The sequence below is a fragment of the Plecotus auritus genome (assembly GCF_963455305.1).
Source record: "Plecotus auritus genome assembly, chromosome: 11".
Lineage (NCBI taxonomy): Eukaryota > Metazoa > Chordata > Mammalia > Chiroptera > Vespertilionidae > Plecotus > Plecotus auritus.
The window spans coordinates 3,353,745-3,497,293 of record NC_137777.1 but is presented as its reverse complement, the minus strand read 5'-3'; positions in this window follow the sequence as shown (position 1 = coordinate 3,497,293).

Below are 143,549 nucleotides of genomic sequence, written 5' to 3'. Positions count from 1 at the left end.
AGTTTTGTACCTCAACTCCTCTCACAGTGCCCTGGCAGAGTAAGATACTCAGTTTTATGTTAGTAAGGTGTTCATTTAGTGTTCATTAATACATGTTGGGTAAGTTGGGTTATGAGTGCTTCTTCGCCACTGTTTTCATGTTGTAAGGTGGGGGTACTTTGTCTTAACTGCGCATTGGAATCTTCCAGAGGTTTTTTCAAAGTATCGGTGCTGGACTTCTCACCCCTAGTCATGCCAACTGATGTGGTCCAGGGGAGAGCCTGCACCTGGTGATGTTAGCAGCCATCTGGCAATGCTGAGTGGCCAGAGGAGGGTTCTTGGTGACGATGGAGACACAGGGTCTGGAATACTCAGCAGAACTGGGTCTGTCACCAACTATTGGCATGCAACATGGCTCCAAACACAGAGCATAGGAGAGACCGTAGAGAGTCAGGCCACTCCACCAGGCCAGCATGGCTCAATGGTTGAGTGTCGACCTATGAACCAGGAGGTCACGGTTCGATTCCCAGTCAGGTCACATGTCCGGGTTGCATGCTACATCCCCATTAGGGGGCGTGCAGGAGGCCCCTGATCAATGATTTTCTCTCATCATTGATGTTTCTATCTCTGTCTCCCTGTCCCTTCCTCTCTGAAACCAATAAAAACTTATTTATAAGAAAAGGAAAAAAAAAAAAAGAAAGAAAGCCAGGCCACTCCAGATTGGTGGGTGGCAGGTTGGAGAAGCGAGGGAACTCACAAGGCCTGTCTTGGGCCCTAAGGTGAGGAGATCTCTGCACCCGCCCAGCAGGATGCTAAAAGCTATGTAGACCTTTAATGGGTTGCGTCACATATACCATCCAGATGGTCTCAGCAGCACCTCGCTGTCTCAGGATGGTCCTTGGGTGGCTTCAGTGCGAGGAAGGCAGTGGGTGCACATTCCAAGGACGAGGGAGGGAGGAGAAGCCTCCGATCGCCCAGGTCCTTCTCGTGGGTCAACCAGCCTCCCGTCCTCTTCATCTCCTCCTCCAACACCAACTTGCTGTGTGACCTGAGGCCAGTTACTCTCTTGACCTGGGTCTTGGTTTTCTCATCTGTGCAATGTGGGCACTGGATTAGAATGGTCAGGCTTAATCATTTTAGTTCAGGAGCCCAGTAAGAGAGCTGATCCTCTCTGGGGGAAAAATACCTGTGCATATTTACCCCAAATTCTCATACTATCTCAAGGAATTCATGAAGTCGCTTGTACTGGCCAGGATTCTTTTGTGGTCACACGCGATAGGGCCTCAGCTCAAATGGGCATACACCAAAGGCAGGGCCACGGTGCACGGTCCTCAGCAGGTTTGAAGAAGCTGTAGCGTTGGGCATGGCTGGATGCAGGAGCCCGAGGGGCCCCGTCAGGAGCTGTCTCTTTCTAACCTTGGCAATGCTGTCTGAGTTGTTGGCTTTCCCAGGAAGGGTCTCCCCATGTGACTGCAACCATGTCCGTCAGCCATGTGGGCTGGCATCCTACCAGCTCAACCCGACAGAAAGAGCACAGCTCTCGCCTGGTTCTGTTGAAAGACCAGCCAGGCCTGCCACCATCCCTGTGGGTGGGGGATGCATGCGGGATCGGCACGTGCCTGTCATTGTAATGGGGCTAGTTGGCCCTACCTGAACCATGTGGAGAGTGAAATACAGGTGGTTCCCCAAAAGAAAATTAGGGTATTGTTACCATGGGCAGGGGGTAGTGGGTCCTGGGAAGGCAGAGACTACAGACATCCATCTCACGTTTGACGGCTGTGTGTCTGTGGACCCCCGGAGGTGCACGGCTCCAGGTGGACAGCTAGACTCGCAAACTCTGAGAGCCCTCCCAGCACTAGCAGTCCACAGTGATAGACCACATGGTATTCTTTTTTATTTTTAATTTTAAAAAATATATATATTTTATTGATTTTTTACAGAGAGGAAGGGAGAGGGATAGAGAGTTAGAAACATCGATGAGAGAGAAACATCGATCAGCTGGCTCCTGCACACCCCCTACTGGGGATGTGCCTGCAACCAAGGTACATGCCCTTGACCAGAATCGAACCTGGGACCCTGCAGTCCACTGGCCGATGCTCTATCCACTGAGCCAAACCAGTCAGGGCCACACGGTATTCTTATGAGTCCTGTTTTTGAAAGATCTGTCTATCTATGAAGGGCATTAATTTTTCCCCTTCTGTGTTTAATTTTATATTATTTAAAAAATATGTATTTATTGTTTTCAGAGAGAGGAAGGGAGAAGGAGAGAGATGGAAACATCGATGAAAGAGAAACATCTATCAGCTGCCTCCTGCACGCCCTCTACTGGGGATTGAGCCTGCAACCTGGGTATGTGCCCTGACCTGGAATCGAACCGGCAACCTCCAGGTGCCTGGGATGATGCCCAACCAACTGAGCCACACCAACTGGGCTAATTTAACATTCTACTCCGATTTTCTGAAGTGTCAGTTATCTCTGAGCATTTTTTTGGATGGCAATAGTTAAGGTGGCTTGGGAGCCCAGGAAGGAGATGTAATAGCCTGGGATTTGAACCCTGGCCTCCACTTCCAAGCACAATGTTGTTTCCATGAAAATACTGCCAGATGTCTCGTCTTCCATAGTTTTTCTGTTTTGAGAGATTTGCCCCAGAAGTACCAGTTCACGCGAATGAACAGTTCCTCTCCATCATTTAGGTGGAATTGTTTTCCCACGTCAAGGCCTTGAGCCTCGCCATCTCATGAAACAGAGGGGTTTTTATTTATAGCTGACCCTTTTATTTAAGAAAATGGTACATCCAGTGATTTTTACCCACTTCTTCAGTCTGTACTTACCCAGCTCACATGACCTCCTGGCATCTGGGCACGAGCCTCAGCCCAGCCTGGGACTGTGTCTGCCGTCAGTGGGTGTTGTCCGGAGAACCCTGGGTGACTAGCGGGAGGGGGCGTTGTTGGGTTCCGTGCACTGGAGCATCTCAGGACTCCTGAGATGCCATGCCCAGAATAAATGACCCGTCTTTTATAAGAGAGTGTAATTTCAAAGGCAGTGGTCCAGCCCAGAACAGGACACGATTTTTGTCCGAACTACCAAGTAATTTAGATGTTTAGTAATCTAGGATCCCAAATGGTGATCTAATGGACAAATATAAAGATTTACTGCTTAAGGGGCCAAAGATTTATTGCTTAGTTTCCACAGGTATTTGGAGGAGGGGTCTGAAGGATGGACAAACATGTCTTCTTTTTTTTAAACTTTTCCAAAAGTGAAAATTTTTTTCACTTTTAAAGATATTTTTTATTGTTGATAGTATTACAGATATACAGATATCTCCCATTCCCCCCTTTCCCTTCCTCCTCTTCACCCCCCTCCCCCGCTGGTCTTCACTATAGTATTGCCTGTGTCCATGGGCTATGAAACATAACTTCTTACTGTGTACAGAAATTTTGCTGAAGGAAAGAAATAAAATGAATGATCTGGGGAAAATGAATCAACAACTGACTTTATTCTATTATAATCCATAGAGAAGTACATGGCAGATAAGTGATTGCTTCTCTAAATAGGTTCCTGCGGCCCACGACACACTTCCAATTCTCTTTCGTCTTTGAACTCGGCATCTATTGTTGCCTGCTCTTTCGCTGACATCTCGCCCCCAGTCCCTCCGCCCAGGACCTGGGTTGGGTCCCGGCTCTGGCACTTAGGAGGCTGAGTCAGTCAACCTCTGCGAACATCTTGTGACACTTCCTTCTAGTCTTCATTAATGTTTTAAATCATTGGTATATTATTACATAATTTTTGCTCCCCCATGTTACTGAAGCGCCTCTTGGTACATCATGTTAAATGAGGGCTTATTATCTCTCTGCACAGACACACCTCGATTCTCATGCCCGTCCCACTGCTGTCAGAGGAGTCTCACTGACTTGATCCGGTTTATGCCTGTGGCTGTCTGGAGGGTGGCTGGGGGGAGCTGGGGAAGGGTGGGAGGGGCCAGGTGACAGAACTATTTTTACTTAGTGATCATCACAGCGGAGTCAGCCAGCATCGCTGAAGAGGACGCTGAAGGTCTTTTAGTTCAACGTCCTCATTTTACGTGTGAAGAATCAGAGACGCAGACATGAGAATCAAGGTGTGTCCGTGCAAAGAGATAATATGCCATCGTTTAAATATATGCAGACAGGTGACATGACCTCCCCAGGTCGCCCAGCCTCACCTGGGACCCGAACTCTCAGCCCAGTGCCCTTTCTATTCCAGTCCAACCTCTAACCAGAGTCACGTGGTGCCAGAACCTCGTCTGAATCCCACTTCCGCGGGAACAGCGTTTCCTTAGGAAACAGAGCTCTACTCTGGAAATACGTTTGGCAGTTCATTTGTTACAAATTGTCAGCATGATTAGTGGTCCCTAGCTGCAGGCTGGAAACAATTTCCTGCCCACCCAAACAAAGCGAAGTAAGGGAACATGTGATGTAACCCTGTTTAAAAAAAAAGCCATTGAAATGTTTCCCAAGGAGAGGAAGCTATTATTATCCCAGACTTAGAAATGGGCAGATGAGAATACAGAGACTGGGCAACTGGTCCAAAGTAATCAGCCCAGATTAGAAGTCAGAATTCCTGATGACCACCCAGGGCAAGAACTCTGCCGGCAGCTGGCCTTCCGCCTGCAGGGCCATGGGCAGGGCCAAGTTAAACAGGACATGGCTGGAAATGCAATTCCCATGCTTTCTCCTGCTCTGTGACCCCTGACCGGGAAGCTCTTGCCAAGAAGCTGTTGGCTGCTGCATCACACGTCTGACCCTCACCAACCAGTAAGATGACGCAAACCCACGCGAGTGGCCAACTTCCTGGCCGCGCCCCGCTGGGCAGGTGGCTTCCTGTGCCCCACCTCGGAGGTCCCTTTGGAACGGGGAAGGAGAGCTAGCTGCCTGCCCAGCTCAGTGACCAAGCGGTAAAGTGAGAAGGACTCTCCCCAAAGGTACTTAACCTGCAGAGCTCTTTGGGCGGCGGGTGACGGAGAGCCGGTGCAGGAGAGGTTAGGCAGAGGGGACAGGTACGGCGGGCTCCCGGGGCCGCCGCTCCCCGGGAAAGGGGGCCATAAAAATACTACTGCGATACATGCTTGTTTGTGGTCCCTACCGGACCGGGAGCCCCAGCCTTGTAGGACATGTCTCATGAAATCCTTGCAGACCGTGAGGTGGGGTCCAGGTGTAGCAGCCTCATTGGAGACTGGGCACAGCAGAGCCCCAGGCCGAGGCTGCCGTCAGGCAGGGCTGGAGGCTGTCTGCTTCTGGAGCTGTGAAGGGAGAGGCCTGAGCGTTTCCCAAAACACTTGCATCCCATCCCGGCATTGGAGCCGTTCTCTGAGCCACGCATAACTATCCCCAGTTGGCAGCTGAGGAAAGCGAGGCTGCCTCTACCGGGGAAAGTATGTGTCCCAGCCAGCCCAGGACCTGAATTTGCCGGAGCGAGGCTGTTACGTTTCTTTTCTTGTGGTTTGGTGCCAACGCATTGAGCAGGTGAGTGGTCCAGGGCTGAAAGGAAAGCAGCTGGACGTCGATTGGCTTGGGCTGAAGTCTGCGGCCGAGGATCTGAGTGCATCTGATGGTTAAATAGTAAACGGATGTGTCGGGAGCACCCGCTGTGGGCTAGGCCCTGTGCCGATCGCTCACAATTCTCTCTGGGGTGGTATCTTTCCACGTTACAGCTGAGGAAGTCGAAGCTCAGAGAGGTTAAGTCGTTGAGCTGGGAAATGGCAGAGGCAGAGTTTGAACCCCTAAGTGTCAGGTTCTGGATTTTGGACACTTTCTGTTGTTCCTGTCACCTGGGCTTCGGACCGATTGTCCATAGACTGGAGGTTCCAACGACCCCCTCCCTGGACGTCAGAGGCCAATCGCAAGCCCAGGTTATTGGCTGTACTTCTGACCATCTGGCTATAAACTAGAGGTTCCCGTGGCCCCCTCCTCGGGTTTGATCAATGTGCTAGAGCTGCTCACAGAACTCAGGAAGAAAGATTTTACTTACTGGATCAGAGTTTATTATAAAAGGATGGAGCTCCGGAACAGCAGGTGGAGGAGATGCGCAGGGCGAGGCGTGGGCGGGCACGGAGCTCCCAGGTCCTCTCCAGGTGTGCACTCTCCCCACCAGAAGGTCTCCAAATTCTATGCTCTTGGGTTCTTATGGAGACTTTCTTTCATAGTCACGATGGATTAAATCATTGGCTGTGATGATTGATTCCGTCTCTAGCCTTCTCTTTTTCCTGGAGGTTGGAAGGGTGAAGTGGGGGTGGGGTGGGAGTTGGGGGTACAGAGAGTTCCAACCCTCTCGTCACATGGTTGGCCCTCCTGGCAACCAGCCCCATCCTGAGGTGCCTTCCAAAAGTCATCTCATCCATTAACAAAAGGCCTTTATCCTCTCTCACTTAGGAAATGCCAAGGGTTTTAGGAGCTGTGTGCCAGAAGCAGATGGAGATCAAATCTATATTTCTTTCTTTTAAAAAAAATGTTTGTATTGATTTTTTTAGGGATAGGAAGGGAGAGAGGGAGAGAGATAGAAACACTGATGGGAGAGAAACATTGATCGGCTGCCTCCTGCACACCTCCCCCCACACACACCTGCCATCGAGCCCGCCACCCAGGCATGTGCCCTGACTGGGAATCGAACCTGTGACCTTTTGGTTCATGGGTTGACCTTCAACCACCGAGCCACACTGGCTGGGCCAAACCTATATTTCTTATTATAAATCCCAATATCATACCAGGCAACGATTGGGCAGATGGGGCCACGATTGGCTCCTGAGTTGGACAGAGCTCTTGGCTCTCCACCCTTTGGGACCCCATTCTCTCCCTGGTCTCCCCAACTCAGAAGCTGGGGTCGGCCACCAGCCAGCATGGAGCTTGCAAGGCTGCATTCAGGCTCCTGGACGCCCCCAGAGCTCTGCAGGCCCTGCAGCCTGGGGTCTTTGCTCTGGACACCCCAAGGTCTTTTTGCATGGCGCCTGCAGGTCCTCTGACTGGTCCCGCTGTGTGTCAGGCACAGAGCTGAGCAGCTTATGTGCATCTCAGAGGCAAGTTGCTCAGCTAACGTGCTAAACAACAGGGTGGGGCTGGCGCTGGGAAGGGATGGGGGGAGCGAACGCAGGGCCAACCTCTTCCTGCTAATTGGACAACTCGCTGTTGGAACAGCACTGAAATAATTTTCTGTCATTGTCCGGCTGCCTGGAGAGTTCTTACGTAATATGCTTTGTAAATATTCATCTAGACACCTTATCTAGAAGAGTTTGGGAAATTTCATTGATTTTCCCAAATCATTCAAATGCCTGGGGTGGAAGTTTACAGACCACAATCACAGCCAGTCCCTGTATGGGTGTCCTTATTTCCTGCTGCAGCCGACCTCTGAGGCCACCCTCACTCTAACACCTATGATTGTTCAGTGAGAGTAAAGTCCTACACTATTTTCTAGGGCTCTCTTCGCAGCAAATGCCAGAAACCCCATTTGATATAGATCAGGCACCAGTGGAAAATTATTGGAAGGAGTTTTGCTCATATCTTATCCTATCTAATAAAAGAGTAATATGCAAATTAACCATCACTCCGCTACACCCACAAGCCATGTCCACAATCCAATCAGGAGCGAGTATGCAAATTAACCCCAAGATGGCTGCGGCCACGGAGAGAGCAGGAGGGAGGCTTGGGTTTTCCCGGCGATGGAGGAAGCCAAGCTTTCCGCATACCCTGGCCGGCCCAGGCCTACACTCAAGGCTACAAAGTTTCAATTATAGAAGATAAATAAATCCCAACAAAAATGGCTATGGCCACAGAGTGAGCAGGAGGCTTGGTTCCACTCAAGGTTATAAAGTTTCAATTATAGAAGATAAATAAACCCCAGATACCAGGGCCTCCGCTTGGGTTGCCGGGGGGCGTGGCCGGCTTGCAAACCACCACAGGCCCCTCGCCCAGGCTGCCCCATGCCCCAAGGGAACCCCCACCCTGATCCGGGATACCCTTCAGGGCAAACCAGCTGGCCCCCACCTGTGCACCAGGCCTCTATCCCAGTGGTCGGCAAACTGCGGCTCACGAGCCACATGTGGCTCACGAGCCACGGTTTGCCGCTCTGTTGACTAATGAGTTTGCTGACCCTGCTCTATCCTAATAAAAGAGTAATATGCAAATTGACCATCACTCCAACACACAAGATGGCTGCCCCCATGTGGTCAAAGATGGCTGCCCCCATGTGGACACAAGATGGCTGCAACAAGATGGCTAGCAGGGAAGGGCATTTGGGAGGGACCAGGTCTGCAAGGGAGGGCAGTTGTGGGTGATCAGGCCAGCAGGGGAGGGCAGTTGGGAGGGACCAGGCCTGCAAGGGAGGGCAGTTGGGGGCGATCAAGCCTGCAGGGGAGGGCAGTTAGGTGTGACCAGGCTGGCAGAGGAGGGAAGTTGGGGGCAACCAGGCCTGCAGGGAGAGCAGTTGGGGGGGACCAGGCCTGCAGGGGAGGGCAGTTAGGGGTGACCAGGCCTTCAGGGGAGGGCAGTTAGGGGCAATCAGGCTGGCAGGGGAGCAGTTAGGCATCAGTCAGGCTGTCAGGGGAGTGGTTAGGGGGTGATCAGGCTGGCAGGCAGAAGTGGTTAGGGGTAATCAGGAAGGCAAGCAGGCAAGCAGTTGGGAGCCAGCAGTCCTGGATTGTGAGAGGGATGTTCGACTGCCCGTTTAGGCTCGATCCTACCTGGATCAGGCCTAAACAGGCAGTCGGACATCCCTTGAGGGGTCCCAGATTGGAGAGGGTGCAGGCTGGGCTGAGGGACACACACCCCCGTGCATGAATTTCATGCACCGGGCCTCTAGTGGTAAATACTTTGGAGGACACAGGAGTGTAGGATATAATCCATGATTTCAAGGACACAGTCTGTTTCCCAAGGTCAAAGGGAACCCGTAAGAAAAACTTACATTGGATTTCTTTTTTAAAATTTATATGGTTGAGATTATTACAGACTAGAGGTCCAGTGCATGAATTCATGCACCAGTGGGGTTCCTCGGCCTGGCCTGTGGGATCGGGCCGAAACTGGCTCTCCAACATCCCCTGAGGGGCCCTGGATTGCCAGAGGGCACAGGCCAGGCCGAGGGACCCCACTGATGCACGATTGGGGCCGGGGAGGGATGCAGGAGGTTGGCCAGCTGGGGAGGGACCATGGGAGGGCTCCAAGGTGTATCAGGCCCGTCTTGCTCGACCAGACCCCAGCAGCAAGCTAATCTACTGGTCGACTCTTTGTCCCCTGGTGATCAGTGCATGTCATAGAGAGTGGTTGAGCGGTTTAGCATATCATTAGCATATTACACTTTGATTGGTTGAACAGATGACTGGACACTTAGCATATTACGCTTTTATTATATAATATCTCTATTTTTTCCCTCTGTTGCCCCCCTTCATCCAGTTCCCACTCCATCCCAGGCTGTCACCACCCTATTGTCTGTGTCCATAGGTAATGCATATATGCATATGAAATCTTTATTTAATCTCTTCCCACCCTCTCAATCCCCTTCCCACTGAGAATCATCAGTCTGTTCGATTTCTGTGCCTCTGATTCTATTTTATTCACCAGTTTATTCTGTTCATCAGAATTTTTTTTCTGTTTATTTTGATTTTTAGATTCAATTGTTGATAGTATGTATTTGTTGCCATTTTATTGTTCATATTTTTGATTTTTTTCTTCTTCTTCCTCTTCTTAAAGAATACCCTTCAACATTTCATATAATACTGGTTTGGTGGTGATGAACTCCTTTAGCTTTTTCTTGTCTGTAAAGCTCTTTGACCTTCAATTCTAAATGATAGCTTTGCTGAATAGAGTAATCTTGGTTGTAGGTCCTTGCTATTCATTACTTTGAATATTTCTTGCCACTCCCGTCTGGCCTGCATAGTTTCTGTTGAGAAATCAGCTGACAGTCATATGGGCATTCCCTTGTAAGTAACTGCTTTTCTCTTGCTGCTTTTAAGATTCTCTCTTTATCTTTAGCCCTTGGCATTTTAATTATGATGTGTCATGGTGTGGTCCTCTTTGGGTTCCTCTTGTTTGGGACTCTGTGCTTCCTGGACTTGTAAGTCTAGTTCTTTTACCAGGAAGGGGAAGTTTTCTGTCATTATTTCTTCAAATAGGTTTTCAATATCTTGCCCTCTCTCTTCTTCTGGCACCCCCATAATGCGAATGTTGGTATGCTTGATGTTGTCCCAGAGTCTCCTTACACTATCTTCATATTTTTGGATTCTTTTTTTTCTTTTTGCTCTTTTGGTTGGGTGTTTTTTGCATCCTCATATTTCAAATTGTTGATTTCTCAGAATCCTCTATTTTACTGTTGAATCTCTGTATATTATTCTTTATTTAAGTCAGCGTATGCTTAATTTCTGACTGGTCTTTTTCCATTTTTTAGGAAGTTTCTAGAAGATTCTTGAATAACCTTATAACCATGGTTTTGAACTCCATATCCAGTAGTTTGCTTTCTTTCATTTCTCTCATTTGTGACATATTTCTTTGTCTCTGCATTTTGGCTGCTTCCCTGTGTTTGTTTCTATGTATTGGGTAGAGCTGCTATGTCTCCTTGAGTTGATAGAGTGGCCTTGTGTAGTAGGTGTTCTGTAGGGCCCAATGGCTCAGCCTCCCCATTCACCTGAGCTGGGCACTCTAGGTGTACCCCTTTGTGAGCTGTGAGCACAGTCTTGTTGTAGTTGAAACTTTATTGCAATTGGCTGTGAGGACCAACTGTGGCTACAGTGGGAAAGCTTCTGTGCAGGAGACACCCCTATGGAGCAGGACTTGCTTCAGTGGGGCTTTGGTGCTCACTGAGTCTGCCCCTTGAGTGTGTTGCTTATGGATGTGTAGAGTTTTAATCTGGTATGGTCTGACACTGACCACTGGGTACACTGGTTCTTGGGTCTCCAGGGAGGTGCAAAGTCAGTCATTGCCTGGGGTCACCCAGCAGGAGCTATAGAGAGATCTGTAAATTCCTGCTCTTTGTGTCAGGTTTGGAAGTGCCCAGATGAGGCCCAGCTATGACGTAAGGCAGGCTGATGCTGGTGCTGCGTCTTGGGCCTTTTATTGATAGGTTTGGGGCTACCTGACCCAGCTGCAGCTTGTTTGAGAGATTTTAGCCTGAGCAAGGACAGGCCATTCATATGCGAAAGCTGCTGCACACAGCTTGGGTGGGGTTGTAAATTGGATGAGATGGGGTCTTAGGGAATCACCAGGGTGGAGTAAACAGAAATGACTGCCAATCAGCCCTGCGACCACGGAGGTCCCAGCATAGGAACAATGATCCCTGCGAGCACCTCTGTCTGGGAGAAAGCCACCCCCAAGTTCCTGCCCTGATGCCAAACATTCCAGTTCCTCCTTATATGTGTCAGTGTCCCCCAGAGCCTCACCCTGGTGCTGGAGCTCAGAAGAAGCGGGACCTTGTAAGTTCAGTTCGTGGTGCCAGCCTTTTAAGAGGAACAGCTATGTCTCCAGCAGCCTCTGTGTCACTGAGTCCAAATCCGCACTGGTTTTTACAGCCAGTAGTTCTTACTGCCCATAGGGACTTCCTTTCCCAGCCCTGGGATGCTGGGCTGGGGGTCTGGCGTGGGGCTGGGACCCCTTGCTCCTCACGGGTGGCCTCCACAGAGACAACCTCCCTCCTGATTAAAAAAAATGGCACATGTGGGTGCCAGACCAACCCGTTCCACGCCTCCCCACCTCGTACCAGCCTCAGTGTGCTTTCTTCTTTACATCTCTCATTGTAGGACCGCCATTCAGCCAGATTTCCAGTGGTTCTGGATGATGGTTGTTCTGTATTTTAGTTGTAATTTTGATGTAGTTGTGGGAGGTGGCAAGTACAGGCGTTTACCTATGCCACCATCTTCCTTTTCAATCCTTATTACATTGGATTTCTGCGTGGAAAGCACCTGGGAGTTGGAGGCAGGAAGTCCTGGCGTGGTCACGTACCAGCTTCACAAACAGTGTCCAGCCTCCATTTCCTTGTCTTTAGAGTGAGGACGCCTTCCTCTCTTGCAGGCTTGTTTTGAGCATCAACTCATTGTATATAAAGTGCCGGCCACGGTCCTGGCTCACAGGAAGAGTGTAGTAAATGGCAGTTGTGGCCATGGATCTAATAGACAGTGGGTGGTCCTGGAGTTGCTGAGCTCCCATGGTCGGGGGTCTGGGGAGGTTTCAGAAAGGAGATGGGCTTTGGCTGAGCCCTGGAGGGTGGGGCTGGGCTGTCAGCGGGTGGCGTGCACCTGGGGTGGATGCAGAAGTCAGCACAGCACGGTCAGGGGACAGGGCAGACTGGCCTGGCTGGAGAGGAGGGTTCACCCAGGGGCAACTGGTTAGAACAACACTGGGCCCTCGTGACAGCTGGTTAGAGTTGCCCTGTAATCCTCTCTCAAGTGCCTGCCACCCTGCCAAGTGGAAATTGGCATGCTTTGCTCTGGCCAAGGCTTCTCCCTGGCCTGCCTACATGTACGCTCGGGCAGTGGGGCCAATGAATCGTCCTCATTGTCTGCCAAGTGTCCAATGAGGAGATCGCATACCTGGCATTTCTGTGCAGCCAGCCTCAGGAAGGCGTCCTGGAAGTGGGTCAGCCAGGCTCCGGCGGGGCGTGTCCCGTGACCGTGGAGCCCCACGGCTGGGGACCCTGCGACTCCCGATGGCTGTTGCCCTGGCTGTTGTCCCTCTTTCTGTGCAGAATAAGGGACTGGAATGCCAAAGAAGAATGCCTTCCCCTGGTGCCCAGCATCTTTTTGCTTTGAGGAGCCCAGAACAGCCCTCAGTGCCCACCAAGTTCAGGGCTGTGCCTTCCCAGCAGGTGGTCCCAGCTCCCTCTGCAAACCCCCAGTGCAGGGGGGGCCCCCTTTCTGCTTTTGAAAGCCTTAGCAATCGGCAAGCTTGTTTTGCACGGAATTCTGTACCAGCGCTTCTTGTTCTCTGTACTCATTTCTGTTTCGTTTTTATTTGTGGCACAGTTACAGGGATGGAGGAACAAGATTGCAATAGCTCTTCATAGGGTCCAAACTCTCAGAGGGGAGATGTGAGGGAACAATATGATTAAATGGAGGGGCCTGGGAGGAAAGGGCGTGGGGGTCTGGCTGGGAACAGAACCGAACCCCACTGAAGGTTCCAAACTGGACACTTGTCTCTAGGGGTCCCTGTGAGGCAGGGCCAGGAGGGAAAAGACACTCAGGCGAGGCCAGGAGCGCAGGCTGGCTGAAGGTGGCTTGTCTTAGGGTTTCCCCATAACGACCACTCTTGATTTTTACTCTCTGGAGCTAGAAAGCACGATTCCCCTTCCCCTCGCCCAGGACAGCTCTTCCCTCTGTGTGGCGAAGACAGCGTCCTGTCCACCGGGAGATCACAGTCCTGCGGGAGGAAGACCTGGGGACAGCGAGCTGAGAGAGCCACACCCGGGGTGGGTGCACGCAGGGTGCGGAGAGAGGGAAGACAAGGGCCCGATCCATGCCGAGGGCCTGCCTTCCCACCCGGGCCTCCGGTTGCCTCCTGCTCCGTGCAGACAGGGTCGGAGACCGTGATTATCTTTCCCATTTCCAGCTACTGTGTTGGCAGCACGCCCCACGCTGGGTTCCGCGCCACGCGCTTTTCGTAGATGATTTCGGCTTGCAGCCCATGGAGGAGAGGACGGCCTGGATTCGCCCCTCGTGACTGAGGCCTGGAGGGCGGAGCTGGGAAATAGCTGCCCGGGGGCGGGGCTAGCACGTGGCATTGGCAGAGCCAGGACTGGAATCCCTGCCTCTGATCACGCAGCCTCCCCCTCCAGTCCCTCCCCCCCCCCGCCCGCCCCCCAATGCCAGGTGACCTCTGCAGTCAAAGTACCACCAGGTCTCTTCCAACCAACTAGGACTGGATGGGGGAGGGGTTATTCCGAAGGAGATGGGACAGAGATTGGAGTCCTGGGCGAAGAGCCTTCTATTCCACCATGGGGTTGTGCCAGGGAAGCGCTGCCGAGTTTGGAAGAGAGCGGCGAGATGGGATTTGTGCTGAAGGGCTGTGTTTCCAGAGGTGGTGTGTGGGAATCGATTGCGGGGAGGAGAGAGGAGGCAGAGGGGCCACGGCGAGGCTGTTGGGGTTTTTCAGCGAGAGACAGGTGCCGGGAAAGGCAGGGACACTGGTGAACCCTGACCGTGTCCCGGGCGTGGCACTAAGCATCCTCCCCATAGTTGCACTGCGTCTGGACATCCCTAGTGGGCGGGGAGCACAGCGGTGCTTCTGTGGGGCTGTCGGCAAAGCTCGCCCACAGTGGTCCCCACAGCCTGGGCCCCACCCGCAGCCTCAGCCTCAGCCTTGCTGTGACTTGTTCGGAAGTGCAGATTCTCGAGCCCCACCCCACACCTGCTGAGTCAGAAACTCTGGGTGTGGGCCTCAGTCATTTCTGTTTGAGCAAACCCTGCAGGCGACTGATCTGAGCTCCCTTGGGAGGACCACTGGGTTAGCAGTGGGGTGTCTTCTCCGAAGGGGACATTCGGTCACGTGGCTCCACCTCCACCCACCATATACATGGTCACATACAGTTTAAAAAGCCCCTCCCTTTCCACCCCTTTCCTCCTCTGGCCCTCATTCCCACCCGTAAGCAGGGCTAGCTGATGCTGTCAGGGAAACCCAGGCCCCGGCAGTTCAGGCCACGCCTCCAAGGCCCCTCAAGTCATGGAGCCAGAATGGGATGCCAGGCCCCCTGCCACCAAGGGCACTGCTCGTCCTCCAAGTTCAGGATCGCCACCTGGACTTGCAAAGTCAAGGTTGTCGTGCACTCTCCTACAAGCATCGTAAAACCCCTGGAAATAAAAAGGCAAGGACTCGAATTTGTTAGTAAGTCCCCATGATAAGTTCCAAAGGAAGAAGAAATCTCAATAAAATAGGATTATTACGTGAGGCTTATGGGGCCGAAGGGAATTTACCGCGAACATGATGTTGTTTCTTGTTTATTTCTTGGTTTTCTCTATCCGACATTTTCCTGGTTGTATGTTTTACAGCAAGTACTTGAGTCCTGCGTTTTTCTGTATGTCTCGTATTAATAAGCGTTTCGAAGCGCGTAAAGAAAATGTGTGTTTATCCATAGTGTCAGGGAATAGCGTTTCTCCTTACTTGCGTATTCTGTTGGAATGACTATAATTTTTACATCGGTTAACCATTTGAAGACAGAACAATGTGGCAAACACCTATGCAGTATTTACAAGGTCCCGGTGCTTTACGTTATGTACATTAACTTATATAATTGCCACTACCACCCTAGGATAGTAGTGGTATCTCTTTTCATTAATGTCTTTAAGGCACAGGGAGGTTAAGGAACTTGCCCGGCGTCACACAGCTGATAAGTGGGACAGCTAGGACTTGAGGCAGTACACTGACCCGTTTCTAAGTTCTCTCCTGGTTTGGATCCGCAGGTGTAGAGCATGCAGTCATGGTGGTGCCAGGATACTTTGACAAAGTGCTGCCAGCGTTGGCCAACCCTCCCAGGTGCTCAGAAAGCGTGAAAGGTTAAATGTATTAATGGCACCGACTTGTTGTTGTTGTTGTTAGTTCTCACCTGAGGATATATTTTTTCCCCCACTGACTTTAAAAAAAAAGTGATTCCATATTTTAATTGATTTCAGAGAGAGGAAGGGAGAGGGAGAGAGAGATAGAAACATCATGATGAGAAAGAGTCATTGATTGGCTGCCTCCTGTATGCCCCACACTGGGGATTGAGCCTGCAAGCTTGACCCGGAATCGAACCATGACCTCCTGCTTCATAGGTCTATGCCAGGGGTGGGCAAACTTTTTGACTCGAGGGCCACAATGGGTTCTTAAACTGGACCGGAGGGCCGGAACAAAAGCATGGATGGAGTGTTTGTGTGAACTAATATAAATTCAAAGTAAAGGAGCGGAGGGGAGACCAAGAGAACCGGATAGAACAGCTGGATCTGGCCCACGGGCCGTAGTTTGCCCACGCTGGTCTATGCTCAACCACTGAGCAACACCGGCCAGGTTCCATTGATTTTTAGAGAGAGTGGAAGGGACGGAGGGCAGGGGAGAGAAACATTGATGTGAGAGAGACACATGGATTGCCTCCCACACGTGGCTGGGAATCGAACCTGCAACTCAGGTATGTGCCCTTGACTAGGAATCGAGCCTGTGATCCTTAGGTAGGTGGGCTGATGCTCTAACCACTGAGCAACACCATCCAGGGCTTTACCTTAATTTTTATTTTTTTTTAAATAATTTTTTAAAAATATATTTTATTGATTTTTTACAGAGAGGAAGGAAGAGGGACAGAGAGTTAGAAACATCGATGAGAGAAACATCGATCAGCTGCCTCTTGCACACCTCCTACTGGGGATGTGCCCGCAACCAAGTTACGTGCCCCCGACCGGAATCGAACCTGGGACCCTCCAGTCCGCAGGCTGATGCTCTATCCACTGAGCCAAACCGGTTTTGGCTTACCTTAATTTTTAAAAGAGATTATGAGTACTGTCTCATCAGCTTGCAGTGTGTTTCCTCCTGTCAAGGGTAAATGCCGTGAGGAAGCTGCAAAGTCCCAAGGACACAGGCTCTGACGGTAGACCAGCTGGGTTCAAGCCTGGGCTCCACCCGCTGAGGGCACCTCGGTGTGATCTTGGCGATGTTACCCTCCCTGAGCTGCAGTTGCCTCATTTGCAAAATCAAGATAAATGGTACGTACCTGCTAGTGAGGACCGAGTGATGGGACGCACATAAAGAGCTGGGCGCCCCAAGAAACCAGAAACACCAGTCAGAAAGGATATATGCACCCCTATGTTCATAGCAGCACAATTCACCATAGCTAAGATTTGGAAACAACCTAAGTGCCCATCAGCAGATGAGTGGATTAAAAACTGTGGTACATCTACACCATGGAATACTACGCCGCTATGATAAAGAAGGAACTTACCATTTGCAACAGCATGGATGGAACTGGAGAGCATTATGCTAAGTGAAATAAGCCAGTCGGAGAAAGAAATATCACATGATCTCACTCATATGTGGGATATAATGATCAACATAATTTGATGAACAAAAATAGATCCAGAGACAAATGGCAGGGTGGGGGGGAGGGTTAGAGAGCAACTAAAGGACTTGTATGCATGCATATGAGCATAACCAATGGACACAGACACTGGGGCGGTGGGGGCTTGCCCCGGGTGGGAATGGCTGGGGGCGGAGGGGTCACTTGGGAAAAAAGGAGACACATGTAAAACTTTAGACAATTAAAAAAAAAAAAAAAAAAAGAGCTGGGTGCAGTCCTGGAAGAAGGCAGCACCAGTAAATGTGAGCCGCTGTTGGTACCTGATAGAAGGTAACACCCACCTAGTGGTTCTAAAAAAGACACAATAGACACTCATCGCGCAGAACATGAAGAATGTAATTAAGAGTCTTGGCAACTGAGAAACAAAGCATATGGCTTCATACCTGCTTTATGATCATAAGAACAAATGACTTGATCTTTTCCTTTGGGTTCATATTCAAAATCAAGGGAAAATGGCCCACAATCAAGTCTGGTTCTGATAAAAACAGGTCACAGGACAAAGCCATCCATAGTCAAACGATTCAAATAGTGTTAAATAGCGGTATCCCAGCACCTGGTCCTCCTCCCTGCCCCCACCCCCACCTCCCAGCTCCACCCGTCCGAAGGCCTGGTCCCCTCAGGAAGGTGTTGGTATGCGATGTCTCATATCATCCAGGTGGCACAGGCCTTATCTAGCTCAAAACAGGGTGAGCCCTCTTGGGGGGCTGGAGCTGCGTCTGATTACCACTCTGGTATATCACTGTGCTGGATCCCAAAAAAGCTCTCAGGAGTACCCACACGATTGAATCCCTGTGCTTCAGGGACATATTTATTTATTTATTTATTTATTTATTTATTTATTTATAAATATATTTTATTGATTTTTTTACAGAGAGGAAGGGAGAGGGATAGAGAGTTAGAAACATCGATGAGAGAGAAACATCGATCAGCTGCCTCCTGCACACCCCCTACTGGGGATGTGCCCACAACCAAGGTACATGCCCTTGACCGGAATCGAACCCGGGACCCTTCAGTCCGCAGGCCGACGCTCTATCCACTGAGCCAAACCGGTTTCGGCAGGGACATAGTTAGATGTTCCCCAAGTACTTGGAAATAAGTTGACACGTTGAGATTTCAACTTCAAGTCCCACACATAATGGGTTGCAAAAAAGAAGATGCTAAGTGTAGCCATTTAAGCATGAAGACACCCAGGCCACCTAATACCTTAGTGTCACCCCCTAAAGATGACCTGTCAGAAGGTGGCCTGGGCTGGTGGCGTCAGCTAAAAGCGTTATCTTCTGGCCCCCAAACCCTGTGAGGTAGATATGATGACCACTGTCTTCGTTTTGCAGATGAGGAAGCTGAGGCCTGGGGCGGTGAAGTACCTCTCCCAAGGTCATCCAGTCAGTGGAGGAGCTGGGGTGGGAACGCAGGCCCTCTGCCTCCCACACCCATGCTCTTCACTGCTTCTGTCTCGGTCTCTTGCCCACCTTGGAAGACGGAGAACTCGGAGACATGTGAGCGGTGCATTGCTGCTCTTCAGTCGCAGACCCCTGCGTGGTCAGCGTGGCATGCTTTCGCTGCCCCTCCCTTCTTGAACCCTGGCCGTCCTCCTCCCCTGTGACAACCTCCTCGTGGCCAGAAGCGGGGTCTGGAGTCCGCAGGTGCAGCTGGGAAAGCAGGGGCTCTGGCCCAGGGGAAGCTGCTGGCTTCACCCCAGGTCATTTGCTGAGTACATAGGGGCGCGCTCTGGGCCCGGCTCAGTACTGGGCCTGGGGATCCCCCTGGCTTCCTGGAGCTGGCTGTGTAGATGGGGCATGAGACCAAAATATGGAAGTCCAGGTGGGTGCTATAGAGAGCGTTGGAATGGACTCACGTGATCGAGTGATGGGAGTTCGTTTTGAGTTAGATGACTCCCAAGGCCTCTCAGAGAAGGGACACAGAGACACACCCAACTGGGAAAGGGAGCCAGCAGCTCTGGGAGTATTGGGGGTGGGGCCGGAGGCGGCCAGGAGGGCGAATTTGGTAACAGTCTTGTTGTCCCTCCATTCCAGTGTTGCAGCCTCACACCAGGCCAAGAGCTTTTTATGTGTAAGGGCCTTAGGAACGATGAGAACTAGCCAAGTCCTCTGATGCTAGAAACTTAAAAAGACCTTGCTGAGCACTGGGCGTGGTAGAGAAAACCGAAACCTAACTTCTCCTCAATAGCAGCACTGTGATACTGCCCTCTGGTGGCTCCGTGTGAAATGACGGGTCCACAGGACCCAACCCAACCCTTCCCTGGCTCCCTGCTGTGTGTGTACTTGGTGGTAAACACACTGATTGTGCATTACTCCACGTGGCAAGCTTCATCTCCATCTCTCCCCTGGTGTTCTGTACTCATCTTTCAGTTACTTAACTGAGAACGGACCATACGCCGGGCTTTTCAAGGCCTGCCTTGCGGTATCTGTGAGAACTTCCCCATCTTCCCAGGTACACTCTGAGTTTCTGGAGGATGGAGAATCAGATTGATTCCCTCCTCTGTTGAATAGAGAGGGAAGAACATTAATTAGCTCAAAACCAGAGGTCGCCACTTCTACCTTCAAAGACGGTTCGCGTGGCACAGTCCACACGCAAGGGGACATCAGTGTCTGTTCTGAGCCTTTTTCTCTGTTGCTGAGCTCAGGGGGAGAAGAAGAAATTGTGCTGACTTGCCATTGATGCTGCGGGTGCTGATTGGGACCCGGGTAACATTCACGGAGCGCTGGACAGACCCCTGTGCTTACCCTTTCTGCACCCCCGGGGTACTTACCCATCACATGGGGAGCATAGTGCTCGTTGCACAGACAACCGTGCGAGGGTGAACTGAGTCAGTGCATCGTGGGAAGTGTGCGTTAAGACCAGCCCAGGACTGAAGAGGTGCTCAAGGTCAATAATCTTCAAAGAGATGCAAATTAAAATGACAACGAGCTATCCCCTCACACCTGCCAGAATGGCCACCATCAATAAGTCAACACATAGCTGGGAGGCTGTGGAGAAAGGGAACCCCGTGCACTGCTGGTGGGAATGCAGACTGGTGCTGCCCCGTGGCAAGCAGGATGGAGTTTCCTCAAAAAAGTAAAAATGGACCTGCCTTACGACCCGGCGATTCTACTTCTGGGAACGTATCCGAAGAAGCCCGGAACACTTATTCAGGAAGAATATGTGCCCCCCTGTGTTCATCGCAGCGTTATTTTGCTCTTGTTGACGTAAGACACGTCCAAACCAGCAGATAATTTTTATGAGTTGTTTTGAGCCAAACTGATGACCATTGCCAGGAAGGAACATCTCAGCAGATTGGGAAAATGCTCCAGAGAACAGCAGTTTTGCAGCTTATTTTATACCTGGCATCAACGGAGATGTAAGGAGAGTTCCATGCAATCCATTGGCGGTAGATGAAGGCGCTGGAGAAAGCAAAGCAGGGGATTGGATAAAGAGTAAAACACAGAGACACTTCTTTCCCATCGGTGGGTCCAGGACAGTTAACAGCTAACATTGGCAGCACAGAGAGATGGCATGCGGGGCCAAGAGAACGATGAGGGGTCTTGGGTGTGCTCTGGGCGGTGGGTGTGCTCTGAAGGGCCTGGGAAAGGAGATGACTCTGACATCCCAAGGCCGTGCTGCCTTAGACACAGGACCACAGCAGGCAGCTCACGGAGGGAAAGACTGAACTTGGCAGGGAAGCTACAGGCCGAGGACGTGACTGTCGCCATGACCAGCTTAGTTAGGAAGGGTTATGTTCAGACCATCCCAGGTGGTTTACTTTCGGTCTCTGAGGTTGTAAGGCCCACCCTGCAGGCCTCCCCTGAGCTTGTCAGGGTTCGTCCACACTCTGAAGCCTCAATTTCCAGGTAATCAGGAGGGAAAGGACCTCCAGATCAGAGCCTCATAGTCGGGTGCTTGAGGGAGCATTGTGGAGTCTGGAGCACTCTTTAAAAAAATGTTTTAAAAATCGATTTTAGAGAGAAAGGAAGGGGAAGGGATAGAGAGATAGAAACATCAATGAGAGAGAGAAATACGGTCGGCTGCCCCCTGCATGCCCCCTACTGGGGATCAAGCCCGAAACCCGAGAATTGAACCATGAACTGGTTCATGGATTGACGTTCAACCACTGAGCAACACCGTCTGGGCAGGGTCTGGAATACTCTTGACTGGAATAGTGTGTGCACGTTGCTGCATATAACAGGTATATTTCCTGGCGAGCCCGCCGGTTTCACCAGACTCTCAGAGGGTCTGTCACGTTGGAAGAGCTTAGAGAAGCTGCTTCCGAAAATGAAAATGGCCTCTATCAAGGATGACCTCGATGGACACGATTTACTCTTCAGAACTGCCCACAGCTTTTGCTCTGATGCACACTGTCGAGCGTCTCGGGCACTGTGGCCGTCTCCTCTAGTCTATCAGGTCCTGCTCTCATCCTTGGTATCGCCTCTCTCCGCATGGGACAGGGAGCCATGTTCCTTTCATCCTGTGTGAAGCATGGCTCCGTGCCTGGCACACAGCACGACTGTGTACATGTTAGTGGGATGGTTAGGCCTTGGTAGCAAGGACCCTTTCTCTAGAATTGGATTTCCCACCTAATGGGACAAGTGGGGTCTCGTGTGCATCCAGAGTCTGTGAGGATGGGAAGATGAGGTTGTCTTTTAGTCCACCACTAGGGCGCGCTGTTGGTTTGCAGTCGGTCCCTCCGTGGTCTCCAGGGGCTTGGTGACAATGCATTATTCAAGAGGATGATCACTGCCTACCGTTAGACTTACAATGTGTAATGTCACATAAAAATGATAAATAATGAATGAGTTGGGGCAGAACATCAGCTCCTCCCAGCTCCCTTGTCTCTGCTTTTGCGTGGACGGTACCTGCAGGAGGGACACCGCCTTGCCTGTGCTCTGAAGGATTCCCAGGTTCCTTGCGAAAACCTACTGGCCTCCACCGACGATTTCAAAGGGATTTGCCTTCCTTGTTCCATATGCTTCCACCATGCTGCGGTGGGAAAACGATCCCTCTAGCGCAAGCCGCATCTATTTCCAGTCTCAATTTTAGTTTGGCAACATGAGATTGTGTAATTTAAAGGGTCCCCCTGGAGGCATGTGCAGGAAGTTTTCAGTGTGTGGGCAGCAGCAGGAGGCTGGGAAGTAGATGAAAGTCACCTGCGAGGCTGCCCCCGGCCCTCCCCCTTCCTGCTCTGGTGCTGCCATCCCGCCCAGACAAAGCCTGCCTTCATGTGCTGGGATGCGCTCTTTCAGGGGGAGGCGGTGGGAGGATTGGGGAACCCCAGACTCTAGGTCTTAATATGCTGTGTGGTTTTGGGCAAATATTTTTTTAAGCCATTTTAAATATAATAATGTTACACATGCAATAAACATTAATATTTTGGGGCAAATCTCTTAACCTCTCTGGGCCTGAAATGGCTGATCTGTGAAAGACGAAGTTGGGGCAGACGATGCTTACGCTCTTTTCTATTCTGCACCTCATCCTTTCATATGATACACCTGTCCTGGCTCCACACCTTCGCAGCCTTGACCTGGAAAATGCTGAGACAAATGAAAGAATTTTGGAAGTGAAAGCGTGAGTGGACAATTAGGAAGACTTGGGTTATTCCTCTTGCATAATTCATCTTTTTTTTTTTATAATCTATTTCATTCATTGAAATTCTTTTTTTTAAAAAATATATTTTATTGATTTTTTACAGAGAGGAAGGGAGAGGGATAGAGAGTTAGAAACATCGATGAGAGAGAAACATCTATCAGCTGAGCTGCCTCCTGCACACTCCCCACTGGGTATGTGCCCGCAACCAAGGTACATGCCCTTGACCGGAATCGAACCTGGGACTCTTGAGTCCGCAGGCCGACGCCCTATCCACTGAGCCAAACCGGTTAGGGCCATAATTCATCTTTTACCAGGGGCCAAAACCGTCCGCGAGACCTTCGTTGCCTGGCCCGCCGGTCCCCCCGTGCAGCGCAGGGACTCCTGCCTTGTCCTCCGCGTCTCTGCCAACCCCACGCAGTGTCTAGTCTTTTCGATGCCGTGCTTACCTGTTGCATTTCAGAACACAGAAATTATATCCTTCACCTGTTTGTCTTGGAACCCAGCCTTGTTCTTCCCCTGTTCCTATTGCTCGAGCTTCTCGCCCGTTGGAGATAACACTTCGTACTGTGATGATGTGCTCGACCTGGCTCCCTCTGTGGGTAGCGCAGGCATCTGTAACGGGCCTGCAGGCAACTTCTGTCTGCTCAGCAGCCAACACAGGGCCTGCACATGGCAATGGGTTGAGAAGAGCATTTAGGTGAATGAATGAGTGATAAGAGTAGACGGTAGCGAGAGTGGGTAAATGAAGGAATGAACGAGACATCGCTAATAGCAGGCTTCGAGGCTCCGTGGCAGCGTTGTGAAGGGCAGATTTGGGGGGACCGTGTGATACATTGGGCCTCCCCCTCTCCCAACACAGAGGAAAAGAATGCTCCCAGATAAAAACTGCTGGCCCGACAGTGGACATCGAGGCCGCACGTTTGCCATCTCGAGCTCCGTCTCCTTCGTTTTGCTTTTTCTGTGTGTTCAAATGTAGACTTCATGTTCTCTGTTATTTCCCTGGAAGGTTGAACTTGTGCTTTTTTCATCTATAAAGATGTTTTCCAATCCCATCTTGAAGCTTTAAAGGGTTTTCTCCCAGCAGCTAGCCGCAGACATATAAAATGCACCCACCTTACAAATGAAAATGATCGATACACATCAGCAGAGTTATCTGCATCGGGTAATAAAACCCAGCTCGAGCCTCTCTTTAGAAGCTCCCTCCGGGAATCTTAACTGGAAAGGCGGGGGCTCGGCGGTGGGGGGATTTGGGGACGGGGACAGTTCCGGTGGAAAGGGAACCTCGCATTTACATGGGGGACCGCCTAAGCACCTCACAGAGGAGCCTGTTGAACGCTCCCACCACAGGCCATTCGTGTCAGCTGGAGTTGTACAGGGGATGGCATGCTGGGCTCTGCTACGTTCAACAGCGTTCCCACCCACCGTCCTCCTTGCCAGCTGCTGGTAGTGGCCTCGTTAGGTTCCGGGACACGCAGCCGCTCCCCCCACAGTGTGGTCTCACCAGCTGATCCACCAGGGAAAGAGACATTGGCAGGAGTGGAATTTCGTTTTTGTTTTTTTTTAAAAATATTTTTATTGATTTCAGAGAGGAAAGGAGAGGGAGAAATAGAAACATCCACGATGAGAGGGAATCACTGATCGGCTGCCTCCTGCACGCCCCGCACTGGGGATGGAGCGCACAACCCCAGGCATGTGCCCCGACCGGGAATGGAACTGTGACCTCCTGGTTCCTAGGTCGATGCTCAGCCCCTGAGCCGTGCTGGGGCTTATTTCCTTCGCTTGCTGTACGGGGCATGGAAGGCCCTTTTCCACAGAAGATTCGAAAGCGACGAGGCGATGATGGGGAAAAGCCCGTCTCCTTCCTAACCCTGCCTGCTGGCCACGCGCCTTCTCCTCCCAGAGGTGCCGTTGCTCCAAGGTCCGCGGGTGCCGGCTGGACATGGGCCGTGCGGACAGGTGCCTCTGCCCTGCCGTCTCACTCACATCATTAACATTTCCCCAGTCCATTACAGGTATTTGAAAGCATCCTTTTAATAGCATTCGAATACTGTTATTCCAGCCTTTTAATTAACACCAGTATTCTAACAGAGGAGTAAACCAGAAAATCGATGTAATGAATTCACTCTCGTGGAGTTTTCGTCTGTGTTTATGTTTTATACTGTAAATGGCGATATACTAAGTGTGTCCATCAATCTTGGTGTTTGTCTGACATTATTTCCCTCCAGTCTGTTTTCCGAAGGAAGGGATGGACCCCTCGGGGGCAGGGCTGGGAGCAGAACCCGGAGTCCATCGTCCTGTTCTTGTCATCACTCCACTGGCTGGCCCACAGGTCCCCCAGGACCTGGCTGTAGCCAAACCCAATAGACATGGCCGCCCTCCTCTCCCCGAATCCTGCAGCCGAGCCCCCAGCCTGTGCCTTGCTCCTCGCCATGCTGCTTCCTTCGGCATCCGTGACTCCAGCTTGGCTCTCGCCCTGCCGCCTGGCTGCTCGGCTCAGTCCTGACTGCCTTCCTCTTCCTGGCTCCTGAAACGCGCTCTCCTGGGGCCCCCAGAGTCCTGTGAGCCTCTGCTCCTCTCCCCCGGGAACTCTCCCATCCACATCCTCGGCTCGGTGGCCTTCGCCCCAGCCCTCCCCGTGGCGGGGTCGTCTCTTCGAGTCTCAAAGCCACGGTGGTCTCCCCAGAGGCCTTCCCAGCGCCCATGGGAAGGAGGGTCCCTCCCGTCACCTGTTTCCTCTGTAGTGCTTCTCGCCATCTGCCCCTGCTGACTGACGTGGCCGCACTTGTATTTGTTGCCTCCCAGTTGGAGTGTCCAGCTGAGAGCACAGAGGCCTTGTCTGACCTGCTTCCCAGGGCCCAGCGTATCCAAGACCCCGGTTCAGGGTCCAGCACCGTGTGAGCTGCCCCAACCGCAAATCCGACTCCCCCCTGGTCCTGTCCCAGGGGGCGGTGTCACCCACCACCCTGCCTACATCAGCAACGTTGGGTGCACTTTTAGCTCTAACCTCGCTCCTTCGCCACACCTTGGTCATCTCGTCCTGGCTATGCTCCCACCGGGCAGAGTGTGGAAGCGGGAAGGTCTTTTACTCGTTGTCTAAAAAACGGGGGGAGTGAAACCAGCAACTGGTGCAATGTTATTTGGCCATAAAAAAAGAATGAAATCTTACCATCTGCAATAACACGGATGGCCCTGGAAGGCAGTATGCTAAATGAAGTAAGTCAGACAGAGGAAGACAAATACCATGTGATTTCACTTACATGCGGGGCCTAGAAAACATAGTAACAAACAAAACAAACAGATGCACAGATTCGGAGAACAGATTGATGGCTGCCGGATGGGAGGGAGCTGGGGGCTAGGTGAAGAGGGTAAAGGGATCGAGAAGACAAACTGGCAGCCACGGAGTAGCGTCAGAGACGTAAAGCACAGCCTAGGGAACGGAGTCAGCATCATTGCAATAACTGTGTGTGGGGGCAGGTGGGTCCTGGACCTATCGGAGGGGTCACTTGGTAAGGTACATAAATACCTAACCAATATGTTGTACACCTGGAACTAATATAATATTGGATGTCAACTGTAATTGAACAATTAAAAAACAATAAAAAGCTAATGAAAGGTTACTGTTACAATTAGACCAACCGCCGTTATGGTTGTATTTAACCAACCAGTGGTTGAAGCAAGAGTGAGAATCTGCCAGCAGCTCTGGCAAAAGCGGAGGGAGCCGCCCTTCTCGCGGGATTGGCTGCCGGGAGGCCCAGGGAGTGAGCACTCCCGGGGTGGCAGGTGGCGGCGGGAGGCGGGGGGCCTGAATCTCAGCCATGCTGTGTGACATCATGAGTTACCCCCCTTCTCTGAGTTCATTTTCCTGATTGGCCCATTGGTGCAGTGGCTCTTCACCAGGTACAAGCCCCGGAGGGCAGGACCTCCATCTCCCCCTCCGCTGCACCCCAGCCAGTCACGCGTCTGTTCTATTTGTCTCTCTCCAGCCCCGGGCACCGTCCCTGGCACATAAAGTAATAAAAGGAAATGGCGCATCTGGGAGTTTTCTCCGCGAGAAGACAAGCCTAGCGCAGGTCAGGGTGTCTGTGTCCCATCAGAGACAAGCAGCGGTGGTCAGATCCTCAGTCTGACCACTAAGCCGACAGGTCTGGGCCCACAGTGCCCTCCCAGGGCTGGGCCCAGGTGGCCCCTCTGCACCAGCCCCTTGTCAGCCTCAGACCCAGGATGTTGGGCTCCAAGGATGAGAAAGGAAACAACTGCCAGCAGGCCGCCCGCCCACCATGGCTTCCCAGCGCGGAGGGAGGGAGAGCCCGTTCCCGGGGCTGCCCCAGTTTCCAGCTGCAAGGCTCCCAGGGGGAGGCGGAGCCGGTGGGATGGAGCCAGGGAGACATCAAAGGAGGATTTCAGAGAAGGGAGGCGGCCGCTTATGATGAAGGACATTGGCTGCTTCTCTGAAAAAAGACATTTGGAGCAGAAAAATGGCCAAGATGGCGTTGGGATAGATAAGAGCTACCTTTTCTTTTTTTTTTGTCTGCTAAATGTCAAGTACTTTATTTTTATTAAAAAAATCCTTTTATTGATTTCAGAGAGGAAGGGAGAAGGAGAGATAGGGAGAGATAGAAACATTAACGATGAGAGAGAATCACGGATCGGCTGCCTCCTGCATGCCCCACGCTGGGGATCGAGCCCACAACCTGGGCATGTGCCCTGACCAGGAATCGAACCATGACCTCCTGGTTCCTAGGTCGACGCTCAACCACTGAGCCACGCCAGCCGGGCTTTACTTATTTATTTTTTATTTTTTTTATTGTTTCAATATTATTTTGTATTGGTTTCAGGTGTACAGCATATTGGTTAGATACTCATATACTTTACAAAGTGACCCCCCTAAAGCAGGAGGGAGGAAGGGAGGCACCAGCTGCGGGTCCCCCTTGCTGCATGCGGGGAGCCGTCTCAGAGCGGCACCGTACATAGTTACCACAATGTTATCGACTCTATTTCCTATGCTGTGCTAAGTACCTTACTTTTTATGAGCTTGAAATAGCCCCCCAAAGACCTCGGAGGTGAGTGTGTTACCGATATGGTGTAGATTAGGAAACCGAGACTCAGAGAGTTTGAGGAACTCGATGAAGGTGGCACAGCTCTAAGGGTTTGAGCCAGGAGTGGAACCCACGGCCTCTCTGATTCCAAAGCTGATTCCTCCCCTACCTTTTCATGCTTGCCAGATTCCAGGTTTTTCTTCCACGGCAACGAAGGGTCCCTGCTGTCGTGACTTAGACTTTCTCATTTGGGGGATTTGTGCCCCCCAAACCACTTCACACTGTAGCTCAGTGAAGGCTCAGTGAAGGCTGCGTGGTGACGGGGGCGCGGTGTTAGGGAATCCCCACAGTCTGTGTGGAGTCTGTGACTCAGATTTGCAGTTCGTTCATTGCTCTTCTCGGAGATACCTCACCCTGTCTAATAGCCTTGAACACGTTCCTTTTAGGTCGATGGTTGGCAGAAAGAATTCTGTCGTTGACACCCAAGGACGCTCCCTGGGAAGGAATTGTGTCTGGAGTGGGTTCTAAAGGTCACGGAACCTTCCACCATACATGGAAGTGGCTCAGCACAGAGGTCAGGTGTCAGGAGGCAAACCTCTGCTCTCGTCCTGGGACACTGGGCTCTGCCAGTGGGGGCTGCAGGGTTAGTGGAAGTGGAGGAAAGGTCTTCTTTCTTAAAGGAACACCGAGCCCTCTCCTTGTCTCGGCAGTGGCTTAGGCGTCTCCTCGGTGCCCTGGCTCCTGATGCTCTGGTTCTTTCCTTCTGCCCATCGGTGGCTAGCCCTTCATTAGTGCTAGTTGTGAGGTTAATGAAGACTTACATTTTTCACACTTTTTGCAAGTGGATATTATGGTGCTTGAAAATAAGCAGACAGATAAAAATTAATGGGGGAGATACAAGTGACAGAGGGCTGGATGAAGAAGGAGGGAAGGATGGAGGGAGGGAGAGAGGGGGGATGGACAGAGAAAGAGAGAGAAAAGGAGGGAGGGAGGACAGATAAGAGGAGAGATAAAGAGGCAGAAAGTGACAGAGACAGAAATGGGGCCCCGCCACCTTAGAAATGGCCTCTGGTGACCTAGCTTCTGTGCAGCCACCTCCGCGCCTCTGCTGTGGCCCCCTGGTCCCACCTGTGGTGCTCGTGCCCCGGGTGGTCCTTTTCCGTTCGCGTCAGGGCTGCCTTCTGTGACCACAGACTGTGCAGAGATGACAGCGTGTGACCAGGGCGAGGCCATGCGGTGCATTGCAGCTTCGACCACTTTCTCTGGAGGAAGCCGGCTGCCAGGTTGGAAGGCCACTCTGGCCGTTCCATGGAGGGCCTGCGGGAGGAACCAGCTTGCGGGTCCCCTCGCTGCATGCGGGGAGCCGTCTCGGAGTGGGGTGCCAGCTGCATCCTTTACGCCCAGAGCTGCAGCTCCGGCTGGCACCTGGCAGCAGCCCTGAGGGAGCCGAGCTGTCCTGGCCCTTGGTCTGCACAGCTGGGAGAGCACGGATGACTGCGGCGGTTTGAAGCCACTGAGTGTCGGGTTGTTTGTCCCAGGGCACCAGGAGCTCAGCGCCCTCCCCTGCCGGCCCTCCTCTGGCGGGGGTGCCCTGTCTCCCAGGTGGGGCGTGCGGTGCAGTGCAGGCGTGGTGTCCCTGCTGGCGCCCTCTCTGCCCCGCAGCCCCAGTCCTTCTCCACGGAGCAGAGATGCCTCTTGGGCTCTGCAACATCATGAAACATTCTTGCTGGTGTTTAGCATTCTGGCACTTTTTTTGAAAAAACCTTTTACTATTAAAAAAAATATATATATATTTTTATCCATTTCAGAGAAAAAGGGAGAGGGAAAGATGGATAGAAGCATCAGTGATGAGAGAAAATCATTGATCGGCTGCCTCCTGCACACCCCCTTCTGGGGGCCGAGACCGCAACCCGGGCATGTGCCCTGACCGGGAATCGAACCGTGACCTCCTGGTTCATAAGTAGATGCTCAACCACTGAGCCTCACCGTCCGGGCTACCAGGGCGCCTTTAACTCTTGTGGGTGGGTCTGTGTTCATGAATATTTCAGTGGGAAGGTGGGTAAGGATGAATCACACGTTGTTATCTTGCTGGTCTCTTAACCGGGAAGTCAAACATCTGTAGCTGCCTCGAGGGTCTTGGTTACCCATCCCCATCAGTACAGGCTTCTGAGCACCTTTCTCCAAAATGCATTCTCTTCCGCATCCCTACATGTATTTATTATTTACAAGCGCCATGGTGTTGTTTTATCCTGTAAGTTATAAAACATGCATTAAATATACATTTAGAAAACATGAGATAAAAATAAGTAGAAATAGGATTCCAGCATATATTCTTTTTCTTTCTAAATGGATGCCTTGGGCACTGCTGTGTGTGCCGACTCACCAGGTCCCCATTTAATCTCCTCCAAATCACAGAGCCCCTTTCTTTCTACCACACTCACCGAGGTCGCCTCTATGCTGGACACCCCCTTGGAGGAGAGGTCTTGGACTTATTTCGTTCTTTTTTTGGGTTATTCCTCACCCAAGTATATTTTTTCCATTGATTTTTAGAGAGAGTAGAAGGGAGGAGAGAGAGAGAGAGAGAGAGAGAGAGAGAGAGAAACATAGATATGAGAGAGACACATCGATTGGTTGCCTCCCCCATGAGGCTGGGGATTGAACCTGCAGCCCAGGTACATACCCTTGATGGGGATCGAACCTGTGACCCTTTGGTGCAAGGGCCAATGCTCTAAATCCTGGAAAATACCGGCCAGGGCTTGGACTCATTTCTAAGCCAAATTGTGTTCTGGTTTTCCTCCCCATTTCTACCACACACGGTCGTACACAAGCCCAAATCACACCCCCACACAACAGTTTTCTCCTTTCCCCTCAAGCTGTCTTCCCGGCCTGCCTCCCTGGGGAATAGCCATCACCCTGAAGGCCTTTCTCGCCAGAACGTGCATGGGGGAGGGTTTTCCCAGCACTTCACAGGCTTGCTTCACCAGGCCTCGGGCCGTTGGGACGTCTGTCCTCTTTCATTTCCTGGAGCCGAGGAGTTGTGGCAGACCTTTCTAACCAGCTTGTCACGTCTGTTTATCCAGCTGGACTTCTCTCTCCTGTGTCACTTGACTTAGCTCTTCATCCCCATGTGGTCTTGGGAATGACCGAGTGACTTAGAACCCATGCAGCCACTTCCTCTTATTCTGGGCCGCACGGCTCCTCAGACCTGGGCTTGTGCGGTAAGTGGGCACCTGTGCAGGGGCCGCTCCTCTGTAAGAACAGACACGTGTGTGCAGGCAGGTGCCCGTGCATGCTTTCAGGAAGTTATGGGAAGATGCCCTTCGTTGTATTTAGAAGGTCTGCATTTAACCTCTGACCTCGGGATCCTTTGATTCCGGCTGGACCTTGGCCATGGCAGCCAGTCAGGACCACTGAGCGGGCGTCCTTGGAGATGCATGTGGAAGCATGTCATTACACCGTCCTGGACCTGCTTGTGGCTCTCTGAGCCTTGGAACCTGGGATGGGCTTGGCTAGGCCCCCAAATCACTTTGGTTCGAACACTCACTCTGTGTCTGAATGTTGGACCACGCCAGGGCTCAGGTCCGGGTCCCTGTTTCTTCTTTACCTTCCCATTCTCCTTAGGTGACCTCACCCACTGCCATGGCTTTAAATACCATCTTCTTGATAATGACTTCCAAATTTATACCTCTCGCACCAGGTTCCTGGAGCTGCAGGCTCATATATCCTGCGTCTTGACGTCCCCACTTAGATGACTAATGGGCGTCTCAACTTCATACATCAAAAAAGTCTTAATTTTCCCTTTTTACCTCCAAAGTTGTTCCTCCCGTGCTTTTCACCATCTTGGTAAATGTCACCGTCTTCTCCCCGATTGCTCAAGCCCAAGTCCCAGGCTTATCTTTAATTCATCCTTCACCCCACCGCAGGCCCCTGAGTGAGACCTATGGGCGCTGACCTTAGGAGAGGTGCTGATTGTCTCCAGGCCTCCCCATCGCCCCTGCTGCCGCGATGCCCCAGTGCCACCCTCACTCCCTTCAGCTTGCACAGTAGGCTCCCAGCTGGTCTCTAGGCTGTCTGTGTTGCCTTCTAGAATCTATTCTTTTTTTAAAAAATATTTTTATTGGTTTCAGAGAGAAAGGGAAAGGAAGAGATAGAAACATCAATGATGAGAAAGAGTAACTGATCAGCTGCCTCCTGCACGCCCCCTACTGGGGAAGGAGCCCACAACCGGGCATGTGCCCTGATCGGGAATTGAACTGTGACCTACTGATTCATAGTTAGATGCTCAGCCACTGAGCCACACCAGCTGGGCTGGAATCTATTCTTCATCATCACTTCCTTCAACCTGTACAGTAGGCTCCCAGCTGGTCTCTACGTGTTGCCTTCTAGAATCTATTCTTTATACAGCAGGCTGAGCATCCTTTAGAAAATGTCAGTCAGATCTCATCACTCACCAAATTAAGACCTTTGAAAATTCCCAGTTGCATTTATTTATTTTTTTAAAATATATTTTATTGATTTTTTACAGAGAGGAAGGGAGAGGGAGAGACAGTCAGAAACATCGATGCGAGAGAAACATCCATCAGCTGCCTCCTGCACACCTCCTACTGGGGATGTGCCCACAACCAAGGTATATGCCCTTGACCGGAATCAAACCTGGGACCCTTGAGTCCGCAGACCGATGCTCTATCCACTGAGCCAAACTGGTCAGGGCCCAGTTTCATTTAAATTTAAACGATTTGCTGGGCCCAGAGAGTCTTTACACCAGCTGGCCCCTGCCTACCTCTGACTTGATACAGTATGTACACTCTCTTGCCTCGTTTCTTCCACAAAGTACAGTTGCTCTGAGATCCATCCATGATGTGAGTATCAGTAGTTCATTCTTATTCGCTGTTGAGTGAGATGCAGTTGAACGAATGCACCACAATCTGTTTGCCCACGCAATTGCTGACGAGCATTTGGGTTGTTTCCAGTTTCTGGCCATCACCACTGGTAAAGCTGCCACAAACACGCATGTGCAAGTGTTTGTGGGAACATGCGCTTTCATTCCTTCCTCTTGGAGTGGAATGGCCAGATTTCATAGTGGGCATATATTTACCTTTTAAAAAGTATATTTTTATTGATTTCAGAGAGGAAGGGAAAGGGAGAGAGAGATAGAAACATCAGTGATGAGAGAGAATCATGGATCGGCTGCCTCCTGCATGCTCCACACCGGGGTTGTGCCTGCAACCCGGGCATGTGCCCTGATCGGGAATCAAACCGTGGCCTCCTGGTTCATAAGTTGCCGCTCAGCCACTGAGCCCCGCCGGCTGACCTGTATTTAACGGTTTAAGAAGCTGCCAAGTGTTTTCCAAAGTGGTTGTATTTATGTTTGCAGTGACAGTGCACAAAAGTTCCTGCTTCTCCACATCTTCCCCAACAGTTGCCCGTCAATGTTTAACGTTTTCTTCATTGGCATAGGTGTGTAGGGTCTCTCACTGTGATGTTAATTTGCATTTCCTGAATGCCTGATGGCTTGAATCTACCTGTGAGCAGGAGGGTAGTTAGTGGGAGGGACATGCCACCAGACTGAAGGGGGCATGCTGGGACAATGGGGAGACATTGGGTCCTTGATGAAGTCCCTGAGCGGTGGCTTAAGCAGGCTGGGACACCTGTTGGAGACCCTGGTTATGTGGACGGGTGACTCTTCCTCGGGCCTGTCCCTGGCCGCAGGGAGTCTTATGCCTGGTTCTCCTGGTTGACCCAGCCTCACTCCCCACGAGCTGGAGGGGTGGAGGTGGCAGAGGCCCTCAGCCGTGCTGAGGTTCCCTGGGGAAATGGTGATGGTGACAAGGGCAGTCTCTTAAACTTTCACATGATAGCCCTTCCACATGTTCATGCAGTCACATGTCTTCACTCTTAGCCCCCAAGGCTGCGGGGTTATCTGTGTGATAGATGAAGGATCGGATGGTGTCCTTCAGATGGAAGCGTCGCAGCTTGGAGCTAACGGCTTCAAGGGGGCCTCCAAATGGCATGATTTGTTAGAGCGACGGTCAAGGCTCCGATCGTGACGTTGCAGGCCTGAGCCCACGGGGAGGTGGAATTTGAGGGGCGTGAGGACTGTTGGCACATCCTGGGAAAACCATCAAGGAGGTGTGAGCCCTGCTGAGGTCTACAGGGCGGCCTGGGCCAGGAGTCCTGGAGGGTTCCTGCTTCCTTCTGGGCCCTGCTGGTGAGCGATGGTGGTCATTCTTTCAGAACAGTGTGTAATCTCACAGAAAGCCTGGGGGCCAGGGGCAGAAAGGAGGGTGCCTCTGATTTGGGGAGACTGTGCAGTTTGGCTTTCCCTTCACTGCCCGCTGTTACCGGCACCCACGCAGGGGCTTGGCGGCGGGTCGCCTCCTGGTCAGGGTCCCGGTCGCAGACCCCTAGAGGAAGCCTGGCGCGCAGGTGATTTGTTGAGAAAGTGCTCTCAGGAGAAGCCAGCGAGGGAGCTGGAAGGCAAGCAGGACTGGGACGAGAGAGAGCCAAGGAAGGTGTGATTTCAGCAATGTCCCCGGGCCCCGAGGGCCTTGCCTGAGTCAGCGCTGAGCTCCCTTTCTCTTGACCTCGTCTGAGTCGGGTAACATCAAATGAGGTTGTTCAGATCACTTAGAGTGTTGGGAGAGACCAGGAGGGTGGGCGATGGCTCGCAGTGGGGAGCTCACAGGGCCGAGGCCTGGACAGTCACCGCGCTCACCGCTAGGGGACATGCGGGGGCAGCTCATCCCATTCCAGGAAAGGGGAGCTGGTTCCGCTCTTCCCGAGCGAGGCCTAGCCAGGCTCTCTGGGAAGGCCATGGCGACGTGGGAGCCTCACTTTCCTGCTGGGAAGACGGAGGGAATTTTGAAATGCTGACGCGTCTGGTCCGTGTGGGATGCTACCGACGTTCCGCATGCGTGACCGCTGACGCTGCAGGCTTCCCACGCCGCGGTGTGCCTCTGTGATACCTGCTGTTTCCCATTTGTTTCCTCCAGGAGGCACAGCGGGGTCTCACTTGCACACTAGAGCTTGACTCACCTGGAAGAGCTGTCCCCTGCAGCTTGCTTCCTCCAGTGTATTTCCTCTGGGCCCAGGCGGCCGCGTGCTGAGAGGAAGGAGCTGGAGAGGTGGAGAACTGACATTTACAGGCACCTGTTCTGGCCCGGGCTTCATGCACACTCGACCTCGATTAGTTGCCGCAACCCCCCCCCCCCCCTGCGAGGCTGGGAATGCCATGGCCATGTTTAGTGGGGGAACTGGGTGTCCATGAGCTGAGCTGCCTGGGGTCACATGGCTCGCCAGTGGGAGCCTGGGTTCAAATCCACACGGGAATGGCGGCAGGTGGCAAAGCCCCACCTCCCAGCTGTGGCGGTGCTGCTGGCTCAGCCACGTGGCTTCATCCCGGAGCTCCCCTGCCCTGGGAGGGGGTGCAGAGCAGAGGTGTGGCCCCCTTCCCCTTCTCCCCTCTGCCCCTCCAGGAGCCCTCTGGCCAGTGCCTCTGACTCAGGCTCGGTGTGGACCTTCCTCCTTCCTCCTCGCCTCCACCTGTGTCTCTGTGTCTTCCCCGAGGGAGTGGGGATGCCCAGTCTCTGGGTAATTAAAGCGGCCTTATCTTGATGTTAACACCAGCAAAGCCACCTCCCTCCTCCCCACGACTCAGAAGGGCTGCTCGGGAGCCGTGGAGCTGACGGCTCCAAAGAGAAGGCAGTGCAGGCGGCAGCGACAGTCTGGCAGCTCCCAGGGGACCTGGAGCAGGGGCGCTTCTCTCCCTGTAAGAAGAGCAAATCCTCTCCAATTGCTTTTGTTAGAGAAAGGGGTTTGAACAAGCCCCCACACATCCTCTTGTTGAGCAGAATGAAGTTCTAAGTCGGTAGACTTCCCTGGGGGGATGTGCTGGGGCGTCTCTCTTGCGCTGCTCACGTCAGTATCGTTTTTCTAGACGGAAGCTGCTGCCACTAGACCAGCCGTGGGCAAACTACAGCCCGCGGGCCGGATCCGGCCCGTTCGGCTGTTCTATCCGGCCCGCGGAGCCGAAAGAGCAGAGGGTTCTCTTGCTCTCCCTTCCGCTCCTTTACTTTGAATTTATATTAGTTCACACAAACACTCCATCCATGCTTTTGTTCCGGCCCTCCGGTCCAGTTTAAGAACCCATTGTGGCCCTCGAGTCAAAAAGTTTGCCCACCCCTGCACTAGACATTATCTGTTGTTTTTCCTTCCGGTCTTAGGGATCCTGCAGGGTTTTGTCTTCTGCCGTCTTCTCTTCCCTACATTTCAGAGGGAAGGGCAATGAGCATGTGCAAAGGCCCTGGGGTGCAAAAGGTCTTGTTGTGCTTGATGAGTTAGAAGTGGCCTGTGAGACAAGCTGGTGAGAGGGCTCATCTCAGCTGAGGTTGAGATGGAGGCAGCAGCCAGGTCAGGAAGGGTCTGTAGGTCATCGATAAGAATGGCTTCCTCTGATTGGCTGAAAGTCTTTGAAGAGCGGGAAGCATGTGCAGAGAGAGGCACTGGTTCTATCTCAGTTTTTCCGATGAGGACCCGGAGCCACACGGAGGATAGGTAATTAGCCTGTGAACCTGAGGATGGACATGGACTTTGTGCCTACTTAGTCCACCATGATTCCCTGGAGCTAGAAGAATGTGGCATTATGAAAGGAATGCAGGAGATATCAATTAAATGCAGCAGGAATTAATTAAAGATTAAGGGAAAATCTGATAAGATTTAGGACTGATGGATGTAGCACATGAAGGAGTTGGAGGGATCAAGGGTAACCCTCACCTTCTCACGTGGTGATCCCGGTGTTTATGGTGCCACCAACTGAGAGGGGGGATTAGGCGGAAGAGCAAACCTCAGGGGGCAGGTGGAGAGCTCCCTTCCAGATGTTTTGATTTAGAGATGTCTGCGGACCCCTTGCATGGAGATGTCCGCAAATTATTGAGTAAAGAAAAATGGGGTACTTTTCTCCTTCAGGATGCTCACAGAAGTATCAGAGACATAATCACATTCAGCGGTGTATAAAACTGGGCAGAGCAGGGGGGAAGGGTGAGGACGAGGAGAAGGGGCCTCCCGTTCAGTATAGTCCTTTATCACTCCCCTCAGAGCAATTCCGCAGTGTAGGGGAGGAAGTGGGACCATGGGTCAGGCTTGGGGGAGGTACGGGGTGTCTGGAATGGAGTCTGGTTAATAGTTTTTCCCAGTTGTGCTCCCAGTTAGGTGGTGATTCAGCTCTCTGTCACACTGGATTTCCTTGTTTATTTATTTACTAGAGGACCGGTACACAAAATTCGTGCACGGGTAGGGTCCCTAGGCCTGGCCAGTGATCAGGGCCGGTCTGCAGGGCGACTGGCAGGGCAATCAGGGGGCCCCCGCTGGCATCCACCTTGGCTGGCCTGGGGTCTGCAGGCTGGGGGCAGCTCCTGCATTGAGCATCTGCCCCCTGGTGGTCAGTGCATGCCATAGCAACCGGTCATTCTGCCATTTGGTCGATTTGCATATTAGGCTTTTCAATATAGGATTCCTCACCTGAAGATATTTTCCCCCATTACTTTTTTAAATATATATATTTTTATTGATTTCAGAGAGGAAGGGAGAGGGAGAGAGAGAAACTTCAATGATGAGAATCATTGATAGGCTGCCTCCTGCACGCCCCACACTGCGAGCGAGCATGCAACTTGGGCACGTACCCTGACTGGAAATCCAACCATGACCTCCTGGTTCATAGGATGACGCTCAAACACTGAGCCGTGCTGGCTGGGCCCCCATTAATTTTTAGAGAGAGTGGGATGGAGGGAGGAGAGAGAGAGAGGTGAGAGAGACACATCAATTGTTTGCCTCCAGCATGCACCCCAACAGGGCTGGGGATCAAACCTGCAACCCTGGTATGTGCCCTTGCCTGGGAATCGAGCCCACGACCTTTTGGGGCACAGGCCTTGTGACCACTGAGCCTCACCAGCCAGGGCATCCTTATTTTTTGAATAGCGCCTCCCTGCTTTCCTTAATTACTTTAAAATGCTATTCACCCACCTCCTGGTTGATGCATATGTGGCTTTGGTGGTGAGGTGTCCAAGTAAGGTGGACATGAGGGAGGAGCCAAGGTGTTGGCTGAGACCCAGGCCCCAGTGGTGGTCCTTCAGGGGTGTCGGCAGGCGATGGCCATCGCCAGGCTCAGAGCCCCAGAGAGAAGGAGGACTTTGAGGGAAACACTTGGGGTGAGGAGGGCAGTGGGCGTTTATCCTGCCAGCCTTTATGTCCACGTGCTCCCCCATCGTTCACAGGGGAGGTGGGTTTGTATGAGGGGAGATTTTGAAGTTGGGGCGGACGGGAATGGTTACAATGGGAGACCTCTGGTCGGCATGGACTGTTCCTGTGCCTCAGGCTGGAGGAGACACGTTCTGCCTCTGCTGGCTCCTCGCCTCGCGAATTTGCCCACATGACCACGGGCTGATGAGGCTTACCTTCATGGCACGCCCCGGCCATCCCAAGGCACGCGGGATAGTTCTTCCACGAATACACATAGTTTCCATCTCAGTCACATAGCGGCCCTGTGGACTGAATGGTTATGTGTCTAATTTTATTTTATTTTTAATCCTCACCCGAGGATATTCCAACCACCGTCCCCCCTGCCCCCCGCCCACTTGATCTTTAGAGAGAGAGAATGGAAGGGAGAGAGGACAGAGAAAGAGACACACACATCGATGTGAGAGAGACATTGGCTGGTTGCCTCCCTCATGGGATCGGGGATCGAACCTGCAACTGAGGTACGTGCCCTGGTCGGGGAATCGAACCTGTGACCCTTTGGTCCGTGGGCTGATGCTCTGACCACTGAGAAAACCTGGCCAGGGCTATCTCATTGTATTGAATAGGACATTGGATGCTCAGAGTCGCTGAGACTTCTCCAAGGCCATACAGCTGGTAGCAGAGAAGCAGAACTGGTTCCCACCACCCACCGTGCTTTGGGGGCTGCTCACTGATAGAGCTCCCACCTCAGTGTGGGCTGAAACACCACAGGAACCCCTTCCCCCCACGCCCACACAAAAATCTGCCTGAAACCAAGGTGTACCCGACCCGTGGGAAGGTCACATTGACACGCATGATGACGAGAGACACAATGCATGCTTGCATGAGGCCCCGTCAGTCAGGTGCACAGGTGGAGAAGCAGAAATGCTGGAAGGGGAGTCGCAGGACCTGGAGCCCAGCTTGTCTCTTCTCCTCGGAACTGCAATCCCCTGGGCTCGGTGTCCTGCCTGTCCGTTAGGAAAGCGCCCTGCCCGAGGGGCCAGGCGTGTGGGAGAGCGGGGTGACCAGTCAGGCTCTGTACCCTCTAAAGCACTGAGGTAATTACCCTAGAGGCATCTGGTGCATAATTGCTCCTCTCCACGGGAGAAGTGTGGTGCAGCCCGGGCTCGGCTCTTCCCGCAGAGGGAACAGCAGTCATCGGGGGCGGGCGGGGGGGGGGCATTTGGTTTGGATGTCAGCACGCACAGGCATTGTGAGGTTCTGGCAGAAGAGGCCCCGCACCATCTCTGTGTGTAGAGACAGAGATAAGATTATTTACACCCCTTTCCATTATTCACAGCCTCTTGGATGTAGTGCTAAATAATTCAGAGGCCATGCAGGCTTGGGGATGGATGGCGACGCTGATAGTTTTTGCAAGTGCAGCAGGCAGCAGCTGCAGGGAAGTCCGGACTCCCGCAGGAAGGCACCTGGGAACCATTGCCGGGACTGGACTGCTCAGGACCCCGGACAGCGGCCTCCCTGGTCTGAAATGACTCTAGATCTCAGGGGCGGGGCCTTGTCTTGGGGGAAATTGCCCATTTTCTCATCTAAAGCTTCGCGAAGGCCACTCACGTTGGAATCACCCTGGCATCTGGCCCAGGCCAGTCCCATTCTAGGTGGCTGATGACTTAAAGATCTTCCTTTCTTAGCTGCTTGTTGTCTGCACTCCAGCAGGTATGGAACAAGCAGAGCCACCAGTTCTCCACTTAGGAGCTGGTGGCCTGACTAGAGAGGAGTGGGGAGGAGTGTAGAGGGAGGAGAAGAGAGACCCCAGAATTGAATCCAGAGAAGCAGGCAGCCAGGAGGCCAGAGGGGAGGGGTTCAGTAGGAAGTGCTGTTTGGCATTTGAGGAGGACGTGTCCTGGGAAATGACCACTGGGTTGTCTCCTGCACCACACCGAGGTAGCACACGGGCCGGCCACACACCCATTTGCTGCCCCCCAGCCTTCCCCCCAGCCACTTAGCTGTGCGGCCTCCCACCCCTGCATTTGGCTCCTGGGCCTCCCCGAGCCCCTGCTCCCATCTTGGCTCTGCTATCTCCCTGGGCCCTCCCCTAGCTTTCCAGCTGTCGGACTTCTCTGGCCCACAGAGCACTGGTCCTCGCTCCTGCTTGACTCCAGGTTCGCTCTTGATTTCACAGCTGCTGCAGCTTCCCTGTCAGTCTCAGGTCCCACGGAACTGTCCAAGGCCAGGACGGCTCCTGGTTTCTGGGTTCAGATGGACGTCACAGGTGACCACGCAAAGGGAGCTTTGGGTGAATCTTTGGTTACCATGCTGGGTTTTAAGTAACGAGGAGTGCAATCACCTGCATGCTTAGGTAGCAAGTGAAAGACCCTAGCGATGGGGCAGGGCCCCAGCGGGGGAGCCGGGTCCCGGCTCTGTGGGGCATGTACTGGGAAGTGGCCAGGGCCAGTCTGTGGCTTTGGGAGCCACAGGAATCTGAGCCCCGGGCAGAGGTGATGAAGACACAGGGGAACAGCCTGGAGGTACAGACCCAAGGGAATTAGACTGAGAGGCAAGAAGTAGGTTTGTCATTAGCACCAAGGTCCCTCTGAGGCCAGACTGAGGGGCTTTGTGAGGGAGCCTGCTGCTGCCTGGGATGTGAGGAGGACCAGGGAGAACGCAGACTGCTTTGGACAGGTTGGGCCTGGGGGCCTGGGTGGGGGGCTGGCCTTAGACAGGAGAAGGGAACCCCTTTCTGAGATGGGGGAGGAGGAGGGGCCTGCTGTCAGCGAGGTGGATGGCAGAGTCTCAGAGAGCAGCCCCAGATGAGCATGTTTGCGGGACAGGAAACACTTGACCATGGAGGTCCCCGAGAAGCTGGAGGCACGCCTGCAGATGGGCTGCAGGGAAGCTAACACGCATGCTCCTCTGCTTCACACACTCAGGGGCTCCTCCGACCGCTTACCAGGGGTGGGCAAACTTTTTGACTCGAGGGCCACAATGGGTTCTTAAACTGGACCGGAGAACCGGAACAAAAGCATGGATGGAGTGTTTGTGTGAACTAATATAAATTCAAAGTAAAGGAGCGGAGGGGAGAGCAAGAGAACTGGATAGAACAGCCGGATCCGGCCCGCGGGCCGTAGTTTGCCCACGGCTGGCTTAGCGTCTAAGCGGTCGGAGGGAACCGGTCATGGCTGGGAATGGGTCCTCTAAGCCTTAGACACACGACCTGGACTGTCTGTCCCTTTCACGCCCAGGACACACTGTGGGGACTGTCTCGCCCCTCCCCATTTTGCAGATGGGGAAATGGAGGCTCGGAGAGGTTCACTAACATCACGGAGGTCCCGAGCCGAGAGTGGCTGAGGTGGGATCACAGCCCTCTCCTTTGCTGGTCCCACGGTGCCCACCGTGGGGGAAGTGGGAGCAGCTTCTCTCACCAGCACGTGACCACCGCCGTTTATCATAAACCCCATGTAACAATGTGGCCACACTTCTTTTCTTTTCCCCCACTCTATTTATTTAAAAATTTTTTTTTCCAATTACAGTTGACATCCAGTATTATTTGTTTCAGGTGTTCAGCATTGTGGTCAGACCTTTATACACCTTACAGAGCTGTCCCCCAGTCAGCCTTGCACCCTGCGGACCCCATGCACAGTCACCTGCGTAATCGTGACTATATGCCCTACGCTGTGCTTGATATACCGTCCCTGCTTTGTAACCGAGGCCCCGCTTCTGAGCCGTAATAACCATGGGAGTTAAAGAGCATGCGTCACGTCCCGCTGGGTGGTGTGCCACTGTTGTAATTTACCCCTTTCATCAGATTCTGATCTTCACAACATTCGTTACCACGGGACAGGCCTCCTGTTGGAAGATGAAAAGGAAATGGACCAGGGAGGCTCCGGGCCACACAAGGAGCTGGTTCCCGGTCATGGCTGGGAATGGGTCCCCTTGGGCCTCATCCTGCTTCCTGCACATCACGGCGTTTCCTGCGCTCACGAGGGACCGACGAAAGGAGGGAGGCGTGCTCAGTGGCTATGCGGTCCCCAGGCCGCTCCGTGCTCAGGCCTTGCAGTGTGGTGCTGGGCCCGCTGTTCCTCACAGACACAAGACAGGGATGACTATGAGTCGCATGCCGACTCTGCCCCATGTGGAACAGACCTCATCTCATCGAATCCTCAAAAATATAAAAACGGACTCAAATCCGGGAGGTAGGTCTTGCTACTATACCCACTTTCCAGACCAGGAAAGGCGTGTCTGATCTGCAGCGGCACCGGGGCGTGTCGGAATCCAAAGCCTGACTTCTGTCCATGGCCTCTTGGTCCTCACCACGCTCATTCCAGAATGCTCCCGAGCAGGGGACAGAGGAGACCTGCTTTCAACAGCCGGGTTAGGGTGGGAAACGCCTCCCTCGGGGCTCTGAGAATGATGTCACCGCTGTCTGAGTCCTTGTTAAGTGCACGGCAGTGGTGGATTTCATCACATTTCTTTCCTGCTAGACTGTAGCTTCGATGAGGCAGGGACGAGGTTCATTTTGCTGACCGTGGATTCTGTGTGTCTGGGACGGATAAATCCTACTTTATAGCCGAGGGGCCTCCGTTCCCGAGATGTTAGTAAAATGCAAAGTTGGGATTCAGATTCATTTCACTGCCCCCTCTCTCCAAGATTTAGCAGCGGGCCAGTGTTGGTGTTTGTGCAGGGGGAGGGAGCGGCGAAGGCTGGGAATAAAGAATTGAATTAAGATGCCCCGGGAGACCTCTGTGTCAGCACACATCTGAGGATCGCTCTAATAAGTTGACGAGGAGGAGGGTCCCCACTGGCGCTGCGGAGCTGGTGGGTGAGCGACCCAGGCCTGCGCGTGGGGAGGAGAGGAAGCCACCGAGTTGGCGTGTCGCAGGGGCCGGTGCTGGATGACGCCCACTAGCCCGTCGCTCTCCATGGAGACTTGGGGCTGAAGGGGCTTGCTGGCAACTGCTCACCTATAACCACACGGTGGAGGAAAGAGAGCCAGGAAGTTGGAGATGAGAATCCAGCCCCCAATTCCAACCTGCTTTCTATTCTCTGTGCCATGTATGCTTAGTTATTGAGTCTTCTTTTGTTTCCAAATATATTTTTTATTGATTCCAGAGAGGAAGGGACAGAGAGATAAAAACATCAATGGTGAGAGAATCATTGATCGGCTGCCTCCTGCACGTCCCACACTGGGGATGGAGCCCGCATCCTGAGCATGTGCCCTGACTGGGACGCTCAGCCCCTGAGCCATGATGGCTGGCTGTTACTGAGTCTTTGAACCTGTTTTCTCAGCTCCAGCTTCAACTGTCCCTGGCGGCGATGTACCCTAGCCCTTCTCAGGTGGGCACAGTGAATACATTCACGGAGAGCTCGCTACGGGGACAGTTTGACTCATCACCTTGGGCCTCAGGTGCCCATTGGTCTCCTGGGGATTTGATCTTCACCACACCAAGAACTCACTGCTCTGCTCTGCCGGGCACGGCCTCCTGGGCAGCACCTGCCCGGTGCCGGGTGTGGCCCTGGGAGCCAGGGCCTCTCAGCTCTGTGCCCTGGGCAGGTTTCTAAGGGCCTGTTGACTTGGCCTCCTGGTCTTCGAATGGGGATAGAAAGAGTGTCTCCTGCAAAGGCCTACTATGAAGATTAAAGGAAAATTTAAATGCCAAGTTCTTACCCAAGTGTCTGGCGCATGGCAAGCACTCAGAGCAGATCTTGGCTTTATGAGCTCTGGGCTGTTTAAAGAATCAAATGAAAGAATGAGATGAAAGCTCTTGGCCTAAAATCGCAGGGGCTGGTCTCCTCCCTGCGCACCGTAGGACTCGGCACCAGGTGCACACCGTCTCCTAAAGGACTAGATTTTTCACACCCGTGACCATGCATTACTTGTTTTCTCTGCTCGTCAGGACAGTTCACTATCTTGTCTGTCTTGCAAACTCCTGTTCATCCTTCAGGGTCTGTTAGTGTCACCTCCTCCAGGCAGCCCTTCTTGACTTGCCTGGCACCACTAGTTGTTCCGTCTTCCGCATCCACAGCACTTGGTATAGACGTGCAGGCTCACACACACTGCATCCTTCTGTGATGGGCTGATTCGGTGTGGGTTTCACCCCTCGGCTGTAAACTCAGAAGACTCTGAGTGCCTTGAGCCTCACCAATTAATCCTCCTCAACCTTGGACCCAGCACAGGGACTGGGACCTGGACAGTCTGAAATTCTCGATGCCTCAAATCGAAGATCTGTGACTCATAGGAGACAAGATGCCATTGTGAAACTTGAAAAGAATTCAGGGGTGGGGAATGTCTGGCCCTCGGGCCGTATAAGGCCCTCCAAATCATTTGGTCTGGCCCTGCCAACGCATTAAGGGTGAGTTAATTAAATGCTTGACCAAATACAGCAGGCTAATTTTTAAGGTGATAATTTTGTATGGCCCGCACATGATGTTATCAACATCCAAATCGCCCTTAGCAGAAAAAAGGTTCCCCACCCCTGGGTTAGATAATTGTTTGCAGGCCTTAATGCACAAATATAACGGGTCTTTCGGTAGAGATTCAGGTCACTTGCTTTCTCTTTTTCCCCAAAAACGTTTGATAATAGAGGGAAACCCACCCCTGGGTTGTGTGCATACTAGTATATGTAGTGATTTTCCCTCCAAGAACGTGTTTCCTGCCTCACTGATAGGCAGCGCCCATGGATTGCAAGGAGAACCTTCTCCCCCTTTGCTGGGAAGGGCCGCTAAGCAGGGACTTGTGCTTTATCTTCTCATGGTCTGGAAGAGGTAATGGCTTCAAGCTGGATCTTGGACTGTGGATAACCCAGTTAGGGCCTGCAGCGTAATGGTTTCTGTGTCCCTGGCACCTTCTTTCTCCGTGGTGTTAACTTCAGAAGCCCGTTCTCTTGGCAATAGTGCATCTTTCTGGGGGAGAAAGGAAAGCCATTTTGGGGTATTCTCTGCTCAGCAGATAAGAAGAAGGTAATACCTGAGGAAATGCACAGACAGTTGTGGGCGTTCCTGGACTAGTGCTTGAGATGTTTATGAATATGCAGATTCTTCTGTATCGGAACCAGCGTGAAATCTCCCTGAACCTGTGACGTGAGCCCGTGTTTCTTCCTTCCCACGCTTCCAAGGCCAGGAAGCCAATTCTCGATTTTGTGCCTTGTGCTCTGCCTGGGTGGAGGGCGGAGACCTAGGGGTGCTGCGGGCTGGGTGGGTTTATAATCGTCCTTCCTCAGCCCACTGAGGAGAACCGGAGGAGACCTGGCCAGGTGCCTCTGCCTGGGTGGAGGGCGGAGACCTAGGGGTGCTGCGGGCTGGGTGGGTTTATAATCGTCCTTCCTCAGCCCACTGAGGAGAACCGGAGGAGACCTGGCCAGGTGTGTGGAGGATCCCAGCACGGGTGGCAGAGCACTTGGGTCTGGTTCCGTTGGTGACAGGACACTCCCACCTGGGAAGGGAGGGAAATGGGTTAGAACAGCCGTGGGCAAACTACAGCCCGCGGGCCGGATCCGGCTGTTCTATCCGGTTCTCTTGCTCTCCCCTCCACTCCTTTACTTTGAATTTATATTAGTTCACATAAACACTCCATCCATGCTTTCGTTCCGGCCCTCCGGTCCAGTTTAAGAACCCATTGTGACCCTCGAGTCAAAAAGTTTGCCCACCCCTGGGTTAGAACCAAAGGTTGTGAACTATTGGGCAGACAGCCAAACCCAGCTCTCAGAAATGTCTGGCCAACAGGTACCCAAACTACTTTAATCGGAGTAGTTGCCAGCATTTAAAACTCAGAACAGACTTCACATTTGTAGAGTTGGGTCTCAGTGGCAAGAAGATATTAACTGAAGGCCACGTGGCTAGGAAATATTGGCGTTGTACATAATTTCAAACCACGTAATATTTTTCACTGCATCCCGATCATCCCCCTTCATGTTGGTCCTTGTGCTTCTCCCTTTACTAAATTCTGAATCAACCCAGAACCGAGCTTCTGTGTCCTTTCTGCTAGATGCAAGCGTTGGAACTTACGGGCCCCTCCCAACCCTGCGATGCTGGGATTCAATTAAAGAACCAGGAGTCAAGGGATGGCATTGACAAATAGAACTAGAAGCCGTAATGCCATTTGGTTGCATTGCTTAAAGAGGATCAGATAATTGGAACAGTTAGCTGCGGTATCAAGAATATAGTTTTGCTTCCTCTTATATTGAATTTTCATTTTCTCTCTCTGTCCCCCCTTGAAAGTTCATTTGGACAGAGCAAACCCTACGTCCTGATCAAACCCTTCTGTTCCAAGGCCCCGCTTTTGATTCAGAAGTAGTTCCGACACACCATCAATGGTGAAGATAAGCTGGGATTACAGGAGCAGAAGGCCCGCTCCGTGCTTGAGCACCCAGCCGGCAGGAGACAAAAGGAGAATGACCAGAAAGGAAATTGGAACACATCCTCCTTTTAAACATTAGTCACAAGATCCATTCTTCCTGCTCTCTTCTGGGGAAATGATTACAGGGGCAGCCAGGGGTCCTTTCTCTTTGTTTGCTTTGTCTGGCGCCGACAAAGCCAGGCTAGAGGATCCCAATTTGGGAGGTAACATCTGAAGCATCATAGAGGTGGTCCAACGTATTTGTCTTCACTCCATCAGAGCCCATTGAGGGGTTGACCTTGGTCACTCAAGGTCATTGAGCTTTGTCACTGCTGGTTTGATCTGTGCTTATTGGCCTGGATGTCCCCTGTGAACATGGGCGTAGGGTTGTCTTTGACCTTTGTGCCTGATGCCGTCATCCGCAGAGTAGGATGATTGGGTAGTGGTTGCTGAGCTTGTTCCTCCCAGCGGAGCTCTTTATTTTATTACTTTTAAAATATATTTTTATTGATTTTCTTTCTTTCTTTCTTTCTTTCTTTCTTTCTTTCTTTCTTTCTTTCTTTCTTTTTTGAGAGAGAGGAAGGGAGAGAGAGAGAGAGAAACATCAATGAATAAACATAATCGGTCGGCTGCCTCCGCATGCCCCCCACTGGGGATCGAGCCCACATCCCAGGCACGTGCCCTGACTGGGCATTGAACTGGCAGCCTCTTGGTTCATGGGTCGACGCTCAGCCACTGAGTCACACCAGCGGGTGGGCAGTGCCCTTCGGGTGTGGTGCTCACAGCTGGCATGCGGGGATGTGCGGGTGTGCCACTGTTGTCGAGCGGACACCTTCCTGCCCTTTGGAGCCTTGGCTTTGGCTTCAGTGTGGGGAGGGGCAACGGCTTCTGTCTTCACTTTCCACCATTTCGGTGAAAATGTCTTTTTCTTTTCAAAATGACTAAAAGTCAATAAAATGTGAAAAATATGATTTGTGGCAGAAATTTTACAACATACTGAAAGTTATTTAAAGCTCGTAAGCATATCACCAGATAGAGCCAGGGATACGTATGTATACACACATTGGTGGGCGATTTCCTTCCAGTCTTCCCTGTCCTGAATGTGTATATTCTGATGGATACACAGGCACATACCTAGATTTTTATGTAACATTCCTCCCACGTCATGTGTTTTCCCAAAGACGGCGGTGATGGCCACCTCCTCCGTGGTAGGCCTGCCGCCCTGCGCTCCGTCCTTTGTCCACGTTAGCTGACTTACGGTTTGTCACTGTTTCAGAGGCTGCTGCCTGAATATCCTTGCATATCCACCTTGGCTCGCATCTCTGACCCTCTGAGCTGACAGGTGTTTCTCAAGACTTTTGCAGGATGGCTCCGAGTGTCCCGTTCGCTCAAATCCCGGTCCTGGCCACCTCCTTCACTCTGTCCTCTCCCCATGCTCCGCCCTCAGGGGAAGCACCCCGCAATTTGGCCAGGTTTGCAGGCTTGCGTGACGTGGTCCCTCCCAGAGCACCCGGACCTTCCCCACAGTGTCCCCACGTCTCCGAGGCAGTTCTGCCAGTTTAAGTCCCCTATGGCGTCTCCCTGCCTTTTGGGCACATGTGGCATTGGTGTTAAGTCACGTAATTGGTAAGAGGTGGAACCCGATGCCAAAGTCTGAGTTCCTGGCACCAGCCACTTCTCCTTCTGGCACATGTTGGGAGTTGGGAGGCAGAAAGGAGAAACTGTGGGTATAAGTGACACCGACCCTTCGGGCAGGGTGGCTGCGGGTTGGAGCTCAGAGCTTCCGTCTTTGTGAGAACTTTGGTCTCCGCCAGCCATGTGGCCTGAACCCCGCAAAGTGAGACCCAGGTTCTCGCTCCAGCTCTGCGCTCAGGGGCTGGTCCTTTGCCCGGTCACTTCATTTCTTGGGCCTCAGTTTCCTCACTTGTAACACAAAGGCGCATTCTGACCACCTGGGCCTGCTGTCTGTGTAAAATGGGTACTGTATGTCCTGGTTTGCCTCCAGTGCCCAGGGAAACAAGTTTTTGCTTATTTATTTATTAAAAATAATTTTTTAAAATTTATTTCAGAAAGAGGAAGGGAGAGGGAGAGAGGGATGGAAACATCAACGATGAGAAATGACCGGCTGCCTCCCGCACGCCCCCTGCTGGGAGATCAAGCCGGAAACCTGGGGCATGTGCCCTGCTGGGAATCGAACCATGACCACCTGGTTCATAGGTGGACGCTCAACCACTGAGCCACACTGGCCGGGCTGTCTGGGCCTTTTGTAGTGAGGAGGAGCTTCCCAGGTGGAGGAAGGATAGGGGTGGAGGAGGAAAAGGAGAGCCTTCGTGTGGAGAACAGCACAGATAGACTATGAAGGTGGGAAAAGGTGTGGCATTTTGGGGGCACTGGTGAGATTTCTCCACCGCTGACAGGTAGGATATATGTGAGGGTGGAGGTGGTCGCCTGGGACCCAGGGCTACTTATCTGCAGTCCAGGGGTCCCCAGCGCCTGTGTGCCCCAGAATCACCTAGCCATCGTCTACAGATGGGCGGTTCGAGGCCCCACCTAGACCCCAGGAATCCTAATTGCTGGGCTGGCACCTGGGCGTCCCGGGGTAGAAATTCTCCAGAGGAGGTTCAAGTGCAGAACCAGGCCTGGGGTCAGCCATCAAGGCAGCGACCTGTGCGGGCTCACAGGAGAGTGGCAGAGGTGGCTGCCACACTCAATCCCCTGGGTGGTTATTAGGAGCACTGAGGTCTAGCGCTTTCGGTCCCAACTGCCCACGGGGATCCCCAGACGGTCACGCGTCCCGATTTTCTTGGAAAGGCAGCGACTTCCTTGTCTGCCTCGAGGTAAGGGCTGCGGAGGGGACGAGCATTGGCATGCCCCCAGCCCCATCGGCTCCCTCGGTAATGACAAATCCCTTCTGCTCGCTCCCCATTATTTCATTGTAAACGAGAAAGTAATAAAGGGAGGCTGCAACTGCACTAATTAAATCAGCCGTTACTAATCCCATCGACCCGGGGAGGGAGCGCTCGAGGGCGGCAGGGCACAGAGGCTTCTGAGGCAGAATCAGCCCAATGCGTTTCTGTCACAATGTGGGGACCCACAGAGGGGGGACCCCACCCCTCCCAGGAGGCTGCTCTGGAGCTGGGCACCAAAACACCTCATTGCCTTCTCAGGACGAAAGGCGGGAGGGGCGGGGAAAGGCCGTCGGAGTGGGAATCTCGGTCTTTATTCTGGACGATGAACGGTGGGGGCTGAACAGTCAGTGCCAAGGTCGCCAAGAGAAATGAGTGCATAAATAAACGAAGGTGAAAGGGACTGCAGAGGCCCCGGGGGTGTGGTCTCTATGGACAGCGGAGGGACCCTGGTCAGCGGTGTCTCCGTCCTTTCTGCATGGAGGCTCACTGTCCCATGCAGGAGGCCCCCTCCCCAGCTGTGACCTTCAGTGTCCCCTCCCCGGGGTGCCCATTCTGAAAGGCACCAGAAAGATCCCCACCCCTTGCCTTTATTCTTGCTACACCCCTGCTCCTCCTTCCGGAGTTTCTCAACGTGGGGTCTGTGCGCCACAGCTTGGGACCAGCTTGGGGACTTTGCTACCAGGGCAGAAGCTGGACCCCAGCACAGCCCTGGGAATCGTTCTCCAGGCCATGGAGCTCAGGGATTTCGGCAAACACGATGGGCGATTCTGAGCAGCGCTGGCGTTTTAGAACCGCAGACCGCCCTGTTCTCTGCGTGCAGACACCTCTTCATCTCTCTCTTTACAGCTCCCGTGTGTTGAAATATGGCCAGGGCTCCCTGTAGCTTTAGGTTTAGAAAAGGCCAAAAGCATTTTTAGTTGATGCGAGCATGCTGTAAACTTCTGCAGAAAGAAGACGATGAATTGTAATGTCCACTTCAGAAGCCTCAAAAAATGCCAGCCACTAATAGACTTTATAGTGCTCAGAGAACAAAACATCCAGCGAGGAAGGAAGAAGAATTTATTTTAAACTGGGCCGGCCTGAGCCTGGCTGTACCTAAAATGAATAAACAGTAAGAAGAATTTACGAGCTATCATTGCCTCTTGCCTTAGCCATATTTTATGACTTTCCAGAGTAAGCGGAAATATATTTTACAAACTTTGACAACCAGACAAACATAAGGATTTACGAATTGGGTGGGTAAAGACCGACTCTGTAATCAAAATAATTTGACCGCGGAAGAGTCCTCGCCTTTCTGGAAGACACCACGTGTGCTTTCTGGTGGCCTGTCACCCTCTTTGTGTTTGCCAGTTTTTCCTGCCTCATGAGTTTCCCATCGCCAGTGGAGAAACCAGGAATCTCAAGGTCACAGCCTCCTTTGCAGCTAGGACTCAGAGCACCTGTACTTTCCAGCTGTGCCGATCATGACCACCTGCCAATCAAGAGCCATGTGATCCGAAAGCGAGCAGCAGGAGCAATCTCACTCCTGCAGTGACCCATTTTGCTGCAGAAAGTGGTGGCAGAAGCACACAGGTTTGGGAGGGTCCTGGGAGCAGGTTAAGGTCCTGGTGCGGAAGTCCCTTGGCAGTGGAGGCCATGGGGCCCCAGCAGTGCACGCCTGTGGCCCATCCGAAGCCCTCCAGTGGCGGCGTCCTTCCCAGGGCCACTGAGGGTGTTGCTCCTGGAAGCTTGAGCTCCAGTGGGGCTCCCAGCTCCCTCTGCAGGTCTCTGAGCTGCCCTTCTCTCCGCTCGACTTTTTCCAGTGTCACCCTTAGTGCAATGTTCAAAGTCAGGAAATTCGCACCGATACATTCCTATGCCCCCAACCTGAGGACCTCCATCAAATCTCAGCGGTTGAACCACTGATGTTCCTTAGAGCAAAAAGGAAGAACACTCCTCTCTGGTCCAGGATCCACTCTAAGACCACACTCTGTACCAGCCGTGGGCAAACTACGGCCCGCGGGCCGGATCCGGCTGTTCTATCCGGTTCTCTTGCTCTCCCCTCCGCTCCTTTACTTTGAATTTATATTAGTTCACACAAACACTCTATCCATGCTTTTGTTCTGGCCCTCCGGTCCAGTTTAAGAACGCATTGTGGCCCTCGAGTCAAAAAGTTTGCCCACCCCTGCTCTATACGAAGTGGTCATATGTCTCTGGTCTCTTTCCACCGGAATGGTTCCTCAGTGTGTCTCTTCTATCATGACCTTGGCCATTGTTAAGAGCAACGACAGGCATTTTATGTTGTAGAGGTGCCCAGGCTGGAGTCTCCTGGTGACCCTAGGCATGCCACGTGTTCTCAGCACAGAGGTGCCATTGCGTCCTCCTCGGAGCATTGCATGAGGAGGCACGTGGTGTTGGCCTCGCCCGTCCCCTGTGATGTTTCTTTGGTGACGGGTTCAGGTGGTGACGACAGGTTTCTGTACTGTAGAGGTGCGCTTTTCCAGTTGTAACTATCATACACCCCAGTCCTTTGAATAGCTTTAAGTAACTTCTTCCTTGCTCTGTCAGTCAGAGCCCTTCCCTCGCTAGCAGCCAAGAGCTCGGACAGCGATCTCTCTCCACGAGGAGAGGAGAGGGAAACCACGGAGGACATTTCCTACTTGGGATCAATAGCAGCACATGGTTAAATCCTGCTTGAGACCTTCATTTTCATTCCATTGATCAATGTGTTTAGAGCCAAAGGTGTGTTTGGCTCTATTTCCTCACATAGTTTACAGGACATCGGAATAACAAAGCACTTTTGATCGGAGTGATGTGCCTCACAGGTTCCCTTTAATTAAGAGCTGCTTCTCTTCTCGGAGGAAGGCTCCCCTTTCTGATGAATCCTTGGCCTTGTCCAGGAGGGGCTAGTGCCACCCACAGCCACAGAGCCATGGCCACCTCCTGGATGCTTTCCGATCACCGGTGGTGGACTAACCCCCCCGTCCTTTGTGTTGCAGGGGGGACGCCTCAGGGCACCTGGCATTTACCTGTGGCCTCGGTGGCCAAGGGAATTTACCGCCTCACTTGGGCATGCTCGCCAGGCCAGACCTCCCCTGCAGGGGCTGCTCGGAGGCTGCTGTGCATGGAAGAACCTGTGGAAGGAGGGAGGTGGCAGCACGTTGCGGGGGCTCGTGAAGGTAAGGCCTCGGAAAGTATGCCGGAGACCAGCTCTTTGCATGCGCATGCGGTGTGCTTTCCTCTGACACTGTGAGGAGATTTACACGAGGAAGTGGCCTGCGTGTGCCCAGCATCTCTTTGGCTGCACTTAGAGGAAGGATGTGAAGGGGCAAGACTCGGGCAGGGAGCCCATGGTGCGGCTTCTGCTCTAGTCCAGGCACGAGAAGGGGAAGGGCAGAGAGAATGGAGGGTAATGACGCCGTTGAAGGTAATGACCATGTTGTGACTCCTCAGTGGTCCGGTCTGTGCCCCGCTCTATGTACAGTGTTTCTGTCCTTCATCACAGTGTTGAACACTGTGGCCAGCTCCGCCTTCCTCCTGCGGAAATGGAGGCTGCTGGGTTTGTCTGCAAACACAGAGGTAGGGGGCAGCCAGGGCACATGGCAGGGCCACCTGGCCCGAAAGCCTCACGCCCGACCCGGACGCTGATCTATGGCCTCACTTGTACCTCAGAAAACCCCGCTGTGGCCATGACGGACTAGACCAGGGGTGGGCAAACTTTTTGACTCGAGGGCCACAATGGGTTCTTAAACTGGACCGGAGGGCCGGAACAAAAGCATGGATGGAGTGTTTGTGTGAACTAATATAAATTCAAAGTAAAGGAGCAGAGGGGAGAGCAAGAGAACCGGATAGAACAGCCGGATCCGGCCCGCAGGCCGTAGTTTGCCCACGGCTGGACTAGACACAGCCTTGCAGGCATGTGGGTGCTGGGCCAGCTCGCGGAAGGGCAAGGGTCACGTTGCAGTTTAAATTCAGCTGCTACTGAAGGAAAAGGAGCTCCAGGGAGGAGGTCTGGGTGTTCATACACAGGGGTGCAGCTGGGGTTGGGGATCCTGCTCCCCATCTGTCCTGGTTGAGGGAGGGTTTTACGGAGGTGGTTTGTCTGAAGTCGAGCGATCCCTGCAAATCCGGTGGTAGCCTGTGGGCTGGGATGGAACCTGGGGTTCTTGAATGCTAGGAGCAGTGCAGGCTGAAACAAGAACCGAGAGCTTAGAGCCCACGCTCAGGGCCCCAGGAGGGGCATGCTTGCAGCCCCTGTTCCACCTCACCCGGGATGCTTTGCCTCCTGCACCATAGGGCCTGGACCGGGCCAGGAGGGGCGGGGGCGCGGGGGAGCCAGTCACCGAGGAGACGCATGCTCTCAGGGTTGTGGGCCTGACAGACCTCACTCAGCCCAGGCCTGCTGGGCTGTCTCTGTGCAGAGGGATCAGGAGCGGGCATTTAGTATGGCCCAGCTGGTGGAAATTCTGTCATTCTACAAATCTTCCCCAAGCCTTTCTCATCATTTCCCACCGTGTTGCTTCTTTTTCCTACATCAATTAATATTTTAGGAAGCCTTCACGTTTGACGCTTAACCTTGTGCGTTGGACTGCTTGACTGAGTCTGGGGGGATCCATCGCGTACGATAATTTGTAACTTGGTGGAGGCAAAGTTTGAATCTCAGGGCCTGTGAGGCTGCTCGCCAGAGCCAGCACTGAGCTGTGAGCGAGCGCAGGTGGCCCCTCGCACCCAGCCCAGCCGTGCGGCACCTTCGCGCTATCACTTGGTAATTAAGCATAGCTCCTGCCCGTTCTCAGTGTGCGTTCTGGGCCAGACACCGTGTAACGTGCTCCGCAGGCATGATCTCATTTATTCCTCACAAGAAACCGTGGGAAAATGGTGTCTGTTTTACTGAGAAAGGAACGCTCAGGGGTAGCAGGTAACTTTCCCCTGGGATCCCCGGTGGCCAGGGGCAGAGCCGGGATCTAAACCCAGTTCCGTGTCGCTCCGAAATCCACGCTTCATGTTGCCAGAGAGAGCACAGCATCATTTCTTTCCAGGCTCACGGCGGTTCACGGTTAGGCTGGCTGCCATAGGGTGTCACAGAATCCCTTTATTCAGCAAATATGGACGGGGCTCCCTCCTTGTGTGGGCCCTGTCCCTTCAGGGGTATTAGCACAACAGCGAGCAGGTGGGGACCACAGCCCTGTCCTCACAGAGCTTTTTTTATTACTATTTTTTAAAATCCTCACCTGAGGATATTTTTCCATTGATTTTTTAGGGAGAGTGGAAGAGAGAGGGAGAGACAGAAAGAAACATGGATGTGAGAGAAACCCATCGATTGGTTGCCTCCTGCACCAGCCTCCACCAGGGCCCGGGCTGAGGAGGAGCCTGCAACCAAGGTACGTGCCCTGGACCGGAATCGAACCCGGGACCCTTCGGTCCGTAGGCCGACGCTCTATCCACTGAGGCGAGCCGGCTAGGGCCTCACGGAGCTGTTGTTCAAGTGGACACGACAGGTAGAAAACGTCGTAGCAATAGACCCACTCTGTTGGGCAGTGACAGGCGCTCTGAGGAAAATAAAGCCAAGGAAGAGAGGGCAGCCCTGACCGGTTTGGCTCAGTGGATAGAGCATCGGCCTGCGGACTGAAAGGTCCCAGGTTCGATTCCGGTCAAGGGCATGTACCTTGGTTGCGGGCACATCCCCAGTAGGGGGCGTGCAGGAGGCAACTGATCGATGTTTCTCATCAATATTTCTAACTCTCTATCCCTCTCCCTTCCTCTCTGTAAAAAATCAATAAAATATATTAAAAAAAAAAAAAGGACGAGAGGGGCGTGCACGCAGGGCTGGTTGGGGGCAGTGGTTCAGTCTGAGAGGGACAGGGACCCCGCAGAGAAGGACATACGCACGCCAAGGCTCCCAGGTGAGGGGTGTGCCTTGCACTGGGCAGAATGTGCCAGAAGGAGGAACAGCAATGTTCAGGCCTCTGTGCAGGCCGTGCCTATGATAATTTGTAACTTGGTGGAGGCAAAGTTTGAATCTCAAGGCCTGTGAGCCTGCTTGCCAGAGCCAGGACACCTCTGGGCCAGGGACACCCCAGAGGCCAAAGTGACTGACCAGGTGTGAGACTGAGAGCGGGGTGTCAGGAGGGAGCCAGCCGGGCCACAGGAACAACTACAAGAGGCCAGCAGGCCAGTCTGCGGGCTGGAGCTTCCGCCCAGGGGGAGGGGACCGCAAGGGGCGGGGCGTTATGGGGGCGGGGCATTATGGGGGCGGGGCGTTATGGGGGCGGGGCGTTATGGGGGCTAGGTGTGCTGCGGGCCAGTGACTTGCTCTGATCAGGTGGTTTGAATCCACGTGGAGAATTGGCTAAAGGGGCAGAGACAGCAGGGAACAGGGTCCAGGTGGGAGCTCTTGCAGGCGCCACCGGGAGGAGGCGGCCTGGACCTGCGGCTCTGTGGGGTGAGGAGACGTGGTCAGACTGGGTGTATACTGAAGGCAGAGCCATCAGATTTTGCTGAGCAGTTAGCTGGATGCAGGGTTCCATGTTGGGTTTATGTCAGAGACAGAATCTATTTATTTCAGAGACTTCTCACCTTTTTACGGTCCTTTATGCCATCTTAAGGGATCGCTGAAGGGTTAATGAGGGCACTTTAGGTATTTTGATTGGACTTGACGGCAAGTAGCGGAGGGAGCAGCCTGCCAGCCCACTGCGGAGCTGTGCCAAGATCTGGCTCTAACCGCACAGATGTCTCAGTGCTTGTGAGGATTACCTGGTCTCAGACTTGGATCAGGGACAGGGACCAGGAAGATGCTGCTGGGATCTAAGAAACTGGAAGCAGTAGCTCATCCCCGAGGAGGTGAGAAGCCAGGAACCGCAATGGGAACAAGCTGAGGCTGAGGCGGCGGCGGCCGTCTGTGCTGGGAAAACCGGGGACCTGCTGTTCCAAGAAGAAGGTGCCGTGGAGGGGGCGGGGCCCATCTTGGCAGCACAGCCCCGCAGATGTCTGAGTTTCAGGGCAGCAGATTTCAGAAGAGTCGTGTTCGGGTGCTTTAGATCGGTGAGGGCAGCGCGGGGGGCTCAGACTCGCTGCTCTGCAGCCAGGCTGCCAGAAGGGAACTTTTCTGGGTGGGGGCCACGGCTGTCAGTCTGCTGAGAGTGCCAGCACTTGGAGGAGTCCGGTATGTGCAGGAATGGGGTTCTCCTCGGACACCCACTGTTTGCTCTACCATTTCCAAACCTGCTGGGCTTTTCATTTCATCTCTGGTCATAGCGGAATGTTCTCAGTCCCAAGATTTTGAGTTAGAAACCCTCATTTCAAATGAAAATGCTCTGCCTCCTTGCAGCCAAGGGACCTTGGACCAACCGCACCCTTTTTAAGCCCCTGCTCTTCCATCTGCGCAGTGGGTTGTAGGACATGTCACTGATGGCCCTTCTTTGATGCTCCTTCCTGCAGGAGGATCATACTTGTGACCATGTGGTTCGCTCTGGCCAATGCAATGTGTGCAAAAGTGACATTTGACACTCGGGGTAAAAGCTTTACAGAGTCCCCGCCACGTTTTCTTTCCCTTGTGTCTGATGGTGGAAGCATGGGTCTCGTCGGACCTCCGCCAGCCTGGCCTCCGGAGGAATGACAGTGTGCAGAGCCCCTGTCCACCTGTGATGACTATACTAGCAGAAGAACGAGTGGGAAACACTCTGTTAAACCTGTAGCGATTCCTGGGCTGCGTGGCATTGCCTAGCCTGTGCTGGCTGACACATATGGAAATGATAGTCTCTTTACATGTATATCGCACAGGATTGTCTGGAGGACTGGGTGTAATTCTTCTCTCTCTCTGGAACTTTCTATTCCTTCTCCGCTCCAGGTGTACTCCTCTGACTCTCTTGGTGTTAGCAGAAATACGGCCCCCTCCACGAGGTCCTTCCTGACCCCCTCAATCAGTTAGCTCCTTCTGCATGCACAGTGCCAGGCACAGAGTTAGAGCTCAGAGACCAGTGCTAGGACCAGCACAGCGCCTGGCAGGGTTATGACAGCCTTCCCTTCTTCTTCTATCACCAAAGATGCCTTTACAATGCGTCACTTCCTCCCCCAGGGGCTCCATATTGGGAAATATTTCTGTCTACCAGACAAAGTGCGTTTATAACAAAGCAGTTCATTTGACCATTTCTGAGGCACGGGGAGCTGCTGATAAGAGCTTCCGATCAGCGGGAGATAAGCCCTGTGACCACGTCAGTGGATACAGTCCGGCCCCAGGCAGAGCAAACAGCTGTTGGCATTTGTGCAGCTTTGCAGAATCCTCAGCTAACAGTTGCCTCAACCAAAAGGACATGGAATGTTTATTTACCCAGAGATTCCCAGGGGAGGCATTTCTGGGGCTGGCCAGGCAGCTCCACCGTGTCATCAAGGGCTCTGTTTCCTCCGCCTCTCACCTCCGCCATTCACAGCCTTCATCTTTCCAAGCCCTCCGCAGCTGCTTGGGGACCCGGGGTGCCCTTGAGGCAGGGGAAGGGGCAGAGCGAGCAAGCTCTGCTCTCCTGACTGTCGCTGTCCCCAGGACGTCAAACCTTCCTCAGAAAGTCCTCCTAGGACTTTGCTTTTTGTTTCCTTCATCAGAACTGGATTCCATGGCCACTCCGAGCTGCAAGGGATTCTGGGAAAGTGAGTCTCTGGCAAAGGATCCTAGCAGTCATCCTGGGCCATCCCGTCCTCTCTGGCCTGTGTCAGCATCCACCTGCAGTCTCTGGTCAACCAGTCTTTACTGGGAAATACTTTCTTTGATTTTGGAAGGGCTTAGGAGAAACTCTACAAATGGGGAAGTTCAAGCTCACCCAGGAGGTGTTTCAGGCATGGGCGCCAGGAAGTGCCTGTTCTGGAGGCTGCACAGCAGTCATGAGTCCTGCCCGGGGCACCAGGAGTCCACCAGCAACGTGCTGTGCGCCCTTGGGAAAGTTACTTTCCTTCTCTGGTCCCCATGCTAGCCTCTGTGTGGGAGATGGCTAGTTGAGAAGAGTCCGCAGGTCCCTTCCTGGTTGGCCATGGAAGACTCTGAAGTTGGCAGAAGTTTGCCCACCAGGACCCACCGCCGAGCAGACAGAGACACAATCCGCCCTCGTGTTTTCCTCTGAACGGGGAGAGGAATGTTGACGCTCATCCTGCTGGCAGCGCCCTATACCCACACCGGTGGGTTTCAGTTCTGGCATTTATTAGAGTGCCAGTAAATCTGGAAAACAATAAACATCTCATTACTCTCCTGATGAGGTGTCTTTCAGTGCTATTTCAAAATGCCTGCCATTGCTGGGCTGGATTTACGGCAGGGACTCGCTTTAATCCGGAAATCTTTCATCTTTTGCAAGCACCTTGTTGGGCGCTAATCAGAGTCTGCAGATCCCTAGAGCAACTGGAGAGCAAGCCAACGGGGTACCCTGGCTGGTGCGCCCCTCCCCCGGGCAGTTGGGAAGCTGATGTCCTGACCTGCTGTTGTTCGTTGAAAGGATACCAACGTTGCTATCAGACAGGCCTGGATTATCCCATTTCCTCTTCAATCCCAGGCTGGCTGGGCCATCTTGGTCAAACAGACTCAACCTCTCTGAGCCTCAGTCTCCTCGCCCGTACACTGGGCAGGGTGGTTTCTTTGCAGAGTTAAGGTTAAGAGGCAATGAGCTGACAGACGTACAGCGGCTGTCTGGAGGCCTGGAATAGCGCAGGTGCTCAGAAAGCAGGGAGCTGTTCAGAAAATTGTCTGGAGGAAGACTCGGAGCCCCTCCTCAGAAAGCCCTGGAGGCCGGTGTCGGGGCTGGAAGTCAGGGCCCGTTCTACGTTAGCACCGAATTAACAGCCAGGCAGGGGAAAAATGGAACAATTAAATATTTAAACCAAACATTTAATTTTTAAACACGAACATTCTTTTTATAACTCGGACTGCACTTCAAGGCCGTTGGAAAATTCCCCGAGCCTCTGCCGTCCGCCGCCTTCAGGGTACCGGCCACAGCACGCTGCTCACCTTGGATGCCTCTGAACTTGGCGGGGCCGTGCATTTGCCTCATTCAGAAGAAGGCACCTTGGTGTCCGAATAAAGATGTTACTGAAAATGCCTGTAAAGGAAGAGGACCGAGTCCCCGTATAATAAAAATGAAACGAAGTCTGAAAGGGGGGAAATGGTTTCATGTGACTCCCTCGATTCACTTGCTCCTTCAGACCCGTCTGCAGGCTTTTTACGTGTTACCTCTTTCACGCTGCACGGAAAGCCGGGGAAGGTTCTCAGTGTCCTTCGGAGGCTCGGTGGGATTGACAGCAAACCTAGGGTCGTACGTGGGATCGTGGACATTGATGCTGTGCCTCTCCGGCGTCCATACCCTCTTCCTCCTGCCAGGGCGTCTCATTTCTGCTCGGAGACCCACCGTCTCCGCCCCGTCCTTGCTATTGCTGTCGTGTGTGGAATTGAGTCCACCTGCCATTCCTGTGTGTCCTGTCTCCTGACAGCGTCTCTCTCAGTGGCCACAGGGACGGGCCCAGGAAGAGACATGTGAACCAACAGATGCCCAGTCGATGCATTGAGGGGTCACTGGGAGCCCGGATGTTGATGCCGCCTTTGGCCTCTCGCCACCAGGAAGGGAGAGCCTGCTCAGGGAGAGGCTGGTGGGGGCGCAGAGAAAGAGATCACAGCTAGTCTAGTTGACTCTCTGGGCACATCCCTTCCCCTTTAAGAAAAGAGGTGTCTCTCCTCTCGCTGACTTCTTCTTTATTCATGTATCACTTTCCCCTACTTAATGAATGCAGCCGGAGCTTCGGTGGCACACCGGGTATGTCTGGGGCCCTCTGCTGCAGCCGCGTATGCCTCCTCCGCCCGGTCTCACCAGCCTCTGACGACAACACACAACGCTCTCCCCGTGTCACCGAGTTACTGCGTGAGCTCCTCAGCCTCCCCCCTGGGGCTGGGGTCTCAGCCCGGGACCCACAAGCCGGTGCCTCTCCAGGGCCCAGAGCTCCTGGAGACTCATCAGCCCAGACCCCCACCCCGGCCCCAGGTAGGGAGGGGGCGCCCCTGTTTCCTCTGTGACCCCATCTGGCAGAATTTCACAAAGCTTGGTGCCGAAGGAGGAAGAATGGCCACAAGCCGAAGGCCCAGTTCCTCCTCTCCCATGAGTTCACTCTGTGACCTCAAACACATGCCCTAAGCTCCCTGGGCCCTGGGTGCCCGGGTGGGCAGTGAGAGCGGTGTCAGGCGGCCCCTCGGCAGCCCTGCCATTCTGCAGCCCGGGGCTGTGTGCAGGAGCAAAGCCATCCTCCCTCAGCCCCTGCTGGTCTATGTGCTGGTCTGTGTGTGCCCTGGGAGGGCCGGGGAGGGGAGGGGCAGGCTCACCAGGAGAGAGCACAGAGGGTCACGAAGAGCCAAGGTCGCGGGCGCCCTCACCCTGCCAGCATTGTTCCAGGCGGTTCAATGTAGCCACCGGAGTCTCCCACCCAGAGCTGACCAGCGGCACATCTGCAGCGCGTGCCCTGGAGGAAGGGCACCACCGTCACCGCGGCCGGTGGTGGTGGCTCCTAGGGAAGCCGAGGGTGAAATTTCACCCGTGTCAACATTCTCAGGTGGCATCAGTAATGACCACGAAACGCCTGGGGCCCCTGTCGGCTGCGTGTTTAAAGGTGACCTGTTTGTTTATGAGGCTGTGAGCTCTTTGCCTTTGGAACTCTTTGCTGGGCTGAGCCTGCCAACGGTGGCTCCGGAAGCATCTGAGGAAGTATTCATTTGTCCAAAGAACGAATGTCCCTGATGGTGATTACGGTGTGCTTGCTCAGTGCCAGGCATACGTTTTACATGCATCTCCCCTTCACAGTGACCCTACGAGGGGGGTCCGCCTTTGTCCTCATTTATATGTGAGGACCCTGGAATTCATGGAGATTCAGTAGTTTGGCCAGGTCACCCAGCTACTGACTGACCACACTGTGTTTGCTCATGATCCAGAGTCCAAGCTTTGCACACAATGCTGTGTCTCTTCATCAAAACCCTGAATATGCAGCTGCCTAAAGATAGGTGATCATATAGCTTATCAGCCCTATAGATAGGTGACCATATACCTTATCATCCCTATAGGTAGGTGATCATATAGCTTATCATCCCTATAGATAGGCGATCATATAGCTTATCAGCCCTATAGATAGGTGACCATATACCTTATCATCCCTAAAGATAGGTGATCATATAGCTTATCAGCCCTATAGATAGATGATCATATAGCTTATCATCCCTAAAGATAGGTGATCATATAGCTTATCAGCCCTAAAGGTAGATGATCATATAGCTTATCATCCCTATAAGTAGGTGATCATATAGCTTATCATCCCTATAGATAGGCGATCATATAGCTTATCAGCCCTATAGATAGGTGATCATATAGCTTACCATCCCTGTAGATAGGTGGTCATATAGCTTATCCTCTCTATAGATAGGTGGTCATATAGCTTATCATCCCTATAGATAGGCAATCATATAGCTTATCAGCCCTATAGATAGGTGATCATATAGCTTTCCATCCCTGTAGATAGGTGGTCATATAGCTTATCAGCCCTATAGAAAGGTGACCATATACCTTATCAGCCCTATAGATAGGTGATCATATAGCTTATCAGTCCTATAGATAGGTGGTCATATAGCTTATCATCCCTATAGATAGGTGGTCATATAGCTTATCAGCCCTATAGATAGGTGATCATATAGCTTATCAGCCCTATAGATAGGTGGTCATATAGCTTATCCTCTCTATAGATAGGTGATCATATAGCTTATCCTCCCTATAGATAGGTGGTCATATAGCTTATCCTCCCTATAGATAGGTGGTCATATAGCTTATCATCCCCATAGATAGGTGATCATATAGCTTATCATCCTTATAGATAGATGGTCATATAGCTTATCCTCTCTATAGATAGGTGATCATATAGCTTATCAGCCCTATAGATAGGTGGTCATATCGCTTATCATCCCTATAGATAGGTGGTCATATAGCTTATCCTCTCTATAGATAGGTGGTCATATAGCTTATCATCCCTATAGATAGGTGGTCATATACCTTATCATCCCTATAGATAGGTGGTCATATAGCTTATCCTCCCTATAGATAGGTGGTCATATAGCTTATCATCCCTATAGATAGGTGGTCATATAGCTTATCCTCCCTATAGATAGGTGGTCATATAGCTTATCATCCTTATAGATAGATGGTCATATAGCTTATCCTCTCTATACATAGGTGATCATATAGCTTATCAGCCCTATAGATAGGTGGTCATATAGCTTATCCTCCCTATAGATAGGTGGTCATATAGCTTATCCTCTCTATAGATAGGTGGTCATATAGCTTATCATCCCTATAGATAGGTGGTCATATACCTTATCATCCCTATAGATAGGTGGTCATATAGCTTATCCTCTCTATAGATAGGTGGTCATATAGCTTATCCTCCCTATAGATAGGTGGTCATATAGCTTATCAGCCCTATAGATAGGTGGTCATATAGCTTATCCTCTCTATAGATAGGTGGTCATATAGCTTATCCTCCCTATAGATAGGTGATCATATAGCTTATCATCCCTATAGATAGGTGATCATATACCTTATCATCCCTATAGATAGGTGGTCATATAGCTTATCAGCCCTATAGATAGGTGGTCATATAGCTTATCCTCCCTATAGATAGGAGGTCATATAGCTTATCAGCCCTATAGATAGGTGATCATATAGCTTATCAGCCCTATAGATAGGTGATCATATAGCTTATCAGCCCTATGGATAGGTGATCATATAGCTTATCAGCCCTATAGATAGGTGGTCATATAGCTTATCAGCCCTATAGATAGGTGACCATATAGCTTATCAGCCCTATGGATAGGTGATCATATAGCTTATCAGCCCTATAGATAGGTGACCATATAGCTTATCATCCCTATAGATAGATGATCATATAGCTTATCCTCCCTATAGATAGGTGGTCATATAGCTTATCCTCCCTATAGATAGGTGGTCATATAGCTTATCCTCTCTATAGATAGGTGATCATATAGCTTATCAGCCCTGGACGAGACTGTTGTGCCTAAAATGAAGCAGAGTGCTTGGGAAAGACGGTGGGTCTACCTCCCTTCCCCACCCCAGACTTCAGTTTCTCAGAGTCCACCTCTCTGACGTGACAGTCGTGTTGGCCTTAAGTGACGAGACTATTCCCATTCCTGGGCTTGTGGTCATTATTGCCTGTCCTGGGAAACGCCACGCCATGGCCCTGGAGGGTGTGGCCAGGGCCTGGAGCGCCCCGTGCACCTCAGGAGAGAAGAGAGGAAAGCCCCGTTTCCTTCCTGCCCCCTCCTATGAGCAGGGAGCCAGGAGGTGTCCGACCTCTGTTCACGGGACCAGAGAACTTGAATTAACCACTCATTCCTGACGACACTCCGGAGGTGATCTCAGTGAGCACCAGCGCTTCTGGGCTTCTGGCGAGCTGGGCTGCTAGCTGGCCCCGCCGGCCCTCCTGGAGCCGCGCCTCCAACCCCGCGGGGCGGCCAGGCTTCTTCCCTGGGCAGGAAAACCACCGAGGTGCACGGAGCACGCAGCTGGCGTGATGGGGCCAGGAGTCCGACCCGGCTGCCTGACCCCAGCCTCCGCTCTTTCCTCTCACGAGCCTGGGGCCTGGGAAGGGGCTTTGAGTCTTCGAATGGCTGCCCTGGGACTTCAGGGTCATCTTGGTTTGCTCGCTCCAGCCTCCTCAGCACCGTCTGCCTGAGCAATGGGTGTTGGGAAAGCCATTTCAGAAGAGCTGTCATTGATTTTCAGAATGATGCTGGGAATGATGTGTAAAATGGCCTGAAAGCTGGAGGAATCTGGGTCACCTTAGTAATAGAGAGGGGCCAGGTGATTTGCTGCGAGGCTCTCAACTCCCAAACGTTTAATGAATTCAGGCGTGCAGCCCGGGAAGGGCACACAGCCTGCTCCGCGCTCTCCTCCCCTTGGCTTTCCCATCCTGCTGAGCCTTTTACTCAGAGAACAGTCACTTCTTCCTCCGTCAGGTGGGCTGGAGGCGAGCGCGGGAGGACTAACTGGAAAATTTTCTCACCACATATTGTCCTACCTTTAGTCTCCTCTGCCACCCGTACCCTCTGTGAGACTCTCCGACCCTTCCTGGCGGAAGGAAGTTTGCAGACACTCACTGCTCCGCTGTGCAGAGGCAGCCCCTGGGATAGGGTTGCTGAGGGGTAGGTCAGCTTTGTAATTTGTCACCCAAACAGGACCCCTTGAAAACGAAAGAGGGCACTAATACTAATGATACTAGGACACAGGTAGAAGCTAGGACTGTCCCGGACAGAGCTGGACACGTGGTCACCCTATTCGTTGTGGCTTTCGATGGGGCCAGAGTGGAGGTACCCCGTCAAGCAGCAGGAACACACACGCAGACTCAAAATGAGCTCCACAGGGATGGATGGAAGAGGACTCGGAGCCAGTCCTCATGCCTAGTTAGCCACGTGGCAAGTCAGGTATCCCCTGTGAACCTCAGTTTCTTCATCTGTAAAAGGGGGCTATGCTGGCAGGTGTGGCTCTGTTGTTTGAGCGTCATTCCATGCACCAAAAGGTCGCCACTTCCATTCCTGGTCAGGGCACATGCCTAGGTTGCCAGTTCAGTCCCTGTTCGGGGTACAGGTGGGAGGCAACCAAACGATGTTTCTCTCATATCGATCGATGTTCTTCTTTCTCTCTCCCTCTCTCTCTAAAATCAATAAAAACATTTAAAAAATCTTAGAGAAAAATCGGGGGTTATGATAATCCCCACATTGAGGGTAGTTGTGAAGATGAGGAAAGAGGAGCTAAAAAGGATTTTGTGGGTGTAGTTACTCTCCAAATAGTCAGTTCCACCCTGAAGTCCTCTCTGATAAACCTAACTGCTCTTTCTACTTTCCGTTCACTGCTTCAGCACTTCCCTCTGGACTCGAGTCGAGGACGTGAATACACACTGGCTCAGACCTTTCCCTGCTCAACTCTCCTATTTGGGGCTTCAGTAATAACCCTACACACGTGCTAACCCCTACTTACATTTGTAGCATCTTACACCCTATTATTCTGGTGCCACTGAATAGCTGCATGACTTTCAAGAAGTTGCTTAATCCCTGTGTTTCAGTTTCCTCACCGTGGAGCTAGCAGACGTACCACCACACAGGGCGAGATGAGGGGGTGCCTGTGGAGCTTAGCACAGTGTCTGCCACGGGCTCCGCACTCCGGACACTGTAGCTACAATGGTTGTTGTGAAATGGATGTTCTCATCTTGAAGGTGCTTACCCCATGGCTTCCAGGCCCCCCAGCAAGCCACCAGGTATCCTGGGGTTCCCAAGTTGAGAAGGATCATGCTCCACCATGCCCACGCCCCATCCAATCCCTAGCTATTTGCATTCCTCACCAGGAAACGTGCCACTAGAGCAAGTGGCAGAGCAATGTCTATGAAGTCTGCTGCCTTCTCACAAGACTGCATCTCTGTGAGACACCAAGTTTTCAAATAGAGGAAGCTGAGTTATGAAGGACGTGACATTGGAGGACCGGGTGGGACCTCACAGGAGGGATTTTGCCACCAGCCTTTGGGAGGTAGGGGTTGTTATTATTTGGATGCCAAGGCTCAGCAGAGGGAACCCATTTGGCTGGTTAATTACCCTTGAAAGAGTAAGGTCACAGGAGGACATGGCTGACGAAGTCCATTGAGCCTGCTGGACAGAGGCCAAATCCGATTCCCATTGACCTCCTCGTCCTCCTCGGGAGGTAGCAGTGGCTACTGAGGGGTGGGCACCACGCAAGCCTTCTGATGCCTCAGGGGAGGCTGGGCTAATGGGTAGGGCTCTGAGCTTAGAGTTAGGAGACCTTGATGCTAATCATTCCTTTTCTCAATTTGGGGCTTTGAGAAAGTCCATTTCTATCTCTCAGTCTTAGCCTTCTCTCTTAAAAATGAGGGGTTCACCTTAAATGATGCTGGGGTGCCCTAACTGATGCAACGCTCCTTGGATATTGATTTGGGGAGGCAGAAACTGCTCATTATCAACCACACATCAGGATTTATCTCCTAAAAATCTGGCAAGAAACGATATTGACCATGTGTTGAAAATCGTGGAAGATGGGTACATGGGGGTCCATCGTGCCTTTTGCTTTATTTTACATATTTTAAATGTTCTCTAATAAAGAAAGTCTTAAGAATCTGCTAAGACCTTTTTAAGTTCATGGCAAGAATGAGCAGATCTAATTGCTTTGTGAATGACCAGACTTTCTCCTGCATCCACTCTGGCAGAACAGCGTGTGCTTTAAGGAAAGCCCACTGGGAAAAAACCCCGTATCATCCACTTTCTATTGTCTGGGGGGCTCCCAGCACCTACTCGTTCAGGAGGGAGTGTGGGAGAGTGGGGAAAGTATTGCCTTTGTTCTCTCAGACAGGCCTGGATTTTACCATTTTAATGGTGCCAATCGTACTAACTTGGTGAGTCTCCTCCTGAAAGAGCCTGGAAGCGCCTGCCATGGTGTCAGCAGAGCATTGACTTTGGTATCAAAGAGATTTGGGTTCAAATCCCAGATCTGAGACGGACTTCCTGGTCTCTGAAGTGTGGGCGGGAATGTGCTTCTGCGAGCACCATGGGAAGTGTTCTATCCCCGGACTGAGAGCAGTGCTCACTGTTGGCTTCCTCTCTCCTCACCTGTAACGGGAGGCTCCGAGGAGTCAGATTTCCTTTCGTATCAGGTGACTTGTGCCATTACTCATAATATTGTGGTTCGAACCCATTAAAATGTCTGTCGTTCTTCTTAACCACCATGTCTCCTTGAATACTTGAAAAAAAGTAGTCATGTCTTGTTCACCTTCTGTTTCTCCCAACATCCTCTTCCCCACCCTGCCTTTTCACTTTTCACAGGGAAATATCACTGACGTGAAACCAGTTCCCATGTGGTAGGTTGTAAAACGGACCCCTCCCTGATTTTCACATTTACATGACTTCTTTTAGTTACTCCCGTTAGGAAGTGGGCTCTTTCTCCACCCCTTGAATCAAGAGTGACCATGTGATTTGCTTGGCCAACGGGACAGTAGCACCTTGAGACTTGAAATGCATCTCCTCACTGGCACAGGTTCTTTTGGGATTCCTGTCACCAGCGTCTGAACAGTCTCGGGCTCTGGTCCGTGACCAGCCCACAGAGCTAAGCTGAGCCACTGCTGCCAAAGCCCTGGGTTTGGAGAGCCCAGCCACCACTAAGCCACCCAGGCCCCCCGATCCAACTTGCTGACCCACAGAATAACAAGCTCAATAAGCGGTGGTTGATTGAAGCCACTAAACTTGGGGGTGGTTTGTTGTGTATGGAATACGATGAATGAAGCTTTCAGAACATTTCTTCTCCTCTGCTTCCTGAGATAGGCCCGCTCGGCTCCCAATTGTTTCTTGGCATTTTAGAACCATCCGTTTTCTTGGAACTTCCCAAATTACTGGGTGCTTGGCACGGGCGGCTCGTTCTGTCTGTTCTTGACTTTCTCATACTAAATCCCCACCATATGGCACACAAGTACAGATCAATGTCCAAAAAGTCTCCTTGGAAGCTCGAAAAATAATCCCACCCGAAACTTTCGCGAGGAAATCGTGCTTGGCCAAGGAGAAGGGAGCTCGAACAGCTTGAGTTCTGCTCAGTTCTTCCTGCAAGTGATAAACACGTCTATACTTAGGAGGATGTCTTCTCTGGGTCTGAATTAATAAGGTGGGCTCTGCACGACATCCCATGGTCTGCATAGAATCCCAAAGCTGGAAGAGGCCTCCGGTTTTCCTTGGTCCAACTCTGTCTCTTTGCACGTGGAGAAGTGAAGAGTGCGGCCACAGACTGTTGGAAGTGGCTCTGTAGGGGAAAGCCCCCGGGTCCCTTGAATCAAAGACCAGTGCTTACTGTGGTCATGTCTGGGTTTCTATGGGCACAGCTTCCTGCTTTCTGGACAATTGGATGCCAGTGTGTTGGTAAGGGTCTGAGAAGGAAGCATGGAGGGAAGGAATGTGGGGTTGGGCTCCTATTGGCCATTCAGGAAGCCACTGGGCCCAACCAGGAGCTGTTTGGGAGCAGAGATGTGGTTTATTGTTGATTGCTTCTTCAGTCCTGACATGGCGCTTGGCACAGTGTAGACACTCAGAGTGTGGAAGGAAAACATATATAGGTTATGGGCTCAATCCCCTGGTCAGCATCTTAGACGGGTCTTGGCAATCCTGGGATCGATGGTTCCTACCTTCTTTGTGCTGTAGACCCTTTATAAGCCAGGTGAAGACTCGTTCCAAATGCAACTATGCATTGGATGAAGGGGTGCAAAGAACTGACTCTGGCCAGGGAGGAGCTCACGGTCTATTAGGGAAGACAGGTGCACGAACTGTTGCCTGAAAGGGGCCCTTGACAGAAGGAAGACATTTGAAACCCTGAGGGTAAGAATCTTCCTCTCCATTGAACTAGCAGTGAGTGATGAGTTATGTAGCCCTCTCTTCACTGTGTGCAGCGGCTTCACAATACCGACCTTCACAGTTTCACCACATTTATGTGCCTGTTATCCTATTATTTCCGTGTCATTTTATCTTTAGAAACCAGCATCACTTAAAGAAGTTACCATAAAAAGTAAAACCAGCCCGGCCGGCGTGGCTTAGTGGTTGAGCATCGACCTATGAACCAGAAGGTCATGGGTTTGATTCCTGGTTGGGTCACGTGCCCGGGTTGTGGGTTTTGATCCCTAGTGGGGAGTGTGCAGGATGCAGTCAATCAGTGATTCTCTCTCATCATTGATGTTTCTCTCTCTCCCTATCTCTCCCTTCCTCTCTGAAATCAATAAACAAACAAACAAAATTAACCAAAAAGAGCTAGAATATATTAAAAAAAAAAAAAGTAAAGCCAGGGACCACAAAACAATGGTATTAAATTCTCCCTGGATATTTTGTTTTCAAAGGCTTTGGACCGAAGGCAAGTTCTCTGTTTTGTTTTTTTCTTCTTTCTGTGAGAAAGGGAAATTGGCAAGTTTTAAGAAGATGTTAAGGATACATAGCACCACGCTCAGACTTTAGTTTCAAACTAATCAGAGGTTTGGGGGAAAAAATTTAAAAGGGGAACATCTTTCACACTATACCGTGCAATTCAGCCTGTGCCTCACCTGTGTGCACCGACAAGCGTTCTCGCGATAGAATTACAAACAGTAAATGACGCCTGTCCACTCCCAGCGGGTGTCACACCTTTAGAGCCCTTGTCACAACCAGGGAGGGGCCTAGATTCCTGACTTATTCACGTTGCTCTCGCACAGTGCCTGGCAAACGTGTGCTCCTGAGGTGTTTACCGAATGAAGCGATGACTAATTCCTGTCCTGGCATCGATTCTTGTGCAGGGCCGGGCAACGTAGGCTCACAGGTGTCAGTATGGAAGAAGACATGTGGGCTATGGTGATTATAATACAGTGTACCTGTCTTAACTCTGTTTTGCCTATTCTCAACTGTAAACCTACCTTTGCCCACCCCTGAATATCAGAGATGCTAAGGAAAAAAAAACAACTTTGTTGAACAAATAAATGAAAAGGCCTGGGTTTCTCTTCCTGCCTCTGCCTCGGCTGCAGGCCTCCTGACGTCATCTCTCAGCGTCTTCCTGCCTAAGCCGCCGCTCAGAGCAGCTGAGCCTCTTTGGACCTGGGGATGGCAGCTGCCTGCTGAATGGCCAGCTCTTAGGTTCGCACTGTCCGTTACTGGTTTCCTTCTTGTCGTGTTTCCAAATGCTCACGTGTCCAGCCTGCATGTGGCCTTGCCGTGCTGCCAGGGCCCTGACTGTTACGCAGCTCCGTTGCTTAGAGGAGGGCATTTCAGAGCAGGTTGAACATGGGGCTCCTGTATTCTCTTTCTGCTCAGGGTCATGCTGTCCTATTGCTCAACCCAGTAATTTTCAACCTTCTTCATCTCATGGCACTCATAAACTGGTGACTAAAATTCTGACCAAAGAATTAGGTATATCCCGCCCGGTGTGGCTCAGTGGTTGAGCGTCAGCCTATGAACCAGGAGGTCACAGCTTGATTCCCAGTCAGGGCACATGCCCAGGTTTCAAGCTCAATCTTCCACTGTGGGATGTGCAGGAGGCAGCTGATGAATGATTCTCTCTCATCATTGATGTTTCTATCTCGTTCTTTCTCCTCTTTTCTCTCTGAAATCATTAAAAAAAAAAAATCCTTCTCCTATATAATAAAAGCCTAATATGCTAAGTGTCTGGTCGTCTGGTCATCCATTCAACCAATCAAAGCATAATATGTAATGATATGCTAAGGCGGCTCAACCACTCACTATGACACGCACTGACCACCAGGGGGCAGACAGTTGACAGGTTGACCAGTCGCTATGACGTGCACTGACCATCAGGGGGCAGATGCTCTGACCGGTAGGTTAGCTTGCTGCTGGGGTCCGGCCGATTGGGACTGAGTGAGTCCCCTGCGGTCCCTCCCCAGCTGGCCAACCTCCCGCATTTCTCCCTGGCCCCAATTGCGCACCAGTGGGGTCCCCTGGCCTGGCCTGTGCCCTCTCGCAATCCGGGACCCCTCGGCAGATGTCGGAGAGCCAGTTTCAGCCCAATCCCACAGGCCAGGCTGAGGGACCCCACTGGTGCACGAATTCGTGCACCGGGCCTCTGGTATATAGTATATTTAAGTTAGGTATAATGTTGATTCATTTACCCTGGATGGCTATTGTTGTTTTGGCTATTGTTTTTTTTTTTCATTTGATAGTCTAAGGCAGTGGTCACCAACCTTTCAAACCTCATGGACCACCAGTGGTTGGCGACCGCGGGTCTAAGGGAAAAGAGGTCAGTGCCTCTAAGTCGTCAGGTATTGCATGCTTTAAAAATTCTTGCAGCGCGCCGGGTGAAAACCACTGGCTTAGTCTATCATCTTTTCAGCGTAGTCTTACAGCTCTGCGGTCTCGACAAATGTGGTATTTTAAACGACCCAGCTACAAGACCAGCACTGTGGAGGTGTGCCCTGGCCGCCTGTAATTGCTGGACCTGGGCGCTGATCCCTGGCTGACTTCTGAGGGTAGATGGGCAGGCCGGCTCTGTGGTGTGAGCAGGTCGGCTGAGTCGAGAGGATCAGTGACCAGGCGGACAGAGGAAACACGCATTTCGGTAGCTTAAGGGCTGGACCTGGAGCTTAAAGGAAAATGGAGACAAAGATGAAGCCTTCAGCTCCTAGCCTCCAGGAGCCTCCTGTTTTAACTGCAAAATGCACATTTAAAAGAGCAAGGCTTGGGGCAGGGGCGGGGAACTAGTGGATGAGAGGGCGATGCAGGGGGCTGTCAGTCTTACCAGCCTCCGCTCCCACAAGTCCCCGGGGCCCCAGCCCCAGCCCTTGGCGAAGAGGCACTTCTCCCTTTGACACCTGATCCCTTGTCCCCAGAGCTCATGATCTACTCAGTGTGAGTCACCATGTCCCTCTCAGCAGCCCCCATGCCCCTTTGGAGGCTCCGTGAGCTTCCTGGTGGGATGGCAGGAGCAGGAGGGCCCCAGGCCTCAGCCTTGGGGACCCAGGAGAACGCCAAAGTTCTCCTTTCTCCTCTAAGGAGAGACTTGTGCAACAGGGGAGGTGGAAGAAGGAGGGGGAGAGCGGGAGAGAGAGCTTCCCTTAAGTACCCAGGCTCCTGCATAGTGCGCGTCAGAGAGGCAAGGGGCCCGGGAGAGCTGGTGCGCCATCCAGCGCCTGTTCAGAGCGTGTTCCTCCCAGCCTCGGCCTCGCCCTCCGCTCCTAGCCCCTGTCACGTCCTGCCTGGCTCGTCTTCAATGTCCACTCCCTCCCTTCTGGCCTGTCGCCCCTCGTTCCTGTCCATTCTGCCTGGGGAATCTCTCTCCAGCCGGGCTCTCCTGTCCATCTGCACCACGGGGCCTGGTTCAGGCCCACATCCTCTCCCACCTGTACCATGGCCACCTCCTACCTGCACTCCCTGGCGGTCGTCCCCTTTTATCCAGTCCGGGCTCTCTGTCTCACACTTGGTCTCCCAGCTTGCACACCTGCCTGGTGGGAGTGTGGTGCTCACACTGTGCCCCCGATGGGGAGTGTCCGGGAGGCCTGTCCCATCATCTCTGGAGCCCTGGACCTGGCAGACAGTTAAACCAGAGTGTCTTTTATCTCTATCTCTATCTCTGTCTCTATCTCTATCTCTATCTCTATCTCTATCTCTGTCTCTGTCTCTGTCTCTATCTCTATCTCTGTCTCTGTCTCTGTCTCTGTCTCTGTCTCTGTCTCTGTCTCTATCTCTATCTCTATCTCTCTCTATATCGTTATATTTATAGTTATAGTTATATATAGTTACTGATTTCAGAGGGGAAGGGAGAGGGAGAGAGAGATAGAAACATCAGTGATGAGAGAGAATCCTTGATCGGCTGCCTCTGCACGCCCCACACTGGGGATCGACCCTGCAACCCAGGCATGTGCCCTGCCAGGGAATCGAACCATGACCTCCTGGTTCATAGGTCAGTGCTCAACCACTGAGCCACGCCTGCTGGGCAAACCAGAGCTGTGCCCCCCCCCAGGAAGCCTGGGCAATGACTGGAGCCTTTGTGGTGTAGACGTTTGGACAGGAGCAATACTGGCATCTAGTGGGACGAGCCCAGGGATGTGCCTGCACCCCCTGTGTGCCCAGGACAGGGCCCCACCTCCCACGGGAGCATGATGGGGCCTGATGTCCTGGTGCCCCTGTGAGAAGCCCTGACTAAGCCCATGTAGATTATGTTGAGCTCCTTTCCGTGAGTCCCTGGAATAGCCATGTTTCTGATCTTCGCGGGAGAAAGTCTTTGCCTGCTCTCAAGGCAAATCTGTCATTTCAATCTTTAATTTAAACAATAGCCGGGCTCAAGCTGGAACCGGTGGTAGTGTGGGTGGCCACGCCTTGCTTCCTCTCCCAGAGGGTCCTCAGCGAGGCACCGCCTGGGAGGGCTGCACAGTAGAATTTTCCTCTGTATGATTCAGAGACCTCGTTAATGCATTCAGAATATTAATTAGTTCTATTTTCAGCCATGGAGCATGAACCCTGAGCTGAAACTTTTCTGAGTCTTTTCCAGCCTGTGACTTTTTTTTTTTTTTTTTAATGTTACCCATCCTCACGTTTGGTCAGATTAACACAGACAGGGGCATAGCAATGGGGAGGAGAGAGGACCAGCAGGGAGGGTGGGCCCACCGTGTGGGCTATTTCTTAAACGCACAGATGCCCCTGGTTATCACCGGTTAGAGCCAGGCAGTGGGAACTCAGAGAAGTGGGGCAACTTGACCAAGGTCACGTGGGCAGTGACAGACTAGCCCGAGAGGTGGGGTGTGCGGTTCACAGGCCTGCGCCCTGCATGGCCTCCCAGGCCCCCCGGCTGGGATGGGTGGGGGTGGCGGTGGAGAGGACCAGGAAGTGGGCAGGTCTAGATGAATGTTGCCCACAGAGATGAAGGAGAAAAGCTCCCCAGACGGTATGGGCCAGCCGTGGGCAAACTACGGCCCGCGGGCCGGATCCGGCTGTTCTATCCGGTTCTCTTGCTCTCCCCTCCGCTCCTTTACTTTGAATTTGTATTAGTTCACACAAACACTCCATCCATGCTTTTGTTCCGGCCCTCCGGTCCAGTTTAAGAACCCATGGTGGCCCTCGAGTCAAAAAGTTTGCCCACCCCTGGTATGGGCTCAGCAGCTTACACGAGGCAGAGAAATTCTCTGGCCAATGCGTCATCACCTCAGAGTGAGTGCAGCTCCGCTCCTCGGGGTTAAGTTATACTCCACGAGCCCCTATTGGATGAGAGTTCCAAAATGCATAAGAGCGCGGGCTCCTTAGGGACTTCTATCAACGCCTGGTGCCGGGAGAAGGGGCGCCTGGTGCCATGACCGGCCCAGAATATAACTGGAGCAAGGCTGCCTTGGGGACAGGTGAGGCCGCTGGGCGCAGGCTCTGCCTGCCAGCAGGGTCCCTGCTCCTCCCGCCTGTGTGGCTGGCAGGGGAGCGGCAGGGGCGGGGAGCAAGGGAGTTGGGATCCAACCCCGGGGGTAGTGGGGCCAGAGGGACCTTGGAGGTGATCTTGTGCAATCCCCTCTGTGCCACTGCTGGGGGGATGGGGAAACTGGGGCCCGGGAGGCCAAAGCTCCCTCCCGAGTACGTTTCTTCTTCCCCACGTCTGATACAGCCAGCGCCCTCAGCTCCCTGCGGCTTCCCCGAGGATGTCCCACGCGGCTCCTTCCCTCAGCCAGCGCGGATCCCACGTCTCACCTGGGGAGGAAGGTTTCACTCACTCAGTGGGCATCCTCTCATCCATTCATTCACTCACTCACCATCCTCTCATCCATTCATTCACTCACTCACTCACCATCCTCTCATCCATTCATTCACTCACTCACTCACCATCCTCTCATCCATTCATTCACTCACTCGCCATCCTCTCATCCATTCATTCACTCACTCACTCGCCATCCTCTCATCCATTCATTCACTCACTCGCCATCCTCTCATCCATTCATTCACTCACTCACTCGCCATCCTCTCATCCATTCACTCACTCACTCACTCGCCATCCTCTCATCCATTCATTCACTCACTCACTCGCCATCCTCTCATCCATTCACTCACTCACTCACTCGCCATCCTCTCATCCATTCATTCACTCACTCACTCGCCATCCTCTCATCCATTCACTCACTCACTCACTCGCCATCCTCTCATCCATTCATTCACTCACTCACTCGCCATCCTCTCATCCATTCATTCACTCACTCACTCGCCATCCTCTCATCCATTCATTCACTCACTCGCCATCCTCTCATCCATTCATTCACTCACTCACTCGCCATCCTCTCATCCATTCACTCACTCACTCACTCGCCATCCTCTCATCCATTCATTCACTCACTCACTCGCCATCCTCTCATCCATTCACTCACTCACTCACTCGCCATCCTCTCATCCATTCATTCACTCACTCACTCGCCATCCTCTCATCCATTCACTCACTCACTCACTCGCCATCCTCTCATCCATTCATTCACTCACTCACTCGCCATCCTCTCATCCATTCATTCACTCACTCACTCGCCATCCTCTCATCCATTCATTCACTCACTCACTCACCATCCTCTCATCCATTCATTCACTCACTCGCCATCCTCTCATCCATTCATTCACTCACTCACTCGCCATCCTCTCATCCATTCACTCACTCACTCACTCGCCATCCTCTCATCCATTCATTCACTCACTCACTCGCCATCCTCTCATCCATTCACTCACTCACTCACTCGCCATCCTCTCATCCATTCATTCACTCACTCACTCGCCATCCTCTCATCCATTCACTCACTCACTCACTCGCCATCCTCTCATCCATTCATTCACTCACTCACTCGCCATCCTCTCATCCATTCATTCACTCACTCACTCGCCATCCTCTCATCCATTCATTCACTCACTCGCCATCCTCTCATCCATTCATTCACTCACTCACTCGCCATCCTCTCATCCATTCACTCACTCACTCACTCGCCATCCTCTCATCCATTCATTCACTCACTCACTCGCCATCCTCTCATCCATTCATTCACTCACTCACTCGCCATCCTCTCATCCATTCATTCACTCACTCGCCATCCTCTCATCCATTCATTCATTCACTCACTCGCCATCCTCTCATCCATTCATTCACTCACTCGCCATCCTCTCATCCATTCATTCATTCACTCACTCGCCATCCTCTCATCCATTCATTCACTCACTCGCCATCCTCTCATCCATTCATTCACTCACTCACTCGCCATCCTCTCATCCATTCATTCACTCACTCGCCATCCTCTCATCCATTCATTCACTCACTCACTCGCCATCTCATCCATTCATTCACTCACTCACTCGCCATCCTCTCATCCATTCATTCACTCACTCGCCATCCTCTCATCCATTCATTCACTCACTCACTCGCCATCCTCTCATCCATTCATTCACTCACTCGCCATCCTCTCATCCATTCATTCATTCACTCACTCGCCATCCTCTCATCCATTCATTCATTCACTCACTCGCCATCCTCTCATCCATTCATTCATTCACTCACTCGCCATCCTCTCATCCATTCATTCACTCACTCACTCGCCATCCTCTCATCCATTCATTTACTCACTCGCCATCCTCTCATCCATTCATTCACTCACTCACTCGCCATCCTCTCATCCATTCATTCACTCACTCGCCATCCTCTCATCCATTCATTCACTCACTCACTCGCCATCTCATTCATTCATTCACTCACTCGCTCGTTCAGAGTGTGCTGCGCGCGCCTGACCAGGTGCTGTGTCCAGCTCCGGAAAGCACAGTGAATATCTTGCGGCATTTCCCCGAGAACTCAGTCCGGGTGCCATGCAAAGTTCTAAATGGGGATTTCTGTTGGTTTTTGCTCTTCAGTGAATCTCGGCTGGACGATTAAGGAATCTCCTGACACGTTTGCTCGCTTGTCTCTGTCTGACAGTTCAGGAGGTGTGCGCTGTCAGATTGATCTGCGGGAAACCAGCTCTGACCACCCCAAACCCTCCGCGGTTCCCAAACTCCAGACTCTGAACCCCCGGGGACCACCTCCCCTCACATCCTGGCAACATCAAGTTCTCCAAACTCCGAATCCCCCAGGGACCACCTCCCCTCACATCCTGGCAACACTGAGTTCCCTGTGGCTTCTGGGGCAGCCCTCTGCTGTCTCACCTTCAACAACCGTGGGCTCCTGTTGGCCACCACCCGGCAGGCTCACCTGTCATGTCACCGCGTGAAGACTTTCCCGAACATTTTTAAGAGAGGCGATAGATACCTCCCACCTTGAACTCTTCTCCACGCTTGGTTTTGTAATTCCTAGAATTCTTAGCTCTTAAATTCTATGCGCGCCAGTTTCCGTACCTGCCAAATGGGAAAATGATAACGCCACCTCACCTGCTGCGTACATAGGGGTGCACACTGTAGCAGGTCAACCTTGTCAGTAAATGGTAGCTATTGAACCAAACAAGGGCCCGCTGGCCGCGTGCTCAGAAGCCAATACGTGGCCTTCCCGGGCACTTGCTTGGCGTCTGCTGGTGGAGAGGCTTTGTTTCTTGCACGCGCACTCACGGGGATCCCGGACCTGGGCGGGAACTGGCCAGTTTGTTCCCTAACCAAGTGGAGCCTGGATGCCGGGGTGGCGGAGCCGATGGGTGTTGGAGCCAAAACGCGCCTTCGGTTCGCCGTTTCACCCTCCCTCGCGCTTCCTCTGGGACAGGCGTCCTCAAACTACGGCCCGCGGGCCACATGCGGCCCGCCGAGGACATTTATCCAGCCCGCAGGGTGCCGCTGCCTGTCCTGCTTAGCAGCTGACACGTCCCGGGCCTGCAGTGCCATAGGAATTTGTTCATAGTTTTTTTTTAAAACTATAGTCCGGCCCTCCAACGGTCTGAGGGACAGTGACCTGGCCCCCTGTTTATAAAGTTCGAGGACCCCTGCTCTAGGAAGTGTAATGAGGACAGAGGCAGACACCGAGGCTTGGCTCCTCCTGGCCAGTCCCACCGGGCGGCTCGTCAGCGGCTTGTCCTCATGGGCTCTGACACACATTCCCCGACTCTTCACAGGGTCCCGGGATCTTACCCACAGCCTACTCCCTGCCACTGCCTCCTCTCACCTCCGACAGCTGCTTCCTCTGTGCTGAGGGGCGGGCAGGGGGAGGGCATGGGCAGGGATGCCACACCGATAGTAATAGCTGTCCCTACCTCACAGCCACCGTGGGCCCCTCTTATTTCTTCTCACTGCGTCGTCCAAGAACTTGGGCGGGAATTTATTGAACCCTAAGTGTTAGCTTTCACTCCTCTGTCTGCAAGTAGTAGGAATGAGTTCAAACCAATTTAACCCTCCCCCCCCCAAATGTGGGAGGTTTGTTTATTATTATAATGAAAGAATGTCTCGAGCAACTCAAGACCAAGAATTAGTGAATTTTAGGGAAGTTCTAAATGCACAGCCTGCAAACCTGGCCGACTGATGGCCCATCTCTGCTCCTCTGTGATTAATTACCAGTATATATTAACTTCTATATTATATTATATTATATTATATTATATTATATTATATTGTATTGTATTGTATTGTATTGTATTGTATTGTATTATATTATATTATATTATATTATATTATATTATATTATATTATATATTATCTATAAATGTGTTGTGTATGTTAGATATCTAAGTTAACATCTATATGAATTACAAATAGTATAGGAGACATAGTACATAGATATGACAAAAATTGTGAAGGTCATTTGCAAAGGACTGAAGTTTGGAAACTATCAGAAGGCGTATTATCATTTTGCCAGAGTCTTTTTTCCCCCAAAGTCCAAGGGTCCTACCACATTATTCTTTAGTTTCCTGTCTCATCTTCTCTTTGTAATAAAAACAAAGTGTAGGGACTCCGTTCTTTCTACTTGTGTTTCTAAAGCAAAACAACAGAAATCTACTGAGCATCAGTCCTCCGTTCCTCGGCACGTACAGCACACCGGCTGGCCGATTCCTTTACAGACTCCATTCTTCAGGGAGGGAAGGGGTGGCTTGGCTCACCAGCTGCGGCACAGGCAGATGCATGACCTTATTTTTTCAAATAAATTAAGCATGAGCTAGCTTCCCCAAATTGCTCAGACAGTCCGTAGCTCCCTTTAGAAGTCTCCTGAGTTGGCCTTGGGGTTTGTGCTGTCCCCTGAAGCCAGGTCTGCCTGTGACCTCCAGGTAGAGGGAGATCTGGGAGTCAGAGCTCCCACAGCTACTGCTGCTGCCGAGTGCTGACAGTGGGAACTCCCATCCCTGGTCGCCGGGCTGTCTGGCTGGTCCAGATCTCCCCGGGAGTCACTGGAACGTACACCCAGGGGATCTAGAGTGACGAGGGGCTCTGGGGTGGCTCCGGGTTTAGCTACACTCGGGCCACAGACAAACATCTCACCTCCCCGTCTCGGCTCCGCTCAGGACCAGTCCAGGCCTTTCTGCCTCATGCTCAGAGGGACCACCTCTTGGCACCCTCGCCTGCATCACCTGTCAGAAGATGTCGGCTGGGACTACCTCATCTCCACCCAATAGCTTGCTTCAACTTTGCATTTGTAAATGGGGCGGGGTATTTTGGGGTTTTCCGACCGAAGCCTCTGGCTCCTCCTGCCAAATGGCCACATCCGCCCAAGAGCTCCGCAGTCTCCGGGTGTCAAGGGGCTCCAGCGGAACCCGAAGGAGGTCAGTCACTGAAACCCAGCCCGATGGCCGAGCGCTCTGCTGGAGGGCCATTTGAGTCCATTTTCAAATCCTCCGATTCACCAAACACCGGTGTTGGTGATGTGTCCGTCTGTCGCAGTTGGTGGTGATGATGATGGTGGTGGAGTGATGGTGGTGGAGTGATGGTGGTGGAGGCATGTGGTCCAAAGCCTGTGGTGGTGTGTCACGCGCCCCGAGCGCAGTAACACGGCGCCTTTTTAAAAGCGCTTCAGAGGTTTTATTTTAAAAATGTGTCGCTGCCATCCAAGCATTACATATAGATAGCTTTGAAAGTGAAACAGTCCTTGATTTGGGCCAAGTTCCTCTGACGTCTCCAGCAGCAGAGCCGTGAAAAGGGTTCCATGGCAGCGATGTGCGGAGAGCGTGGTCTCTGGACGAAGCTTCTGGGGAGTGAGGGCAGCAGGATGGGGCAGCGGAGGGAGCCGGGCAGGAGGTCTCAGCTGAGGTCACGCTGAGGCCAGACTGCCCAAGTGGACGTGTCCCCAAGCCGTTCCTCCATCTGTGCGGCATCTCTGTACCTGTCAGTCCTCGGCCGGGCCCGCCTAGGAGCTGGGGACACGGCACAGTCTCCAGGTATTTCCAGGTGACATAGCTCTTACCTGCTGAGGGCAGTGCTCTCTGCAAGGAGGCAGCTGTGAGCTGCTAACGGTGGGGAGGCAGGGGTACGGCCAGCAGGGGGGCTCTGGGCTGGCGCCGCCAGCGTCTGTTCTAGCACACTCTTCCTCTGCCGGGCGCACTGGCTTTCACCAGTGACTCCATCCAGGTGTGGCTTTTCCAGCGTTCCAATTGGTCGTGATTCCTGGGAGATTCATGAGGGGGGGCCGTGGATGCCCAACAGCACCCCCTGCGCCCTTGCACCCCAGCCGTATCTATTCCTCGTCCCCTCCTTTCTCCACCCTTTCTTGACCGGCCACTCAGCTAGCACTTCTGCGGGGCTGAGGTGCCAGTTATTTCCTTAGGACTTGAAGGACTTGCCCCGTTGTCTTCGCTCCCTCTCTCCCGTGGGGCCCGGTGCCATTCATCTTCCTGCACCTTCTGTGTAGTCTCTCTCCCCCTACAGAAGCTCGTGGGATCCCTTTTGCTCTGAAATTTCGGTGATATATTTCACTTTGGGGCTTTGGACTTTCAAAATTCCTTTTTTACTGACTGCTCAGAGAGAACTCGTGTGCCTCCGTTCTAGGAAACGTTCTTGCCTTTTTTCTGGTATAATTTCCTCCCTCTGATCGCTCTGAAAACTCTTAAGAGTGGGATGTTCAAGCTCCTGGATTTACCGTCTCATTTTCTTTCCCTGCCTTTTCTACTGTCCATTGCTTATCCTTTTATTCTACTTCCTGGGACATTTTCTTGACTTTATGGCCAAGCACTTGTTTTGATTTTTTTTTTTTTTAAATTGAGTCGTGATATTTTTCATTTCCAAGAACTCTTGCTTATTCTCAGAACGTACTTCCCATGATTGCATTTTCCTTGTTTTTGCTGGGCTACACTATTCCCCGTTATTCTCTGAGGATATTAATTATCTTTCCTTTGAAGTGTTTATGCTCTGCATGAATTCTTTTGCCTTTGTGTTCTCGGCTCTTTGTTCCCATCTCTTTTATACGTAGGGTGAGTTCTCAGTTTCAGGAATTCTCAGTTGTCAGCTCAGATTAATGAGTAAGATGTTTCAACTCAGATGCAAGGCCCGACCCCCTGGTGGGCTGGCCTCCGGGGCCGCGGAAGGCGGGTGACATTTTCATCAGAGATCTGCAGGTTCATTTTTCAAAGGACAGATCCTCCGAGCGAGGGGCGTGGACCTTCCGACCTCACGTCGCCATGCAGCATACAGGCCTTTACCTTCAACCTGTTCTCAGCAGAGCGTAGGCCTGGGGTTCAGCGGGGCACCCCGGGAAGATAACCCTGCGGGTCTGGAGGGCGGGGCAGGGTGAGAATGGAGCCCTGGCGGCTCTACATTGTTCTTCCTTCAACTTGTCAGCCATCTCCTGGGCTCAGCTGCCCAGCCCGCCCTTGTCCTCTCCGCCCCTTTAGGTGCCAGGAACGCTGAGTTTGTAAGCTTTTCCCGGGTCCTGGAGGGCGGAGTAGTGGGTGCCTGCTTTGCAGGCATTTAGGGGGAAATGCTCTCTGCTCACTCCTCTCCTTTCCTGCTTCTGCGCTCCAGCGGCCCACACCGTGTGATGAGATGTCTCGCTTTCTCTGAAGATAAAACACGCCACTTTGTCTAGCTCTCCTGTCACCGGGAGGTCGTTTGGGAAGGGGAGGGAGCGCAGTGCCCTTACTGCACCTTCGTAAGACGGGAGCCTTCCCACGCAGCTTTTAGACTCTCCTCTGTCGTGGAGTTCTGAAAATCGATAACCTGTTAGCACAGTACTCGGCCACATCGCGGCCTCTTTTCGTTCACAGTGGCTCAGCTCCTTACACTCTCAGCTATTATGCTTGAAGGATCCCAGATTCCCAATGAAGGATCCTTTGAGGGGTGTTGCTTCATGCCTTCCTTTAAAAAGAACCCCTCTGGTGTTCGGTCTGAAGTTGAGGTGTGCGGTTCAGAGGCAGGTCACACCCCGGCCGGCCCTGCCTGCTCACAGAGGGTGCTGCTGGAGGCCGGGAACTGGCTGGGGCCCTGGTGCTCAGCGGATTCCCCTGCTTCCAGGCCCTGTCAGTCCCAGGTGGCCTCCCCAGCCCGCTCCCCCGAGGTCTGTCTTATAACGTGGGACTTTCCTTGTGTGTCCGCACAGCCAGGCTCCCCCTACCCGTGATGTCAACTGCTTTTCCCTGTGCCGTTTCCCGGGACTTAGGTGGAACCCCGCAACTGCTGGTGGATTTTCTGCAGATACTGTCTTCCCTGTGGATTTCAATACTCTTCACCTCTTTTCAGTCCCAAGGGTCAAAAGCACAGGGTCTCAAGACAGTTTCTAGAAAGTGCCACTGCTTTTTAGCTATACATATTTGGGGCCAGCTATTTACCATTTCTCTCTGCCTTGTTTTTTTTTTTTTTTAAATATATTTTATTGATATTTTACAGAGAGGAAGGGAGAGGGATAGAGAGCCAGAAACATCGATGAGGGAGAGACATCGATCAGCTGCCTCCTGCACACCCCCCACTGGGGATGTGCCCGCAACCAAGGTACATGCCCTTGACCGGAATCGAACCCGGGACCCCTCAGTCCGCAGGCCGACGCTCTATCCACTGAGCCAAACCGGTTTCGGCTCTCTGCCTTGTTTTTAAAAAAATCTATAAAATGGGACTAATAATAAGATGTTCCCGCTAGGATTCTGTGGTCATTAAATAAGGCAATCCGGTGAAGAAATTAAAACTTGACATGCAGTAAGCTGACTCATAGTCACTTTCAAAATGGCATTTAGCTCGGCCGGCCTGACTCAGTGGTTGAACGCTGACCTGTGAACCAGGAGGTCACAGTTTGATTCCCGGTCAGGGCACATGCCCGGGTTGTGGGCTCGATCCCCAGTGTGGGGTGTGCAGGAGGCAGCCAGTCCGTGATGCTCTCTCATCATTGATGTTTCGATCTCCCTCCCCTGCCCTTCCTCTATGAAATCAACAAAAAATACTTTTTTAAAAAGGCATTCATCATTATTATAGTGAAATACGGGGATGGAGAGGACATAAAAGTTTGTCCCCATCCTCTGTCCGTCACAGAAGTCTGACGAACTTTCCTGACATTACGGATTTCGTGCAGTTGCCTGAGGACGGAAGGGCCACATGAAAACACATTGTTCAGGGCAGGCACACGGTCACTCGCAGTACACACTCGGTCGTGTTTGTTGAGTGACTATTGAAAGGCTGTCACACACGAAGAAGTCCCAAGCCTGCATGTTCCGTGGCCTCCAGGCAGTCCTGACCCACACTCCGTCTTTTGGTGACTCAGTAAGTCAGTGAACCTTTCTGAGCCTCAGTTTCTTCATCTGAGAGTAGGAATAATAACAGCAGGTATTTATAATAAGTATTGTTACAGCAAAGATTCCTATGATCGGGATTATGCCAACGGCGGAGTGCTTTGTGCATGCTAAGCTACGTGTGGGTGTGCCTGTGAGTTAGTCAAAACACAAAACGAGTCTGGGGGAGGGGGACACCGGAGGGTGTTGTCTCAGATGCCAGGAAATCCCACCGGTTCCTATAAAGGTGGTGTTTCCAGAGGCGGTGACCCAGACCTGGGGCGCAACAAGGGCGAAGCAGTGCCAGCTCCAGAGCTGGAGTCCGCGCCTCCCGCCGGCGGTGGCTCCCAGTGAGTCCGCCACCGCTCCGCGCGGGCCACCAGGCTGTGTCTGCCCCTGGACGCAATTCTGATGGAAAGGACGAGACAGCTGGCTGTGTGCTTTTGAGGCTTCCCGTGGGGACCAAGGGTGACACAGCAATCCTCCGACCGGGAGAACCCAGATTTTGAGGGTTCTCTCAGAGAGGTTTCATTTTTGTCACGTTTCTCAGTCGGCACCACGTTTGGAAGTGACCAGCAAGGGAACAGGAATGAGGGAAACCCACGGTCCCAGCGGCTCCCAGCAGACTCCGCGGAAACGGCCTCTTCTGTTAACTCCTGAGAGATCCCACCTCTGCGTCTGCCTCACCCTCCCGCAGCCAGCCCCGCGCTGGGCTTTCCCCACAGAGCCCCTTTGCTGGGCGGCTAATTATTCTCCTGGTGCAGAAGCCTGCTTTGGACTCTTCCACGGCGCTCAGCCTCCTGGGGGAGACGATGGGAATTTCAGCCCTCCCGACTGGGTGTCGGATGGCCTAAAAATACTCACAAATGGGTCTTCGCTTTCCTACCCAGGCTGGGCTCCAATCGAAAGGCAAAGTCTCCCGAGAATTTGGAGGGACTATTACTTCCCACGGATGGCATCATCTATAAATAGCAGCCTGCCAGGTAGCGAGCTGCTGGCTGCTGGCAGAGCCCTGTGCTTGCATGATTCCAGGGAAGATTAGCGCTGCTGAGGATGCTGGGAGCCAGAGGTTGGTCCGCACTTGGGCCTTGAAGAAAGGGACAGGAAGTGTCCCTGGAGCCCCTTCTGGGTGCCGCCCCACCCCCCGCGGGGCCCTGGGGAGACAACTATGCATAAGACCGGCTTGAGCTTTTCAGGATCTAGGAGTAAAGGGCCGTGCAAGCACTTGGAGAATTTACTTTCTTTTTTTTGTTGTTGTTGGTAACCCTCACCCAAGGATATTTTCCCATTGATGTTTAGAGAGAGTGGAAGGGAGAGGGGAAGACAGACAGAAACATCGATCTGAGAGAAACACATCGATGGGTTGCCTCCTGCATGAGCCCGGACCAGGGCCCAGGCCGGGGAGGAGCCTGCAACCGAGGTTCGTGCCCTTGACCGGAATTGAACCCGGAACCCTTCAGTTCTCAGGCTGACGCTCTATCCACTGAGCCACACCAGCTAAGGCCACTTGGAGAATTTCAGATTTCCTAGCAGCCGTGTTAAGGAAGTAAAAAGAAACAGGCCAAGTTCATTTTAACCCACCTGCGCACAACGTTATCATTTCAGCAGGTCGTCCACATAAGAAGATGAGATCACGCGCATTCCTGTGCTGCATTCCGTCTTCCTTCCAAGCCTGTGCTTCGTCGTCGCGTGCATGCGTTCATTCACTCATTCACCCGCCACTCACAGAGCCGGGAAGACAGGCCCATGCCCTGCCCGCATGACGCTTTCTGTGTAACAGGGGCGCAGATCTCCAACAGGATCAGATGCCAGAACATCTGTTTCTGAAGATGTCCAGTGGCTGGGTGAGTGCGAGGATATTTTAGCCCGGGTGACTCAGGAATGCCTCTCTGAGGACCGGGGACTGGAGTAGAGACCCGAGTGAGCGTAGCTGTCAGCCCTCGGACCGATCCGAGGGCAGAGACCTTTCATCCCATCAGTGACCTGCCAGGCATGCTCCTGTTAGACGTGCTCATGTTAGCCACTCAGTCTGATCACCTGGCTCTCGTGTAATCATGGAAACTCACACGTCAGGGTTGGGAGTAGCCTCCGGTGGCATTTCGCCTCATGAAATCAGATCTCTGTGCAGGGCTTTGCACTGAACAGTTGTCATATTAGAAAAGCCTTGTGAGATGAAACGATGTATTTTTGCTCCAATTTTTCAGGGAACAAGGCAGGAACTGAGAGGTTCTCCTCTGCCAACCATTGCCCCCTTTAGGGCAGGTTTTTGCTGTTGTAATTCCTCACCCGCCAGGCAGAGTCCAGACTGTTTACTGTGCTTGCAACGTAGGGACTCAGTGGCTGTTGGCTGGATAGGACGCAGGATTGAACTGCTTCCTGGTTGCCTGGGGCCCGGAATGCATCCCTCCTTCCCTCCTGGGGACAAGTCTGCCTTCCGAGGCGTGAGCTGTGGCATTTCACCTCATGAAATCAGATCCATGCTGCTTCTCTGTCCTTCACCACCTTTCCCCGATCCAAGCTCAGTTCCTCTAGAATTCCAAGTGAGGATGGTTAAATGAAAAAATTCCTCTATCCATGTATTCCAAGTTTCCCCCCTAACAGCAATTGAGGTGGTTTAAAAGGAACGTTTCCTACACGATAATGGTGTTGAAAGGAAATATAGTGCAGGGACTCTCGGGGAGGGTAGGCAAGCAAGACTCCCTGCTAATCCTACAGGAATTGCCTCTTTGCCTTTTCTCCTGTTACTGCAGATGAACTGTGAATGCATCTGTCCACAGGATATCACACCCTTACATATGCAAAGACGTCATTTCACAAACTCTCCCTTCATTTCCTCCCCTTTCAATTAGATCATACCCATCAGAATTCAATTATGCTGTAATTTTGCCACCTTAAAGTTTTCTCTCTTAAATATATATTCCTTCTCCAGCGTCTGACCCGTCTTTTGGTTTAAAAGCAAAGAAAATAAACAAACAAACAAAAAACCTCAATCTCTTGCTCAGTGCATACATATTTAGGATTCACCTTTTAGCATTATATAACATACCTTTTTATCCCTCACTTTTTTCTTTGTTTTAAAATTGTCTGATATTTGTCAGATATTTACCTGATATTTGGTATTAATACGGCCACTCTAGCTTGTTTTGTATTTGTATGGTATATATTATTTTATTCTTTTACTTTTAAAATATATTTTTATTGATTTCAGAGAGGAAGGGAGAGGGAGAGAGAAATAGAAATTTCAATGATGAGAGAGAATCATTGATCGGTTGCCTCCTGCATGCCCCACACTGGGGATGGAGCCCGCAACCTGGGCATGTGCCCTGACCAGGAATTGAACCATGACCTCCTGGTTCCTAGGTCTACGCTCAACCACTGAGCCACGCCAGCTGGGTTCTTTTACTTTCAATATAATCCTTTTTAAAGAGTTTCCTATAGATAATATATAGTTGGATTTTGCTTTTAGAATCTATCTGATAATACCCGTCTTTTAATTTGTGTGTTTAGACTATGTATGTTTAATGTAATTATTGATATGTTTGGATATAACCTAGTAATTATTTTCTATTAGTTCAATCTATTCTTTGTTTATTTTTTTCTCTCTTCTCTTGGATGAATAAAGTATTTTTTTGTGTTTCCATTTTATCTCTGCAATTGGCTTATTACTTAAGCCTATTAAAAATGTTTTAATGATTGCTCTAATAATTAAAACATACATCTTTAATGTTGTACTGCTTTACATTTCAAGTAATACTGTATTGGTTTACATGTAGTATCAAAATCTTAAAAAATATCTTTAAAATTTCTCCTCATATTTTGTGCTGTTTTACTTTTACATGTGCTACAAACACACACTGTGTTGCTACTAATTTTGCTGTGGCCAGTCATATTTTAGAGGTATTAAAATTGGAAGAAATATTTTTTATTTGCCTTAATTTTTTTTGTACATGCCCACGTTTATGTCTGGTGCCATAATCTTTCTGTCTGATGAATTTCTTTTAATATTTCTTATAGCACAAATCTTTTGGTAATGAAATCTTTTAGCTTTTATTTTTATGAAGACGTCTTTATTTCACTATTACTTTTGAAAACATTTTTGCCAGGTATAAAATTATGGATCAACAGTTTTGTTTCCATTCAGTACTTTTAAAGGTGTTACTCCATTGTCGTCTGGATTTCATAGTTTCTGAAGGGAAGTCTGCTGTAATTTATATCAGCCCTTCTATGTAAGTTGTCTTTCTCTTTTCCTTTGGTTTTCATTGGTTTCCATGTTATAAGTGTGGTTTTAAAATCTATAATAATAATAAAGGCATAATATGCTAATTAGACCGGACATCCTTCCGGACGACCTTCTGGATGAAGCCGCGGCGGCTGAGGCAGAGGTGGCCGCAGCGGCAGCAGGGGCTGAGCCCCTTGCATGAATTTTGTGTACCGGGCCTTTAGTATATATGCTAGAAATTCGTGCATGGGGGCAGGAGTGTCCCTCAGCCCGGACTGCACCCTCTCCAATCTGGGACCCCTCGGGGGATGTCTGACTGCCGGTTTAGGCCCAATTCCTGCAGGCCTAAACCAACAGTTGGACATCCCTTTCACAATCTGGGACCACTGGCTCCTAACCACTTGCCTACCTGCCTGCCTGATTGCCCCTAACCGCTTCTGTCTGCCAGCTTGATCGCTCCCTAACCACTCCCCTGCCGGCCTGATTGACGCCTAACTGCTCCCCTGTTGGCCTGATCGCCCCCAACTGCCCTCCCCTGCCAGCCTGATCGCCCCCAACTGCCCTCCCCTGCTGGCCTGATCAGCTCCAACTGGCAGCCATCTTTGTGGTGGCCATCTTTTTGGCAGCCATCTTGTGACAACGTCATGCGAGGGCACAAGGACCCTCCAGGGGTGGGCAAACTTTTTGACTCGAGGGCCACAATGGGTTCTTAAACTGGACCAGAGGGCCGGAACAAAAGCATGGATGGAGTGTTTGTGTGAACTAATATAAATTCAAAGTAAAGGAGCGGAGGGGAGAGCAAGAGAACTGGATAGAACAGCTGGATCCGGCCTGCGGGCCGTAGTTTGCCCACGGCTGCTCTAGGCTTTTATTAGTATAGATTTGAGGACTTCTATGTACTTGTTCAGTCAGTGGTTTGATGCTTTTCACTATTTTAGGAAAAATCTTAGTGATTATTTCTTCAAATATTTTAAATATTTCATTCTCTTACTCTTTTACCTCAGTTTGGGTCAACTATTATTATGGTTGCCTTCAGGGCACTAGTGGCTTCAGATTCCTCTGGTGTCACTCTGTGTGTGGGGTGGCAGCTGAGGTGCCAGAGGGTTTTTCTCAATGTTCCTGCTGTGTCCTCAGATGTTGGCCTTCTCTACATGCTTATCCAAGGAGGAAATGTCCTTCCACGCTCTTGCCTTTTCCCCAGTGTAGACTGCTGTTGTTGGTTACTCAGTGTTTGTTAGCTAACAGTGGGTTGTGTGTGTGTGTATGGGGCGGGGGGGAATTCCCTATCGTCTGGATCCACTCCTAGTCTTAGACAGGCCCTGCGTGCCTGGCTTTCTCATGGAAATTGTCCTTCTCCACATGACAGCCAAACTCTGCCTTGTGTCTGCAGTAACTGTCTTTGTGAGAGAATTTTCTGCTGCTTCTTCAGTGGTTGGTGACCTCCAGTTTTGTTGGTACAGGATCCTGGGCCCAGGATTGTTTTCTGCCCCTTTCCCAGGGTAGAAGGTTAATTCTTTAATCTTCCCCAAACCCTGGGGCCACGGGTTTGCTAACTTTCCCCCAGCCTCTTAAGGCTTCCGTCCACAGGGGATCAGAGTCTGGGTGGAGTTTTATGGCTTTCCCGCAGGCATCTGTCCCCTTCCTCCTTCGGGCCACCCTGGAGAGGGGCTTTTTCCTGTCTCTTGCCCTTCCTGCAGTTCTTCCTGTGGACACCAGTAGAGGTCTATGGAGAGCGCCTGAGAGTGGGCACCAACTCCTCTTGCTTTTTAGCTCCATGTTTCATACTTTCATACGAGCCCACAGTCAGCCTTTAGCACTTTGTTAGATTTTTTTAAAGCTCCTGTATGGTGCCCAGCATCACTTCCTTCTGTGGTCTGCCGAAGGAGAGCCAAGTTTCACAGTCTGTCTTTTCTTGGTTTCCACGCTGCTTGTTAACCCTGTGACCTCAGCTCTCTGATGGGTTCAAGGAAAGGAATGGTTTTGTTGTTCCGCTCACTTTTTCTGGTTGTTAGGCTGCAAGTGATGCTCTTTCCAGTTTTTCACATCCCAGGCCTAAATTCTCCGAACATTTTTATGGCAAAGCCCTTAGAAAGGGATGTCTAAATTCGCAGTCTCCAAAGTCACTCTCTCCATTGTCGAATCTCCTCCAAGAAGGCTCATTCCTCCACCACAGATTGTTCTTTTCAAGGTTGCCAACAACCTCTGGGTTGTTAAATACAACAGTGAGTTCTGAGTTCTCATCTGACTTCACCTGTCAGCATTGTTTCTCACAGATGATCTCCCACGCCTTCCTCATTAAAATACTTCCACTCCGCTTCCAGGACACCACACTCCCTTGAATTTTCTTCTTCTACGTCAGTGGTGCGCCTTCTTGATCACTTTCTTAGGTTCCTTCTCTTCCTTCCCCTGACCTTTACACATAGAGTCTCCAGGGCTCAGTTTCTGCATCTCTTTCCTTCTCTAACTATACTTACAGTCTTTTTGAGATCTCATCTAGCCTCAAAGTTTTAAATACCATCTATGCACTGACAAGTTCCCCCAAACTCCAAATTTATATGCTACTAGACATCTCATTTGAATGCCTAAGAGACATCTTAATTTAACATGTCTAAAACCAGCTCTTCCCTCAACAAACCTGTTCATCCTCCAGACTTCCCAAACTTAGTAAATGTATTCTCAGCAAGAGTCCTTCTGCTCGCTCAGACCAAAATCCTTGGAGTCCTCTTGGCACCTACTTTCAGACCCCACAGCCAGTCCGTTGGCAAATCTTGTTGGCGCTACCTTAAAATGTATCCAGAACCAATTGCTTCACACAGTCGCCACTTTTACCACCCTAATGGGAGCCACAATCATCTTGGGTCTAGTTCAGTGATTTTTAAGCTTTTTCATCTCCTGTCACACATAAACAAATTACTAAGATTTTGTGGCACACCAAAAAATATGTTTTTGCTGATCTCACAACAAAACAGGTGTAATTTTGATTCATTCACACTGGATGGCTATTGCTGTGTTGGCTGTTGTGTTGGAGTTTTTTTTGTTTGTTTGTTTTTTTGTTTTGTTTGACAAAACAGGTCAGTGTCCCTGACTAAAATAGTCAGGTATTGCATATTTTAAAAATTCTTGTAGCACACAGGTAGACAATCACTGGTCTAGAATAAAACTGTCACTGGTTTCTCTTTATCTGCTTCCTTCCCTACTCAGCCTATTCCCAATCCTATTAACTATAGTTAATAACAAAAGAGCCATAGCAATCCTAATTAGTAATGTGATAATGGGCAGCCTACAACCTCCCTATGTCTCTTTTTTTTTATTCATTTGAATAATAAGAATGTGGGCAGAGACTTGAAACTCGAGGAAATTCCATGTGCCCTTGCTTGCTTCGAAGATGGAGGAGCCGTATACCGAGGAACGCCTGCAGCCTTTAGCAGCTGAGAGTGACAGCCAGCAAGGCAGTGGGGACCCCAGCCCTGCAATGGCAGGGGACTGAATTCATACAGTAAACTAACTGAACTTAGGAGCAAATGCTTTGCTGGACACCCCCGATGAGATCCTGGCCTCGCCCATGCCTTGATTTCAACCTGGTGCGGCCCCAAGCAGAGCTCTCACATGAGCCTGTCTGCACTTCTGACCGACAGAACAGTGAGGCCGTAAAGGTGTGCTGTTTTAAGCTACTGTTTTTGTAGTAATTGTTAAGCAACAATAGGAAACCTGATGAAAGGAATAATGAGAAACTTGTTCCTTTCACGGTAATGGCCCACTTTGAAAGCTAAGTCAGATGAGGTCTGTCTTCTTTTGAGAAAGTGGCTAACCATATCAGATTCAGTAAAAGCCAAGGGTGTTAAAGGGTTCTATAACACTTGACCTTGCCCTTTCACCTCGTTGATCTCATTTCCCTTTTGTTCACTTATTTCCAGTCAAGTTGGAATTCTTGCCTTGGGATGTTTGCACTTGATGTTTCCTATGCCTGGAGTCTTCTTTCCCTAGATGTATCCCTGGCTCCTTTCTCAACCACCTCAGGTCTTTGCTTAAGAAATCTGTGGCTTGCCCTGGTCGGGTGGCTCAGTTGGTTGGGCATCGTTTTGTGCACCAAAGTGTCACGGGTTCAATTCCTGGTCAGGACACATACCCAGGTTGTGGGTGTGACCCCCATTTAGGGTGTGTATGGGAGGCAATTGATTTATGTTTCTCTCTCAACATCAATGTTTCCTTCTCTTTTTCCTTTTTTTTAAAAAAAATATATTTTATTTATTTTTTACAGAGAGGAAGGGAGAGGGTAGAGAGCTAGAAACATCGATGAGAGAGAAACATTGATCAGCTGCCTCCTGCACATGCCCCATCGGGGATGTGCCCTCAACCAAGGTACATGCCCTTCACCGGAATCGAACCTGGGACCCCTCAGTCCGCAGGCCGACGCTCTATCCACTGAGCCAAACCGGCCAGGGCATTTTCCTTCTCTTTTTCTTACTTCCTTCCTCCTTTCCCTAAAATCACTGTCAGAGAGAGAGAGAGAGAGAGAGAGAGAGAGAGAGAGAGAGAGATTGAGCCCTGGCTGGTGTGGTTCAGTTGGTTGAGGGTTGTCCCATATGCCCAAAGATCAGTTCAGTTCCTAGTCAGGACACATGCCCATGTTGTGGGCTTGACCCCCAGTGGGGGGCATGTGGGAGGTGGCTGATTGATGCTTTTCTCTCACATTGCTGTTTCTCTCTCTCTCTGTCTCTCTCTCTCCTCCCTTCTTCTATCTCTAAAATCAGTAAAAACATAATTAAAAAAGAGAAAACATACTGTCTTTAAAAAAAAAAAGAATCTGTGGCTTGTCAAGAGATACAAAAAAGCCTAAGAAATATGAATGGGAGATGCAAGCAGGCAATATGAGTTTGTGCAGTGGAGGTTAATAAATGCAATGATGAAACAAGGAAAAAGCAATTCAGCACATTTCAGGCATGAAACACAGAATGCTCCTGGCTGTGGAACAATTCTGGCCAGTGAGGCACCTTGAGAAGAACAAAGTTAGGTAAATGTCTCATCCAGATTTCAACAAAAATGACCCAAGGAATCAATTATCCAGTTGTTTTTAGGACTCAAGTAACTGTTAAATGTTGTACAAGTTAAAAAATCTGTGGCTTGGGATGTTGCTTTAGCTCACTAGTTGTGAAAATCTTCAGTCACCATCTCTTCAATGCTGTTGTTAACTGATCTTCTCTTTTCTCTCTCTCTTTTTTAAAAATAAACTTTTATTGTTCAGATTATTACAATTGTTCCTCTTTTTTCCCCCCATAGCTCCCCTCCACCCGGTTCCCACCCCACCCTCTGCCCTTACCTCCCCCCACCACTGTCCTCATCCATAGGTGTACGATTTTTGTCCAGTTTCTTCCCACACCCCCCACACCCCTTTCCCCCTGAGAATTGTCAGTCCACTCCCTTTCTATGCCCCTGATTTTATTATATTCACCAGTTTATTCTGTTCATCAGATTTTTTATTCACTTGATTTTTAGATTCACTTGTTGATAGATATGTATTTGTTGTTCATAATTTTTATCTTTACCTTTTTCTTCTTCTTCCTCTTCTTAAAGAATACCTTTCAGCATTTCATATAATACTGGTTTGGCAGTGATGAACTCCTTTAGCTTTTTCTTATCTGTGAAGCTCTTTATTTGACCTTCAATTCTGAATGATAGCTTCGCTGGGTAGAGTAATCTTGTTGTAGGTTCTTGCTATTCATCACTTTGAATATTTCTTGCCACTCCCGTCTGGCCTGCATAGTTTCTGTTGAGAAATCAGCTGACAGTCGTATGGGTGCTCCCTCGTAGGTAACTAACTGTTTTTCTCTTGCTGCTTTTAATATTCTCTCTTTGTCTTTTGCTCTTGGCATTTTAATTATGATGTGTCTTGGTGTGGTCTTCTTTGGATTCCTTTTATTTGGGGTTCTCTGCGTTTCCTGGACTTGTAAGTCTATTTCTTTCACCAGGTGGAGGAAGTTTTCTGTCATTATTTCTTCAAATAGGTTCTTAGTATCTTGCTCTCTTTCTTCTTCTGGCACCCCCATAATTCTGATGTTGGTACGCTTGAGGTTGTCCCAGAGGCTCCTTACACTATCTTTATATTTTTGGATTCTTTTTTCATTTTGCTTTTCCGGTTGGGTGTTTTTTGCTTCTTTGTATTTCAAATCTTTTTTTTTTTTTAAATATATTTTATTGATTTTTTACAGAGAGGAAGGAAGAGGGATAGAGAGTTAGAAACATCGATGAGAGAGAAACATCGATCAGCTGCCTCCTGCACACCTCCTACTGGGGATGTGCCCACAACCAAGTTACGTGCCCTTGACCGGAATCGAACCTGGGGCCTTTCAGTCTGCAGGCCGACGCTCTATTCACTGAGCCAAACCGGTTTTGGCGGTATTTCAAATCTTTGACTTGATTCTTGCGATCCTCTAGTCTGCTGTTGGATCTCTGTATATTACTTTTTATTTCAGTCAGTGTATGCTTAATTTCTAGTTGGTCCTTTTTCATATCCTCAAGGGTATTGCTAAATTTATGGCCTTTTCTAGAAAATTCTTGAAAAACCTTATAACCATGTTTTTGAACTCTATATCCCCTCATTTGCTTTCCTCCATTTCTTTCATTTGTGACCTGTTTCTTTGTCTCCGCATTTTGGCTGCTTCCCTGAGTTGATAGAGTGGCTTTGTGTGCTAGGTGTCCTCTAGGGCTCAGTGGCTCAGCCTCCCCAGTTACCTGAGGTGGACACTCTTGGTGCACCCCTTTGTGGGCTGTGTGCACAGTCTTGTTGTAGTTAAGCCTTGATGTTGTTGGTATCACTGGGAGGAATTGACCTCCAGGCCAATTGGCTGTGAGGACCAGCTGTGTCTACAATGGGAGAACTTCTGTGCTGGAGACACCCTTATGAGACAAGACTTGCTTCTGTGGGGCTTTGGTGCTCACTGAGTCTGCCCCCTGAGTGTGTTCCTTATGGATCTGAGGAGTTGTAATCTGGATGGTCCCACTCTGACCCCTGGGTACACTGGCTCTTGGATCTCCAAGAAGGTGCTAATTTAGCCCCTGCCTGAGACCACCCAGCAGGAGCTACAGAGAGATCTGCAGATTCCTCTTCTTTGTTTGGGTTTTGGAGGTGCCCAGATGAGGCCCAGCTGTGAAGCAGTGCAAGCTGCTGTGGGGCCTTGGGCCTTCTTTTGGATGTTCTGGGTCTCACTGACTCAGCTGCAGTTTGTTAGGTAAGTTTAGAATTCAAAGGACCAGGCCATTCATATGCAAAAGCCTCTGCACTCAGCTTGGATGGGGCGGAGTCTCAGAGCGGAGAAAACAGGAATGGCTTCCTGGGGCAGGATCTCAGGGTGGAGCAAACAGCAATGGCTTCCCATCAGCCCTGCCCTAATTGTCCTGCGGTAATTGCTGCAAGCACCTCTGAGAGAAAGCCGCCCTCGAGTTTTGCCCACTGCCAGACAGTCCAGTTTCTCCCCGAATGAGTCTGGGTCCCCAGAGTCTCGCCCGGAACTGGAGTTCAGAGTAGTCGGGAGCTTTTTTCTCCCTCCCGATTGAGAAAGCCAGCCACGTACTCAGTTACCAGCCCTCTCCGTGTGTGTGCCTCCGTACCTCTGTCTTCTGCAGCTCCTGTGAGTCTCAGTGTGCTTTTCTTTTTCCTTCTAGTTGTAGAATTTCCACTCAGTCAGCATTCCTATGGTTCTGGATGATGTCTGTTTTGTCTTTTAGTTGTAGTTTTGAAATTGTTGTGCGAGGCAGCAGTTCAGGTGTTTACCTATGCTGCCATCTTGGTTTCTCTCTTTTCTCTCTTTCTAGGACTTGAATTAGTGTTAAATATTTTGGTCATGTGTCATATGTATCCTATTCTCCCCCACCCCCACCATGCTTTCCACACTCTTGTCTCACCATGATTTAGTGTGAGTTTTCTACCTATCTGTGTTCCAGTTCACTAATCCTTTATCCATTGTGCCTAGTCTCCTATTAAACCAATCTTTATTCTGAAACTATTTTCAGTATTGAAGTTTACATTTCATTATTTTTTATAGATTCCAGTTTTCTGGTGGAATAACCTGACTGGTCATTTATTTTCCTGCACATATTAATCACTGTTATTTAAAAATTCACTTCCGGATCTTCTTTGGGTTTGTTTCAATGGCCTCCTTTTCCCTCTTGGTTTTGTTTCCTTTTTCTTGGTTCTGTTTGCCAATATGCCTAATAAATTTTCACTGACAAAAATCTAGAATGAACCTGAGTCTCTAGGATGGAGTTGTCTTCTGGCAGGACTTAGGAGGATAATAATGAACCGATGTGGAACTGAGCTGAGTCGAAACTGTATCTTCAGTCTTTGTGGAAATTGGTAAATTTCCAGTTGGTCCTTATTCCTGGGGTGGAAAAGTGTGGTGGTCTGAACTGAAAGCTTGTGGTGTTTACACGCCCCCTTTCATTGGCGTGCCCTGTATTGCAATTATTGTCCCTTTGGTCCTTGGAGATGGCTGAAATTTCAGCCTCTTATCCCAGTCTCTTCTTGGCTTCTTAGCCTCTTGGTCTTCATTTACAAATCATCAAATGCCTCAAGTGGAGTCGGATGGTAGGGCTCATTTCTCTGCGCTTCTCTTCTCTCTGGGATATTGGGTCTTCAAGTTGAGGAGCTCTCGAATTCCTGCAAACAAAATATTTAAAATACTTTCATCCAATTTTTCTGGTTGTCCTCGGGGAGAAGGTTGTTCTGAAACAAGCCAGCTAGACTACAGCTGGAAATGGAAAAAATGTCGCCTCCTTGATGACACCTTTCCTGACACCTTGTAAAAGAGCACCCTCTCTCCTCCCTTCTCTATTCTGATACTTTTTGTGTTTCTTCTCTGCATTGTTTTCTGCAGAGCACTTATCAGCTTTGACATTCTACTTAAGCTTATTATTTATGTGTGTTCTCCACAACATGTGAGATCTGAGAGAACAGGAATTTATGTATTTTTCTTCCATTGCGATATCCCTACCCCAGAACAGTACTTGTGGGCACATAGGGTCATTAACAAATGACATTAAGAATTTGAACAATGAGTAAAAAAAATGAATGAATAAACAACATTTTGAGTCACTTGAGAGTAAATTTGGTTTAGACACTTTTGGTGGCAGGAAAGAAAGAAAATGTGATGGATTCATATGTTCTCTATCAGTCAGAAGAAAGGACACCTGTTATTAAAGAAGTACAAACTCACCTCCTGCCAGGACATTCTGAAAGGACTTTATTTCTTGTTACTGTATATGAGAGTCTTTTAATGACATAATAAATAATACATTAAACAGTACTTTCATAGGAGATGCAGAAGCGATTTTATGATTCTTTTCGTTCAATTATTAATAAAAATAATTTAAGCCAGAGAGGTAAGGACTGAAAAAGAACCCAAGGTAACTAGGAGGATGACATTGTATTTTGTATGTAATTCTCAGAATTATAGTGATCAAATCCAGTAACATCAACAATAGGAATGAACCACAAAACTTAGCAAGATGCAGAGGGCAGGTTACTGACCTCGCTGAGCCTCAGTGCTTTGTTTTGTTGTAAAAGGGGACTATGGGAATGTACCCTCGCCAGATGTGCTGTGAATATCCAAGAAAGAATTCAAACGTTAGCTAACAGACAGCTGAATCGATTTTCCACCACTGACAAAATGCTTTTATGTGCATTTTCCCATGCACATACTCAGGTTCTGTGATGCGAATGTCATCATCGCTCACTGTTTTCCTGGAGAGGACACCAAATCCGCGAGGCCTCCTGGCCCACCAGGAAGTGGCAGCGGCGGTGCAATTCGCCTCCGTCTTTTGATTCACGTGCAACCTCTGCAACCACCCGTCTCTCCGGGAAGAGTTCTCAGGTGGTGGAAGCTCAGACACCAGGGCAGGCACTTGCATGGCGTTCTGAGCACTTCTGTGGTTATCCACATGGACCAGCTCACCTACTGTTGCAGACGTGGAAGCAAATAAAAACGCCAGAGCTGGTCCCACTTCAACACCAACCCCACGGTCTTGGGACTAGGTCAGGTACCCCAGTTATGAGAAGTAACACAACTTCTATTTTTCCCTTAGGAAAAAGGCAAAATATTTCATGGTTTTGTCTTTAAAAAATCAATGTTTGGCCTTTTTCGGGAGCTGAATGGGATGCCCCTTCTAATGTCTGATTCAATAAATTGACTTTGTCCTTCGAACTTTGCCATCGCCTTTAGCTACCAGCGTAGAGAAATGCCTTCACAAATATCACAGGAACAGCGAGTGTATCTTTCTAAATGTTAAACCTGAAATAGCCAGGCCTCGGTGGCGGCTGTGGTGCTTCCGTGGGCCAGCAGAGTCCTCCTGCAGCCTCGGGGGCTGGGGAGGAATCATTTGAAATGAAGATGACTTTGTGGCGTGGAGGGACTCGCTTGCTGAACCCTTATTCTCGCATTCCAGTCTTCTGGCAATGCACAGTTTGAGTCCCCATCATGTACTAGGTGGTTGGCGGGCACGTTGGGAAGATAGCAAACGAATGAGAGGATGCAGGTCTTTCCCCCCAAAGAGCAAAGTCGAGTGCTGGAAACGTATGCACACGGTCAAGTGCACCGCGGTGGGTCCCTAATGGAGGTGAGTGCAGAGTGCTTGGGAGAGCCTGAGGCCTGGGGGAGCTGTTGGGTAAACCCCAGAGGAGGTGATCGACAGACTGCGGGCACTCAGGAGGGGTCAAGCCGAGAACATGTGTGCAAAGGCACGAGGCATGCATGACCACCGTGTGTTCTGAGATCATCAGCTCCGTGAGCCCGGCAGGGAGGGATGGGGGCCAGCTAGTCAGTGGGAGGAGTAAGCCGAGAGCCAGTAGAAAGGACAGCTGCTATTCCTCTGGCCCCCCCGCAGAGATGTGCGGAGAATAGCATGGGGGAGACGGGGAGAATATTAGTGGAGGGCAAGTGTAGGAGAAATTTAAAGGTGCTCAGTTGCATTTTCTGTAATAGATTTAGATAATGTAGAAAATTGAGAAATCAAGAATCAGCCCTAGCCGGGTGTCAGTTGCTTGGAGCGCTGTCCTGAACACCAGAAGGTTGCAGATTCCATCCCTGGTTGGGTGCATATGGGAGTCAACCGAACGATGTTTCTCTCGCACATTGAAGTGTGTTTCTCTTTCTCTTTGTCTCTCTCTTTTTCTCCATCTCTCTCAAATCAATAAAAACATATCCTCAGGTAAGGAGTAAAAAAAAAAAAAAAAAGAAAGAAAAGAAAGAATCATAGTAATAGCCAACATTTTAGGTAAAAATGTAATATGGTAGGAAGTAAACAGTACATAGCTAAAAAAAAGTTGAAATTTGTCATTTTGGGGTAGTCAATTGCTGATTTGATGATCAGTCTTCTAATGATTTGACATCTGAAGTCATGAACATCTATGACATCGATAAAAATAACGGAAGGAAGAAACGAGAAGCAGTTTTCTTTCATGCAGATGCATAGTGGGACAGGTCAGCTGGGCCAGACACACGTACTTGTCTAGAGATATTTCAGAAGATAGAGGCACATCTTCCAGACAGTTCCTCAGTAGCCGTACCCGCCATCTGTATTTATGGTAACCACGGTAACCTGACTAGATGCTCTCACTGAGCCAATGAAGACGGGTAAGGTAGAAAGATGGCGGACATCCTCTGCTATTTGGCTCCTTGTCCCTTCTGGTTTGGCTCCTTGCCTTAACGAAGACCGAGGAATTGGGCTTGGGCTACTGGAGCAGATCCACGTGCCCACCTTAACATGTTAAGTGCCCAGCCTGTTTTGTCTTCCAGACGGAAAGTAGAGTGTCAGTCACTGGTGACTGACTGGGTCATTAACGTGTTAATGACTTTGCGTTCCCTTTTTATGACCTGCTCAGGGCTGAGTGATTAAAAAACGAGCGTGGTAAAATGCAGCAGCCAGCACAGCTGGGCCAACAAAGAAGATCAAGAAAAAAAATTCGCCACAACAGGTGGTGTTACAGTCTAACCCAAGGAGGAGGCATTGCTGCTGCCTCTGCTGTGGTCCAGGCTAAGACTTGGGATTTGCACCAGGCTGTTCTCATAATATCAAAGTCTCTGCCAACAGGTAGATAGTCCTTTAGGTTCCACTGAGCTGAAAGTTCATTAAGCACTTGCTGCCTTGTCTGCACACAAGCAAAGGACACCCCCGTTTTACAGGTGAAGAAAGGGAGATTTACATGTACTCACCCATCAGCAACACACTGATTGGCATCTACTGTGAGGTGGGCACTTTCCTGGGTACTGAGATAGGGAGATGAAGATTGGATGCTGTGTGAGCACAGGAGATGGAAGCTGACCTGTTCAAGCCATTCATTCATTCATTCATTCATTCATTCATTCATTCTTTCATTCAGCAAATATTGATTGAGGACGCGGTACTTGATGATGCTGGAGATCCAGCTGAGAATGAGCTAGATTTGGCCTTTGCTCTCATGAAGTGTACACTCAGTGCAGTGATTCTTGACTGTGCATTGGAATTACCTGGGGGTTTGGAAAGCCCACGACAACAGCTCCTATCCTGGACCCCTACATGTTGAGGAGGGGGATGCAGAAGGGTAGGTCAAATGTGTGCTGACCATGTAATTTAGTCTTCGCCTTGGGGCACCTTTGATACTGAAAGGGGGTGCTGTTCCTAATTTTACCAGGATAACAGGCATGGACTGGGACTCTTGTGAGCAAAGCTAGGGTGCACGGTCATTTTAACCAAATGCAAGTGTGCAAAGGGCAGAGGAGGGCTGTCTTGGGCTGAGTTTTACAGTCAGGAGAGCAGAGAACCCAATCACAGAGCTGGTGAGTGGAGTAGCTGGGATTCTCGCCCAGGGACTACGATTCCAAAGTCCAGACCTTCTTTTTCCATTGCAACAGCCTGTCTTCTGAAGCCCTTGAATTCCACTTCTTCAAACTACAGCTGCCCACGGGGGCGGGTGGGCGAGCTGGGCACTGCCAACAACACCCGCTGCCAGCACATTAGGGACGCCCCGTCTTGAGTCTGTTATTCCCAGAGACATCCTGTCCTCGCTTCCCCATATGGCGGCTCCCTCTGCTCCCAGCCCTGGGACTGGGCAGGAAGAGAGGTACTTACCTTTTGCCAAGTGCAGGAAATTGCAGATCTCAGGATTCCTGCCCCCCCTCTGCACCCTCACCCTCCAACCCAACCTTCCCAGGTCTGTTTCTCCTTCACCCGGATCCCTCCTCCTGTGCTCACGGGCTCCTTTGTTCAGTGAGTAGTTTATGAGCGACTGCTTTAGTTCACTGCACATTTATGGAGTGCGAATGGAGCCAGACATCTCTGTTCCGTGTTGGGCTGAAGAGAAGAATAAGACACACGTTCTTTGTCTTCAAGGAGGTCATAGGCCACTGTAGGAGGCCCACAGCTCCTGTTATCCAATCAAGAAAGTGGTGGGAGCACAGGAAGGGCGTGGCTATTGCCACTTGGGCGTGGAAGGTCAGTGACATTTTACTGGACAAAGGAGGTAATGGCATTGGGCCATTACATCCATTTATCCACCCACGACCCACCTGTCTATCCGTCCAACAATTCCCCTGAAATCCATTTATGTCTAACGAGCCCTGGCTGCTCAGTGTAACGGCTTCCTAAATATTTAGGGTCTTCTCCGGGTCAGCCTCTACCCTAGCACTAGGAGTAGGTGTGAGCACATCCTCTTGGAACTTGGAGTCTCCTGAAGTCGGGTTCCAAATTGTGTGGAGCAGGGGTCCTCAAACTTTTTAAACAGGGGGCCAGTTCACTGTCCCTCAGACCGTTGGAGGGCCGGACTATAGTTTAAAAAAAAAAAAAACTATGAACAAATTCCTATGCGCACTGCGGGCCCGGGATGAGTCGGCTGCTAAGCAGGACAGGCAGCGGCACCCGGCGGGCCGGATAAATGTCCTCGGCGGGCCGCATGTGGCCCGCGGGCCGTAGTTTGAGGACGCCTGGTGTGGAGCATAATTGTCACCGGGGGAGTTTGTTAGCAAAGCAGATTCCCATACTCGCTCCTAAAAATCTGGATGGTTTACCCTGGCAAGCAACCTCAGAGCCTCCACTGGTGGGGAGCATCCCGGGTGGACTCAGGTAGCTCACACCTTCAGCAGCATCGCTCTAATTGATGTCTAATGGCCTTGAACTTGAGAAGGAGACCAAACATTCCAGGTAGAAATGCAGCAACACAAAACACAACCGCCCAGGGGTGCAAACCCGTGGGGGCGTGTTGAGGGTGAAGAAGCTTCAATGACCAGATAACGCGGCTTCCAGAGCTGGGGCGAGCAGTGGGTGTCATGAACTGAGACTGGTAGGAGGTGGACAGAAGCTAGAGTCCCTTACAGCAGTGGCTGGGGTTCATGATGATGAGTTTGGGCTTTATCCAGGCAACTGGAAGTGGTAGAAGGTATATTAAGGAGTCAACTTATAAGTCAATCTCTATGAAGTTCCACGCGCCGGGGCCTCAGTCATTTCCTCAACTTCCATGAGCTCCAGGGCGGTTGGTGATCTGGGAAGAGCCGTTCCCTCCATTGGGGAGGAGTGACGTCTACCCTGCAGGGTGGTTCCATGGGTCGATGGCCCTAAGTGGCACAGACGGTGCTCAGTACAGAGTGGTGTTCTTGTTTGGTGGTATCATTTGGGTGTGACAATCCCCGCAGGACATGGGGGACTCTAGGGACTTACCAGTATAAATTTGGGGGTGTGTCTACGTGCTCCCAGGGCTAGTTTGTGTGAAGAGGAAGAAACAAAGAAAAGAGAATTGGAATCTGGGGGCACTTTCCCACACGTGGCTGTTGGTGTGCCGGGCTCTGGCAGGCTTCAATATGACTTCAGACTTAACAGTGACAAATCTTCCTACACAACCCCCGTAAACAGAGATTTGCTCACAGCCCTGGCCTTTAACTGCCGCGTCCCTTCGTGCTGTCCTTCTCCCTGCCCCCAATTTCTCCCCACTCCCCACAGAGCTCTGCTCCCGCTGCCTGTCCGGGCTCACTCCTTCCAGTGGAGATGAGGTCCCTGAGGCCGTCTCCAGGTTCCCCCAGCTCCTGGAGGCTGGGACAGGCCTCCTGGGCGTCTGCTCAGCCATCCGGGTCCCAGAAGCCCTGTTTCCCAGCCTTGGCCCCCACTTCATGGCAGATGCCCTGGGCTCTTCTTCCCTGTGGGCAGGGTGCTGGGTACTGGAATAGTACCCTCACTCACAGGCTGCTTCTCTCAGTAATGAATGAGTTGGGTGGGTGCCTAGAAGTCTATCAAGTTGTTGATTCATTGATTTTTTTCTCTCTTCTTTGGCCTAAAGACTCCAGCATGATCACATTATGATTTGGTGGCTGCCCCTGGTGATTTGTCAAAAGGCAGGAACCTAGAGGGAAGAGGGTCTGGCTGCAGGGCACTCATTGGAGTCACCTTTCTGCCCCATCCTTTCTCAGAGTTCAGGGGGCACCCACCATGGGCTCAGCAGAGCAGGTTTTCACTCCTGTGGAATCCACAGCCCAGTGGAGGAGACTCTGAATGACTGAATGCAGACATGAGTGAGTGAAGGAATGACTGGGTATGAGTGAGTGAGTGAATGAATGAAAGAGTAATTGAATGAAGGAATGAATGAATGGGTATGAGTGAGTGAGTGAATGAATGAATGAATGAATGCAGGCATGGGTGAGTGAATGAGTGACTGGGTATGAGGCAGCTAGTACAGTGGGCTGCCAGCTAGTCTCTATGCTGCCTGTGTTGCCTTCTAGAACCCATTCTTTTAAAAATATACATATTTTTATTGATTTCAGAAAGGAAGGGAGAGGGAGAAAGAGATAGAAACAGCGATGAGAAAGAATAATTGATTGGCTGCTTCCTACACACCCCCTTTGGGGATCGAGCCCAAAATCCGGTGATGTGCCCTGACCAGGAATCAAACCAGGATCTCCTGGTTCATAGGTCAACACTCAACCACTGAGCCATGCTGGCCAGACGTGGTTTATTAATCTTAGTAAGTGGAACGACTAAGAAGTGGAACCACCATCCCTTAAGCCACCAACTGAGACATCCCCTGCTTGCCTTCCTCTCCCGGACCCTCCCTGTTCCCACCCAGCTCCCACCCCACTGGGTACCAGCTTTGTCCATGTTCTCTCCACATATTGGTTTCCCGTGGCTGCCGTGGCAAAGGGCACGCGCTGGGTGGCTTAACATAACAGGTCACTGTCTTTCCATCTGGTTGCTGGAAGTGTCTTTAAAACACCCAAGGTAACATTCTAGGTGGCTCCATGATAGAAAGGCAGTCTGGAATTTCAGCCAGTTCTTATTCGCTTACAACACAGTGGACAGGCCCCAGCAGCTGGGGCGGTGGGGAGCTCCTGGAGTCACGGAGGGGTTCTGGAAGCCTCCTGAGGATGAGGGTGCAGGTTTGAGCACTCTCCCCTCGTGGAGTTAATTGACTCAAAGTCCCGGAAACCTCAGGAGCTGAGCTGCTGGCAAGAACCGTGTTCCCTTCCAGGCTTCCGAGGTGCAATAAGCCAGGAGAGACATTCACGGTGAGAGCGATCACAAGAGAGCTAATGGATTGGTGGAGGGAAGGGAGAGTAATTAAGGGCTGGAAGATCCTCACTAAAAGGCTTGGAGAGCAGCTGGAGTGAGGAAGACCCGAGCAGGATCCAGCCAGACAGGCTGCCCTGAGCCCGGCCCAGAACATGTCCCTGTTGAGGTTGGGAAGGGAGGATCAGAGGCCTCTCTACTGCATACGCCCCTGGACACCCCCGGGAGAGCACATTTCACAGGGAAATTGCCTTTTTTCCTCTACGAACATCACTCCTATTTAGCGTTCCTCTCCCTCCTCCAATAACGAGCGCTCACCTTGGTATTCCCAAAGAGTCTTTACAGAAATTTTTAGATATTGTCACAGTGACAAAGCTGAGGTCCAGGGGTGAGGTCACCTAGCCTGGGTTTAAAGATTGTACAATTACTGTTGGCCAGCCAAGTCTCTTTCAACTTATTATCAACTAGAGGCCCAGCACACAAAATTCATGTGCGGGTACGGTCCCTAGGCCTACCCTGTTATCAGGGCCATCTTTCCTGGCTGCTGGCAGCCACCCGGGTTCCCAGTTTGCCATCGGGCGGTCAGAGCCTGATGGCTGGAGAGGAGGTACCGAGAGGTCAGCCGGTCCCGCCCGCTCGTGGCCCTGCCCTCACCCTGTGTGTGTGTGGGGCGACCGGAGGGGTGGGGGCCTTGGCCTGATGCCGCCCACATCCCTCGCCACCCACCCCTGGTCCCCGTTTTCCATCAGGCGATGGGAGCCTGGCGGCCAGGGAAAGGGACCAAGAGGCGGTCAGTATACCTTATAGTGACTGGTTGAGCGGTCATTCTGCCATTACGGTTGCTGGGCTTTTATGATATAGGATGAGCCCATTGTTCTCAGAATGATTTTGCCCTCAAAAGGAATATGCTTTTAAAAATGTTTTATTAAAATATACATATAGAAAAGGGCATATATCCTAAGTGTACTAGTTGGATGGATTTTTGGAACCTGAACGTGCTTGTGTCGCCAGAATCCAGGTCAAGAAACCAAACATGCCAGCACGGGGAGCCTCCGGTTCCCCACAAGAGCGATCGCCGTTCTGACTTCCAACAGCCCGAGTTAGAGTCTCTGCCTCAGGTACATGGAGCACGGCCGGCTCTTTGCTGAGTGTTATGTTGGTGAGATTCTGCCTCGTTCTTGCCTGTGGTTGCAGGGTGTCCATTCTCATTGCTGACAGTTTTCTATTCTGTGAATACGCCACAGTGTATCCTTTCTACAGTGGCCGGCATTTGGGTTGTTCCCAGCCCGTGGCTATTACAAATAGTGTCACTGTGAACATCTTATTTCTTTAGGTAAAGATACGTATGGAGTTCTCAGGGACTCATGTTCAGGGGTGGGATTGCTAGATCAGATTCCCAGAGTGGTTGGATTAATATATTCCCACCAGCAGTGCCATTTCCATTGCTCTGATGTTTTCCTGACACGTGCTCTTTCTTACTGTTTTTGATTGAGCCATTTTTGAAGTGATATCACGCTGTAATTTTATTTATTTATTTATTTATTTATTTAAATATATTTCTTTATTGATTTCAGAGAGGAAGGGAGAAGGATAGTGATTAAAACATCAATGATGAGAGAGAATCATTGATTGGCTGCCTTCTGCACACCCCCTCTGGGGGATTGAGCCCACAACCCAGGCGTGTGCCCTTGGCCGGAATCGAACCTTCAGTCCACAGGCTGCCGCTCTATCCACTGAGCCAAGCTGGCCAGGGCATCACACTGTAATTTTAATGTGAATCTCCTGATGACTAATGAAGCTGAGGACATTTCCTGTCTTTATGGAGTCCCTGGTTCATGCCTTAGCCAGCTTAGGCTGCTATAACAAAATACCGTAGACTGGGAGGCTTAAACAATGGACAATGTATTTCTCATGGTTCTGGAGGCTGGAAAGTCCAAGATCAAGGTGCTGGCAAGGTCATGTCTGGTGAGGACCCTCTTCCTGGCTTGTTACCTTCTTGCTGTGTCCTCACATGGGAGGGAGGGGAGACGAGAGAAAGAAAGGGAGAGAGGGAGAGAGAGAGAATCTAGTCTCTTTCTCTTCTTATAAGGGCACTAATCCCATTCTGAGGGCCCCACCCTCATGACCTCACCTAAATGCAATCACCTTCCAAAGGCTCCATCTGCAAACACCATCACATTGGGGGTTAGAGCTTCAGTGAGTTTTGGGAGGATACAGACATTCATTCCATGAGAGTCAGAAAAGGGCCTAGTCTACGCCCTCTGGGCACCAGAACCTTGATGGCAGTTGTCAATGGGAAATTCGCCCGTTCCAGCTATCAATCCATGAGAACTTGTAGGAATGCTTCAACACAGGAGCACAGAAACACAAACTAATTCACCCAATTAACTTAATTTGCTAACCTTCATGAGCCTTGCCTCCACATCAGGCACCGAGTGGGGTTCTTCGTTTGACACCGTACTATGAAGTGATGGTGCCTGCCGGCATCCTTGCAGGTTCAGGCAAGAAATCGGAAGCATTTAGCATCATGCGAACAAGTCTTTGTGGCCCCCTAGCTTCTTCCATAGGTCCTCCCCTATGAATGGATTGCTACGCCTCTGGCATTCCCAGCATGCAGCCTGACAGTGCTGTGTACTGTTTACTACTGTTGTGTATACAGAGGAGGAATGTCACAGCGCAGGCAGTGGAGGTGGGGTGTGTGCACCCTGCACAACTTCAGACTAAGGGCCCAGAGCAGAAGGAATAGGAAGGCTTGCGGGAGTCTGATCACAGGGATTTGAAGTGAAGGTGCATCAGGGAAGCAGGCCCGGGCTCCCTCTTCCTCCCTCAGGCGTGAATCTGTACAAATGTCACCTTGTAGGAGATCCAGGAGCACGGTGCTTTGAAGGGTTGTCAGCATGGCCCCCCTGCTGTGCGGGTGGGGGGAGGGCCCAGCCCGAGAGCATATCAAACCCTCGCTGTCTGGTGTGTCAGCTGGGCAGGCAGTGATTTTGGTCTCACTGGACGAGTTTTAATCATCGAAAGGCAGGAACTCTGTCTGCCATTTTGCCAGCTAAGGTTTGCACCAAAGTCAACGCAGAAGTAAAGACTTTGCCTGACAAGGAGAGAGAGTGACCGCAGAGCTGAACATGGGTGTGCTGTGCTGGGGCTGCAGGGTTAGAATCTGGAGACTGAAGGCATCTCCTTGGGAAAGTGATCTTGGGGCCCCCTCTGGAGAACAGCACCTGGGCCCCACAGGCGGTTCCCAAGGTCAAGATTGAGCTGGAGAGTCCAGCTTGGCCCTTGCCTCCAGTCCAGCTCTGGACCCAGAGCTATTGTTTGTCGATGTTATTTTTTTCCTAGAAACGGCCCGCCTTCAGAACACTTAAAGGGAAGTAGTATGAGCTCGAGGTGGGCACAGAGCCCCACCCTCAGTCTTCTAACACAACCTGTGACGTGTCTGAAGGGCAGAAAATCCACATCTACCGAAAAGTTGCTGTTTGCCAAGTGTTCACACACGTCATTTCTTTTCCATCCGCAAACAATGCCTCGCTCAGCTGTGTGAGTGGCTTTACCTTCCATGCAGTAGAAACACTGAGCTGCACAGAAGAATCACGTGGAAAACTGTTAAAAAAAAAAAACCTTGACACCCAGGCCATACCCTAGAGCAGCCGTGGGCAAACTACGGCCCGCGGGCCGGATCCGGCCCGTTCGGCTGTTCTATCCGGCCCGCGGAGCCGAAAGAGCGGAGGGTTCTCTTGCTCTCCCCTCCGCTCCTTTACTTTGAATTTATATTAGTTCACACAAACACTCCATCCATGGTTTTGTTCCGGCCCTCCGGTCCAGTTTAAGAACCCATTGTGGCCCTCGAGTCAAAAAGTCTGCCCACCCCTGCCCTAGACCCACTAAACGGAAACGTTGGGGTGGGGTGCAGACACCAGCCACCCGGCAGTGGGGTTGAGAACACACCTGTACGATGCGGCTGTGAAGTGGGGATTATCCACTTTCAGGGGTGCAGAGCTGCAGAGGAGAGGAGTCTGCATTCGTTCCTTGTGGGGTCCATGCTCCATTGGCCAGACCCAGCTTTTCCTCTGGAAGCAGCGTCTCACCTCCCAGGGGTCAGACAGTCAGACATGGTACAGTCTCAGTACCGTGGTACAGTGAGGCCCTGCAGGCCCCGAGGGGACACGTCTAACGGTCTCTAACCTCTTGTGGGAGGCCAGGAGGGAGCTTTGTGAACGCTTTCCTCCTTTAGGGCCGCCCAGGGGTATGTGGTTTCCGACCTGGTTTTAACCGGATAAGCAGGTTGAGAAGCAAAGGGGATGAATTAGTGCAAGCTCAGCCCCAGGCCAACAACTCATCAGACTCCCAGTGAGCTGCAGTCCCTGTGGTCTCCTTAACCAGGGAGGGCCGTCCCTGCTCCTGTCTCCGCCCTCCAGGATGCTTCATTGGTGCCAAGCAGCGCTGCTTCCCCTGCGGTTGGCTCTGATGACACCACCGGGCCTTCAGCTGTGGGTAGGCTGGGGCCCGACCCTGTAAGTGGGCACCTGGGAATACGGACAGTCCGGGGGCTGGGGCCTCGGGCAGAGTCACATGGCTACGCTGTGGGTTTGGGTGGATAACTGGCTTGTTTTGTCAATTTCAGAGGCATGTTTTTTTATATCTTAGTACATATGAATTCCACATGGATCTTGAAACTAAGGAAATACAACATAAAACATAGATTGGTCTCCAAAGACTTACATTCCCCAACGTAAATACAGGATTAAAAAATTGTGCCTTGAAAAACGGAAAACCGAGGATCAGTGTCTCAAGGGGTAGAAATGCCAGTTTTTCACGAACAGCCCAATCTTAGGTGTTTTTGAGGCCAAATTTGTAGCTTCAGATGCTTCAAATGGATGCTTTTCTATAAAGCTGCTGTGGAAAGGACTCATTTCCGGGCGCACCATCACCTCATTGAAAATTCAGGTCCACTTTTCTCAGGAGCCTGAGGACCAACATTTCAATAGCCCTGGCCTGTGAGTTATTCCTTTTGGGGATCATTTTTGAAAAAGAATGTTATAGGGAGTTTGCAAAATAACAGCTCCTTCCCGACCATTTAGCAAACAAAGGTCTGGTTTTACTTTGTTTTGGTGCGGAAAGTTATTTTCTCAGACGGAAATACATGCCATCATTTCCCATGGATGTTGACATCCCCAGGTAGTTTCTCAACCCCGGTCCGTGTCCAGCATCCCGGTTACTCTGCATCTCTGAGCCGTGAATGACCTGCGGGGCAGAGTCAGAGACTCAGGTGTAGATTGAGACACACTTTAGACCAGGAGTGGGCAAACTTTTTGACTCGAGGGCCACAATGGGTTCTTAAACTGCACCGGAGGGCCGGAACAAAAGCATGGATGGAGTGTTTGTGTGAACTAATATAAATTCAAAGTAAAGGAGCGGAGGGGAGAGCAAGAGAACCGGATAGAACAGCCGGATCTGGCCCGCGGGTCGTAGTTTGCCCACGGCTGCTTTAGACATAAGCCCCGGAGAGCGGGCTTGCGGGGAGGGGAAAAGGGAAGGCCTTCTTCACCTGGGCGTTATCTTCCAGAAAGCCAGGAGCAGTTTTGAGTATGTCCTTGATATTTAAAGATAGGAAATCACTGCGAATTTTTAGCCAGTGAAGGTTTTGAATGGCATAGATTCATTAGACACAAATAAATGTCACTGTTGCCTGCGGGGCTTTTCGTTTGTACATTTCTTGTGTATTTCTGTGAAGGTACAAGTATTTGCTAGGGTCTCAGAGGCCCAGTTGGACGCTGGTCCCTCTGACACTCCTGTCGCTCTGAGAATCGCGTTTCTCGGCTGGGGGAGCTCCTACCACACGTGGTTCCAGAGCTTAGCCCGGTGGACGGAAAGGGCTGGTTGCAGCCCAAACTCCTGGTCTGGCTTTAGGAAATTCCTTTCTTATTCCCCCACCCAGTCCCCACAGTTCTGTTGTGTCTCTGTTCTCCTTTCTCCCCAAGAGCTTGGGACACCATGACTTCCATCTTTCCCTCTATCTGATGAAGGGGCGCATGGAAATCCTTCCGGTGAGAAAGCTGAAGTGGATTCACAGTGTGCGTTACGGACCGGGTGTGAGACCTCCTCACGGTGCTCATGCCATTCCCCAGCAATCCCAGTCTCAGAGGTGACGTTACTGTCTGTGCTGGGCCGTGGATGATGCCCTGCAACATGTGTGTGCATGTGTGCGTGTGTGTGCATGTGTGTAGGGGGGCGTCACAGCATTTAACAGACATAATAATAATATTAGTTTCACTCTAAGCAGCCTAATTTTGCCTTTGGAATATGTGGGGCCCCCTTTTCTGGCCTCTCCGCCCCTAATTTGGTTCCCATCTGACCCGACGTCCCCTGTCCTCTTGGGATGCTGTGCGATTCTCCCTCCGCTGCCCTTGCGGGCTGCTCATCTCTTAATTATTCTCAAGTTCATAGTCTCCTTCATTACCCTCAGGTCCCCCTGGTAACGGGTCCCCTGCTAGCATTCTCAGAGCTGCTCTCCACGGGGGCTCCTTGGTGAATGGAGCGCGCTCCAGAAAGAAACTGGGTGAGTGGGCACCGTGGGTGCCAGGCTCTTTCTGCCACACTCTGCGGCTTTCTTTTCATGACCACCCACTCTTCTCAGACATCCGCGTGACCTCTGACCTGCACAGCACAGTCAGAACTGCTCATGACGTATGCAGGGCGGGGGGTTGCAATCTACAAGCACGCTCACACGGCCACCCCTGCAGACTTGTTAAGACTGGATATTTCTAAACCCGTTCTTTCCCACAGGATGTTGTAAGTATTGGTGCTGGCCTCTGACGGTGTCCTTTGAACGTTTCTGTTGCGACATGCAGCGAGGTTCTCTGTGGAGGGACAGTCCGTGGGTGTCTAGTCCTTAGTTATAAAAACGACACCGAGGACCTCTGGGCGGAAATCTCGGCTCCACATCTTCTGATTGTTCCCCACAGCCGGGCCCCTCTGAAGGGCATTCTAAGGTTCTCGAGAAGTGTTTGATCTTTGTTTCGTCGGTTTTATTTTCAAGTGGGTCCCCTTGCAGGTATGTAAACAGTCCCAGGAAGGGTTCTGCTAATAGGATGGCGTGAAAAGACTCATTTAGAAAGACGTAGCCTGATCTCACACACACACACACACACACACACACACACACACACACACACCCCAACTGGAATTCGTTCCCAGTGGGGATTGCTGAACTCTCAGTCAGGTGTGACTGAGAAAAGCACGTTGACCCTTTCCTGCCAGAATGTTCTTCCTCCGGGGTTTGCCTCTGTGTTGAACAGTCATCCACTCCCCGACCCAGTCGCCCTCATGCTCCAGGGCAGCCTGGGGGTTGATGGTCCCGCCCTAGGTCCAGGGCTTATGCTGTGTACACAGGGCTCGTCTGCACAGAGGAGGGCTCTCCGGCCACTGTCCCCGGCGATGCGCATTCCCAGCTTGCTGCTGCTGCTGTCCGTGTAATGATGGAGCATAAAGAGGCTGCCACCTTCGGGGCGGGGGGCTCTTTCGAATGCTGGATCCTGTGGTCTGTGAGGAATTGCTCTCGGTGGGTCCCGAGAGTCTTTGGTGACAATCTCTGTTGATCCAAGTAGTTCACACGTACGTCCTGAGCGCCTAGATACGTCCCAGGAGTCTCCACTCCTCCCAGAACAGCCCCCTCATCGGTCACACAGCAGTTTGCTCTCTAGCTAGCAGCATTCCCCCTCCTCCCAGGGCTTTGCCGCGTACGGGCAGGTTTTTATTCCCTTATTTGTCCGGCTTTGCAAGCAGGCAGATTAGTGCTTTCACAGTGACCTTGTATCACACGCTGAGGAATAACCGCTTTCTGGCCCTTCGAGGGCTGCCTTTTGAGCAACCACAAGTACGAGTGCCACCTGCATGCGCCCTGGACCGCAGCGGGGAGCAGCGTGCGGGCAGGCAGCAGCTGGAGGAGGGAGGGGAGGCATGTCAGGTGATTAAGGTATCAGCACCCGCACCGCCTATCTCCGGGGCGGGGGGCACGCCGCGTGTTAGAAATGGAGGGGAGATTTAGCTCATATGCTTGGAATCTATAACAAGCTAATTTGCTCCCCAAAGACGCTTCCGCAAGAAGAAAAGCCTGTCTGAGCAAAGGAAGTGATTTTAAGAAAGTAGTGCTCTGGGCTCAAGCGAAGGTGCTGGGGAAGAAGGCCCCGGTGGGGGCTGGTAAACACCAGCTTTGCAAGCATCACCTCCAGCCACGGGCCTGCTCGGCGCAGCCCACATAGAGCAGCCGGCCGCCGCACAGCAACCTGGGGCCTTCGTGAAGGTTTAATTCACTTTCCTGGGAAGGGAACGACTTGCATGTGCTCTTGCTGTGTGTGATATTAAAGCGAGGCTGAGCTCCAAGCACAGGGACCGGCTGGCGGAAACCCTAATCCCAGACGTGTGTGTGTGTGTGTGTGTGTGTGTGTGTGTGTCACGGAGAGAGACGGACTGGGAGAGAGAATGGGAGACAAAAGAGAGAGAGAAACAAAGAGAGAGAGACATAAAGAGAACACACACTGAGAGAATGAGAGACAAAAGAGAGAGAGAAACAAAGAGAGAGAGACATAAAGAGAGCACACACCGAGAGAATGAGAGACGAGAGAGAGAGAAACAAAGAGAGAGAGACATAAAGAGAGCACACACCGAGAGAATGAGAGACAAGAGAGAGAGAGAGACATAAAGAGAGAAGGAAACACAAAGAGAGCACACACCACACAGAGGGCCCCAGGGGTCTGGTGGAGGCGGGGGACGTGGGGAAGGGGGACACCTGCTCTCCCTCACCCTCACGAAGGCCTCACAGGTAGCCCTTCCCCCTCCTGTGCGGTGAGAACATTCCAGGGACGTCTCCGCAGGACTGACAGTCAGTTTCCCCAAATGAACCTCCACCCTCCCTGGGCCGGGAGCGCACACCAAACCGATGTTTTAAAATACATCGTGTGTTGGCCGAAACCGGTTTGGCTCAGTGGATAGAGCGTCGGCCTGCGGACTGAAGGGTCCCAGGTTCAATTCCGGTCAAGGGCATGTACCTGGGTTGCGGGCACATCCCCAGTGGGAGGTGTGCAGGAGGCAGCTGATCGATGTTTCTCTCTCATCGATGTTTCTAACTCTCTATCCATCTCCCTTCCTCTCTGTAAAATATCAATAAAATATATTAAAAAAATAAAAATAAAATACATCGTGTGATGATTCTGTGTAAGTCGCCATTACTTTGCTTTGTGTTTTTGTAGCCAGAAATGGCAATTTAACAAAAGCAAACTTTTAAAACAGGCCACGATGCTTGTAAGCCTGTTTTTGGCATTTCCCCATCATTTCAATGTAAGAGGAAAGTCTGAACTGAGAAGTGGCCAGGGCTCTGCCAAGAGGCCCCATTGGAACCTGAGCCCAGGACCCACCGTGACGATCATACAAGTAACTGATGATGATGACCCTCTCCCGTTACTGAGCCCAGGGAGCCAGGTGCCCCCGGGGCCTGTCCTTGGTCCTGTGCCACCTCACCCCAGGCAGCAGTCCTCCCCAGCGAAGCCCTCCCATTCTCTGCACAGCAGGAGCGAGAAGCGGCCCCCTTCTAGGACACACGGGCTTTGTCTTACCCCCACGTGTGTTTTGTGCTCATTCGGAGTCCGCTGTGTGTGCTCAGTCCTTGTTAGCAAAGGTCTCCCAATGCCGTGAGAGACAGTGGCCCGAGGCAGCTCCCTCTCGCTGTGGACGCCACGTCGGGTGCCTTGGGAGGATTTCCTGGGCAGCCACCGTGACCCAGGCTCTCTAACTCCATAGGCAGGTGGCCTGCATTCTCTTCTTTTCTCCTTAGGATCGCCTCCCCCGGTCAGACATTACCCTTCCTGTCCTGACAGCCAAATGGCTCGCAGAGAGGCCCTCACTCAGCCTTACACGTGGCACAGGGGGCGGAACCGGAGTGTGAAGCCAGGCTGCGGTCCCCCCGGCCCCCGCGGCGAGCAGCCAGCGCCTGCCCAGGCCTGACCTGGCATGAGGCAGGCGGAGCAGGGCCCAGGAAGACCCAGCCTTGGCCTTGAGCGGCTGAGCCCTGAGGCCCAGGCGGCCAGTGACCAGATGCTGCCGTGAAGCGCACGTCCAGCCCAGGAGAGAGGGACTTCGTGCGAGTGCCATGTGGGGCGTCTGGCCTGAGCTGGGGGAGTAGGGCGCTTCTGGAAGGGGAACCCCGGGTGGCGCCGACATGCGAGCGGGCAGTCCCAGGCCCGTGTGCTGCAGGCTCTGCCCCATCACAGCAGCCCGCTGGGTGAGAGCCTCACTACTAGGCTGGCCGGTGCTTTGGGGGCCTGAGCCGGTGACGCCGGGGCAGGTGGGCCCTGGGGCTGGGCCTCCCCCTCCACGCCTGCGAGTCTGGACCACACGGCCGCCACGGCCTCCCTCAGCACCACCGTCACGTCTGCAAGGCAGACGGGTCTGTGAAAAGCAGGAATCGCTGGCCCTGCCTCCCTCCTGTTTAGAGGCGGTGAGTGCCGGGGGCGGGGGCTGAAGGCCGGGCTCATTTGAAGGGAGAAGTGCTAGGCCTGCGTGTTTGCGGGCAGCCTGGGCGCCGTGGACAGCAGGGAAACGCCTTCCCCTCCGCTCTCCGTGCCTGTGCCCTAACCCTGCCTGCGCCTCGCTACGCGGTGGCTCCATCCTCACCCTGCACCTGGCCAGGCACCAGCGGGGCTTCCCAGACAGCCCTCCCTGCCACACCTGCGGGTTTCTTTCTTTCCTTTCCGTAACACATTGTCTTTTCTTGTCATGGGGTCTCTGAGGTTCTTGGGAGAAGCTTCAGAAACTGGTCAAAAGGTAGGGCCGATGGTGGGAGAAAGGGACAGCCTCTGAGGGAACCTGAGGTCACAGCAACAGCGTGGGGGCCCCGGACCTCATCCCCGGATTGAGAGCTGCCTGTCATAGATACGAACACTGGCGACGGGCAGGTGCCTCGCCGGAAGTTACCCCATTGCCGTATCCCTGGACTGACCGACGGGGTTCTTTTCCCCGGGATTGCAGTGGGTGCTGTGTCCCTCAATCTTCCACTGTGAGAGCTCAGGGCCGTTTCTCCCGGGCCTGGCTCCACTGGGGTTGCCTCCCACAGTGAGGCATCCTTCCTCTCCTCGCTTACTGACACCTGATCAAAGCCTTGGCCCATCCATTTTTTTAAAAAGCTGCAGAACCAGCACTTAAAAAAAAAAAGTCTTCTCCTTGTCTGTTCAGGATGCCTAATGATGTGAGCGGGCAATTTGCCGAAGCCCCGGCTGATTAATTTATCAAACACGGAAGCCCTTCTTGTTTGCCTCTCGGTCCAATTAGTTAAGCATTAGATGTGGCAGGCAAGGCAGTGTCTCTGGGAGAGCCCTTGTCCCCCACACCCCCGCCCCCCTCTTACCCCCTGTGGGCGCCATTCCCTTCTCCTCATCTCCTGAGTGATTGTCCCAGGCTGGTTCTGACACTCCAGGCCGTCCCACGCTCCAGGGCCCGGGCAGGCTATGGCTCAGGGCAGACACACTCAGCTGTCCCAGAAGGGCCACAGCCCTGACCTCCTGCCCGCGCTCCCCAGCCCACCACTCGATTAGGCTCAGGTCAGCTCTTCACAGCAGGTAGACGGACATGCACAGCTTTCCTACTAACAAGCAAGAGTCCGCGGGCACTTACCATGCCATCGTCTGGGAGTGGCTTTTACACCTGTTGTGAAGAAGAGTCTCCTGAGCGGTAATTATTCTATCTCCATTTAGCAGAGGGCGAAACGGATGCTTAGCGAGGTGGATGGGAACTGTCCACGTTCACCGCATCCCACATCTCTCTCATCACCACGATTGTGGTGAAGAACACACCACCCCAACACTCAGCGGCCTGCGCCAAGGAGCGCTTATTGAGTTCACTGGTCTGTGCGTAGGCCGTGCGTCAGCTGAGTTAGACTGGGTCTCACGGCTCTGCCCTAGGAGTCGGTCATTCTTGTCCGGGGATGGAGGGTTGTCCTGGGCATGTTCTTCTCATGGTGACGGTAGAGACGTAAGAGTCTAGACTTGGGGCGGGTGCAGTTAAGCCTCACTGTTGGCCCACAGAAGTCAAGTGGCTAAACCAAGCGAAGGATTGGGGAACCTGTTCCCTTTAGTGGGAGGTGGTGTCCAGTCACGTGACAAGAGGCACGTATCAAGAAGGGCTGGAGCATCGTGGCTGAAAGTGCCGTCTACTCTAGTCACATGGCCTCTGCGTCGAGATGCGTAGTAGATGATGGCTCTGTGAGTCTCGAGTTGCATGAAGAAATTCTTCCCGGAGCTAGAAGTTTGAAAAGGCCTAGGGCTTGCTGAGAGGGCTTAGGAGGAGGGTGTCGGGAAGGAAGAGAAGCTGACCGAAGGTGGAGCCCTAGGACATCCCAACATTTCGAGGTTGGGAAGAGGGGGAGCAGGGAAGGAGACTGCGGAGGAAAGGCCAGAGGTGTGGGAGGGGACCCCGGAGCAAAAGGTGCCACAAACCAAAGGAAAGGGGGCACTCGGCGGTCTCCTGTTGCTGAAACCCCAAGATGTGCAGCCGGAGACATTCTCTCAGCCTCCAGTCACCCCCAGTGAGCGGTGAACGGTCATTAGTATGGAAAGCATCCCACATGTGGGAGAGGTGGAATCAAATCTGTTAAAAGGATGAATTATTTAATAAACGATGTGGGGAGAATTGGCTCATTATATATTACGAAATGAAATTAGATCCCTATCTCATATGGCACAGAAAACTTCTGTTTTCATAAAACCTAAATATGACAGGCTGAACTATAAATATATTAGAAACATGTGGGCCATTGTCTGTGAGATTTCGAGGTGGAGAATGATTTCTTTAAAAAAAAAATCCGTGAAAGGAACTATCAAAGGAAAAATAAGTGAATTTGACTACATCATGCAAAAGATTGTGGTGAGTGAAACCATAGCCAAAGTTAAAAAACAAAACAAAACCCAACACGCTCATAAAAGACTGAGAGGATATATTTTCAAAGTACATAACAGACCAACAATTTCATTTTTAATATCTAAATTCTGAAAATCAGCAAGAAAATGTCAGGCACCCCAGACTTGCCCCCTGAATATTGGGAAAAGAGTATAAATAAGTAATTAAAAAGATAACAACCTGCAAGGCCAGAGAGACCCCAGTGTATGATGAGTTGATGAGTTGGTCAGATCACATGCACATTACAACAGCTGCCCCTGGATTCAGCTACTCAGCAAAAGAACACCACGTCAGAGCCCGCAGCGTGTGAGGCAGGTCCCGAGGAGGCGGGGGTGGTTCCCGGGGGTAAGAGCAGGCGGGGCCTACCTGGAGGTCATGTTGGAGCTCAGTTTTTCAGGATGTCTGGGAATCCAGCCGGCAGAGAGGGCTGAGCAGAATCAGGAAACGGATCCGAGACACAGAGGCATAAACGCACCCACAGAAACGGTGACTAATGAAGCCTCTGACAGTGCAGCGCCCGTCACCTGTAACCCTGACCCAGTGCCCGGGGACTGGCGGGAGGGCCATTGTCCAAGGATGACACTGCGAGCAGCTGCTGTGTGGAGGACTGGAGATGCTGCTGTGCGCCGTACAGCTGGTGACCGGAGTTCCTCCCCGGAGAGCAGGCAGCAGGAGTCTGGGAGCCTGAGGGAGGGAGACTGGGGAGGCAGCCGCCTCTTCAGGGCCCGGGCAGGTGTCCAAGGCTTCTCTGATCTGTGCCGCCCTGGTGTTAAGGCCCTGGTGCCCTCGGTTAGAGATAAACAGGATCTAAGAAGAATGAGGTATGGGGCTGTGTGCAGCTGTGGGGGAAGGGGAAAGTCTGCATGTGATGGGACCTCCACTCCGAGGCTGGGGACATTCTCCAGAGCACGGGCCACAGCTGCGGGGACACTGGGGACAGAGCAAGGAAAAACCGGGGCCGAGGAAGAGGCCGCTGAAACATGTTACGACTGTGGCCTTGGGCAATAAGTCTCTACGAACTTTGGATTCATCATTTATTCATTTGTCCATTCATCTCTCAATCTATCCACTCATTTTTCAAGTATTTGTCATACACCTTCTGTGTTCTAGGCAGTCTTTAGGGCACCGTGACCCTGCCCACATAGACCTTATAGATAGTAATAGGTATATAATTAGATACATATCTATCACATACATATAATAGATATGTAGTATTATCTATCTAATATGTAAGGTATATAATAGATATGTAGTATTGTCTATCTAATATATAAGGTATATAATAGATATGTAGTATTGTCTACCTAATATATATAAAATGATTATATAAAGAAATGCAGGGTATACCAAAAATGCATACATACTTTAACAGCTGATAGCTCAATTTTGAAAATGATATGTATTTTAATAAATACTGCCTTTATAATTATTCAAAGTGTGTATATACATTTTTGGGACACCCTATACATTTCTATTCTATGTAATAGAAATAATGATGGTACAGTTACCACAATGAAGTAAATGCTTGCAGCTGCGCTGTGGTACATGCTTGGGTTGGGGGGAAGTCATTGTTCTTTTAGAGTGTATAATGGGGAGCTTTGGCCTGATTAGGGCTACCCAGGAGGGCTTTCAGGAGGAAGTGACAATGGAGCTGAAATCTTCAGGACAGGGAGACACTGACTGGGTGAAGATGTCAGGAAAGGACCTCCATGCAGAGAGATCAGCACGTGCAAAGGTGCTGGAGGGAGCCTGGGGCTTGCTAGGAACGGTAATGAGACCAGGAGCTCGAGCAGAGAGCGTTAGGAAAGGGACTGTGAGAGGTGGACAGATGGGAAAGGAGCAGGCCCCTGGGGCATCGTAGTCCGAGGTCACCACATGCGCATTGATCCCAAGCAGGAGAAGCCACTTAAGTACTAACCTTGGGAGAAGCCACTTAAGTACTAACGCAGAGAGGTGACAAAAGCAGGCTTGCATCTGGACATGATCACTTGGGCTGCCTTGTGGGGAGCAGCCTGGAGGGGCCCCCTGGGAGTCAGGTGTAGGGAGCACCGCACCGCTCAGGTGGGAGAAGGTCGTGGTTGGGCAGATGTGAGAAATACTTCCAAGGTCCCACTGTCAGGGCTTGGACATGGGGTGGTGATGGAGGTGAGGTATCAAGGAGGAGTCGTAGATGCTGGCTTGTCCAACCAGACAGCAGGGGTCAGTGTCTGAGTGGGGGCCCTGGAAGAGGCCTAGTCGCCGGTAAGATGGGGGTAACCTTGTCACCCCTCTTTCCTCAGGGAGCTCCTGCCAAGCGCCAGTGAGGTCAGGGGTTGTAGCAGTGCTCTGTGAATCCCGCGGCCCTGAGACCTGTGAACGATTGTTAGTTCCCCACCTACTGTGGTTAACGGCTCAGCAGTGCCTGCCACCCAACTTTAAGAGAAATCCAAGTTCTCACGGAGGAGCAAGCAAAAGTGTAGCCCACCTTGGCAACAATCAGAAAATCAGACTTAAGAAAATCCTTGGGGCAGAAACTCCAGCCCACTTTCACGTCAGGTTCCACACGCTCAATTCCGCGGGACCCTTCCCACCTCCAGGTCTTCTGAGAGTTGGCAGGTGGCGACACGATGTGTGGGGGGAACGTCCCTCATTATCGGACTTTCTGGACCTTTTTGCTTTTGCAAAACAGTATTTTGAATGACATCCAAGCGATTCAGAACTGCGGGGACCCAACTGGCTCAGTAGTATTGTCAGTGCTGCGTGCAACGTGTGCTGTGGATTTTTCTCCTCTGTAAGGAGACGGCTTCCCGTCTCTCCTGCTTTGAAATAAAGTGCAACCTATGGAGGCCACCCTGAGTCCTCTCATGCCCAACATTCCTGAGAGCAAAATCCTCACTCCAGCGTCACATTTCTGGGCCACAGGACCTGACCCAGCACCCCCCTCTGACGTCTCCGTCTCCACTCCCACAGCCACAGATGGGCCACAGGACCTGACCCAGCCCCCCCCTCTGACGTCTCCGTCTCCACTCCCACAGCCACAGATGGGCCACAGGACCTGACCCAGCCCCCCCCTCTGACGTCTCCGTCTCCACTCCCACAGCCACAGATGGGCCACAGGACCTGACCCAGCCCCCCCCCCTCTGACGTGTCCATCTCCACTCTCACAGCCATAGATGGGCCACAGGACCTGACCCAGTGCCCCCCTCTGACGTCTCCGTCTCCACTCCCACAGCCACAGATGGGCCACAGGACCTGACCCAGCCCCCCCGCTGACGTCTCCGTCTCCACTCCCACAGCCACAGATGGGCCACAGGACCTGACCCTCCCCCCCTCTGACGTCTCCGTCACCACTCCCACAGCCACAGATGAGCCACAGGACCTGACCCTGCTCCCCCCTCTGACGTCTCCGTCTCCACTCCCACAGCCACAGATGGGCCACAGGACCTGACCCTGCTCCCCCCTCTGACGTCTCCACATTCCAAGGACCAGAATGTGGAGGGGACAGCGACCAGGAGAGGAAGAGTCACAAAGGCCGGGGGTGAGCTCTCCCTCTGCGCCTCGTCTCTGGGCTCCCCGTTGGTCCACTCAGCTCAGTGGTACATGCTTGGGTTGGGGGTCATTGTCGGACAAGGATGGCTGCTTCCACCTTTCCAGTCAGCCACAGTGAGGAACACACTCAAGCCTTTTTTGACCTGGGTCCAAAGTTCAGTGAGGGGGCTGTGATGATCTTTCATTTGAGCCAAGTGTCCGTCCCTGGTCCAGCCGGCTTCGGTCAGGAGTGAGGCTGTGTGATGAAGCATAGTCGCCGGGGAGGGGCCACCTCGGGAATTTTCTATTGAAGAGGATTCCGTTATCGGAACAGAATCTAGTGGTTTCTGATCCAGGGAGACAGCAGAGTCTCGGGTTCAGGGAGGAGCGGGTGAGTCCAGATGCTCAGGGAAGAGGTCCTGTGACGAGGGCCCAGACTCAGGTAGCTTTTATCATCAGCAGTGTGATGTCGGACAAGCATCTAACTTTATTCTCCTTCTCTGAGGAATGGAAGCCCTGGATTCAGTTATTCCTGTGCTTTGCGACTCTGCCATTTTGTGTCTTATAACCTGATAACAGCCCAAGTCAACCTGAACTCCCACTGGGTTAACCTGTCTTCAATCCATCCTCTAACCCATCCACCTCGTCCCACTGGCAGTGGGGAAAATGTCAGCTTCCGTACCACCCACCAGAGGCCAGAAAATGCTGAGAAATATCAGCACTAGGGACAGAAAACAATCCAGGTCCACAGAGAAGAGGTCGCTATGACCTGGGACATAGTACAGACCACAGGAGGAGCAATAAGGTGTTCAGACCCCAAAGCCAAATGAAGTGAACATGCTTGAGGGAGGAGGGGAAAAGCGTAAGCAAAGGTGACCTCAGCTGAGAAAATAATCAAGATGCTCAAATGGAGATTATGATGTTCTCCAATGGAGACACTTGACAAACGCACTGTTGTAATCCATTTCCCCAAGTTATGAAGCTCCAGGCCAGGGGTCCTCAAACTTTTTAAACAGGGGGCCAGTTCACTGTCCCTCAGACCGTTGGAGGGCCGGACTATAGTTTAAAAAAAAAAAACTATGAACAAATTCCTATGCGCACTGCGCTAAGCAGGACAGGCAGTGGCACCCGGCGGGCCGGATAAATGTCCTCGGCGGGCCGCATGTGGCCCGCGGGCCATAGTTTGAGGACCCCTGCTCCAGGCCTTCAGAGAACGGGTTCTAAGTCCTGCAAACACCCCCGACCATTACCTGTTAGCACCTTTGTGCGTGTGAGTGTGCTCTGAGCCGTCTCAGAGCTGCGAGATCACTAAAGACGGAGAGCCACGTGCAGCCTGGAGCTCCAAGGCTCACGTGATTTAAGAGGTTTGGGCTGCGATCAGCACCTGCTGAGATGCCCAGAACCCAACACAAAATGAACTGAACGGTGCAGACCTGACAGGGAACGGGCAAGAAGCACCCAACAGGCACCTGGAGAAATGCTGCCGCTTCGATGCGACTTCCCACGTGTTTGCTCCCCAAGGGCAGGGACGAGACCCCACGTGCTGCCTTTTTCTGTCCTTCACAGCAGCTGGCACGATGCCGGGCAGGAAAGAGGCGTGTCTGTATGTGTGTGGAGGGGCTGTCCGTGTTGGCACGTGATGCTGACTCTTCCTTGGGAGCTTTGTGGTCTGATGTCCCCCCTTGGCCGACCTGGGGTTCTTCGGGGTCCTCTCACACTGAGAAGAATTCACGCGTGCTCGTAAACTCTCCATATCTGGGGCAGCAAATTGCCCACGAAGCTTCTTAGAACAGCGCTGACATTAGAAACCTCCTCGGTTCTCCTTGGAGGTGCTTTCGGAGGCCTTGATTCTCCTCGGGGTGAAGTCCAAATGTCTTAGGAAGGCAACCGGTGCCCACCATGCCCCGCCCACCACGCCCCGCCCACCACGCTCCGCCCACCACGCTCTGCCTGTGGCAACCTCCCCAGCTCAGCACCTGACACTTCCCGTTGCGCACCTGGAGGTTCCCCGAACCTGCCACATTCCTCCGGCCTCTCACCTTGCTCATTCTATCCCACCTTCCTGGGAATGGCCCCTCCCCCCGCACCTGTGCCATGCCTCGCTACTTCCCTTGGGATCCAGCTCAGATGCGGTCCCCTCTGTCCTCTCACAAACTCTTCCCTTATACCTCCTCCCAGCAGCTGCCATTCTGTGCTGTGGTTTATCTTTTCCTCCTTTCTGTTCCGTGTTAGAAGCTGCTGGAAGACTGGTCTGGTATTTTGTTCATCGCTCTCCTCTCAGTTCAAACACATGCCTTGTCTAGTCCAGGTATTAAGGAAGCTGTTTGTTGAATGAATGAAGGAGTGATGGGCTAAAGATCAATCCAGGAAGATGGTATAAGAACCTCACTGTGTTAAGGATCCCATTCTCTTCATTTCTTCATTGATGGACGCCACTGAGTCACTGGGATGGGAGCCACACTCGAGATCTCTGAAACCCACGGCCATTGTCGGAGCTTTTCTGGGGAAAGAGGCAGTCGGCCTGAAGGCACAGCTTGGAGCCACAGAGAGAGACCTTGGGAAGCCTCACCAGCGAGCGGAGGCCATCCTGCCCTGGCTTTCCTCTCCACCTGGACGCAGGCTGCAATGCGGGAGCTGAAAGAATTCAGACGAAATGAAGGAAGTAGCTGATCTGGTGGTTCCCGTCCGTGCTTGCCATCAATAACATGGAAGTCAAAAACTTCACACTCGGCACTTCTTCTCATTGGGGAGGGAGCTGGGGAGGGCCTAGCCTAACCCACATGAAAGTCATTTCTTTCTCCTGTAGTTTGAAGTCCAAGCCAAGCATTGGACATCCAGGGTCCCATAGCTAGTTATGGAAGAGGCGGGAAACGGTGAGTGTGTGGTTTAGTAGATGGTTGGACAGAAGGATGGATGGATACATGCATGTATGTATCCTAGGAGACTAGAAGAAGGATGATAAAAACTAGGGGAAATTAGCCCTCTCCTTTCCTCTCTCTGAAATCAATAAAAAATATTAAAAAAGACTAGGGGAAATGGAATGATAAAACTGCTTTAAGGACACTTACATGCTTAGGAAGAGAGGAGAGGTGATCTCTTCCCCAAACTGAGGGAATTGTTCTGAGGGTAGAGGGCAGAGAAGGCTTCATCTCCGAAGGGTACCACATGCTGCCAGTGCCCATCGGACCCGCCGGTTAGCTGCCCCTCCTTGAAGGGAGGGGGACTGAGTTAGTAGGGTGTGTACACATGGGGGAAGGGTTTGTAACCTGAAAATGTCTCAGGGACATTAGTGAAACCAGAGGTTCTAGTATTTCACTCTCTAAATCTCTCCGGTAACTAGACCGTGGCCATAAAGGATTGCCGACAATATGTGTGAAAAGTGGGTAAAATCAACAAGGAAAACCCTTTTGCATTCAACAATGAACAGCTATTGTCATAGCCACCAACAGCAATGTAAATGATACCCTTTAAGAGAGCTGCGGAGGGGCGGGTTGACTTTGACCTGGGAGAGGAGGTAAGCGGGAGGAATTCGGGTGGCAAGCCTCACTCATTCTGTCACCCTCCCCCTCGACCACCTACACCATTTGCCAGGACTCCAGCTCTGGCCGAGGCGTGTGGTGGCGTGGGGCTGAGGTGTGAAAATTATGAAGTCACATAGCATTTGTATGCATCAGCATTCACGCTCAGACCCCTGGGGCATAAATCCATCCCCGCTAACCTCCAAAGCGTAGTTGAAGGGCATGTTACTATTAAGCACACATCGGGGGCTGAAGTCGTGCCAAGAGGGAAATTACCTGGAATAAGAGCCATTTGTCACGTCAGGTTGTCCGGAGTTCAGAGACGCAGGCAGACCCCCCGGCCAGGGTCAGCAAGCCCAGCAGGTGGTCTCTTCAGGCTGGTGACTGCCACTTCCTGAGTCACAGGACTTGTAGGATGGGCCGTCTTGTGGGCCACTCGACCACACTCGTGCCCTCAGCTGCCTTGCCTGTCCACCCCAGCCAGGAGGAGGGATGACATGGCTTGTTCTTCTTCTGTGCTCTGGGCAACGAGCGATGCAGAAGGGCAACCACCTCTTTAGAGAAGCCACGAGCACCGGCTTTTGCGCTCGGACTGACATCAACAGTTTTGGAGCAAAACTCTGCAACTCGGGAAAACGATGGGACCTTAGTGCTTTGAAATTCAAACTCAAGGTCAAGGGGAGCTTTGAAATCAGGAGGAAGGAGGCTGGAGGGGAGTGGTCCTGGCTGAAGAAAGGACCCAGGAGAACAAGAACGCTCCTCTGCGTTCCCGGGGAAGGGTCGGCAGGAGGAGGCACTGCCTGAACAAGGAATCCCAAGGCAGCGTCCTCAAGGGGGGGAACCGCTGATTCGGGGTCCGGGCAGCACAGGGTTCGAATCCCAGCCGGGCCACTTACTGACAAGGTGATGGAGGGTGGGTAGGAACCCCTGAGCCTCAGTATCCTTGGTTGGAGCATCATCTCATACATCAAAAGGTCGCAGGTTTGATTCCCGGTCAAGGGCACATACCCAGGTTGTGGGTTCTATCCCCCATCATGGTGTATATGAAAGGCATGTTAATCCTCGGGTGAGGATTAGTAAAAAACGAACAAAACAAAACAAAAACACAAAAAAATACATCCGTAATGAAGAGAGGGAGGCAGATCAAAGGATGTCCTTTGAAGCCGATGCCCGCCTCAGATTCCAGCTCTAATGCTCATGAGCCGCCCTGCCTGGAGCCCCTTATCTCTGCATCTGTGAAATGGGGACCACATCATCTGCCTCAGGTGGGTCGTTGTGAGGATCCAATGAGGTAAGGCAGGCAACACCTTAGAACAGGGCATCGCCCACGTGCCCAGAGGTAGGGCTCTGCCCCCCTTGGGGACCCAGATGCCATAGGTGCACAGGCGTTGGTGTGTCAGGGGTTTACGAAAGACCTGGGGAGCCCGGTGTTCCCTAGCCACTGGCTCCATGCTGCCCCAGCTCCGTTTCCCCCAGGGCCTGTCCCTCTCCACCTCTCCATCGATGTGACTTCGGGCTGGAGGGACCTGTGCGTGCCCGGGGGACAGTTCTCTGCTCTCCGGGGAAAGCCCTGGACTTTTCCGTGGTCCTGGGGGAGCCACGGGAATCCCTCTCCTGTGGAATTCCTCAGGGGGGCTGCCAGGAGAATACAGTATGCTCATTAATTTGAATTTCAAATGAACAGTAACTTACATTGTTTCAGCATGAGTATATCCCAAATATTTCATAGGGGCATACTTTTCACTAAAAATACGTTTGTTGTTTCTCTAAAATTAAGATGAAACGGGGCATTCTGTATTTTCATTTGCTAAATCTGACAAGCCTGTCCTTCATGCCCTTCTATTTCTCTCTTAACAGGTCATTTGTTTACTGCCTCCCATCCCTGCCTCCCCAGCCCCTGAGGGCAGTGACCACGTGCTGCTGTCTGCGGTCCCAGCCTCCCAGCAGTCCCAGCGCGGAGTGGGTGCTCAGCAGCGTGTTTGCTGATGAAAGATGCAAAGAGCATCTTGCCCCACTGCACCTCAGGTCCTCACACACACACACACACACACACACACACACACACACACTGCTCCCCGCATGCAAGGATTGCATTTCATTCCTTAAGCAGCCACGTGGCGTTTTATTTTATTTTATTTATTTATTTTTTGTTAATCCTCACCTGAGGATATTTTTTCCATTGACTTTTAGAGAGAGTGGAAGGGAGGGGGAGAGACACACAGAGAGAGAGAGAAACATCCATGTGAGAGAGACACATTGATTGGTTGCCTCCCTCACAGACCTTGACTGGGGCCAGGGATCGAGCCTGCAACCCAGATACGTGCCCTTGACTGGAATTGAACCCTGGACCCTTCAGTCCGTGGGCAACCAGCTAGGGCCACATGGCATCTTTACACTGAGTGTTCTCTGCTCCTGCCTGCATGGCCTCCTGTCATTCCAGTGTCTCTCGGGAAGGTCTCGAAACCGTGAAAGGTCAGAGCCTCCACTCCGTGCTGGTCCGGGTCACATTTCCTTGAGACCTCTTTCACCTCTTCTTTGATTAAAGCTGTGTTTGCCTCACCTCCCACTTTTTAAGCAATTACGTTAATTAAGCTAATTTTTCTTTGTTCCCTCTTGCAATTTGCATAAATGGCAAATTTATATACAGTGCCCCTAATTCTCCCGTAACTGCTCTGTAATTAACAGGATGCTCAGGCTAAATACAAATAAGTGCAGGAGGAAAAACAGCCTCCTGCTGACATGCCGATAAAGGCCAGGCGAGGAGCGAGGCCGGAGAAGAGAACAGTTCCGAGCCTGCTCCCGGCTCATTATGCCTGATTGGGCCTCGTTCAGAGGAGACCCAGCTAAAGGTCGCTGCTGCCAGTGTCTCCTCGAGTGGCCTGCCTCCTGGAGCAGTTTCAGGACAAGATGTGGGCCATTTGCTTGCAATAATAATAGTTTTTCCAGGGGGTGGAGCGGTGTGGCTGGAGGGAGACAGTGGTGTGGCGGCCCGTGGGGCTGGGTCTGAGGTTCTGAGCAGCTGGGTCACCTTGAGCTAAGGAACAACAAAATGGCATACTGGGCCCCAGGTGCTTTCCACCACCTTCTGGAACACGCAGGACGGCCATCATCTCCCAGGTGTGAATACATCCCAGTGGGGGAGGTGTGCTTCAAAGATAGTACTAGTCCAGCCGGCGGGGCTCAGTGGTTGAGCATCAGCCTGTGAACCAGGAGGTCACAGTTTGGTTCCTGGTTAGAGCACGTGCCCGGGTTGTAGGCTCAATCCCCAGTGGAGGGCGTGCGGGAGGCAGCCGATCAATGATTCTCTCTCATCACTGATGTTTCTTTCTCTCTCTCCCTCTCCCTTCCACTCTCAAATCAAGAAAAATATGTTAAAAAAATAAGATAGTACTAAGTTGTGATTGAGATTTCCTCCTATGAATGCATGTTAATGTATCAATACGCGGCTCGTAAACTGGTCCCTGGTGTTATAATGAAAAAGCTGGTCCTTGGACCTGGCCCTAATTCTCCCCCTCGCTCTGTGACCTCGGGAAATTACACAGTGTGTCTAAACCCCTTTCCTTCTCTGCAGCGGGGTACCATGGACCGATGATTCCCTGGAAGACTCACCCCCAGGACTCTGCCTGGAGTCCTACTCGAAGCTGTGGCTTACTACAGGAAAGACTACCGAGCAGGCTCAGCACAGGGCGAAGGCCCAGGGGCAAAGCAGGGATGGGGGGACCAGCACAGCTCCCAAGAGCCTGTCCCGGTGGCATCACACCGAACACGCGGGCGGGCAAGCTCCTTAGAAACTCAGTGCCCAGGGTTTCTGTGGGGGGCTGGTCACATGGGCACCCTCTGCCCACCGCCAGAATTCCAGACTCCCCGGAGGACAGCAGGTGTTCAGCATCAACCACATCCTTTGTGCAAACAGTTTGGGCACCGGGGGTCACTCTGATCAGATGTTGGGGACCCTCTCAAAATCCAAGTCCCCACAAACTCACCAGGGGCCACTTGGCCAGCAGGCCCAGGGGCGGCCGAGATCACGCAGGGTGAACGCTGCTCTGCAGAGCCGCCTTGGACGTTACATAACGTGGTCCCCAGTCTGTGACCATATGAAACAGGATACACAGACGGGAGGCCAGAGCCACGCTCACTCCGGGGAGAATCCCAGCCTGGCTTCAGGAAGCAACTCAGGCTCGAAAAATCCCAGTATCGCTCTGTGTAAAGGGATTTACAGTGGTTCCCAGCGTGTGCATGGAAGTTAAAGAGGATGATACAGGGAAGGTGCTGATGTGTTCTGGCCCCCGTGCCCAGAATGGGGATTGGCACAGGGAAGGCTTCCAAAGAGCGTTAGCTGATTGGCTGAGAACCCTTGGGGCAGGCGGCCCACCCCTGGGGCATCTTGAAAAGACTCAGTCAAGGCCGGCCGGCATCGGCTGGTAGAAGCTGCCCCCATTGAGACACAGACGCTGAGTTTCCTGTCTAATGGAATTCAGAGACCCCTTGTTTCAACATGACATCCCTGGGAACGTACCCAATTGTAGTAAAATAAAAAAAATAAATAAAAAAGAATTTGGGAGAGATAGTCTTCAATAATTTGGGGGGCTAAGGAAATCTTTCTTACTGAATTGTCTTGTGAGAGATATTTTAATGGTGTCGGGAGGGAGATGTGTTTTGTACTGAATGTAGCTCCTGATGGGCCCTCAAAGGGAGCCTTTGCTAGCATCCCTGGTAGCCGACGAGTGTCGCTTTAGCATGATGTGGGGGAAAGAGTACAGGTTTTGTCTGAATTCTAGAGCTGCTTCAAATCCTGGTCTCTCTCTGTGTGACTTGGACAAGCCAGTTAGATTCTCTCTCAGCCTCGGTTTCTTCTTCTATAAATGGGCATAGAGCCCTGGCCCATGTGTCTCTGTGGGTTGAGCATTGTCCCTTGCACCCAAAGGTCACTGGACCGATTCCCAGTCAGGGCACATTCCCAGGTTGTGGCTTTGGTCCCCAATTGGAGCATGTGCAGGAGCTAACAATTGATGTTTCTCACATCTCTCTCTCTCCCTTTCTCTCTCTCCCCACCCTCCCTTCCTCTCTTTCTAAAATCAATTAAAATATATATTTTTTAATTGGCATAGAAATCCTTCCTGCAGAGTTGTGTTAAGAAGTAAACTGAGAAAATTCATGCAAAGCATCTATGGAGTAAGAGGCACTTACTGTTATTTCTCTCCCTGGAGGGAAAAGTTTGATTATTTAGCATCCCAACCAGAGCAATGGTTTTCTCAAAAGATCTGTTAATTGAGAGACCTCCAGGAAATCTCTTTTGGTATTTGGTTTAAAATCATAATCATTGCATTGCCCCTGTTAGGAGATGAGGCACTCACACTGTATTAGACAGCTTTGCTGAGTGACAAATGGTTCCCAACTCTTAGCTGCTTACGACAGCAGATGTGTATCTCTGGTTCTCATCACATGCTGGAAGCTGTGGTTTGACTGGCACTGCTTGGCTTGGCTCCATGGATCTTCTCCTTCTGGGATCCAGACACAGTGCGGGGAGAGCAGACCTTAGCATATGGAAGAAGGAAGTTTAGTAAGGGACAGTTGTGTGGCTCCCAGACAAAATCACTAGGAACTGAGGGATCAGAATAAGCAATGATGAAGCATGTGAGGGCCACGCAAGCTGGAACCCAAATAGAAACTGCTCCGAGCAATCCCAGCGGGGAGGAGGCTGGGGGAGCTCCCAGTGGAGAACACGCCGAATCTCCAAGGTTACATGTTCGTGGCTCTGCAGCGTAAACCCCTCCACGGATCTGAATGTCAGCAAAAGCTGGCCCGAGAGCCCACGGTTTGGGAAATGAAGGAATTGGAAGAAAATCTACAGAGAACTGTGGAAAATTCAGCCAAGAAGCTAAAGCAGGAAGATGGAAGCAGGAATTAAGAGGAGAAAGACCTCAGTATGTCTACCACTGCCCGGGAAACCAGAGATAGTGAGGGGGGTGGACACTGGGTGAGAGGAACAGGACAGGGATGTACCAGCTTCATCCTAGTGGGAAGGACAAGACACCCACACAATGGGTGCAGGGAAATAAAGGGGGTATTTGTAGAGGTGTGGGTAGGGGTAGGAGAAACCACAGGGAATGAATGGTGCAGTGGCCTAGAGCTGGTACTGTCGGAGGAATTACACCCCCGATGGGAACAGCGGAGGGAAAGGTCACCAGACTCCAGGCAGAGAGCCCGATGGAGAGGACCACTCAGCAGGAGACGTGACTTTTGAGGGAAGGACATGGTCCTCTGGTGGCTACACAGCAGAGGGAACCTGGGAAATGAACACCCTGACCACTATCTCTAGCACCCCCTGCTGTCCTGTGTGCCCCCCACCCACTTCCTCCCTGATCAGGGGCTTTTACTGACCTCCTGTGAGCCACCCAGTCTGCCTGTAGGCGGGGCAGCTCTAAATTGCAGGGCATTTAATGTCCCCAAGGGAAACTCCCAACCAATAGGGAGAAGGATCCACAGAAACTTGCTGCAGCCTTGCAGGCAACCCCCAGCGGGTGCACAGGGCTCTTCAGAAGTCCCATGGGACAGGGAGAGCACGCTCTGCCGACCTTTCTCCCCCACTTTCTCACTCTCCCCACTCATGCTTCCTGGGGTCACCTTCCACATGAATGACCTTCCTCCGAGACGCTGCTCCAAGATCTCCTTGTGAGAAAACCCAAACCAAGGTGCGTGGGGAGTGTTCTTGAAGAGCAAACAGCATCTTTATAACCGGCCCACACGGGGAGAGCTTTCCACCTAGGAATTATGGGGACACAGAGGAGGAGGAGCCCAGCCTTGGGGATGGGGGCGGCCAGGAAAGGCTTCTTGGAGAACATGATGACATCTGAGTCCAATCTCCCTTCAGCGGGAAGGGAACTAAAAGTCCTGTGGCCCGAAGGTGAGAATCCGTTCCCTGTGTTTTTCTACTGGGGAGGAGCTGATTGCACGCCCACCTGCAGTTCTCTCCTCCTGCTGTTTGGAAGGCTCTGCTGCAGGGAGCACCTCCTCAGCCAGGCACCCCAGAGTCTTCTACCAACGGAGATTCCAGAAGAAAGCGGGTCCAGATGAAGGGTTGGAGGGAAAAGATCATTTTGTCACTGCCCTTAGCACCTTGGTGGTCTTCCCTGGAGGAATGTTAGCACCTGCTGGCAGCCTGCCAGGCACCGGGGGTCGGCTCACCCGAGCCGCAGACACATCTGTTCAAATGGGGAAGGGAAGGTTCGTCCTGGGAACGGGAAGCTGCCGGATGCTCTCCAGGGGAACTGACCCAAATGGTTCTCCGATGCTTCTCTCTGATGACCTCAGCTCTGACTGGGACCCATGGAGCTTAGGAATAAGGGAAGTTAGGGGCTATGGGGACGGTGGTCCAGATCCCTCATTTATATGGGAAATGGTCAGAACATTGAAACCACACCGTGGTGTTCAGTGGTGCCATGGCGGTCCTAGTCATTGTCATACTAGACACCAATTATTAAACTGCCCGTGGGGCCAGGCACTGTGGTTGGTTCCTTAAAAATGTGATCTCGTATCCTCCTGGCAATTACTGAGACAATTTGTTTCCATTTTAGAAAGAAGGCACTGAGGTTCAGAGAGAAAGGTCTCCTGTTCCAGGCCACTGCCCCTGGACCACCTCCCCATTTCCCACTCTGGCTGCAGGGCAGGGGGGCGGTGCACATCGGCCCTAGAATCTAGCATGGACCCGCAGACACCCCCTGCTCCCGCCCCTTCCCAAGGCAGAGCTGCTTGCCAGTGTGCTCAGAACCAGAGAAGAGACGAGTACATCTGTGTCAACTCCTTGGCTCCTACCGAGCAGACTTCTATAAATGCCCTTTTCTTCCTCTGCAAATCCTTCGGGTTTTTCTCAAACGTGAACATCTTCTTTCTATAAAATTACTCAAAAATCCAGCTCTTTACTCTTTAATTAGTTCATCCCAGACCCATCAGATCCTCAGCGTTAGACCTTATCTCCACTCACCAGCCTGCAGTGAGCGCCAGCCACACCCACTTTAATGACATATCACAGATTTATCGGACGCAAGAAGCTTGCACATGTGTTAGCTCATCGAACCTTACATTGATTAACTCCCCAGATGGTGGTATTTTCCCCATTTTTCTGAGGTTTAAGAAGATGAATTATGAGTTGTTGGTGATGGGAAGCAGGAGGGTTAGAACACGCTGTTGTCTCTCCTGAAATCCACTGTCCAAGAACCACACGAAAGAACTGCCCAAATGCAAGCATAAAAGCAAATAAGACCCACGCTGTGCGCTCTAGGAAAGAGGCACATCTCGGGTACTTGCATCCTTAGGCCTGGCTGTCCACAGGCAGGAGGTCCTCTGAGTGCCCGGCGCTGTTCTAGGTGCTGAACACGTTCCAGGTGGATAAACCCCATGCACTGAGCTCAAGGGGTTGGCAGCCTAGTGGGCGACACACACAGGCACCATAGTGCGAGCACAGTGACCAAGACAGACACATATCATGGGAGTAGAGTTCGTCAGTCATGGGCGTGTTTTTCTTCCTTCACTGGGAGTGATGATGGTTGGAACGGAGCTGACATGTCACCTTTACCAGGTGTCCAGGGTCCACCCACAGGGGATTTTGTTTTAACCCTTTCCTGTCAGCTACTCTCCCTCTTTCTAGTCTCAGAAAGAGATTGTCCAAAACGGGAACTTTTCAATCCTCGGAGGTTAAGTATAACTTGACGTTATCTAGTGCTGTTGCTTTCCTTTGGGGGTGGGGAAGAGATTTTTGACCAGTAATTTAATTTACTGAATGGTCAGCTTAGGTTTTCTATTTCTTCTTGAGTCAATTTTGGTAATTTTTATTTTTCTGAAAGTATTCGTTTCATCCTAGTAATGAAAATCTTTGTCACAATACTATGCACAGCATTGTTTAATGCTTGCTAAATTTCCTCCTGAAACCAGAATTATGTTCCTCTGGTGTTCTTAATATTGTTTACTTGTGTCTTTTCTTTTTTTCCTGAGCAGTATTTTCAGAGAGCTATTTTATGAACCTTTTCAATGAGCCACCTTTAAAATATAAACATCTTCACAGTGCCCTTATTTTCTAATTCATTGCTTTTTTATTTTATCTTTTGTAAGTTTCTTTCAGTTTATTCTGCTTCTTTTTCTAGCTTTTGAATTAAATATGTAGCTTCCTAAGATTCATTGTTTTCTAAGACTTCCATGTAGGGCAATATATCTCCCTCTGAGTATCCTTTTAATTGCATTGCACAGGTTTTAATATGCGGTGCCTTCATCATCATTCACTTCTAGATTTCCATTATGATCTCTGCTATCACTCATGAATTATTAATTGTAGTTTCTCTGATTTGTAAACATATGTTGTGTTTCTTTGCACGGTCTCATTCAAGGAAGGTGGTGGCAGCCTATTTTCTCTCCTACAGCAATAAAGCAGTGGCTTCTGGAAAAAATTTCCGGTGGAGGTGATAAACACATCAGGTCTAACTCACAGGAAAAAAAAAAGGTAGAAATAATGGTCTTAGATCAATTATACAGCTACATAGAGTAGTGTTTACTTACTGCTGAGTTGAATCTGATTTTTCATGGGAATGTTATCGTTCAGCCAACATTTAGTTACCACTCAATATATGCAAGGAATAGCCCTAGCCGGTTTGGCTCAGTGGACAGAGTGCTGGCCCACGGTCTGGAGGGTCCTGGGTTAGATTCCGGGGCACGTGTGGGAGGCATCCAATCGATATGTCTCTCTCACATGGCTATTTCTCTGTCTCTCCCCCTCCCTTCCACTCTCTCTAAAAATCGATGGGAAAATATCCTCAGGTGAGGATCTACAACAGAAAAAGTATATAGATATATATATGCAAGAAATGTGTTTGGGACCAGGGAGACACGTGTGCTGAGTTCTGTGAGGGGGTCAGCAGAGAGGGTGTGGGTGAGTAGAGAAGGGGAACCTGGTCCAGAGAGATGTCAAGTGAAAATGAGGAGGACACACAAAGGCTCCTGGGGAGGGGCCGGCTCAGCCATGCCTTGAGGAAGAAGCAGAAGTCAGCTGGATGGTGAAGCGCTTCTGCAGGCATTGGAACAGCCTGGGCAAGTGCTCGGAGAAACGGGTGGACGGAAGCACAAGGCAGGGATGGCTAGAGCCTTGAGTCATGATGAAGCAGGACCGGGACATGAGAACAGAAGAGTGGGGCAGGCTTCCTCAGTGACGGTGTGACAGCCAAACCCCACTCCTGTCCATAGCCCTCCGGTCTCCCCAAGAACTCAGGCTGCTTCCTTTGCTTCGAGGACCAGGAGGGCTGGTGGTCCTTACCTCCTCTAACAGAAAATGAGAGCTATCCAGTCTTCCAGCGACTAAAGACCCCCACCTCCCTCACACCTGCACAGGTGGAGATGAAATGACGGCAGAGCGGAGACTGGCTTCTTACTGCAGGCCAGACACTTGCGAAGGCCTTATGCCCGTCTCTCATTCAGCTCCACCCGTTGGAGGGAGTCCTGATACTACACTTCCTGTTACAGTTGAGGAAGTTGAGTTTCAGGATGAGGAGTACTTGCCCAAGGTCACTGAGCCACAACGTCCAGTCCCTTCAGGTCCAGCTGGCCAGTCCCAGGACAGGGTTGCAGGGCCGGACACTCCTAGGAGAGGCCAGAGCAGCTGAGCAATCCGGTCCTAGGGAGGAAGGGGCGAAAGCACCTCAGCCATATTGATGCTCGTGACCCCATCTCCAACCCCCACCTCCCACCCGATGTACCTGGGGTTACCTGAGGAATTTGAGGGGCCCAGGGCAAGCCCAGAGCAGCTGGTCAGGATCTGGCTAAAGGCTGGGCCTTGGTTCGTTTGATCCAGGCACAGGGTGTGTAAGCAGATGGGCTGTGGGTGGGAGGAGGGTTCCGATGGAGAGAGATGACAGCTGCCTTGAGAAAGAAACATTTGAGAAAAGCAAAAAATACTTAGAGAAGACATTCAGGTCTGGGCATCGGTGTGTGTGATTTATCCCTCTCCTTTGTAACCTTAAACAGCCTTCGGAAAGAATACTTACAGGCAACAAACCGCCTTTCTCTCCCAGGTTTTAGGAACCGATTTGTGCTTCGGCAGAGGAGGAGGCAGAGGGGGTGGGTGTGAGTGTTTGTGTATGTGTGTGTTGGTTTCTTTTTATTGATGCTTATGGGGTGAGAGAAGACTTCATTGTAGATGGTGGCAACTCGAGAGTTTCAACTAAATCCAAGTTCCAGCAATAGACAGAGCTCAGAGACCTTGGAGAGGGCTCAGGATGGAGGTGGGCAAGGGAAGCACGGTCCACAGGATCTTCCCACCCTGGTGTGCCACGGCTGAGCATGCCGGGGCTTTGCATGACTGAGCACCTAGCCTTTGCTGTGTTAAACTGCTTAGATGTGGGGGTTGCTTGTTACTACAGCATAACCTGACTTATGCTAACTGATACATAGGTAAACCATTTGTTGAACACTTGCTATTGCTATCTTTACACAAGGCCGTTGGGGTACGTGATGACAAAGATTTCGGTTTCCACTTCGCTGATGATGAAGTAGAGAAATAACCACACAATTACCATGCAGCGTGCAGTTTGCTGTGGGAGAGTAGAGCAGGAGCATTCAATAGAGTTGGAGGTCAGCGAAGCCTTCCCAAAGTAACATCGAGTCAGAACCTGAAGAGGGATGCCGGTGAGGAAATATGCAATTCTTTGAGGACGAGGCGACAAGCTGTGCATGAAGCAGGTGGCAGTCCCCAGTAGGTAATTCCGTGTCCCACCTTCATTCTTTAAGCACTTTTCCCTGGATCTCGTCGCCATCTTTCCGGAACAGTGCCAAGTCTCCCCCTTTGCTTCTGAGCACACGGAGTCCTCTCTCTATTCCAAGCCCCCTCTGCTTGGAACTGCAGACTATCCAGACTTAACTTTCGCGTGGCCATCTGCATGTGATGGGCTTCAGGGACCGTACAGACAGGCATGAGTCATTCCATCTTGTGACTTAGAAAATATGTCTCAGCTACTGAGTCAGAAAACCATAAAGGCTCGGAACATTTGGATCGGGGACCAAAGGAAGAAAAGAGTGAACTTTCTCCTCTCACACAAATGGTCTTGGTACAGATCTGTAATAAGACGTGGAAACTGAAGGCTCCCATCAGCACCCCGAGCTAACGACTCAGAGATTCAGAGCCAGGTCCTCGGGTTTGCAGTTTGCAAAGGGAATGTCGGAAGCCTGTCCCAGGGCTCTGGCTCCCTTAAGGGCATGGGAGGAGGGAGTGATCAGATTTCTTCAGTGGTGCCGCTGTAGTTTTGGGGGCCAGCTGAGGTCTGGGGGGAGCCTTCCATTGAACAGTTCCAAGCATGACCCTGCAGTGGAGGGCTGACCCCAGGTAGGAAATGCGGAGGGTGGAACTGGGGGAACCCTGCTGTGTGGGGCCCAGTGTTCCCCAAATAGAGGGTGTTGGGAGTATTCCCCCGAATAGAGGGTGTTGGGAGTGTTCCCCCGAATAGAGGGTGTTGGGAGTGTTCCCCAGAATAGAGGGTGTTGGGAGTGTTACCCTGAATAGAGGGTGTTGGGAGTGCTCCCCGGAATAGAGGGTGTTGGGAGTGTTCCCCGGAATAGAGGGTGTTGGGAGTGTTCCCCGGAATAGAGGGTGTTGGGAGTGTTCCCCCAAATAGAGGGTGTTGGGAGTGCTCCCCGGAATAGAGGGTGTTGGGAGTGTTCCCCGGAATAGAGGGTGTTGGGAGTGTTCCCTGGAATGGAGGGTGTTGGGAGTGTTACCCCGAATAGAGGGTGTTGGGAGTGTTCCCCGGAATAGAGGGTGTTGGGAGTGTTCCCCCGAATAGAGGGTGTTGGGAGTGTTCCCCGGAATAGAGGGTGTTGGGAGTGTTCCCTGGAATGGAGGGTGTTGGGAGTGTTACCCCGAATAGAGGGTGTTGGGAGTGTTCCCCGGAATAGAGGATGTTGGGAGTGCTCCCCGGAATAGAGGGTGTTGGGAGTGTTCCCCGGAATAGAGGGTGTTGGGAGTGTTCCCCGGAATAGAGGGTGTTGGGAGTGTTCCCCGGAATAGAGGGTGTTGGGAGTGTTCCCCCAAATAGAGGGTGTTGGGAGTGTTCCCCGGAATAGAGGATGTTGGGAGTGTTCCCCGGAATAGAGGGTGTTGGGAGTGTTCCCCCGAATAGAGGGTGTTGGGAGTGTTCCCTGGAATAGAGGGTGTTGGGAGTGCTCCCCATGAACCAGTGCGGGACTCTTTGGGGTGAGAGAAAGCTAGGATAGGAATGTTCCAATCAATAGGGCTCCCCATTGGGGTGGGACCCCACATCAAGAACCCAGGTTCCTGGAGTCTGAGTGGCTTCCTGCTGGTTTGGAGGAGTCTTGGGGGTCGTTCTCAGCGGATTTCCTGGAGGTGGTTTCCTGTCTTTTCCAAAAATAGTGTGTTTTCCATGCGAACAATTGGGACATGAAATTTCTCTTGATAGATTTAATGCTGGCAACTCGATGGGACGCCTGTGGAGCCGGGCCGAGCTGGTAGGAGGAGGGCTGACGGAGGGACCACGTCCCTGCCCCCTGCGCACTCAGGAAGGCATGTTCACATGGTCGCTGGACAGGCCCCGTGACAGAGGCCCTTGGGAAGGTGGGCCTGGAGGAAGCTGCTGGGGAAAGGCTGGGGAGGGAGGCCCCCCTGTGGAGGGGCTCGCCAGGGGAGGGCCCTCCTTTTGCAGAGCGGACTCTCCTGTGGAGGGTTTCGCCGTGGGAGGGGAGGTTGGGATTCCGACTCCAGGGTTGTGGGTCGGGATGGGTTTTGAGCTCACATCCGAGCGCTTCCTAATGGAGCCCACGCCCGGCGCAGCGTGGCACCGAAGGGGTGCTGGGCTTCGGGACCCCGGTCTTGGCTCCAGTGCTGCTGCCAGTGTGTCTGTGACCTTGGCCACGTTTCCACTCTGAGGCCTAGCCCTCCCTCGAGCTCCCAGCAGCCTGGGAAGGAGCCCGCAGCCTTAGGCTCCTCACCTGGAGAGCCACGTGTCAGGGCGGCGAGGCACTGGTGCAGACCTGCAGGTGGCGGCTGCCCTGCGAGGTGGGTCACTGCCACCCCCTCACCTCACCGACATGCCACGGCCTAGGAAGGCTGTCATTTCCCAAGGCCCGCCTGGCGGGTGGAGGGGCAGGTCCCCCCCAACCCTCCCCCCAACCGGGACCAGTCCCCCCCAACCCTCCCCCCAACCGGGACCAGTCCCCCCAACCCTCCCCCCAACCGGGACCAGTCCCCCCCAACCCTCCCCCCAACCGGGACCAGTCCCCCCCAACCCTCCCCCCAACCGGGACCAGTCCCCCCCAACCCTCCCCCCAACCGGGACCAGCCCCCCACCAACCCTCCCCCCAACCAGGACCAGTCCCCCCCAACCCTCCCCCCAACCGGGACCAGTTCCCCCCCCCAACCCTCCCCCCAAGCGGGACCAGTCCCCCCAACCCTCCCCCCAAACCGGGACCAGTTCCCTCTGCTTCTGCTCCCACACTGGCTGCACCAACGCTGGTGCGATTTTCAGAGACCGTGAGGCCTCACTTTCACAGATGAAGACTTCCCCTACGTGACAGAATTTCTATGACGTTCTGCCTCCAGGCGCGTCTGTGCAGCTCCGGGCTGTTCCGCGTGGGATACGCTGTGACAAAGGCCGCGAGCTTACACGCCACGCCTTCAAGGAGCCGGCACGTCTTTCTTGTCTAAAGCGGGTGAAATATCCCATCAGCACAGCCTACGTTAACCAACCCGGGGAAACGCAGCCCGGCTCTGGTGGAATGAAAGCTGCTGATGAGCTTTGTCATCATCTGAGGAAAGTTCTGGGACCTTCTGGTCCTGAGTCATCCCAGAGCCTGCAGTCAAAGCCGCCTGGGCTGTTAGACTCCCCGACGCTGTCTCTGGGAATGCCAGTAAGTGTACATCTCGAGCGGTGACTGATCTGGTGTTCCGGGCAGGAAAGCTCATCGACGGGGTGTTGCTAACTCACAAACAAGGGGCCGTCTGCGCTCCAAGCGGCTGCAGGGGACTTGGTGGTCTGCATTTCTCTAAAGGCCCGCTGGTCGCCGTTGCATGGACTCAGCTTCTCCTAAGTTAGGTTCTGTTGGCACTTCTCCCCACGTTCCTTCCAGGCGATGTCTGCCTTTCCCTCCACCTCTGTCGCCTCCTCAGTTACTCTCATCACCATCTTGAGTGCACCGCTCCAGCCTGCAATGTGTCTTTGAATGTATGTATTTCTATTTCAGAGAGGAAAGGAGAGAGAGATAGAAACATCAATGGTGAGAGAGAATCATGATTGGCTGCCTCCCACATGCTCCCCACTGGGGATGGATCCTGCAACCCGGGCGTGTGCCCGACCGACCAGCTGTGCTGGATCTGGAATGGAACTGTGACCCCTTGGTTCATGGGTCGATGCTCAACTGTTGAGCCCTGCTGGCTGGGCCAGCCTGACATGCTTTGATGCCCAAATCAGGTCTCCGGAGTGCAGCGGACGCTGTGTGGGAAGTCCCTGCCTGCTCCTGTCGCTCTCCCGCACACTCGCCTTCGTGTACACCCGAGTCAGCCTCCTGCAGGCTTCCCAGACCCTCCTGCTCACCCAGGCCTCCCTCTCCAGCCTCACCCCTCTCACAGGCGTCTTCACTCTGAAATGACCGAAGGCATGCTAACCTCCATCCTTCCCCCATGTGACTTCCTCCTTCTCGTCTGTGTATCTGCTGAGCTGGTCTCTCTGGTGAAGACAGTGCTCCTACCCGCCCCCCCCTCCCCCTCACTACTTCTCCTGGCCGACCCCTATTCCCACTCCGATGGAAACTCAGCTGTAACCCTGACATCCTCCAGGAAGGCTTGCCGGCTCCTCAGCCCCAAAGGACTCCTTTGTGTTCTCACGCCCTGCGCCCCCCGCCCCCACTGTTGACGCATCTCCATGGACTGTCACAGCCATTCGTTTGTCTGCATCCCTTACGGGACCGTAAGCTCCTAGGAAGGTGTTAGCAGGAAAGGACTGTGGCCTCACAATCTGGTTCATTGAATGATGAGCACCCGGACGAACCCGCAGAGGAGCTCTGCCTGAGGAGGCCGGGCTCGGGGCCTCCCGTGACTATCCCAGGCAGCTCGATTCTAACCTCACACCCTGGACCCCCTCTGCGTCCCCGCAGTCCTAGCGCAGAGCCTTGGGCACACCGAGCGTCAGTAACATGTGTGTGTGAATAATGGTTGGACCAGCCGGGGCTGGCTAGGAGCAAGTGGTTCCCCAGGAGCTGGGACCAGGGGTGGCCACGGGGCTGCAGGAGGTTCCAGTGACCAGAAAGGTAGTCCCACTCTCTCCTTCGTCGTCCGCTTCTCTGGGGTCACCCCGAGAGGATGGGGAGAAAGTCAAAACAGCTGGGTGATGCCATTAACCACCCATAATCCGGGAAGACCGCCGACTGCTTTTGAAACCGAAGTAGCAATAACTCCCCACGGGGCCATTAACCCGCAGCGGAAATTAGATGATGGAGAAATAACGTTAAGTGAAGAGCCACAGTCCTCGGTTAATTGAAAGGCCGACTCGTGAACTACAAGATCATTCTCTTTGGAAGGCGGACTGTTCCATCGCCCGGGGACCTGGGGGCCCCTCTCGAGTGTCCAGCTCGAGGTTCATATGACAGAAAACACATTTCCTTCGGGGGCACTGCAGAAATCTACTTGGTGCAGGAAACAGTTTAACACGGGGAAGATGAAAAGTTTTGGGAGGAGGCGCAGGGAGGTGGGCTGAAATCTTGGCTCTGCCGCCCACGAGCTCTGAGACCTCGGGGAAGCTCCCCAGTCTCCCTGAGCTCCCCCAGTCTGGTGTGTTATTGGGCGTGGTGGCCTGGTCCTAACAGGCACCTCCCAGGCTGGTGAGGAAGGTGCGCACAGAAGCACAGCATGCAGTACCAGGGGGGCCCACACGGCCAGCGAGGACTCTGGGAGCATCCGGGGGACCAGCTCTAGCCGAGAAAGCCAAGGACGGCTCCTCAGAGAGATGCCACCTGGGCCGAAGGATGAAGGAACAGGTGCAGTGGATGAAGGGGGTCATTGGTCTGGCCCCGGAAGCCACATTTGCTGGGACTGGGTCCTGATCCCCGCACATGCAGGAGGTGGCAGACCTGTGCCCCCTACAAGCCAGTGGTTGCACTAAGCCAGGGGTCCTCAAACTTTTTAAACGGGGGGCCAGTTCACTGTCCCTCAGACCGTGGGAGGGCCAGACTATAGTTTAAAAAAAAAACGATGAACAAATTCCTATGCGCACTGCGGGCCCGGGACGAGTTGGCTGCTAAGCAGGACAGGCAGCGGCACCCGGCGGGCCGGATAAATGTCCTCGGCGGGCCGCATGTGGCCCGCGGGCCGTAGTTTGAGGATGCCTGCAAGTCAACCGCACCTCCGAGTCAGACAGTTTCAGGTCACCTGCATGCGGAGTCAGTATAGAAGCTCCTGGGACTTTAAGGTCAGCTCCATTCATTCTTTAATATTTGAGGAAAGTAGGTGGGACTTGCAGTATATCCCTGGACGTGCATGTATATTGGTGTTCTTTCCAAGCGGAGGAAAAAACAAAAATAGAAGGTGGAGGTCAGTTTACTGATCAAACGCCCTTCCTCTCTCCCTCCCTCCCCTCTGAGCTTCCGTATTTATTCCTTCCTCTCTCCTATGAAATTCCACCTTCCTCCTCACCTTGGCTTCCGTGGAGCCTGGAGAACCGGCCGTGGTCATTCTCTGGAGACCGAGGGGAGCAGGGCTTGTTGCATCCCTTCTTGATGGCACCAGAGGACAGGGCGTTGTCCCCATGTCCCTGTGCCCAGGCAGGTGGCAGGGAGCGCTGCGGGTTCCCACAGGGGGCGCACTGTCCTCCTCGGAGTCCCCGCGGGCCTGTGGTGGAGGGAGGGCCCTGGGAGGGAGAATTCTGAACTCTGCTCCTGCCTTTTCCGACCACGGGAGCCTCCGCGGCCCCAGCACCCTCGCCTCTCTCTGCAGGGCCTTTCCCTCCCCCCCGCCCCCCCCGCCCCCGTCCTTCCAAACCCATCAGGCGGCAGCAGGACTGGACCCAGCACTTCCCACGGCAGCCTCCTCCCGGTTACACCACAGAGCGCCCCCTCCCCGTGGGCCGTTTCACCCCCTTCCAGCGGGCGAGGCTGTCCTTGGCCGGACGCGGACGGGAAGCCAGCGGGGACTGCTTCCTGGGGAGTGAGAGTAAAGGTTCAGGCCTCTGTGGGCGCCTCCTGCGAAATCATCCAAGGTTTAGTTTTCGAGATGTGGAGGAAGCAGGACTTGGCTCCCTGGTCCGACTAACGACCGCACGGAGGAGTCGTGGCGATGAGGTGGCTTTGGAAGTGCCACGGCTGTCCCACGGGGCCACGGAGCCACAGGGCAGAGGGCGCCCGATGGGCTCTCGGGGGCCTCACTGCGGTTCCCGAGGAATGAAGCCATCGAGTGAATCTGGGCGATTCTCTGGGCGGCGGGCCCTGTGCCCGTGAGGAGGGGCTCCGTAAAGATAGGGGGGGAGGGAAGCGGGACGGTGCGCCACGCCGGCACCAAGTTTCGGGACAAAACGGTACGCCCAGGAAAGAGCTGGTCTGGACGACGCGATTAAGTGTGGACATGCTGGATGCTGGCCCGGCCCCCGGGGATGGAGAGCCCAACACTCCTGCTGCCGATGGACACGGACCCTGAGTGTGGCCAGGCTCTGCCGCCCCTGTGGGAGCAGAGCGCGGTGACACCCGTTGGGGTCAGGGCTCCTGGGTCCGGGCAGGTCCGCAGCGGAGTCCCGAGGGGACTCACTTCTGCTCTAGAGACAAGGGGGTGGAACCCCTTCACTGCCTCCCCAGTCGCCACAGTTACAATGTATTCACACGTTACTTGTTTTCTGATTTAACGTTTTCCTTTTCATTTCACTGAATCCAGGTTTAAAGCTTTGCCATTTCCTCAGGAGTGACATCCATAAAATCACGGGTTTCGTTTGTAATGACATGCTTTCACACGGTACCCCTTAGACCAGTGGTTCTCAACCTTTCTGATGCCGCGACCCTTTAATACAGCTCCTCCTGTGGGGGTGACCCCCAACCATAAAAGTATTTTCGTTGCTACTTCATCACTGTCATTTTGCTACTGTTAATGAATCGTAATGTAAATATCTGTGTTTTCCGATGGTCTTAGGCTCTACAGCAGCGGTTCTCAACCTGTGGGTCGCCTAAGACCATCGGAAAACACAGATATTTACATTACGATTCATTAACAGTAGCAAAATGACAGTGATGAAGTAGCAACGAAAATAATTTTATGGTTGGGGTCACCACCACATGAGGAACTGTATTAAAGGGTCGTGGCATTAGGAAGGTTGAGAACCACTGCCTTAGAAGGTTCTCAGTTGAAAGCAATTGGAAACAATTCCAGCCACTTGAGCAAAGGAAGTGTTTGCTGGAGGGATCCTGGGGCCTCAGAGGACTTCCAGGAGCCGGAAGATCGGGCTTGAAGGCAGCGGGGGTCAAGGACGTTGGCTGACCAGACAACGGGAGCATGGCAATGGCCCCACAGCACGTCCAGTCTGGTCTCTGCGGAACACCACGGCCATGCCACAGCCACGGCACACGTATGACCGTTAGCCACCT